Source organism: Geotrypetes seraphini, chromosome 1, assembly GCF_902459505.1.
Source record: "Geotrypetes seraphini chromosome 1, aGeoSer1.1, whole genome shotgun sequence".
Lineage (NCBI taxonomy): Eukaryota > Metazoa > Chordata > Amphibia > Gymnophiona > Dermophiidae > Geotrypetes > Geotrypetes seraphini.
The window spans coordinates 513,269,687-513,400,080 of record NC_047084.1 but is presented as its reverse complement, the minus strand read 5'-3'; the positions used below and the strand labels follow the sequence as shown (position 1 = coordinate 513,400,080).

Genomic DNA, 130,394 nt, shown 5'->3' with positions numbered 1-130,394 from the left:
TGACTTAATCAGCTATGTTCAATGCGTCTAAATAAAACCCTGGAAATTCAATGCTGGTGGCCAGATACAACCCTGTCATTGAATTTCAGGGTAAGTTGTCGGTAGCTGGGCTGCCTCTCATGGTCTGAATTTCAGCCCCCTAGATTTTAGGTGGCCCAATACTAGATTGCACTAGTATTCTAGAACAGAATCTGAGCACCCCAATGCTGACCTTGGGTGCCTAAAAAGATATGCTCACTTATAGAATTACCCCCATGATAACACATAGAAGGTCAAAGATTGGTAGATGACATTTTACTTATACTTATAAGCATTTTAATAAATAAGGTATGCCCCACTCTTAGTCCCAATTGACTTCTTGTACTCTACTTTTTTGGTGTGTTTTTACTTGGCATGGATCATTTAGGTGCCTGTATGAGATTCAGATAAAGATCACTTGTCTACATACACATAGAATGAGGCCCTCATTCAAAGGACTCTCAACTGAGTTTGAAGTAAGGTTGATTTGCATTCTAGGCCCATAATGGCCAATGGGCTGGGAATTTAAAAGACAAGATTTAAAAACATTTAGCTAAGTTTCAGTTAAAGTCAGTGCCATAGATTTGTAGTAGAAGGGATATCTATGGAGGAGACTTCATAAATTTCAAATGTCAACATTGTGTGGTGAGGGAAATTGTAATTAAAAGGAGACATGCTAGGCACTTTGTTCTAAAAGCCAACTGAATGACAAAAAACATACAAATACAATTGGATACTACTGCTGCTACAAGTATAGATAGTGAGAGATGCGTATATGTTGTAAATAGCAGGCTGCATGGTGGTCTGTTGATGGAGCAAAGGAGGAGCTTGTTCCATTTCTGGTAAGGAGCAGGAGAGGAGTGATTGGAGCCCCCCTAAAACACTCAAGGAGGAGGGCGAACTAGAGGAGGCAATCATGTGCTTAGATTTCCTTCTAGATTTTCTCGGTAGACTGGCTGAGGCTGAAGTTACTGACCTCTTGTAGTCAGAAGGCTGCTGCGCTCTGTCCTGCCAGGCTGGGTAGGTGAAGGCCAGTGCTGCAGGCTCCCGATTAGAGTGGGAAGCTCTGTCCTGACGGCCCAAACTTTTTGGTGTCGAAGACGGAACCGAAGATGGAGGCATAGGCACACATGGAGCTGTTGCAGATGGCCCCAACACTGTGGAGAGCGCTCCTGCATGTGACGTCATCGGCACCAACGCTGCACACGCTGGCTTTTTGAGCACAAGCTTCGGCATCTTCCGAGCCACCCCTAGTGGTTCATCTGCCCCTTGCTGACAGGCAGAGGGGAGAACCGAAGCCACTCTGGGGAGCTGAGTAAGTTCCTTGAGTTTCAGCGCTCTAATTTTTAATGACCACTTATTTAATTTAGCACAGTGTAGGCAAGTAAGGGTCACATTTTGGGGCCCGAGACATCTGATGCAAGCCGAATGCTGATCAGTTACAGACATCTTCTGGGCACAGTTGGAATAACGCTTAAACACCGGTTTTATTTTATCGGGCATTCTGAAAAGTAGTGCCGCAAAGTCAAATTCTTTAAATAACACAATGGTTGTAACGAGGTTGATTTGGATGAATTAAAAGTTGTAGGAAATTTCGTTGTAAGACTGACATGAATGACTACCGTCACACTCGATCGTGGAAACTTTTAAAACTAGAGGGTGACAGTTGGGGGCTTGTATTATATGTGTGTACAATAGATACATTTGGGCAGGAGGGCTGGCGCATGCGTAAAGCTTTTAAGCTTTGCAGCTTGTAGACTACCGGGTCGGCTCTGTCACGGTGACATCACCCAACTTGTGTGGCTGTAAGATTATCTGTCCAAGGAGAACTACTGTTACAGCTAAGCAACTTCTATTTCCCTCTGCCACATCCTGCCTGAAAGGAAACAGGAAGTGACATCAGCGAGGGCGGAATATAGTAAAGGGAAGCCTGACGTGTTAACTATTAATGTGGCAGATACCATGGCAAAATTTGTGGCACCTGATCAGGTGTAACTAATTGCATCACCTTATCATTCATTCAGATAATATGAAAAGATACATTTCTTGGAGTTAATTGAATAATGAAATGTTGGGAACACCTCCTGACCATTAACAATATCTCATAACTAAAAACTCTTCACCTGCATTTTCTTTAGCTTTTTAACACAGAAAGAGGTATGCTTACAAAGAAATTCCCTTTCATAGCTAGTTTTCTTTCAACTGCAAAATGCATGAAAAATTGTAACTAACAATATTTTATGAAATTCATTGCTATCCTGGTGAAAAATGTGGTATCATTATGTTTACTTAAGTGCTGTGCTTCTCTCTTAAACTGGTCTGAACCGCAGCAGAGGTTACTGCTACTGAGATGAATGTGTTCCTGCAATGTGACTATTTTTTTATGTACAGGAGGTGAAAATGTACATTCATAGCTGTTCAGAAATGCATTTTCTTACATTTTGAAACATTTTTCACCGACAATGTACAGCTTGTACCCTTTGAAAACAGAAATACTACACAATAATGTTTTAGCTGTTTTTGAGATGTTATATGGGAACTGGAACATTATATTGCAAAACAGTCAAGCGATTTTAGGCCTTTGATCTGTTTGTTTGTTTTTAGCAGATTAAGCCTGTAGGAAGAGAAACTGTATATGATCTGGCTCACTCTAGAATGCTCAGAGTTGTCTGCATGTAATGAAAAATGCATTAAGGCCTTGCTCCACGCTTGGTCTTTGGCGGCCACCAACAGGTCAAGTTTTCAAGCTGTTCCTAATGAATATGCATGAAAGCACTTTTCATACCCTGGAAGTAGTTGGCATGTGACTCTAACTCATACATATTCATTAGGGCAGTGATCTCCAACACGTGGCCCCCGAATTTCTCCATTGTGGCCCTCAAACACTTGGCTGAAATACTCAAATCCTATAAATGCGTTAATTTCAATCTTGTCCGCATGATATACACTAGTAACTACAAGCAATCTCTTAAGTGTGTCAATCAAGTGGCTCATTTAAGGAATTTACTACTGTTGACAATCCAGACTAAAATGAGTTTTTAAAATATATCCTTCAAGTGTTGTAGAATCAATATTACGAGGGGGCTGCTGAACAGTTCTCAGCCCAACCAAGAAGAGAATGATATGGAACCATGAAACTTACAAGTTATTCCACATTTGACACTTTTCGTTTCAGTGAGGCAAATGCATCTAGTAAACCAACACATTGTGTCATCAACGATGAGGCATTGGTGGAATGAGGCATTATGACATCACAATACAAGGGGCCGCTGAGAAGTTCTCAGCCCAACCAAGAAGAGAATGATGTGGAGCTATGAAACTTACAAGTTATTCCACATTTTTCTTGTCACTTTTCATTTCATATCATTGAAACAAAAAGTGTCAAGCAAAGTGTGGAATACTTGTGAGTGTCATGGTTCCACATCATTCTCTTCTTGGTTGGGATGATAACTTTTCAGTGGCCCTTGCTAGTGTTATTTGTTAACCCAGTTTGAACAAGCAGGTCAAGAAGGGAAAAGTTGGAGACCACTGCATTAGGCATATCCTGAAATATTGACCCACTGACAGCCTACGAGGACTGAAGTGAAGACCAAGACATTGAGGTGTCACGACTCGAGCATGTTTATAAAACTGGAATTTAGAAACGTTGGATCAAAATGTTTTTTTGGATAAAGTGGCAACTAGCAATGCACTCAAAACAAATTTTTACTTACCTAATGACATGGCTAGTGTTTTAGGTTTCACCTTTGTACTGCAGTAGATTTGTGCTTTACTTCTTATATGACAGCATTCGAAGTTTCCTGCACCGTTTTGTTAAAAAGTTATTTTTAACTTTGATATACAAGTCAATGCTGATACAAAGTTTTAACAATATAAATTCAGTGATGCTGCACTTCTGATTACAGTAGGCTATTGGAACATGTGCCTTTATTATGGATTTGTAGTGTGCATTTTTGACCATGTAGCAGACCCTTTGAGTGTGTTGACTTGTTAAAATGTTGGTCGTTTAGATTTTGCACATGCAGCTACTGTGCTTTGTAGCATGAAGTTCCTTATTAAATGGAAAGGTTTTCTTTAATAAGTAAAACAAAAAAAAATATTGTTACATTTTCCTTCGAGTGTTACAACTGCAAATGTTGAGAATGAGAAAATTATTTTTTAAAAAAATGTTTGCCTATTTATTTACATCACTGTAGCTCTGTACGACTGTTGGCAATAAAGAAACGTGTGAAATCCTTTGATTTTAGTGGTTTGCCTTTTTTTTTTTTTTTTTCATTCACCAACATGGGATGCAACTAATTAAGAGCATTAGCTGTACTGCCTGGTCTATTTTGAGGAAATGCATCATCCTAAAGGCTGAACTAACGTAATGTATTACAGATTAAAGGGATCAACTCCATAACTATTTCCTTTTCTTGATCTTGTGGGCCGATTCCATAAAAAAAAGTTAAAGGCCCATGCTTGGGGACCAAAATTAAAGGTATGCACAAGCCGGGATTCGTGGTCTAGGAATCTAAGGGGGAGGGGTGGATTCATCAATCAGCGGTAGGGCTTTAAGTTGTGGTAAATTACCTTTACCTAATGCTAATGCTACAGGGCCAAATGCTACAGGGCCAAAAATAGCGTTGCAATACAGTATATGAGATGCCACACGTTACTAAGGAATGAGATGTTTTGCATCTCATTGCTATGCAAATTGCCTAACGTGACTTGCGGTGATATACTGCAAGTCGTTTTAGGACTCATAAATGACAGTAGAATAACCCCAGGTCTTTGCTGGGGTTATTTTTCTGTTTGGGAGATTTTATTTTATTTTTTTTCATTTTATCAGTTAAAAGATTCATATCTAGATGTAGCATAAATATCTTTAAACAACAGGTGAACATCTTGATACCTGTATATAGAACTTTAGCACTTTTGAACTACAGAAGTCAAATAATGCAAACCTTGTTACACCATGTCCTTATTCTTACATTATAGCCCATGCCAGTCTACTTTCAGAGACCCTCTTCTGTATTGTGGTTCCATCAAACCCAAGTTCATGGAACAGAGATTCTCATGTTTTGACATACACTGAGATGTTTGATTTGATGGGTTTTTTGCATTTAGTACAGGGTCATATGGCCATAGAGAAAATGAAGTCTGTTGAATAGGACTAGATTTTTTTTTTCTGTGACCAATGCACTGGAGAAACCAGGAGATAACGAAGTAGCACTAGTCTGATGATTAAAATGTGTGAATGAAAACAAGTGACAGCCTTACATATTTCCATTTTTGTTTGACAGATGTCTCAACACCCCTGATGTAGGCATTTCAGCAGAACATGGCTGTGCCGGGTTTTATTATTTACCCCTCCTTTTACAAAACCATGAATGCGGTTTGTAGTGCAGGCCGGTGTGCCAGCCGCCGTGGTAACAGCTCTGACACTCATAGAATTCCTGCAAGTGTCCAAGCTGTTACCGCCATGGATAGTGCTATAAAAGGCCAGTGCGGCTTTGTAAAGGATTGGGTCATAGATTTCCTATGAGTGTCGGGAGCAGCGCAGAGCATGCAGCATGCCATCCTGCGTTAAAAACCACTTTTGCAGTTTTGTAAAAGGGAGGGTTAATAAATGATTTTAATCGCCTTACTAATGTTACTGCATTATCTTGTGGATCAGTGCACCATAGTAAAAAGACTCCACAGTTTCGTATTAATCCTTTCTCAAAATTAAATGGAAAATATAGTGCACATTGCAAAATATTCCTAAAATAAAACATGCTGATTTACTGGTTTTATTCTAATAGTCTGGAAACAATGAAACGAGTATAACATATGTAGAAATCCATCTGCTACCTGCAACATGCATTGCACATACTTAGACCACAAGAAACCATAGAGCATTTTGTAAACATGCCAAGAAAAAGACATCCGATTTACTATAGCTCTCTAATGCCTTCCTTTGGTTGTTGTTCTCACATGAAAAGCAAGTTCAGGAGCAAAATGTCCTCCAGATTGTTCAGCTCAGTCCTGCATTATAGCATAGCTGTGTGGATATCCAGGTGTAATTTCAATTACCAATCAAAATAAATTTTAATAGGTTTTTAATGGTGTGGTCAATTACCACACCGTTTAACCAATTTTTTTTTTTTAATTAAATTACGTAAGGATTTAGGTTAGGCACCCACAATTAGGGCACCTAGTGGCACCTAGGTGCTGTTTATAGAATCTAGTCCTAAGGACCTCCCAGAATGGGTGAATGTCAAAGTTTTAATGAAGGACCTTCTTCACCCATTCTGGAGAAAGTAGAGGGCAATTTGGAAAACCAGGTACAATACTCGTAATCAAATCATTCCTTTTGACCATATAGTAAGGAGCCATCTAGTGTTAGGTAGTGGGAAGGCCCATAAATAGCGATATTCTGGCTGCTTATCTTTTCATTTCATCCATAGAAACATGATGACAGATAAAGGCCAAATAGCCCATCCAGTCTGCCCACCCACAGGAAACATTATCTCTTGCTCTCTCTAAGAATGTATCTGAGTTTTCACTGAGACCCCCTGAATTAATTTTGGTTTTTAGGACCCATGTTTATATCCCCGTGAGTCTCCAATTTTCCAGAAGGATCACACATTCTTATCCTTATGGAATTGGCTTTCATGTTTGGTTTGTTACTAACAGGGACTCCTGATGCAGGCTGTTTAGCCAAAACACGGTCCATGTCGAGTCAATGACTTGCCAGATGTTTTCATGATTGATCGACTGTTTTATGCATGTACTGCATCGGTGGTTGCTATGAAAGTGGGCTTTGAAGACCAGGCTCACTCTGCTCTCTTCCCATTGGATTCTTCTGTTTCTTGCGCAGAGGTGACTGTCTCCATCGTTGGTGCTATGTCTATGAATAACGCACACATTGAGACTGAGCTCTAATGGTGTGATTCTTTGGATACAAAGGTCCTGTTCACATACGTTTTGGTAATCACCAAATGCAGCCTACTATATATGATATAAATAAGTTTGAGTGAAGCTGATAACTTAGTTCTCCAAAAACGCCAACACTCTCAGAACCGTAGTATTCAATTTTATTCTATTTCTAACATGTTTGAATAACTTCATCATTCATTCATTCTCATCTTGAAGATTTCTCATAGGGTTCCTTTTACTAAGCTGCGATAGCGGTTTTAGCGTGCGCTGAATTGCCATGCATGCTAGATGCTAATGCCAGCATTGAGCTGGCATTAGTTCTATCCACGTAGCGTGGGTTTAGCGCACGCGACAATTCAGCGCACGCTAAAAACGCTATCGCAGCTTAGTAAAAGGAGCCCATAGTCATCTATTCTTCAATTGACCTCAGGGCTACACTTGAATTATCTATTTCGTGTACAATTCGAGTATTCTGTAGCGAGCATTCTCATCGGTCAGACTTAATCATGCATTTTATAAAGATTAGTATTATGCCAGTAAGCACTTGACTTAATTAGCAGCAAGGAGGGACACTGACGTGAATTTGCGTTTCGCTATAAGCTCTTGCAAGGAATTCACATCGGAGTCCCTCCTTGCTGCTAATTAAGATACGTGCTTACTGGCATAATACAGTGGTACCTCGGTTTACGAGTGCACCGGTTTGCGAGTGTTTTGCAAGACGAGCAAAACACTCAGCAAACTTTTGTCTCGTAAACCGAGCACTGCCCCGATAAACGAGCACTCAGCAATGGTGGCCCAGGGGTGAGTACTTGCCTGCGGGTGCTGCACAGCGATTCCAAAGTGATGCCTTCCTTGCCTTGGGGTCCCCATGTGGCTGCCCTCCTGCTTCGGCGATGGCTCTGCCGTCCATCAGCGCTCTCCCGGCTCCCATCTAAACTGGCCATCCTGAATGAGCATGCGCGCGACTTCTCTCTCCTCTCCTAAGTCAGCTGCTGCCCCGACAACACGCTCACCACATACAAGCACGCAGGACGTCCTTGTACGTGGTGAGCGTGTTGTCGGGGGAGCGGCTGACTTAGGAGAGGAGAGAGAAGTCGCGCGCATGCTCATTCAGGATGGCGGCCGGTTTAGATGGGAGCCGGGGGAGCGCTGACGGACGGCAGAGGCATCGCCGAAGCAGGAGGGCAGCCGCATGGGGACCCCGAGGCAAGGAAGGCACCACTTTGGAATCGCTGTGCAGCACCCGCAGGCAGGTACTCATTGCAAACTTCGGTTGTGGAACGAATCTTCTGAGTTTGCATAAAAGCCTATGGGGAACTTTGCTTTGAAAAACGAGCATTTTGGATTACGAATATGATCCTGGAACGGATTATGCTCGTAAACCAAGGTACCACTGTACTAATCTTTATAAAATGCATGATTAAGTCTGACCGATGAGGAGGCTCACTACAGAATGCTCAAATTGTACACAAAACAGATCACTCGAGTGTAGCCCTGAGGTCAATTGAAGAATAGAAGACTATGAGAAATCACATACATTTTGGGCCATATTCTATAAATGGCGTCTAACTCAGTAGGCGCTTGCATGTCAATCAAAGTTAGGTGCTGTTTGTAGAAGTGCACCTGGCGATGCCTAAATCGACTTCGGTGCCAGCAGGTGTCATAATGTTAGACGCTGGTATATTAAGCCAGGGTTTTCTTGGCTTAATATGCTGGCACCTAACATGGTGTCAGGACAAAGGCGCGCCCAGACAATTGAGCGCAGCGCGCGCCACCGCGCCGCTCTAAATTACTCTTTTTAGTGCTCCGACGGGGGTGTGTGTGGGGGAATCCCCCCACTTTACTTAATAGACATCACGCCGCGTTGTGGGGGCGTTGTGGGGGGTTGTAACCCCCTACATTTTACTGAAAACTTCACTTTTTCCCTGTTTTTAGGGAAAAAGTTCAGTTTACAGTAAAATGTGGAGGGTTACAACCCCCCAAACCCCCTATAACGCTGGAGTGATGTCTATTAAGTAAACTGGGGGGGTTCCCCAACAAAACCCCCCGTCGGAACCCCTAAAAACTGTAATTTAGAGCGGTGCGGCGGCGCACGCTCCGCTCAATTGTCGGCGCGCGCTTTTGTCTTTTGCGCTGTTGTCTATGAACCCCTAACATAGATGCCTACTGGTGCCTAAGTCAATCCATGCCCAAACTCCGCCCTAACCATGCCCACTTTCTGTGTACGAGCCGGTAGGCGCCTTAGTGTGTGAGTTAGGGTCTACCGGCTAATTCATTTTTTTAAATGATGCTTTCAATTATCGGCAGCAATCAAGATGATTTAAAAAACTGCTAGGCATCTAGATCAATAGGTGTCCTGATCTACATGCCTACCGGTAGGTGCCTTTTATAGAATCAGGGCCTTTTTGCCTATTATAGTATATATTTACATCTTGATTTCATTTAGAACCTCTAGACACTGGCATTTATACCAGCTATAGGGCTAGTGAAAGTGCTCAAGCCTTGATGCACATGTGTTTTAGGCTAGTTGTGCTAATATTCTACAGAGAAAAATAGGTCCACCTGTCTATTATGCTTTATAAAATGAACTTTTAATGTTAGAACCAGTATCTATAATCCGGACCATCCTGAGCCATAAACATGTCCCGTGCGATAAGCTCTTACCGCACCCAGTGCATTGTGGCCAAGCAGGGAAGGCAAAGGACAGGGCACAATTTTGGAGCCCTTCCTCCCTCGCCATATATGGCTGCACAGCCCTGCCTATAATGGGGACCTTGTTATAGAATTGCTTTTTACTAGTGCACCCCTGTAACAACTTATTTCCGTAATAACCAGAACACCTAAAAATGAAAAAGTTAGCATTTTTGGATGACTTAAAATATTGGTGAATAGTCTTTTAATTTGCTTTCTTAATGCATAGGCAGACATGTTTTGGAAACATCATATTTACTGTACAGTAATCAGCTAAAATCACTACATTTAGTTACATGCAGTAATACACAGATTAACAATGTACAATTACAACATACAAGTGCAGTGTAAAATTCATTACAATAACAATAAAATACAAACATATATATGCGTCACGATGAGAGGTCAGCCTAACCAGCTTTATGTTTTTAACTGAAACCTCTAGGAAATACTTTGCCTCAGCATAAGGAAAAAGAATTCTTTTTCTTACTGCCAAGTGAAATATGAGGATCCAATTAGTGTCTATTTATCTGTGCAATCACCAGGCTGTGCACATGCACTAACTCGTCTTAACGAGAGCAGTCATCAGCTAAACCAGTGGTCTCCAACTCAAACCCTTTGCAGGGCCACATTTTGGATTTGTAGGTACTTGGAGGGCCTCAGAAAAAAAATAGATCATGTCTGATTAAAGAAATGACAATTTTGCATGAGGTAAAACTCTTTATAGTTTATAAATCTTTTGGCTAAGTCTTAATAATAATATTGTAATTTATAGCTAAAGAGACATATGATCAAGAAACAGTTTCTTTTTACTTTTGTGATTATGATAAACATACCGAGGGCCTCAAAATAGTACCTGGCGGGCCACGCATTTGAGACCACTGAGCTAAACCTATTGGTAATAGTGTTTTGAGCAGAACTGAGACCTGCAGAGCTCCTGGACCTAGTCTCCTATCCTCCTCTCACTACATCAAGCTAAACAGTAATTTCACCTCCCTGCTTATAAGTTTACACTGTACAGCACTAAGCACACCGATAAGAGCCACCCAATAATCAGTGTTGATGACATGTCCTATTTAACTATTGTAAAATTCCTGCCATGCTCTGTACATTCACAGTGAAGATGCTAGGATAGTCTGTGGTAACCGCGTGTATGGATTTCTCAACTCCCAAAGTTTGGCATGGTGTATAAGAGCTGATCAATATAAACCTGTGCCATATTCTGTGCTAGTCTGCTTAAAAGTATGCTAACCTTTGCATATGCCCAGATTTGTTTTCTTTAGTATAAAATTCTTAAATGCTGATCTTTATATAACTGTCCTTTCTTCTCAGCAACTAGAACATAACAAGTTTTTTGGGGTTTTTTTTTTTTTCCAATCAAGCTCCGTGTAGCCAGACGTACCAGGAAAATGACTTCTATCCACTGTGAAATCATACATCTATACCATTGTCCATTCCACAGTGGAACATGCACACTTGCTGTAAGAAAAAAAAAAGATTTTACACGGCAAATCTTTTTATCTGACACAAAGTAAAATGATTCATGCACTATGTAAATGCTCCGAGTTAAGTGTTTTCCCTTTATAATTCAATTGCATGGAACATTGTCTTGGTTCCCATTTGTCCATTGAGAAAGCCACTCAGTTCTTCACTTGCAAAAACTTCCATTGTGAAATGAAGATTCATTCTTTTCAATAACAGACGGAGAAACAACCGTCTGAGGCAAGTCACTTTTCTGTTTTGGCGAGTTGCTGCTGCTGGACTTGCTCCTGCTCTGGTCTGGAGTTGGCTGAATGGGCAGAGACCTGGCTACTCTGGTCTTTACTAAGCAGCCACAAACCAGGCGAAAAAAAGCCCGTCGCATTTCCTTGCTGGCCAAAGTGTAGATAATAGGATTCATAGCAGAATTAAGAACAGCCAAAGCAATAAACCAATGGGCCTTATAGAGAACGGCACAGGTTTTAACTTTGCAGGCTACATCTATTAACAGAAGGATAAAGAGAGGAGACCAGCAGGCAATAAAAACGCCCACCACAATCACAACTGTCCTCAGTAGAGCCATGGACCTCTCTGAATTATTATGGTTGGTAACTCTACGACTACTAGACTTTACCAAGATGTAAATACGCGCATAAAGGATTACAATTGCCAGTAGAATTAACATGAAGACACTGATGCAAAATGCAACGTAACGTTTAGAATACAGTGGTAAAATCGTGGAGCAGTCTGGCAGGTTGTAGATGCAGTTCCATCCCAGGATTGGTAAGGCCCCCAAGGTGAAGGAAATAAGCCAGCATGTTCCGATGAGAAGAAACACCCTATAGTTCTTGTTCGCATCGTAAGGCCTCATTTTAATCATGGTCAGATGCCGCTCAATGGCTATAGCCAGTAAACTAAATGTGGAGGCCCCAAGAGCAACAAACATGCTGCCTTCCCGAACAAACCAGACTGTGAGCGAAAGGCTTAGGGTTTTCTTTCCTGACATCAGGATATTTACTTTGTATGCTATTCCAGCCAACAAGTCGCAAAGGGCTAGGTTGGCAATGAAGAAGTACATCCGGTTATGGAATCTGTTATTTTTCCAGATGGCAATGAGAACCATCAGGTTCTCCAGTACTATAAAACTGCATATGATCAGAAACACTATGTTTGCGACATCCATGCGATCAGTTGTACGGTCTCTTTGGTTATACTTGCCCGTGTAATTGTAATGAAGTTCGATTAAATAGTTGCATCTTTCCTGGACTTGGCTGGGTGTCTTTGCAGCAGCGGTAGTAGCTATTGCCATGTTGCAGATTGCAATGCCTTTCTTCCACTAGAGGGAGTCAAAGTTCCATCCTCCACTTGACTTCTGGAGTATTCTGAGACCCTTGTGTTGCAGCCTACCAGTGACAGCATGAAAACAGATCCTGGAAAAGAACAAAAAGACAAAAACAAGTGAGAGGATTCAATACATTCTATTTGAATACAGCATACTGATAAAAGTAAGCTTAGATTTATTTTACGATCTGCAATAATTCCGCGCTGAAAACGGTGAAAAAAATATGAAAACTTGTTATTTCATTCAGTTTAATCTCACCTATAAAAACTATTTCATTTTTTTCTAGTAATGGCTAGTGGCGTAGCGGGGGTGAGAGCATCCGGGGTGGTGGCGCCCCTTTCCTGCCCTCCTCCCTGCCCCCTGCCATGTGTGCATGCGCCCCTTCCCCGTACCTTCTTATTTTCAGCGCTAGCAGCCACGGCGCTCTCTCTGATGTCACTTGCTGGTGCAGGTTCCGGAAGTGACATCAGAGAGAGCGCTGAAGCTGGCACGAGCAGCAACTTTGTGGCTAATGCTGAAGATAAAAAGGTATGGGGGGAAGGGCACACACCCATGGCAGGGGCGGAGAGCAGGAGGGGTGCCAGCACCCTAAGGAAGACTGCACCCGGGGCAGACCGCCCCCCTCACCCTCCCTTACTACGCCACTGGTAATACTCTTGCTCTTTCAGAGTAGAGCATCATTTATTTTTTCTAGAATGTTTGATCTGTTTGTCTTGACTGGCTCACAACTCCAAGGAGTTTTAGTGGGGATAATTTTATATGTGTGAAACGGCATTTTACACATACAAATAAGTTCTTATAAAACTATCCGAGGTTATAAGCATATTTGTTCTATCCGGTGTCTTCCCTCTGTTTCCCTATCCTTCCTCCTTGGTCACTGTCTCTTTTATGTCCCTATCTTATTCTGTACAGCATCATCCCTTTGTGTCCCTGTCTCTATGCTCCTTCCATGCCCGGCATATCTTCTCTATCTCCCTGTCTCACCCCATGTTCATTTTCCTTTCCTCTTCCCTTCTTTCTGCAACTCCCAGCCCTAACGCCAGACCCAGGCACAGGATGAAAGAGGAAGAGAGGGTTTGGGTGCTGGTATCCCCTACCAATGGACATCCCTGGATATTTTACCACGCTCACTTGATGGTAGCTATGCCCCTGGTGGGAGGGACATGGGCAGGCCAGGGGCATTCCCTTAAGATGCATGCAGTGTTTTCTTTGTAGTGCTTATGCCAGGTATTTATTTAATTTCTCTTGTGTGCATCTTTTATCTCTCTTCTTTGCACTGCACGAACCTTATCGGTGTCTTATCACAGTCCTATCCCTCTTTGCAGCATACTTAGTAACCTAGTAAATGACGGCAGAATAGTCCATCCAGTCTGCCCAAACATACACTCTCTATAATTTAATGATTTAATTTAAATTGTTCTTTTTCTTAGATATTTCTGGGCCAGAAACCCAGAGCTCTGCCCGGTATTGTGCATCTACTGGAGACTCCATCAAAGCTCACTCTAGCTCATCTAAACCATCCCAGCCTATCCTCAATTGAATGGCCATATACGGGACACAGACCATGCAAGTCTGCCCAGGACTGGCCTTAGTTCTTCAATATATACCATTATTTTCTGATTAAAGATCCTCTGTGTTCATCCCACGCTTTTTTAAACTCTGTCCTTATGCAGGTCGGGAATATAAAATATCTGCTTATTGCAGATGATATTTTGATTCATTTGAGAAATCCTGAATCGACCATTCCACATTTACTGGATTTGATAGACAGATTTGGAAAATTCTCTGGTTATAAAATAAATAAATCAGAAGTTCTTCCACTAAATGTACATTGTGTAAAATGATTATTTGATTCGTTTCAATTTAGTTGGAAGGAAGATGGAATAAAATATTTAGGTATTTGGATAAAGTACATTGGAAGAAACAATGAAGGTAAATGAAAAATCCTTATTGTTGAAGGTTACGGAATTGTGTGAGCAATGAAATCCTTTACATTTGTTTTGGTGGGGGAGAATTCAAACAGTACAGATGATGATTTTGCCTGTGGTTTGTTACCAAATGGGTATGTTGCCAGTTTATTTTCAAGGGCTCTTCTACAAAAAATTAAATAGTATACTGACAAAATTTGTTTAGCTTGGGAAAAAACCAAGAATTGCTTTAGTATCGTTACAAAAACCAATTGTGGAGGGTAGGGTAAATTTTCCCAATTTTTATAGGTATCATCAAGCCTATATAATGTGTCAAGGTATGTATTGGATCCTCCCTGAGCTTATGGAACATCAACCAGATTGGCTATATCTTGAATGGAAAATTATGTCCCCTATGCGACTATCACATGTACTTAGTATCAGATTACCTTGATATGCTAAGAACAACATAATTTTATTGGATACTTGGAAAACAATTAAATTTGTTGATAAATTAACAGAGGTTCCAATAATGAATTCTATTTTACAGTCCTTATGGTTAAACTCTAAGATTCAAATAGGCGGTGCTGGGATCGCTTGGAAGAATTGGATGCAGGCAATTGTATGCAGACTATTGTAACACTCTACTAGTAGGCCTGCCTACCAAAACGCTCTCCCGCCTCCAAAGAGTACAAAATGCTGCAATCCGCTTTCTGAAAAACCTAGGCATCCGCGACCATGTTACCCCTGCATTAGCTTCCATGCACTGGCTGCCCATTCAAAAACGCTGCACCTTCAAGGCCCTGCTCCTCGCTTTCTAAACCTTCCATGAAACGATTCCGTACTACATGAAAACTAAACTACAAATCTACTTCCCAAAACAACCACTTAGGTCCCAAGGAGAAAAACGACTGACCATACCATCTGGCCGCTCCCTCAAAACTGAAACTGCCCGCAAACGCTCCTATTCACATTTCATACCCAAACTTTGGCACACAATCCCTCCTTCTGTCAGATCACTAGATGGACTCTGGAACTTCAGGAAGGCCGTGAAAACTTTCCTCTTTACTAACCCAGTGCCTTAAAGTCATTCACCCTGAAATGCCACCCAGTCAACTCACCTATGTCACTTAATTTCACCAGATGCTACTTAGTACATATGTTTTATTGTCATGTCTATATTGTAATTTATGTAAACTGTCATCTATATTGTAATCTATGTAAAATGTCATCTCTGCTCTGTCTGGATTATTATGGATGTACTTTGTAACCCATTCTGGGCTCTTTTGGGAGGACGGGCTAAAAATCGAATAAATAAATAAATAAATAAATAAATATTTGGACATTAGATGACGTTATATCTAATGGAAAACTGTTTGAGTTTTCACAACTGCAGCATTCATTTGGCATTTCAAAGTCTCAACAATATAGATGGTTGCAGTTGAAGCAGACTATTCAGAGTGGGTTCCCTGAAAGGAAAAATTTTAAAACTTATTTCAGCTTGCAGATCCTTTGCTACCAAACAGATTTAGTAGGACATCAGGCTGCCCAGTGGTACAAATTGATTTCTGGATTTTTAAATAAGAAGCCAAAAAATATTCTTAGAGACATTTGGAGTATTGAAATAAAACAGTATATTTCTGTATCTCGTTGGCCACGAATTTGGACTTGGAGGTTGAAATGTACAATGTCAGCATCTATGAGACAAACACGGTTATTTTTATTGCATAGGATTTTCTGGACCCCAGTTTGGTTAAATAAATTAGATAATTAAAAAATCTAATAGATGTTGGCATTGTCATATTGATATAGGGACTTTGGATCATCTAATATATTTTTGTCCATTGATACTAAGTTTTTGGAAGTCAATTTGGGGACAAATTAATCTTATTCTTGAAGCATCTATCCCCATGACATATGAGGCGATAATATGTGGAACGATTCTCCATGTTAAACCCACTTTAGATAAAAATAAAAGTCGCCTTTTCATGATTTTGACAGGAATGGGGGTTCAAATGATTACATATAATTAGAAAAATCATGATAGGATTAACTTCAGTTTTTGGTGGGCAAATGTGTGTACAACGTATAAATATGAAAAGATGATGGCAGATTGTTTAGGTACTAGCAAGTCCTTTAATGAGGTATGGGGTCCATTGACTAATTTTATTACGTTATGATTGTCCTTTTTTTTTTTTTGCTAGATTCCCTTACACATCTAGGGAGGGTGGGGGGTGGAATATTTATTTGGAAGAGTAAAATTATATTGATAGCATAAGATATAATATTATTGTTTATAACTAGGATAAGAAGGGGATAAAAAAATTGTTTAATGTAATAATTGTGATGATAACAATGTATTTTCATACAGTTTTTCTGATTTGTTCAATTGTATACATTATAAAAGTTTGAAATGTCAATAAAGATTTACAAAAAAATAAAAATAAATAAACTCTGTCACCGTTTTCCTCTCCAGCACCTCCCTCGGGAGCGCATTCCAGGCATCCACCACCCTCTCCGTAAAGAAGAATTTCTTAACATTACTCTTGAGTCTCCCACCCCTCAACCTCAAATTATGTCCTCTGGTTTTATCATTTTCTTTTCTCTGGAAAATATTTTGTTCTACGTTAATATCTTTCAAGTATCTGAAAATCTGAATCATATCTCCCCTGTCCCTCCTTTCCTCTAGGGCAGGGATCTCAAAGTCCCTCCTTGAGGGCCGCAATCCAGTCGGGTTTTCAGGATTTCCCCAATGAATATGGATTGAAAGCAATGCATGCACATAGATCTCATGCATATTCATTGGGGAAATCCTGAAAACCCGACTGGATTGCGGCCCTCAAGGAGGGACTTTGAGACCCCTGCTCTAGGGTTTACTCATTGATTGTTTGGTTTATCTGGTCACTGCATTTAGCTCAGTTTCTCGTCTGCTTCATAGTTGTTTTCAACCTGTGCTTATGATCTCAATATGTTTCAATATGTGTTCTTATACCAGCCTGCATTCCAACCATGCACCAGTCTGCATGTCATAAGTACTGTACACTGTACAGTCTATATTTCACATTTGCTTTTTAATATGTTTTCAGTATATATTATTTACACCAGTCTGTACCTCATCTGTACACCAATTCGCATTAATTTTGCATTCTAATTTATATCTTATATTTGTTTTTAAAGTTTTTTGTTGTATACATGCTCTATTTATGTTTACATAGTGTCACCTGAGGAAGGCGCTGTGTCACGCGCCGAAACCAGGATCCTTGTTGGGGCTTTCTTGAAAAAAGATTGCTTTGGCTGAAAGGACTCCTTCCCTTGCCTTTCTTGTTGCTCTGTGTTATAGAATAGAACCGATCCGTGCCCAACTTGCACACCAGGATTTACGCCTGGTTTCAGTTAGTGTAAATCTGTGCGCCCAAAGTTGAGAGCGGATACCAGCACTACATGCTTCTCTGTAGAGGTCACCGATCCTGGAATGCACCGTTCAGCACCAATTTTTTCCCAGTGTATTTTGAGCACCATTTCATGAATGCAGCCCATAGCATGTTAATGGAAGGAGGATAGTGTTTGCAAGGATGAAATTGCCACTTAGCTACAGCCTCAGCACCCTGGGGTTGTGGGTTCAAACCCCGCGCTGCTCCTTGTGACCCTGGGCAAGTCACTCAGTCCTCCATAGCCCCAGGTACGTTAGATAGATTGTGAGCCCACCGGGACAGATAGGGAAAATGCTTGGGTACCTGATTGTAAAACCGTTTAGATAACCTTGATAGGCGGTATATAAAATCCTAATAATAATAAACTTGAATATACAACTTTCAGAATACTGTAAGTTGCATGCAACCTTATGCCAGATTTAAGGTTGGGATAATTGCAGGCAGTGCAATGGCAGGTTATGATAATATTCTATAATGAACTCTGGGCACCTAGATACTATTATAGAGTAGCCTCTTGCTAGAATTCCACCTATAGAATAGTAGAAATACAGACACTTACAAAACAGGAACTACACAACCAAAGCAAACCAAACTTCTGAGTTTAAAACTTATACCTTAAAAAATATAGGAGGCTTGGCAGAGGGATTTGGGGCAGGAGCTGGGGGTGGGGTTTTTGCTGCGGGCTATTCGTCATATTCCTACTCTGGTGCATAGTGCGGAGCTTCGAGAATGTCATTTTAGGACCTTGATGAGAGGGTATGCCTCCCAGAGCCGGGCCTACCATATAGGGTGTGTCGCTACCCAATACTGTCTCACCTGTCAGGCGGAGGTGCACTCTTATTTTCATGGACTTTGGGAATGTGAGAGTATCCAGAGTTTTTGGGGGACCTTGGCTACCTATCTTCAGGGTCTCCTACGGGTGTCTGTTCCTGTCTCTGCATACCATATGCTGTTCGCTCATTTTTCTTTGTTTTCAGTGTATACCTCGGCAGAGAAAATGTTTTTGAGCAAATGTTATATTTTGGGGAAGAAATGTATATTGAACTTCTGGCTGGCGGATACCCCGCCCTCTTTCTGGTACTGGAGAAATAAATTACATGAACTTTTAGGGTGGGAGGCCACGTTGGTTTCTGCTTCTCGCCGCCGAAGCAGAGACTTTGTTCATATTTGGACTCCATATTTGGACAGTTTGTCTCCCCGGATACGTAGTCGTATCTTAAATAGATTGCAGATGTATGCCATTCCGCCTGTCTGATCTGGGGGGTGGGGGAAGGGGAGGGGTGGGGGTGTGGGGTCCTGGGGGGGGAGGGGGGGTGATTGGGGGGGGTTGGGGGGATGGGGTACAGTGTAACCTGAGGGGACATAAGAGTCCAGTCCTCTTGGGGAGGGGAGTTAAGTAATCAATATTTGCCTTTTTGCCTACTGTTGGTACTTGTTGTAGTTCGTTGTTTAATAAAAAACAGTTTTCGCTAAAAAAAAATATATATATTAAAACAGTGCTTGCACATCCAGTGCTAACATACCCCCTCTTTTACTAAGGTGATCTAAATGCTAACACATCCATAGAATATAATGGATGTGCTAGCCTAGCACACCTTAGTAAAAGGACCCTATAGTGAATATAAAAACAACATCTGGTCAAAACGTAATGCATTCAAAGTTTCCTTAAAGACATCATTTTTTGTATACAGCAAGGTACAACTTTATTAGAATTCAATGCATGCACACAATGCATATCTTACAATGAAGTGAAAGTAAAAACAGCTCCTGATTGAAACAGCATAAAAGCACATGAAAAATTGCCTTTAAAAAACCCAGCGTGTTAGACGAAACAGAGTTCCAAAATGATCACTAACTAAAGGCATCTTCAAAACTTTATAAACCATGTTTTCCCGCTGAAAATGTCATTGATGATGTCATCATCACTACAAACACTAAAACTGACTTAAAAATACATTATAACAGCGATTTAAAAACACCAAAAGCTGGGGGTTTCAGCACCCTGGACCAGAGCCTCACCTGGTCCAATGGTTGAGCCAGCCCTGCCCCCAGTTTCCCAAACTTTAAATCTATGATAAACTCTATTGCTAAATTCCCAACATATCCAAGTTAATTAACATTCACTTTCACCTATTTTCAGTATTCTACTTCTTGCTCTTTGGGACAGGGCATTCCAAAACATGTCCCATACTGTTTGCAAAGTTACCCATTGTTGCATCTGAGTGATTGATGCATGAATGTTCAAAGTTACGGCATAGCAAGTATGCATCATATTATCAACAGACTTGCCTAGGTGGGAACTCGCTACAAATCTGAAGGTCCACATGATTGTGGGCATAGGTACACAATCCTGAACTCTGCATAACTCGAGCAGATAACCGTGCCGTCATTATTGCCTGTCCTGCTAATTCCACTTCAATCCTCTACTGAGCAAGTGTTCAGCAACAGCATCCTTATCACAAATCAGTTTTATACCAATAACGCGAGAGGTTTCCACGTTCAAAAGTGAAGAAGACGAATTCTTAAAGTGGGCATGGGTCTTGACCATTTCCCCACTTATTTGCTTTACAAAGTGTGTTCACGTTTACAATCACAAAATGTAACACACTCTCCACATTCGTTCACTTGAAAGAAAAAGCCTCAGGCCCTGGCAAATCTCAAAATGACCCTACCTCCTTCACATCATTGGCATAAAAAAACTTTCGTGATTTGAACATAAGCTGGCAAAAAGTCGTTATAAAGATAATTCTAACGTGAACCGTTGAACTGATTGAAAAACAGAAAAGGTTGCGATCGACAAGGCCAACGATCATTACGTGGACAATCACCACTTCATCAGAGCTCACGAACCTTCAAACACCACTGTTTCAGCAATCCACTGCTCTCCTATTTTTGGGTAGTGAGTATCACGTTTATAATCATACATACCTGTTTGGCTTTAGAAATTCTAGGGTCATTGAAAAATTAATGGGTAACCTGAGTGAACTGGTGCATCTTTTTTGTTTTTTTGTATTTTGGGGGGGTTTTTTCACTGAAAAATCAGCAAGAACTTTTTTGCCATTTGTGGCATTCCGTGAACTTATATACCAGGAATTGAAAATGGTAAATTTTGTGACTGATACACATTAGTGGTGAATATGGAAAGCTATGGACTTTCACATCTCTATTTTGCATTAGTTGTTTTGCAGTAAATAATTTACTGCTCTTCCCATTTTGCTTCTTATTGTCTACTGGACGACCATCAGCTCTGTATAAATGCTTGGGTAAGAGTGAGTGCATTCAAAGTGCTCTGCTAACATTTCCAAATGCAAACTTGACTTGAAAACCTTTCAAATGAGAGGGTTGCATTTCAATCACCATATTTCAATAGCCCCTAAACATTTCGTGGGTTTCCAATCATAAAGCAACTGGTGGAATAAGTGACAGCTGCCAGCATCTGAAGACAGATGTTTTGTATAAACTTTCCTCTTCAAATTCAGCTCAATGCGTTCAACATGAAAAATTCCCAAACAAGCCAGGCTGTGTACTTAACCTTATGCCTTCAGTCAGAAAACACAATACATCTGTGCAATCCAGAGAATAATTAAATCCATAAATCCATACAGAAAAAAAGTGAAATTAATAAAATCATGACGATAAATAATCTAGAGAGCTAATACCCATGCATCCTTGTGAGGAAATTCAATAGATCACCAGAAATGTACGACTTTGAAGAAACAGAAACTATGCTAAAAGTACGGCGCAGTGGTTAAAGCTACAGCTCTAGTACTACGAGGATGTGAGTTCAAACCCATGCTGCTCTTTGTGACCCTGGGCAAGTCAACTAATCTCCCCCCCATTACCCCCCATGCATTATATAGACCAGTGGTTCCCAACCCTGTCCTGAAGGATCACCAGGCCAATCGGGTTTTCAGGTTAGCCCTAATGAATATGCATGCGAGAGATTTGCATATAATGGAAGTGATAGGCATGCAAATCTACTCCATGCATATTCATGAAAACCCGATTGGCCTGGTGGTCCTCCAGGACAAGGTTGGGAACCACCGATATAGACTGCGAGTCTGTCAGGACAGATACAGAAAAATGCTTCAGGACCTGAATAAATTCATGTAAACCATTCTGAGTTCCCCTTGGAGAATAGTATAGAAAATTAAATAAATAAATATGTAAAAAAATGACTCCAAGAATCAGAAAGTGGATGTGCTCCTTTCATTACATTTGCTAGTCTTAACTGTTTCGACATCTACAGACTATGGGAATATTTCTAAATTTAGATGTATAGAATTTTCAACTTCCAAAAGCTCACAACATAATTAAAATCTAGGGGAGCATGAAATAAAATTTGCACACAGAAACATCTCCAAGGGAAAAGACTCTCGCTCGGAAGGCATGATATAAAAGACAGGAGACTGTAGACAGGAGGAATTCCTAACATAGGCTTCTGGTTATTCATAAACCCCTAATGTGATGGAGTGTAGTGATATGAGGTAAGACACAGGGAGGTTCCTTGTCTTAAGAAAAACATTTTTCCTTCCCATTTTGGGTTTGTATGCACAAACAAGCATAGAGCAGCTAAAATCATGTCATAGATCTAATTACATAGTGTACTTACACATAAGTATATATCAACATCAAAATATATGGGTACATATACACAAACGTCTCTCATTTTTCAGTGACTTCTGTAATCCATTTTCTCTAAGGGACTGAAATAACCGTGCTTCAAGTTTAAACACCTTTTCTCCATTTTCTTAGACAGACATGTGCAGGGATCCTGCATACAGGCATTTTCTACATTACTACTAGGGGGGGGGGGGGTGCTGAAAAGTTCTCAGCCCAACCAACCAACTTCCTAAATTTTGCCACCGCAGCTGAAAAGAATTGCCGCTGCTGGGAGCAGTCCGCTCCCGCGGTGGCTCTTAGGTCAAAAACCAGTGCCCTAACTGAGTCTAGCCTTACCTGCGTACGTTCTGGTTCAGCAGGAACTTGTCTAACTTTGTCTTGAATCCCTGGAGGGTGTTTTCCCCTATGACAGACTCTGGAAGAGCGTTCTAGTTTTCCACCACTCTCTGGGTGAAGAAGAACTTCCTTACGTTTGTACAAATCTATTCCCTTTTAACTTTAGAGAGTGCCTTCTCGTTCTCTCTACCTTGGAGAGGGTGAACAACCTGTCTTTATCTACTAAGCCTATTCCCTTCATTAACTTGAATGTTTCGATCATGTCCCCTCTCAGTCTCCTCTTTTCAAGGGAGAGGAGGCCCAGTTTCTCTAATATAAGAACATTCCTGTCCCCGCCGACAACCGCTGGAAACAATCCTGTATCATTCCTTAGGGGTCCTTTTATAAAGGCACGCCAGTGCGCCATAGCGCATGCTAAAACTTAGTACGCGCTAAATGCCAACGTGTCCATTATATCCTATGGATGCGTTAGCACATGTTATCATTTCACGCGTGCTAAGGTCCTTAGTAAAAGGACCCCTTAGTGTCTATTTCAACCTCAGTCCTTCTAGGCAAGGCTTGAGGGTCAGTGGTTGTGCCCATTTATACTCCGATTCTTCCCTCTCTCCTTAAAGAATGGTATGGAGATGGTTTCTCGCGGTTATCCGTGGGGACGGGAACGTGCCATTCTCTAGTTTAAATCACACAAATGTTAAATCGGTAGGAAAGCTCAACAGTGAGAATTGCATTGTGCAGACCCCATTCGGACGTGCAGCCACTTCCACTCTTCAGCGGCAGTTAGTTGAATAAACGGATGTTTAAAAGAAGCGGGTAATCATTTAAGAGTCACAAATGGGTGAACTCTCAAAGGCTGCACCGGAGAAAGGTTGGCCTCTTCGTCATTTCATTACGGTTCATTCTTTGACGAGTTGAACCGAAATGGACTTTTCCTTCTGAAATGAACATCATGGGGTTCTGCACTAAAAGTGTCTCTGTGGTTAAAATTAGTGGGTAGGAACCAAAAGGGTCGTTCTACAAACAGCGGTAAGCGCTAGCGGGCGCTTAGCACATGTTAAAAAGGCTTATCGTGGAATGCGCACTGGCATCCAGCTGGAAATTTGCCAATTTGAGTGCACATACTGCACGTTAAAAATATTTTTTTCTTTTCTGGGAAAAGAGCATGTTTGGAATGGAGAGTGGGCATGACAGCACTTATTAGCATGTGAGGCACTGCCATTTGCTGATTAGTGCATGGATCGTGCAGTGGCCCTTATTGCCTAAACAATAGGTGGTGGTGGTAGGGGCTCGCGCAATAAGTTTAAAAAAAAAAAAATAATTGCCATGCACTAATGACAAAATTAGCATGGCCATTAATTCAGAAAATGTGAAAATTAGCTTTTTTTTTTTCTGGCCGTGGCAAAAGTAGTCTTAGCATGCAGGAAAGACCCGTGTAAGGGGCACACTAAGGACACTTTTGCATTGCTTTAAGTTTCAAGTTTATTATTTTATTGATATCCTGCAAATCACATACCGCACCCCCCCCCCCCTTAGCGGTTTTTGGTTCCGGGGGCCACGCTGAATGCTGCTCCCAATGCTCAAAGAGTTCCTATGAGTGTCGGGAACTGCGCGCAGCATTCAGTGCGGTTCCCGGCGCTAAAAACCGCTAGCACGGTTTAGTAAAAAAAAAAAAAAAAGGGGGGGGGGATAGTAACTAAGCAGCTTACAATAAAATATAGAGATAGATAGATACATAGAGAGAGACACACAAAGGGGCAAAGAGAAAGTAAAACGGCCCTTTACTTGAGATGTATTCATTTATTTTATTACTTATACACTGCTTATAGCTTTAAACAGTTGAACCAGCAAGACTCCCAGCACTTCTAGAGAGCTGGTTGCAGATCATATCGGGGGGGGGGGGGGGGCACGTTTTAGTAAGCTCCCTTTTCATTCCACCCTCCTTCCGCCATCCCGGGAGGATTCCAAAACTGTAAAAAGCAGGAACTCAACAAAGAGTGCAATTACCTTGATTCTCTCTGAGCGGTAGGGCAGGAAACATCGGTCTGGCTGAGCCGAGCTTAACGCAGGATTTGACTAGTTAAGCGGCGCACACAGTCCCAAGCTGGAGATTTTTCCGGCCGTCCGAACGCGCTCCCCATGGCGGGAGCGGAGCAAGCAGCTACTTCTGTGCGGGGTGGCAGGGAGATCTCTCGCCTCCTCTAGTTTGGGGCCGTCCCAGCTCCTCCTTTCTCCGTGGCCGGGACAGCCCCTCCCCGCCCCACCTCCTTTAGTCTCTGCACCTCCGGCAAAGGCTTCAGCCTTGGCTAACTTGTGACAAGGGGACATGTGGAGAGAAAGCGGGGGTACAGCCAGGTATGGGAACTATATCGGCACCTGCTGTCTGAACCACTGTGACAAAAAAAAAAAAAAAGACATTGATTTTTGGGGAGTGACACCACCACTTTGAGAATTTTCTCATGCATTTATGTGTGCATCAATGCTCCCTCTAAGGACAGGCCGGGTGCGTGCACATTTTTTTCCATGTGAGCTACAAGTTCTTAAAAAAAAAAAAAATAAAAAAAAAAATATATATATATATATATATATATTTTTTGTATGAGCAAGTATTTTTGTGAGCAGCCATGTATTGTTCATGATGTGCTCCATTTAGAGCAGTGGTCTCAAACTTGCGTCCCGCCAGGTACTATTTTGAGGCCCTCAGTATGCTTATCATAATCACAGAAGTAAAATAAAAGTTTCTTGATCATATGTCTCTTTAGCTATAAATTACAATATTATTATTAAGACTAAGCCAAAAGGAAAGATTTATAAACTACTAGTGTTTAAGCCCGTTACATTAAGGGGTGCTAGAAATATGTCTGTCTTTCTTTCTGTGTCTCTCCCTGCCCCTGTCTCTTATTTCCTTTTTTTGTCTCTCTCCCTCCCACTGTCTGTCTTTCTGTCTGTCTCTCTCCCTGGCCCCCTTTGTCTGTCTGTCTTTCTTTCTGTCTCCCTGCCTGCTGTCTTTGTGTCTTTCTTTCATTCTCATGCGTTGCCTGCCTATCTTTCTGTCTCTCTCTCCATGTCCCCCTTCTGTCTCCCCCTCAAAGCAAACCAAGATTGCTCTCTGGCCCCCTTTCCCTATCCCCCCTCCCCCCACTTCCCTGTGCAGCAGCAGCATTCCCCCTTCCTTGTGTAGCAGCAACAGCATTCCCCCATTCCCTGTGCACCTGCTCCCCCTGTTCCCTTCCTTTTCTCTCCCCCGTCCAGCAGCACCCCTTTCCTGCTCTTCCTGTGCATACGCCCCGCAGAAATCTACTTGCCTCAAAGAAAAAGCGCTGCGCCGCGCTGTTGCTGACCTCGGTGTCTTCTCTCCACTGTGGCCCGCCCTAGCGGAAACAGGAAGTTGTCAGAGGGCGGGCTGCAGTGGAGAGAAGACGGTGAGGCCAGTGGCAGCATAGCGCAGCGCTTTTCTGTTAAACGCTGCGAGCGGGTGAGCAGGCAAGAGGGATGAGGGGGAGAAATAGATGCCGGCAGGAGTGCCTGTGCCCCCCGTTCCGAATCAGCGACAGCGGCGGTTTCTCTGGCGGTGAGTCAGGGCGGGAGGAGGGGAGTGGCCAGAGTGTTCCCTGCCGCCAGTTTCTAAAATAGAATCCGGCCACGGATCAGAAAACACGGCGGCAGGGAACATGAAACCCTAAGTGCGCATGCGCGCTTAGGGTTTTATTACAAACTATAAAGAGTTTTATCTCATGCAAAATTGTAATTTCTTTAATAAGACATTAACTATTTTTTTCTGAGGCCCTCCAAAGACCTACAAATCCAAAGGGTTTGAGTTTGAGGCCACTGATTTAGAGGGAACTTAGGTGTGTGCATATGTATGTGTGTATGTGTGTCTGACTCTAAGCAAGAATTCAGTAAACACAAATTTCAATTCCTGGTTCTTTTATTGGGGGTGGAGGGGAGTGAAGAGTTTCCTACTTATTGACCTTGAAGTTCACTGGGTGTTTTTTTTTTTTTTTCATCCCAAACTTTTGCTCTTATTCAAGTGATGTTCAGCTTTGACAACACCCTAATGTCATTAAATTTGTCCATGGTAAGATGCTGAGGAGTAGAGCCAATGGGGTTTCTGTGGCAAGTCAGTGGCAAGTCAGTGGCTACGAACTGCTGCCATTTTCCTAGCAGTAATTGCAGGCGTTTTTGTCCTGGCTGAGCACAGTTTGGAGAGCACTCGGCAGCACCAAAAGCACACATGCAGCATACCATAGTGGCTTCATTGACTTCACCACAGAAAGAAAAAAAAATAAAAAATACCCTGAACAGAGTACAGAGAAAATTCAGTCATTTATTCTGTCCGTTTGAGTTATTTTAGTCCAAACCTTCCTACTTAAAAAAAAAAAAGCAAAGGGTTAGAAAAGTGTTTACATAACCTCTCATGTCCTGCAGATAGAGATACCTCACTGAAAAGCAAGAATCCATTAACTCTCCTTGCTACTTCATAATGGTCATTTGTTTATTTATTTAATTCGTCTTCTATTCCGTTCTCCCCAACGAGCTCAGAACGGGTTACATACCATAAATTTAACGGGTTACAATTTGCCATAGTTACAGTGCAAGATTTTTTTCTGATACAAGTTTTTATTATAGCTCCCAAAAGTAAAATACTCCTATATATAAAAAAAATTTCCACAGCACTTGACTGACTTTTTTTTTTTTTTTTTTTTTTTTACCAAAACTGGGATGGTTTAAAGATCTCAGTTCAGTTTAATCAGACTCTTCGGCATGTATGCACTCTCCCCTCCCCCCCCCACACACTTTTACACAGAACTTCCAAAACCTGTCCAGTAACCCCCACAGCCAGTAAAACTTTTATGATAATGAACATGTGTTATTTGAAGATACTGACTCTCCAATGTATGCTGCCTTATATAGCCCCTTCCCCTCTGGTTTATTGTTTTGAAAGGAGATTAACCTCAGAGCATTGGCGAATTCCCCCCCCCCCTCCGGATGCTGTTGTGTGTACATGTGTGTGTGTGGGGGGGAGGGGGATGTTTAAGTGCTGGATGATTGTTTTCACTATTTAATTGCAAGCCAGGGTGTGTCAGAATGGGAAGGAGGGAACTAGGTTTTAAAGCTTATAAGAAGAAATTATGTGACAGGAAGAAAAAATACTTTATTGATTTCAGTAGTTCCAACAAACAGGATTTTGTGATACAGAGTGTCTGCAGTTTTTGGTAAGTTAAGAGTAGGTGCACTTAGCAGAAGTTGAAGCCTCAATGCTGTTAAAATTGAAAGCACCTACACTTGGAATCCCTACTTGGTGAAATTTCTTCTGGGTTTCTTGTGTATGGTACTCTCTAGCTGCTGTGTTACTACGCTGGATTGAGACATATCTGATGGACTTTGGCAGCTAAGTGGTTTTTTTTGGCCTAATGCTATGATTTTGGATCACTGTGCCTTTGGGCCCTGTTGCCGCATTTTTTTCACGTGTGGGGGGTTATGTACCCCTGGTGCTTTTGAACATTGACTTTGCAAGCTATTACAGTGCTTTCTTCACCCGACCGGTTTGTTTGTGTAGGAGTGTATGTGAAGTGGAGTTTTTTTGCCAAATGAAGCTGAACTGAGGCTTTTTCTCCACTTCTTTTTTTTTTTTTTGTTTTCTGTTTGATTGAGTGTTTCTCCTGCTGTGGATGGTTGGGTGTATGTATGTTTAAGCCTTGTAGCGTTGCTGAGCAGGTTCGTTTGTTCTGTGTGGGGTTCCCGTGTTTGAGATATTTATGAGATTTCTTGTGTATGGCCCAGAATGCCCTAGTGTCAGGTTCAAGTACATAAGGTTCTGAAAATATTATATTAAATTAAAAATTCTTAGAAGGTTAAGGGCCCCTTATACAAAGCCACGTTAGTAATTCCCCCCCGGGCAAATGTATCAAGTTTCAAGTTTATTTCACTTTTGATGAATCGCCTATTTCAAATTTCTAGGCGATGTACATAATATAATAAAGAAACTATAACATAATAACAATAAATTTCAATAATAACTAACATGTAAGATAGGAAAGAGGGTAAAGTTACAATAAAGGGTATAGAAAAGAAAAAAAAAAAAAAAAAAAAGGGAAGAACAAAAGGTAGGGTAAAAATTTACCAAGGCACATTTCATAAATATTAATTAACACTGAAAAGAAAATTTAAGAATTTTATAAGTTAAAAGCATCCTTAAACAAGTAAGTTTTTAAAAAGTTTTTAAAAGCTGAAATATCACGTTCTATTCTGATGTATTGGGGAAGGGAATTCCACCATTGTGGACCTGCAACAGTGAACATATCTGCTCTTCTTGTTCCAATGATTTTTAAAGAAGGCACAGTTAGTAAGTTTTGATCAGATGAACGCAGAGATCGTTGGGTTTTATATGGGATCAGCGATTTAGATATAAATTGTGGCTCGCTAGATGCTAGGGACTTAAAAATTAAAAACATCAGTTTATACAAGATCCTATGATTAATTGGTAACCAATGTGCGTCTATTAACAATGGGGATACGTGATCAAATTTTTTAGCATTATAAATAAGTTTTATTGCCGTATTCTGGACAATTTGGAGTCTCCTTTTTTCTTTTTGAGTTATGTTTAAAAATAGTGCATTACAATAGTCGATTTTTGCTATGATGAAAGAATGGATTAAAATCTTTAAGGAAGAGGGGATTAAGAAATTTGGCAATAGATCTTATTTGCCGTAATTTGAAAAAAACAATTTTTAACAATAGAGGAGACATGTTCATGATAAGATAAATTATCATCTAATAATACCCCAAGAATCCCATTCAGTTTCTATGGGCTTTGATGCATTTGCCTTGGGCTTTGCAAAATGGACCCTAAGATGTTTACTGTCTAAAGAGAAGTTTAGGACTGTGATTGAAGATATTGTGATGCTCGCCTTTTATTTATTTAATTTTCTATACCGTTCTCCCAAGGGAGCTCAGAACAGTTTTACATGAATTTGTTCAGGTACTCGAGCAATTTTCCCTATCTGTCCCAGTGGGCTCATGTACCTGGGGCAATGGTGGGGGATTAAGTGATTTGCCCAGGGTCACAAGGAGCAGCGTGGGTTTGAATTCACAACCTCAGGATGCTGAGGCTGCAGCTTGACTTGTAACTCATATATTTGGGTTTAAAAGTAGCTCAAAATGTGTCTGTTAGAATTGTCTCCAGATGTGCAAGATTTGCTCAAACTTCTCCTGATTTAAAAGAGTTACATTGACCTTCAGTACCCTAGTGTGTACACTTTAAAGTTTTTATCTTAATGTTTAAAGCATTAACCACCACCCCCGCCCCCTCCCACACATATTTTAGAAAATCATAGTTTGTTTTTTTAGCACTGGCTGCGGCGATAACGCCTGTGATGCTCATAGGAGTTCTATGAGCGTCGGAGCTGTTACCACTGCGGTCGGCACTAGAAGCTGCACTATGGTTTTGTAAAAGGGGGGAGGGTGTGTGTTAAATGATGAGGTTTCAGTATCACTAGCCACTGCTCTCAGAATTTAACAACCACCAAGAACATTAAGAGCATCAGATAAAGTTTTGCTAGATGTTCCATGGGGTGGTTGGGGGGGGGGGGGGGGGGGGGGAGGAAATATATTTCTGGTTCATTTTGTGATCAAATTGTTGGATGGGAAGGATATTTATTATCTTCATTGTTATTGATGGAATTTAAGTGCTTATCTTGTTATTAATGTATATATAATTTATGGCACTTTGTATTAGTTTTGAAAATTAATAAAGATTTAAAAAAGAAAAAAAAAAAGATGTTCCATCTTTTCATCAAATGTGGCCCATGTTGTATCTAATGCACATTCTACATTTTTAACATCTTGTTAATTACATGGGGTGAATTCTATACACGGCACCTACTAAATCAGAGTCGACAAAGCTCTATTCTGTAAACTGCACAATTTATAGACTAGCACTTATGTCTGGGAACTGTGCCTAATTTTGGCATGGCCATTTGAACCAACAAAAAATGTAGTGCAAATGCTCATGCCTAAATTTATGCTTGGATACCCTTTTTCTATAAATATGTGTACAACTTAAAGGAATGCTCCTGATCCGACCATTTCCGTGCCTCCTTTTTTGAGTCACGGGCAAAATTTAGGCACCGATCCCACTCCTAAATTTATGCCCATAAGTAATTAATTCTAATTAGTGTCAATAATTGTTTGCTGAGAAATTCCAATTATTAGCGCTGTTTAGTTTGTTGTTCAATTAAACTGCTACATGCAAATTGGGTATATGTGCAAATGATGAATGCTGAATTAAAGAGCAGGAGAACAAAATGATTGATATTTTTGACCATTTTTTTTTGGGGGGGGGGAGTGGGAATGGGAAGGCCAAGAATTGCAGGATTTATTCAACATAACCTGGGAAAGATCTGCCAATGCTCGATCACTTTGGCAAGAAAGGTTTCCACGGAGCACGATTGTCAACCCACACAGAAGGGTAGAGCTGATGATGGGTCAACAATGTTGGATGGGTTATGACATCATCAATATGTGCCTAGATGGCAAATTGCCACTAAAAAATAGGAATATGTTCTAGGGTACCTGACCATCATGGGGATTTGAACCCACAACCTTAGGAAGATGAAAAAAGTACCTTTAACTATTGAGCCACATCAGCTCTGGACCCTGGGATGACAGAATGCAAATGTAAATGCCAAAGTCTTCTCCTATGAGCCCAAAAATGAGGCTGTGAAAGTACTAGGAGAGTTTGCAGTGGATCTGAAAACTACCAAGGCTCTTTCTGAAGATTTATGTTGTGATTTGGGATGGCCTGAAGGTGTTGGGGGTGATGTTGCATCAGGAGATTCACAGGGCAGGAAGCCCTGCCACAAAAGGTAGCTAATGTGGCTCAATAGTTAACGATACTTCTTCTACCTTCCCAAGGCTGTGGGTTCAAATCCCAGGATGGTTAGGTACCCCCGCATGCATTCCTAATTTTTTTTTTTTTAGTGATAATCTGCCATCTAGGTGCTATTTTAACACAAGTCACATTTTATGCAATGAGATCTACTTACTAATAATCTGGGTTAACAGTAAGATAACCCATTTTAACGGTAGTCTACATTGATAACTTCATCCCTTAGAGCTATTGAATCTTGAACACTTACATTAATTATAAGAGCAACAGCTAAAAGGAAAGCACTATCAAACAAGGCTTAATTTGTGGAGGAATGGCCTGGAATGTAATTCCGACCCTTATTTTAAGATTCCAGAGAAGCAAAGGCATTCTGTTCTTGTCCCTTGCTTCCAAGCTGTTTGCAGGAACATAAGAACATAAGAAGTTACCTCCGCTGGGTCAGACCAGAGATCCATCACGCCCAGCAGTCCGCTCCCGCAGCGACCCATCAGGTCCATGACATGTAAGGTGATCCTTGTCTAAACCCTTTAATCCCCCTTTTCCTTCTATCTATACCCTTTCATAGCCTATCTCTACCCTCAATCCCCGTATCCTTCAGGAATTTATCCAATCCTTCTTTGAAACCCGGTAGTGTACTCTGTCCTATCACAACCTCTGGAAGCGCATTCCAGGTATCCACCACCCTCTGAGTGAAAAAGAATTTCCTAGCATTGGTTCTAAACCTGTCCCCTTTCAATTTCTCTGAGTGGCCCCTTGTTCTTGTGGTTCCCAATAGGCTGAAGAATCTGTCCCTTTCTACCTTCTCTATGCCTTTGATGATCTTGAAAGTCTCTATCATGTCTCCTCTGAGTCTCCGCTTTTCCAGGGAGAAGAGCCCCAGCCTTTCTAACCTGTCTGCGTATGAAAGGTTTTCCTTACCTTTTATCATTTTCGTCGCTCTCCTCTCAAGTATCGCCATGTCCTTCTTGAGGTACGGTGACCAATATTGAACACAGTACTCCAGATGCGGGCGCACCATCGCGCGATACAGCGGCATGATGACCTCCTTCGTCCTTGTTGTAATACTCTTCTTAATAATACCCAACATTCGGTTTGCTTTCTTTGAGGCTGCTGCACATTGTGCCGTTGAATTCATTGTTGCATCCACCAGCACACCCAAGTCTTTTTCAAGGTTACTTTCCCCTAGCACTGATACCCCCTTTTTGTAGCTGAACATCGGGTTCTTTTTCCCTATTTGCATGACCTTGCATTTCTCTATATTAAAGTTCATTTGCCATTTATTTGCCCACTCTTTCAGTTTGTTTAGGACCCTTTGTAGGTCTTCACATTCTTCCGCGGTTCTAACCCTGCTACAGAGTTTGGTGTCATCCGCAAATTTTATAACTTCACACTTCGCCCCCATTTCCAGGTCATTTATAAATACATTGAACAGCAGCGGTCCGAGCACCGACCCCTGCAGAACACCGCTCGTGACCCTCCTCCAGTCCGAGTAGAGGCCCTTCACTCCAACCCTTTGATTTCTGCCTGCCAACCAGTGTTTAATCCATTTTAAGGTACGTCCCCTTCCACCCCGTGGTTCCACAGCTTTCTAAGTAGCCGCTCATGAGGTACCTTGTCAAAGGCTTTTTGGAAGTCGAGATAAATGATGTCTATGGGTTCCCCTTTGTCCATCTGGGTAGGTTGTGAGCCTGGAGTACAGCAGCGAAGTTCCTGTAATCCCTAATCCATCCCCTCTTCTGTTATTCCTGCTCCTGTCCCACCCAGGTCTTTTCCAGCTGCACAATTCCATATCCTTTTTATCTGCAAATTAAGCCCTGCTAGCAAAACCTTCAGATACTGACTTCCTCTGACTTTGTTGGTTCTGTCTGCTGATTAAATTATTCAAGGAATGGTTTTGTAAGTACTACTGCTTTAAAGCAGGCCTTGCTCTTTATGACTGACTAACCTTGCTTAAAAAACCACTCTCAGGGACAGACTGTGAGTCCACAAAGGTCATCTACTGTATACAATGTCCTTGTAACAAACTATATATAGGACAAACGATTCGTATGATTAAAACACGAATCATAGAGCATATGAGTAACATCAGAAGAAATAGAGTAACCGCCCCCCTGGTATCCCATTGGATGGAGAAATCACATGATCTGTCAGATCTCAGATACACAGTGCTAACTCAAATACACAGCACTGAAGGTGATATATCTAAAACGCTGGTGCAAAAAGAACAGCGTTTTATTTATAACTGGCAGACCCTGCACCCAAAAGGCTTAAATGTTGACATTGAGTGGCTGGCACTATAGAAAGTTTGTCCCTGACGGTGTTGTCATCCAGGGTCTTTAGATACCGCCTCTTCCGGTTTCAGGATCCCTTAAATATGCACCGCTGTAACAGAGTTAGTCAGATGGCCAGCAGATTTTGTACGAGTCTGGTTCAATGAGCCAATATCAGGTATTTCTATTTATTTTATAGTAACTTGAATGAGAATTGACTAAATATGCTTGGACTATTTGGTATATTTGCTTATATATACAATTGAATAGAGATTTTTGAAAAATTCAAATTTTAAATTTTAATTTTCAGTGTCCCTCCCCGACGAAGAAGGCGAAACTCGAGTCGGGGGGACGGGAAATGAAACAGAGATATAGTTATCAATCACCTCAGGATTTTAAGAGGCACTTTATGAGTTAGAACACAGCCGCTACCGAGATTTAACAGGATCTAAATTGACAACAGACACCTCTCCATTCAGATAAGTACTACCAAGTATCTGAATATGTCTATGGAGGGAGGGGTCGGGGACTAGTGAGTGCGATGATGGTCCCCCTGTTAAACTCTAAGTAGTGACTTCACTATTTAATGGGTTTAAGGTCTGAGCACATCACTATTATAAATTTATATTTACTTAAAGTTTCAATAACTGTGATAATTAGTATTTTGCCAATTAACAGAATCACAGATTAACATTGCATATTTCCCTATTGTTTAAGTATTGCTGCTTAAAAAACCACTAGACACATTTGTATAATAAGCCACATCCTGTTTTATGATTATCCTTGTACGTCTGCAATGATTGCTTCTCTTTTCCTTAGATCAAGAAACTAAAACATGCATCCTCACCACAAAGCATCAAAATTTATAGAACTTAAGAGGTGAGGAGGTGGCCTTCTCTGCTTTATACTATACCAGTGGTTCCCAAACTTAAGAACATAAGAACATAAGAAATGCCTTCGCCGGATCAGACCGAGGTCCATCAAGTCCGGCGATCCGCTCACGCGGAGGCCCATTTAGGTTCTCTATTATGAAAACCTGAAATTACCGTATCCCTCAATATGATTTGCAAGAAGGTGTATATCCAACTTGTGCTTGAAACCCCGAAGAGTAGTCTCCGCCACAACATCCTCAGGAAGAGAATTCCAAGCGCCCACCACTCGTTGTGAGAAACAGAACTTCCTGGCATTCGTCCTAAACCTGCTGCCACCCAGTTTCAGGCTATGACCTCTAGTCCGTGTCACATCTGAAAAACTTAGTAATGCTGCTTCTTGGTCTATTTCATCGAATCCTTTTAATATTTTAAAAGTCTCTATCAAATCGCCTCTCAGTCTTCTCCTCTCGAGTGTGAACAGTCCCAGTTTCCTGAGGCGTTCTTCATAGCTCAAATTTTTCATTCCTTTGACTAGTTTCATGGCTCGCCTTTGCACCTTCTCCAATAGAGTTATGTCCTTCTTAAGGTAAGGAGACCAGTGTTGGACACAGTACTCCAAGTGTGGTCTGACCATTGCTCTATAAAGTGGCATTATGACTTCTTCCGATCTACTCGTGATCCCGTTTCTAATTATGCCCAACATCCTGTTTGCTTTCTTCGCTGCCGCCGCACATTGCACCGATGGCTTCAGGGTTCTATCAATCAGTACCCCCAAATCCCTTTCCTGTTCGCATTTTGCTAACGTTACCCCAAACATTCTATACTCGTGTTCTTTATTCTTTTTTCCTAGATGCATCACCTCCAGCCACTCAGGTTTTCAGGATATCCACCATAAATATTCATGAGAGAGATTTTGTGTGAAATGAAGGCAATTGCACTCTGTTTCTGTGTGTCCTTTGATCTTGCTCACTGAGGCTTATTAGTTGTTCTATGGCCATCCTAGCTCTAATTAGAAAAGGATGTGGCACCTGTTATTAAAATAAAACTTATAATGGAGCCCTAAGCCCTTGCTCCGACATAACCTCTTGTTTGTAGGACCAAGTTACAAGAGGAAAGGCTCGAGCTGGCGCAAGAAGCAGATAGGAATCCATGCTCGCTATCAGCAAAGAACAGTAGGATTTAAGAGGTACCAGGGAGGGGAAAGAATAGCACCTTCCGCCCTGAGCATTGTCTTCCCTTACTATGCTACTGTGTTAAGGTTAGCTTCTTCCTCTACTCAGGAGTAGAACTAAGGCAGAGCAACTTGGAGTTCTGTCCAAGGAACGATATTTTAAAGGACACGTCTGGCACTATTTTATGAGTGGAAGGTCCTCGTTCATAAGTTGCCCTTATATGGAAGGCTGACACTTTGCAGTAATACTATGAGATAATCACTAGATGTTGCAGCTCCCATTTTGTGCCCAGAGCTGGCAAGGGCAGGAGCTATTGGGGTTTTCTCCTGACTGGCCTACTCCCTGGATTACCAGGGATCCTAAGGTAAGTGCAGATAGGGGGACCCACTGAGATTTGGGATCTTCAGGAGTGGGAGGCATTTGGGGCTGCTTTTGGGATAGGGGCAGAGGATACACACATGTTGGATGGGGGAACATTTGTCTGGGAGACATCCCTTCCTCCCATGCCCTGGGATCTCTCCTCTCCTTCCCTTTCTTCTCTCCCTCATCACCATGATCTGGCATTTCCTCTCCTTCCTTATCCTCCCTCCTTCCTTTCCCCTGGTCTGGCATCTCCATCTCATCCCCTTCCCTCCCCCCATGCCCTGGCATCTCTCCTTCCCTCACTATGGTCTGGTATCTCCTTTCCTTCCTTCTCTCTTCTCCCTTTCCTGGTCTTCCTTTTCCCTCCCTCTCTCTTCCAAATTGGGTGCTACATTTCTCTCACCCTTCCCTTTATCCTTCCATCTCTCTCTCTCTTGTTTGGGTGGTGGAGGGAGGGCAGAACAGAAGGATACCAGGAAGTTATATGGTTCTGCCTTATATTCAGTGATGGTACCCATATAGCTGGACAACCAAAGTTAGATCAGCCTTTTGTCCTATCTGGTAACTTAGCTATACAGCCACTGGCACTGAATATCATTGAATAATTCCTAGCTCCTCCTCTAACTCTGCTCCCAGACCACTCCTCCACTACCCGGATTCCATCTAGGACAGTGGTTCCCATCCCTGTCCTGGAGGACCACCAGCCAGTCAGGTTGTCAGGATAGACCCTAATGAATATGCACAGAGCAGATTTGCATGCCTGTCACCTCCATTATATGCAAATTGCTCTCATGCATATTCATTAGGTCTATCCCAAAAACCCAACTGACTGGTGGTCCTCCAGGACAGGGTTGGGAACCACTGATCTAGGTGATACAGGCCACTCAAGTGCCACTGAATATTGGCAGATGGTTGGCTTTTGAATATTGGGCCCTATATCTATATTTGTACATAGAAGAACCTCTTTTTGCGATGAAGACAGTTTAGTTGTCATATTCATTTCATGTAAAGACCCATTAGGTGTGCATCTTTTGCCCAACATACAGCATAAGCTTTGTGTCATGTCTCGCCGCTTGTTTTTCTGTGCTCTAATTTAGAAAAAAAGCTCTATTAGCACATAAGACTAGGGATACCATATTTGCTTTGGGGAAAAAAAGAGATTATGTGGTCCCGCCCCATTCATAGTACTTCACTTTGCCTTTATGCTGTTGAAAAACATTTCTGGAAACTGACATATTTCAATAACTTCAGAATAAAAAAACTTTTTTCTGTCTGAGCAGTTTATTTTTCCATTCACTTAGGATCCAGAGTTCCTTTTCTGGTTTTCTTTGGGGTTTTTTTTTTTTTTTTTTTGTAACTGTTTTCCCATGATCAACTTTCCATTTTACATTTTGTTCCTATTTGTCACCCCCCCCCCCCAATCTCTATCCTGAACTTCTCCCCTCTATGTCCCTCTCCAATTCCCCTGCATCCATCATCCCTCTGTCAGAATCATCCATTTTCAAGTGATATCCCAGTGCCTAGCATTCCTTCTATATACCTATTTCAATGCTCTCTCCCCATCAAGCATTCTTCTCCATGTCCGTCCCTCTCCATGGCCAGCATTGCTTCAGTGTCCCTGTCTCTATGCTCAGACCCTCATCTAGGATCTCTTCTCTATGTTTCTGTGCATCTCAGTGTGCAGGATCTTCCATCCCTGAACTAGCATCTCTCCCCTATCCCTTCCCAAGCCAGAATCTCTCTCTCTCCCCCCCAACCAGCATCTCGTGCTATCTCCCCCTATTCCCTTAAGCCAGCCTCTCTCACCCTGCCCACCCCTCAAGCCACCTTGCCCAAGCCCTCAAGCCTCTCTCCTCATACATCCCTAGCCAGCACTCTGCCATCTCCCTATCCTTACTGAATCAGCATCTCTCTCACTCCTGTCTCCCATGAGTACATGAGTGCACATTTTTTCAACAGCTATATGTATGATTCATTAAAACTGGACGACATATGAGACCACTCTGAATCTTATAATATATAGGCTCCTTGCTGTTTCCCACTAACTGCTTAATGAAGGCAAAAGTACCTCACAGACTTTTTAAATAGTTTAGAGGTTCCGTGTTGTACATTATTGCTTCATGAAATACATCTGGCTGTTTAACTTGCACTGTTTGCTTAGTGAATGGCGGGTGACTCTAATTTGATCATTTTTTTTCCATTACTAATTTAATTGTGACATGCAAACTGTTTACTTACTGGAAGGATGCTCAAAAGGGCATATATTACATCATATAATACTTTCTAATCACACTTGATCTGCTTTTAACTCACTAAGTGTCACGCACACATCAAATAATTACAATACACACACCTCACTTTTAAACAATTAATTATATTTATTCCACAGTAGCTACTCTTATAGCTCCACTTCTCTAATATGAGGGGTGTTCAATAATTAATCTACCTGAGTGTGAAAGAAAGTACACTTCTCCCTCGTTATTCGCGAGGGATAGGGTAGAGCCGGACCGCGAATGGCGAAAAACCGCAAATATCCGGCTCTGACCCACCCCGCCTCCCTTCCGCCTTCCCCTGGCATTCCGGCCTTACCTGGTGGTCTAGCTGGTTTTTGGGGCAGTTGCGATCTTCCTACGCTCATGCCCCGTGCAGATAGCCATTAAGAAATGGCTGTGGAGAGTTACCGTAGTCTCATGAGAGGGGAGGGGAAAGTGTATCAAGCTTGTTGAAATAAGATCTGTGCATGTTGTGACATGTCTCAAGGTTACTCATGCACTGTTGCGGCTCAGTGCGAGTCTAACATTCTAAGAGCTGTCATGCAAACCAAGTAAGAAACTGTTAGATTTGGAGCACCATTCATTGGTAACATTTATTACAAAAGAAGGGAAAAAGCCAAAGGAGATCCATGAATGCATGACTGCAGTTTATGGTGAGTCTGCCCCATCATCCTACAAAGTAAAAATTTGGAGCAAGCAGTTTAAATGGGGTAGAGAATCCATTGAAGATGACCCTCACACTGGATGGCCTGTGGAAGTAACTTCCACAGAAATGCACATGAGAGTCGAGGATTTAATTTTGTCCGATAGATAAATGAAGGTTTCCCGAATAGCTCAAAAAATGGGCATCTCGGCAGGTACAGTTTGGAAAATGATTCATAAAAATTTGTGTATGTCCAAGGTTAGTGCAAGATGGGTTCCAAGAATGCTGACGCCATGTCAGAAGGCCATGAGGCTCCAGTGCTGTCAGGAGAACTTGGAGATGCTCCGTGAAGATCAAGTGAATTTTTTTTCATCATTTGGTGATTGAAGATTTGACTTGGGTCTGTCACAGAGATCCTGAGTCCAAAATGGAGTCAATGCAGTGGAAGCACATGTCATCCCCCACCGCAAAAAATGTTCATGACAGAAAAATCTGCAGGCAAGGTCATGACAACTGTCTTCTGGGATGATGAAACACTTTTGCTTCTGGAGTTTATGCCACACAAGACAACCATAACTGGGGAGAGTTACACTACAGAATGATCACTTTGTGGGAGTCAATCAAGGAAAAAAGATGAGGAAAACTCACAACAGGTGTGCTGCTTCTTCACGACAATGCACCAATGCACATGTCACGACAATCACAGGCTGCCATCTGAGAATGTGGGTTTCAGTAGTTGAGCAGTCCTGATCTGGCTCCCTCGGATTATTTCCTGTTCCAAATTATGAAGAAATCACTCCGTGGACAACGGTTTACAAGTGATGAAGGTGTCAAGGAAGCTGTGACGTCCTGGTTTGAAGGTGAAACAGAATAATTCCTTTCAAAGGGGTTAAAGTTATTGCAAGAAAAGTAGATGGAGTATTTGGAGCTATCAGAGGACTATATTGACAAATAAAACAAAATTTTTTGGAAAACTCTTTTCTTTCCTACTGAGGTAGATAAATTATTAAACACCCCTCATATCTGCACAGCACTTATCAGTAGACTGTGTTTTTTGTGAAATGATTGGAAAGGCTCAGCAACCAAGGGCCTGGCAACACTATCAATAGTGATTTGTCTTTAAAAAAAACCAGAGTACTATTTTTCTTATATTCCTTTTTAATTCAGCAAGACATTGTTATAAAAGCATGATCATGTTGCTGCAGTCCGACAGACATAATTTACTGGTTTACAGAGTCCCATGCAAGTTTCACAACCTTATATGTTTTGTACCTTCTGCTGTCTAAAAGTTTAGAATTCAAAATACATTGAAGTAGGAGTTTGTTTCCTTGATCTACACAACCTATGGTACCCTTTCAACATGAAAGAACAATTATAGGAGTATTCAAAGAGCACTTAAGAATAAGAACCCCAAAAGTCTTGACTGCATGTCTTTACATCCCTTGACTCAGTGGAAGCCCCTTTTGTGCAATAATAGGTATGAATCAAGTTTCAAGTTTAATTACTTTTAATATACCGACCATCGCCGTGCACCTGGCCTGTTTACAATGCTAAAAATGAAAGGTTAAAATAATTTTTTTTGGGGGGGAGGGGGAATGTGAGCATTAAATAGACAAATTACAAATACGAACATGAGCTTGAGGGAAAGGGGGAGGGGAAAATTAATAATTATATCATTGAAAACAAATTAATTAAAGGGAAGGGGGGGAGGATAAAACACCAGGAATAGGGATCGCTTCTTAAAAGCGGTTTGTGTTTATTTTGCAGACTGTTGGAAATGAAATATTTAGACGCTATGGTATGCGTCTAGGAATAAGAACGTTTTTAGGATTAGTGTCTATCAGCTTTGAACAGTGTAATGTTGCAATTTGCTTGCCCTGGATCGGTAGCATGGAATGTTGCTACTTCTTGGATTTGGCCAGTTACTAGGGACCCGGATTGGCCACCATGAGAACGGGCTGCTGGGCTTGATGGACCGTTGGTCTGACCCAATAAGGCTATTCTTATGTTTCAAGTCTTCAAGCCTTGCCATAGATTTTGCTTTGGATTCAGATCTGGGCAGTGGCATAGTAATAATAATAATAATAATAATAACTTTATTTTTATATACCGCCAGCTATCTTGCGACTTCTAGGCGGTTTACAGTAAAAGAGATTGTGAATACAATAAAAGAAAATGTAAATACAATAAAGAGAGGCTTTACGTACAATGAATTAAGGAGTTTAGCAGTGTACATCTCAATACAATAAAGAGAAACTTTACGTACAATGAATTAAAGGGCGCTGCACACATTCACTATGCCACTGGATCTGGGCTTTGACTGGGCTAGAAACATAGAAACATAGAACATGACGGCAGAAAAGGGCCACGGCCCATCTAGTCTGCCCACACTAATGGCCCACCCCCTAACTACCTCCATGAAGAGATCCCACATGCCAATCCCATCTTTTCTTAAAATCTGGCACGCTGCTGGCCTCAATTACCTGTTGTGGAAGATTATTCTGCATGAGAACATCCATGTGTTTCCTGCTGAGCTTAGAATCATTTATTTATTTATTTTGTTTCATATCCCATCCTCCCCAGAGAGCCCAGAACAGAATCATTGTCCTGCTGAAAGGTGAATCTTGCCCACAGTTCCAATTTAAGTTACCATGGTATACCTAATAATGGGAAAGAAAGCCTGCAAATGCATTCAAAGCACCTTATTAATATGCAAATTGAATAATGCAGCTTGCGTCGAACAACATAAATCGCTAGGGCTCGTAGGCAAAATTTTTGATCCTAATGCAGTTATGGTTGTGAGCAGAGAGAGCTCATTCCCGTCATATGCCCCTGGACCTCTATCGAGAACCCCAGGTGGGTCCCAAAGAGTCAGGGGTAGAGGAAGGTAGGGGATGTCAGGGGGACCGGATAGGGTGAGTGCTGTTGGGGAAATGGGAAGAAGAATGTGACGATATGTAATCAGAAGGGGTGAGTGATGTCGGGGGTGCACCAGATCTTCTTTGGCGGCCATTCTACCAGATCACAGTTTCCTTCTTGGGGCTTGGGAGATTTTCTTTTTCTTGGGTGTTGTAACTCAGCATGGTTTGTCTGCACTAATGTTTAACATATGGTAAAAATCCGTGCTAAATGCTTACTGCAGTTTAGTAAAAAAAGAACCTTAATAAATAAGCTTAGTCATCAATCAAATGAAATCATACAATTAGTCCTTAACTGTGGCAATAGTCAATGTGACTGACTTTTTAAAATAATGTTTCAGGGTATAATTGCATCCATATATTTTCTTTCTGTGTTTATTTATTCATTTCTATTCCATCTTTAATTGTGCTATAATTTTATTGATGTTTTGTGCATTCTTGTACATTCCTGCAAGATGTGTCAATTCTGTATAGCTGGAGGAAATCACACACAAATTACATACAGTATATACTTCTAGGTTCGTCCCACCTCAGAAATGAGTGACACCACTCAATTGGCATTTGAAAGTATGCAGTTTCATAGGAGTCAATGGGAATCTTTTGGGCAGAACTCCAAGGGCTTTGCATAATTATTATTTCTCTCTTCTTTATTCTGCCATAATAACAGTCATAGATGTTGGGTCCAAAGCAAGCATGCGAGGGTGGGGTGCATTGTATACTAAGAGCACTGTTAACTAGTACAGTGGTTCATCTCCTAAAGCATTCTGGGAGTTTCTTAATACAATACTTGTTCTTTGGAGACCAGTAACTATACAGAATTGCATTGTAAAACACATTAGCAAGATATTGGAAGTATTTTCTTACCCCTAATTGTTATATAATCTCCTGGTACAGAAACAGAACATAATGGCTGGTCTAGTTTGCCCATTCCATTTACACACAAAACAGACAAAACCTTGGGAATCTTGTTATGAGGTGCTCTATTCTTACGAGTGATCTCAGCTACGAAGAACGCTCCACTGCTGGAGAAATCAGCTAAGTGCTTTTTCTAAAATCTTTTTAAATATGGAGGAGACAATTTTACTAAGCTGCAATAGCGGTTTTAGTGCACACTTAGCACGCGCTGAATTGCCGTGCGTGCTAGACCTTAATGCCAGCATCCTGCGTGCGCTAAAAATGCTATCGCAGCTTAGTAAAAGGAGCCCGATGACTAAACTGCTCATTTAACAAAATAAAAGATTTAATTTGGTTACGTGCTCTGTGCACTCACATTTGATTTATTGCACACGGACAAATCCTATGATGGTGTGCGGCTTCAAGCGGGTCTTTTGCCCCACATTGTGAGCTTTTCAATCAAGCGCTGGAACGGCGGTTTTCCACCTGTCTGTATGCTTGCTGTGCCACACTGAGGATAAGTTCTTTATTAATTTCACGTTATTTCTTTCATTGTTTAAGGGGGCAGTTCAGCATTTTGTGTGGTTCTACGGATTGCCCTATTGGCTGCTCATTTTTGTACATTCCATGTATATGGCAGAGCACTGTTGCCCTAACGGTTTTAGTCTTTCCTCATACTAAAGGGGATGGAACTTCTTTCATATGAGGCGAGATTAAAACGGTTAGGGCTCTTCAGCTTGGAAAAGAGATGGCTGAGGGGAGATATGATTGAAGTCTACAAAATCTTGAGTGCGGTAGAACGGGTACAAGTGGATCAATTTTTCACTCCGTCAAAAATGACAAAGACTAGGGGACACTCGATGAAGTTACAGGGAAATACTTTTAAAACTAATTGGAGGAAATTTTTTTCACTCAGGGAATAGTTAAGCTCTGGAACACTTTGCCAGAGGATGTGGTAAGAGTGAATAGCATAGCTGGTTTTAAGAAAGGTTTGGACAAGTTCCTGGAGGAAAAGTCCATAGTCTGTTTTTGAGAAAGACAAGGGGGAAGCCGCTGCTTGCCCTGTATCGGTTACATGGAATATTGCTACACCTTGGGTTTTGGCCAGGTACTAGTGACCTGGATTGGCCACTGTGAGAATGGGCTACTGGGCTTGATGGACCATTAGTCTGACCAATAAGGCTATTCTTATGTTCCTATGTTCTTATGTTCCTCATAGCAAGGCTAGAACTTCTTTTCATTAAACATGTTTGCATCCTCCACATTACAGTTACCTCTGAATGTTTCTATCATATTTGCTTCCTCTCTACTCTTCTCTAGAGTATACTTGTTTGGGATCTGCGTCTCCATTCATAGCTCATTGGGTACCAGTTCTACCCTATTCCGAGACCATTTCTGGGTTATTTAACTGTCTTCTAGAGCTTCTATTTTTAGGTATTTGTAAATGGCCAATTTTGGAATTTATTTTACAGAATACTAGGGCTCTTCAAGGAGACAAAAATTAAGCCCCCTTATATCAAGCCGCATTAGAGTTTTTTTAAATCACCGGTCGCAGTAGTAAAAAGCTCCAATATGCATAGGAATTCTATGAGCATCGCAGCTTTTACCACAGCGGCCGTTGATAAAAAAAAACCCCTAACTCGGTTTGATAAAAGGGGGCCGTGGAGGGGCATAATCAAAACATACGTCTAAGTCCAATATGGGCTTATGGCGCTAGATACCCATAGTCGGCAGTGTGAAAATGCCCATTTTCAAAAAATACATCTAGAATATATATATATTTTGAAAATCATCTATATGGACATCTAGGCTATTGTTCATCCAAACCGCCAGAACATCTATCTTTATACCACATTTTTGACCAAAATTTCATCCAAGTCCTAAACACCCAGAACAAGAGCATTTGGACATGGGAGGGGCCAGTCCTTTAATGGATTAGCCACCCAGACATAGAAACAGAGCAGTGGGGCACTTTACAGAGCACTGATGTGAATTTCACATAAAGGGTGCCACATAAACATCTTACCAGAACTCCCTTATAGGTTATGGTGAGCCCCCCAAACCCACTATACCCACCTGTCTACAACCCCAATAGCCCTTATGGCTGCAGGTGGCAGTAGAGTAGGGTTTGGGGGGGAGTTTGGTGGGTGCACATATTCTACCATAGTAGTGTCTTATGGGCCTGGGTCCTCTTCTTTATGGTTCACTAGCCCACTTCCCAGGCTATTTAAGACACCTGTGTGCAGCTCTACTAGGCTTTCCTATACCAGGTGCTGATGTTCTGGAGACAGGTATGTTCTTTTTTATTCTGATCTTTGTAGGGGTGTGAGGGGGTCAGTGAACCCTGGGGGAGTGTGTGTGGGTCTTTACTTTGTCTCTCCAGTGGTTATTTGGTCACTTTGGATACCTTTTTGGCACTTATACCTGTTTTCACATCATCTAATTCACATCATTTAAGTTTCATCCAGGATATCTAGTAAAACATTTGATTATCTCTGCAGAACGACTAAGTCTAGGTCGGCCCTCATCCCGCCCATATCCCGTCCTAACCACTCCTCCAGATATACCCCTTTCAGCTCTGGGTGCACAGCGGCATTCAGAGGCATAACAAGTCTGCCAACCAGAAACTTAGGCTTTGTTCCCAGTGCATCCTGGGATGCTGTGGGAGTAGCCTAAGACTCTGATTGGCCAGATGCCTAAGGCTCCTGGGAGGGGCCATGGATTTTAGGGCAGATGAATAATGTCACTATTGAGAAATATGTTGGCTATTAATAACACCGGGCACTTTTTCTTATAACATATAGACACACAAGGAGGCATATCTGTAACTAGGCACTTCCGTTTAAGTGCACCAAGGTCCTGTGTTAGAGCCTATTCTATAATGGAATCCAGACACCTAGATTCCACCATGGAATGCCAGTATAACCTGATATCCACTCCCCTAACATTTATGTGCCTGAAGTTATAATAGCTCCTAGAGCTGCCGCAAGACTAGATAAATCATGGGTTGTATCCATAGAAGTTTTGTCAGCTGTAAGCCCGAGGTCATGCTGCCGTTGTACAGATCCATCTGGAATACTATGTACAATTCTGGAGACCACATTACCAAAAAGATGTGCAGAGAATTGAGTCGGTTCAGCGAATGGCCAACAGGATGGTCTCAGGACTCAAGGATCTCCCGTATGAGGAACGGCTGGGTAAGTTACAGCTTTACTCACTCGAGGAACGCAGAGAAAGGGGAGACATGATCGAGACGTTCAAATATATCACGGGCCATATCGAGGTGGAAGAAGATATCTGCTTTCTTAAAGGACCCACGGCAACAAGAGGACATCCACTGAAAATCAGGGGTGGAAAATTTCATGGCGACACCAGAAAATATTTCTTCACTGAAAGGGTGGTTGACCGCTGGAATAATCTTCCACTACAGGTAATCGAGGCCAGCAGCGTGCCAGATTTTAAGAAAAGATGGGATTGGCATGTGGATCTCTTCATGGAAGAAGTTAGGGAGTGGATCACTAGTGTGGGCAGACTAGATGGGCCGTGGCCCTTTTCTGCCATCATTTTCTATGTTTCTATGTACCTAAATGTGGCGAGGATGTGATAGCTTATAGCAGGGGTGCCCAATAGGTCGATCGCGATTGACCGGTAGCTCGCCAAGGCAAAGTGAGTCGATCATCCAGGACTCCCTTTGCCTTGGCGATCTATCGGGCCAATCAATCTTCCTCTCCCCGACGTCAATTCTGCCGTCGGAGAGGAAGTTCTGGCCAGCCAATCACTGCCTGGCTGGGCGGAACTTCCTCTCTGTTGGCAGAATTGACGTCGGGGAGAGGAAGATTGATTGGCCCAAAGCAGAGAGAGCATGGGGCGGCGTCGGCTTTGGGGCCTGTTATCCATTGGTGGCATTTGGATCCTGTTCCCCGATGGCAATGGCAGTGGCTTGGGGAAGGGCAGGGAGAAAGACAGAAAGGGGCGCAGGCAGGGAGACAGAAGGAAAGAAGAGAAACAGGAAAAAAAGAAAGGGGGCATGAAGAGAGAAAGAAAGAAAGGGCAGGGAGAGAGGAAGAAAAAGTTGGGGGAAGGAATGAGGTTTGGAGGAGAGGAAGCATACAGGCTGAAAGAAAAATTGGATGCACAGTCAGAAGAAGAAAGTGCAACCAGAGACTCATGAAATCACCAGACAAGGTAAGAAAAATTATTTTATTTTAAATTTAGTGATCAAAATGTGTCTGAATTTATATCTGCTGTCTATATTTTACACTAAGGTCCCCTTTTACTAAACCGCAATAGAGGTTTTTAGCGCAGGGAGCCTATGAGCGTCGAGAGCAGCGCTGGGCATTCAGCGCAGCTCCCTGCGCTAAAAAATGCTATTGTGGTTTAGTAAAAAGGGAGGGAGTGGGTATTTGTCTATTTTTGTATGGTTGTTACTGAGGTGACAGTGCATAGAGTCATCTGCTTTGACCTCTTTGAAAAAACCCCGGAATAGGAATGATAATTAACAAATCTATGCGTACAGTGTGCGTTGTGTTTTTTTAAAATGTTATTGTTGGTAGATCATTTTGACTTGGTCATTTTAAAAGTAGCTCGCGAGTCAAAAAAGTGTGGGCACCCCTGGCTTATAGCATTATGTAAGTTACATAAATGAGTAGGAGAAAAGAGGTAGGGAGTCTCTTCAATTCCCCATGTGCACCATCTCTCTTTCCCTCTCAATCACACACCCTTGCTCAACAATTCTCCCTTTTTATTCCCTCCTCCACCTCAACATCTTTTCCCTTCCCTCCCTCCTATGTCCCAAGTTTGTGCCCTTTCCTCCCTTCCTTCTGTGTCCCAAGTTCATACTACCTCCCTCCTTTCAGCCTTTGTTTCAAGTTCATGCCCCTCTCACGTCCCAACGTTCTTCCTCCTTTGTCCCAAGTTCATGTCCCCTTCCTCCTTTCTTTGACTCAACATGTTCGCTTGTTCCCTGTGGCCCAAGTTTGTGCCCCCCCCCCACGAGTGTGTACCAGAGCCATCTAGGTGGACCTCATTCTTCCTTTCTTCCAGCCAAACTTGCTTCTTCGCAGGGCCGCAGGCAGTGGTGCCTGAAAGCTGCACGTGGCTGACCTGGTAGACTTCACTCTAATGTCAACTCTGATGTCAGAGGGAAAGTTTCTGGGTCAGCTGTGGACGGCATGCGGGGAGTGCTGCGTGTGGTTTTGTGGAGGAGTGAGTGCAGCTGGAGGGCAGGAAGAAGGAGGCATTGCTGAGGTAGCACACCTGGGAACTCCTCAAGGTGTCTTCATCCCCACGGGATCCCCGTGATTCCAGGGGGATCCCGAAGACCCAGGGGAAACCTTGCGGGATTCCTTTTGGCCTTGTTCCTGTGCAGCTCTCTAAATCCAGGTTAAAAGTACCTGACAAGATCCCCAAACAGTAAAACAGATTTTATGCTACTTATCCTAGAAATAAGCAGCAGATTTCCCCAAGTTCATCTTAATAATGGCTTATTGACTTTTTTTTTGAAAATCATTTTTATTAGGAACTTTGTTAAGCTAATTGCTTTCACCACATTCTCTGGCAACAAAGTCCAGAATTTAATTACATGTTGAGTGAAGAAATATTTTCTCCGGTTTGTTTTAAATGTACTACTTAGTATTTTTGGAAAAAGTAAACAAGTGATTCATGTCTACCTGTTCTGCTCCACTCAGTATTTTATAGACCTCTACCATTTCTCCCCTAAGACATCTCTTCTTCAAACTTTTTTAAAAAAAATTCTTTATTTATAAATTTTAACAATTGACAATCTTTACAAGTCAAAAGAAAGAAAAAAATACAATGTAAGCTGAAAATAAAATTCCAAATTACTTAAGGAGGTATCTCTTTATTACAACGTATAGTTACCGTATTTTCACGCATATAACGCGCGCGTTATACGCGTTTTTACCTACCGCGCATACCCCTCGCGCGTTATATGCGTGAGCGTGGTATACAAAAGTTTTAAAACATAGTTCCCACCCCCGCCCGACGCCCGATTCACCCCCCCAGCAGGACCGCTCGCACCCCCATCCCGAACGACCGCTCGCACGCGCTCCCACCCGCACCCGCATCCACGATCGGAGCAAGAGGGAGCCCAAGCCCTCTTGCCCGGCCGACTCCCCGACGTCCGATACATCCCCCCCCCCCGGCAGGACCGCTCGCACCCCCACCCCGAAGGACCGCCGACTTCCCGACAATATCGGGCCAGAAGGGAGCCCAAACCCTTCTGGCCACGGCGACCCCCTAACCCCACCCCGCACTACATTACGGGCAGGAGGGATCCCAGGCCCTCCTGCCCTCGACGCAAACCCCCCTCCCTCCAACGATCGCCCCCCCCCCAAGAACCTCCGACCGCCCCCCCCCAGCCGACCCGCGACCCCCCTGGCGACCCCCACGACCCCCCACCCCCCTTCCCCGTACCTTTGGTAGTTGGGCCAGAAGGGAGCCCAAACCCTCCTGGCCACGGCGACCCCCTAACCCCACCCCGCACTACATTACGGGCAGGAGGGATCCCAGGCCCTCCTGCCCTCGACGCAAACCCCCCTCCCCCCCAACGACCGCCCCCCCCCAAGAACCTCCGACCGTCCCCCCAGCCGACCCGCGACCCCCCTGGCGACCCCCACGACCCCCCCACCCCCCTTCCCCGTACCTTTGGTAGTTGGCCGGACAGACGGGAGCCAAACCCGCCTGTCCGGCAGGCAGCCAACGAAGGAATGAGGCCGGATTGGCCCATCCATCCTAAAGCTCCGCCTACTGGTGGGACCTAAGGCGCGTGGGCCAATCAGAATAGGCCCTGGAGCCTTAGGTCCCACCTGGGGGCGCGGCCTGAGGCACATGGGCCCAACCCGACCATGTGCCTCAGGCCGCGCCCCCAGGTGGGACCTAAGGCTCCAGGGCCTATTCTGATTGGCCCACGCGCCTTAGGCCCCACCAGTAGGCGGAGCTTTAGGATGGATGGGCCAATCCGGCCTCATTCCTTCGTTGGCTGCCTGCCGGACAGGCGGGTTTGGCTCCCGTCTGTCCGGCCAACTACCAAAGGTACGGGGAAGGGGGGTGGGGGGGTCGTGGGGGTCGCCAGGGGGGTCGCGGGTCGGCTGGGGGGGCGGTCGGAGGTTCTTGGGGGGGCGGTCGTTGGGGGGGAGGGGGGTTTGCGTCGAGGGCAGGAGGGCCTGGGATCCCTCCTGCCCGTAATGTAGTGCGGGGTGGGGTTAGGGGGTCGCCGTGGCCAGGAGGGTTTGGGCTCCCTTCTGGCCCAACTACCAAAGGTACGGGGAAGGGGGGTGGGGGGGTCGTGGGGGTCGTCAGGGGGATCGCGGGTCGGCTGGGGGGCGGTCGGAGGTTCTTGGGGGGGGGCAGTCGTTGGGGGGAGGGGGGTTTGCGTCTAGGGCAGGAGGGCCTGGGATCCCTCCTGCCCGTAATGTAGTGCGGGGTGGGGTTAGGGGGTCGCCATGGCCAGGAGGATTTGGGCTCCCTCCTGGCCCGATATTGTTGGGGAGTCGGCGGTCCTTCGGGGGGAGGGATGTATCGGACGTCGGGGGGGGGCATCAGGCTTTCAGGATGGGGACAGACCTTCAAGGGGGGACAGTGCACGGAAGTCAGGGGGGGTGAACGGAGAGTCGGGACAGCGCACGGAAAGTCAGGGCAGTGCACGGAAGTCAGGGGGGGTGAACGGAGAGTCGGGACAGCGCACGGAAAGTCAGGGCAGTGCACGGAAGTCAGGGGGGGGTGAACGGAGAGTCGGGACAGCGCACGGAGAGGCGGGGCAGTGCACGGAAGTCAGGGGGGGTGAACGGAGAGTCGGGCAGCATGCGCGGTATAATCGTGAGCGCGTTATACCAAAGTTTTTGTGCTTATCATCGTGATTTCTGCGCGCTATACACGTGTGCGCGTTTTATACGGGTGCGTGTTATTTGCGTGAAAATACGGTAGTCCTTAATAACCAGACGTAGCTGAAAAAAAACTGAAACATAACATCAAAGAATTAAGTAGCAGGCAAACTAAAGAGGCGGCCTGGCTGTTCCTGAACATTTCTATCTGAGCTATCTTGAAAACAGCAAAACTCATGTAGTAGACGAAGATTGCTCTCTATCCGAAATAAACTTAGGGCTCCTTTTACTAAGCCGCCCTAGCGGTTTAACACATGCTAAACCGCCGGACATGCTAGCCACTACCGCCTCCTCTTGAGCAGGTGGTAGTTTTTGGCCAGCGCGGGGGTTAGCGCGTGATGAAAAGTCACGCGCTTTAACCCCGCAAGTGTGGCTTAGTAAAAGGAGCCTTTAGACAACTGCTGTGGTTCATAGAACACATATCTGTTACCTCTGAATGCCAAGACACACTTACAGGGGTATCTTAGAACACAAGTTGCCCTTAACTGTACAGCCTGAGGTCTCAAAATAAGAAACTGCTTTCTTCTCCTCTGGGTTTAACAAGATACGTCAGCAGGGCCGCCATCAGAAATTTCTGGGCCCCTTACTGAGCAATCCTATTGGGCCCCCCAATGCACCCCTTCCCCCCCACTTTTGTCCGGGGGGGGGGGTGCTATCAGGAAATCGGCAGGGGACAAAAAAAAGTATTACAGCAGTGTTTATTGTTGTGCACAGCAGAAGCATAATACAGGAATTTGTGCTATGGTGGCCTAGGACCAATGTTTCCTCTAAGGATTGATGAGGTGTGTGCAAAAAAAAAATATGCATGAGCAACAAGTTACATACTCCACAAATTTATGAGCAGGCACGGAGGACGCATTTTTAAACAAATGTAGTTTATCCTTGTACTCCTTATGTATTTTTAATCATCTATGGATATGTTTGTATGTTTATTGTTCAAATGGTTTTATTTATTTCCCCAAATTTATTTTTGTTATACGCATTGAAAATATTTGATATTGCGTTTAAATCAAAATCTCAATAAACTTGAAACTTGAAACGAGTGCCCGTGAGATTGTGGGAGGGTTAAATACTCAAAACTTAGAAGAATAACAATTTACTTAAAGTTTTTGCTACGCCAGCTTTCTGGTATCTTTACATACAGTGGTTTACCTAGCATATGTAACACCCGGGGCCCATCATTTTTTGGCACCCCCCCTCATCTGTAAGAAAAACATGATTTTTAGTAACAAACCACACGTCACACATGAGTACCTAAGAAAAGGCAGCATCTTACATATTGCAGTGAGCAGTACATCAATACACCCATTGTAAAACTAAACAAGCCAGACCAGCACAGATCAATCCTACACCGTCAATCCTAACAGAAAACCATGTCTTTCGAACACACAGAACACAGAAAACACCTTCGCCTAGTATGGAATATGTCATCACAAACGAACCCCTCCCCCTTTTGCAAAACTGTAGTGTGGATTTTAGCCACGGTGGTAACAGCCCTGACGCTCATAGAATTCTGAGCATCAGAGCTGCTACCACCACGGCTGGCGCTAAAAAACGTTCCACAGTTTTGTAAAAGGGGGGATAAAATAGAAATACACAGTTTCAACGCTCTAGCTCAGAGATGCCCAAACTTTTTGGGCTTGCGAGCTACTTTAAAATGACCAAGTCAAAATGATCTACCAAAAATAAAATTAAAAAACACAAAGCACACTATACGCTGAGAAAATGTTAATTATCATTCCTATTCTGGGTTTTTTAAAGAGGTCAAGGCAGATGACTCTATGCATTGTCACCTCAGTAACAACCATACAAAAATAGACAAATATACCCCCCATCCTTTTTATTAAACCACAATAGCAGTTTTTAGCGCAGGGAACTGCGCTAAATGCCCAACGCTGCTCTCGACGCTCATAGGCTCCCTGCACTAAAAAACACTATTGTGATTTAGTAAAAGGGGGCCATAGTGCAAAATATAGACAGCAGATATAAATTCAGACACATTTTGATCACTAAATTGAAAATAAAATCATTTTCCTACCTTTGGTAATTTCATCTGGTTGCACTTTATTCTTCTGACTGTGCATCCAATATTTCTTCCCTTCTTTCAGCCTCCTGTATGCTTCCTCTCCTCCAGACCTCATTCCATCCCCCAACTTTTTCTTTCTTTCTCTATGTCTGTCTTTCTCTGATTCTGTGCCCCATTTTTTTGCTTTGTTTCTGGTTCCCTGTCCCCCCCTTCTTTCTTTCTTCCTTTCTTCCTCAGTGCCCCATTTTTTCCTTTTTTTTCTGGCTCCCTGTCCTCCCCCCCCCACACCTTCTTTCTTTCTTCTTTCCTGCCTCTCCCATGCCACCACCGCCGCGGAATAGGCTGCTACCGCTGCCGCAATCGGGAACAGGCTGAGATCTCCCTGCTTCTCTTCTGCACGGGGCCGATCAACTCTCGCCGCCCGACGTCAATTCTAACGTCGGAAAGGACGTTCCGGGCAGCCAGGCAGCGATTGGCTAGCCAGAACGTCCTCTCGACGTCAGAATTGACGTCGGGCGGCGAGAGAAGCAGGGAGATCAAAGAGCACAGTGCTGGCCTGTTCCCCGATGGCAGCGGTGAGAAGGGAAGGGAAGCAGGTTGGGCACCACTGCTCTAGACGAGCCGCGAGCCGCACTCTAAGGAGAACAGTTGACCGCCCCCCCCTTGGTACGCCACTGGAGCAGCAGCGTCTCTGGCCGGCTCGTTCGTTCAAAGCCATGGGTGGCGGCTCCTTGCGAGATCCGCGCCTGCGTCTGAAGCCTCTCTGATGTTGTGACATCAGAGAGGCTTCCGATGCAGGAGTGGATAGCGCAAGGAGCCGCCAACCCGCGGCTTTGAACGAACGAGCCAGCTGCTGCTCCAAAAGGAAGAGAATGATCGCCTCCAGACTGCGGGCCACAAATAAAACCTGGAGAGCCACACGTGGGCCGCGTGTTTGAGACCGCTGCCTTAGAGGGAACACTGTCTAAGACCTTGGGGGAGCCCGGGCCCCCTGTCACCTCCGGGCCCCTGAATGCAGGACTGGTAGTACTGCCCTGATGGCGGCCCAGTACGTCAGGATACATTCTTATGATATTTGCAAAAAAGGGAACATCTTTATATTTGAAAAACATCTTAAGCATCCATTCCCTATCAGAGTCAATAGCAAACTGTACTATTAATGTAGCAGAAACCTGAACCTCAGTGTCTGACCTCTCTAGAAACTGTCCAAACTATCAGCAGACAAATTCTGCTGATTAGGATTTTGAGATTTAACTCTCATAGGGCGATAGTATATTTTGGAGAGAGGTGGATACGAAGTTTCTGGCACTTTCAGAATTTCATTCAAATATCTTTTAAACATTGCTAAGGCAGTTATAGGCTGAACTTTCGGAAAGTTAATAATCCGGAGATTACATCTCCTAATGGAATTTTCCATCATTTCTTGTTAAAAGTGCAAACTAGCACTGTCCTTAGCCCAAGTCAGAGCTTGCACTTCCAAAGTTTTTATCTTGGTCTCAAAATCACTTGTTTTATTCTCTAAACTTGATACTTTATTTTTAAGTTCTAAATTTTCTGAAAGCACAATAGTACACCGCGTGGAAAGTTGTTGAATTTGATTCCCTAGTGAAGTCTGCATATTCAATATGGCCTCCCATATAGATTCCATAGTAAAGACCTTAGGCCTTTGTAAGGGAACAATCTCAGTTCTAGAACTCCCTGTAGCTCCCAAAGTACCTGTAGCTGCCTCAGTCATCAAGGAAACTTCATGGGCTTGCTGTAGTCTCACCGCTGACTGCTGAGATCTTGAAAGCTCCTCCTTCCCCCTTCCAGGGTCTGTCCTCCCACTCTGAGAGGCTAGCAAGAGGGCTTCCCGAGCTGGCATGTCGAGAAATGACTCCTCCGTTGTAGCGGGGCAGCTAGGCGAACTTCGCTCTGGAGAAATCACGTGCCTCAGCTTGCGTATTCTCTCCAGCCGTGGATACCTCCAGTTGTGAAGTTCGTGAGCTGCGATCCACAAAGGTGTCCATCGGACCAGTTTGTGAAGCTGCTTCGTCTGGGAAAACCCGGACTTTCAATTTTCTTTTAACCATCTAGCAAGCGAGAAAAAGTCTTCACTAAAGGCACGACGGCGTCCCCGCAGGTGCATCAGGCCGCCATCTTAGGTAAGCTCTGCCTCAATAAGCTCCAGTCCTCTTCTCCAAACTTAAAAGCCCTAGCTGCTTTAACCTTTCTTCATAGAGAAGTCATTCCACCCCTTCATCATTTTTGTCGCCATTCTCTGTACCTTTTCTAATTCTGCTATGCGGCTCATTTTCAAAAGAGAAATACATTTAAAAAAAATAGCATAAAATGGCATTTGAATGCTTTGCTTTTCTAAGGCATCTAAATTGCCATTTTTGAAATACACTTTTTAGATGGTTTTCTATGCTGTTTGTTGGCAGTGTGTCTAAGTCTCAAGAGGGGCATGTTAGGGGCATGTTTTGGGTAGGATTAGGGCAGACATGTTGTTTTTCTGCAATAATGGAACATTGGACATTTGAAGCTAGACCCGTTTCAATAACAAATAAGTACCAAAAAGGTGGCCACTGGAGGATGACCACAGGAAACCAAAACAAGAAATAAGTGGGGAATGGGACTGTACATGTCAGCCTTGGAAACAATAAACTTTATTAATTGTAATCACAAATATTCAATAGATGTATAAGTACATGACTATAATGTCCCTTAAAAGTACATGTATATATGTCCTTTTTCGTTCTGACCCGACATGGTGCATGTTTCAGCTTTCAGGAGGAGGCCTGCCTCAGGGGTAAAACAGTCAATCTAGTACATGGAGCTGCGACACTGAAATGAAAAGCTCTGGACTCGTGATGAGTTACTTGAAAAGAAAGCAGAATGCTGGGAAGCATAAACACTCGATGCGTAGAGCTGTGCGGGTTCAAAAGGCAAAAGCTCTGAGTGGAACTGGGTGGGCCTGGGGGGGGAAGGGGCGGGTCTAGGGGTCTGGATTTTCCATTTGGAAAATCTGGCAACCCTATGCACGTGGCCCAGGGGCCGCATGTTGGAGACCACTGGGTCAAACCAATGGTTCATCAAGCCCAGTAGCCCATTCTCACGGAGGCCAATCCAGGTCCCTAGTTCCGAGCCAAAACCCAAGGAGTAGCAACATTCCAGCATCTCAAAGAATAGCAAGATTCTGGAACCTCAATGAGAGCAACATTCCAGAGCTGAGATTGTGATGTCATAATGCCTCATTCCATAGTGCCTCAGAGCCAACCTTTATAGCTGCTGCTGAGCAGAGGGTTTCAAAATATCATCAACAATGATACCTAGATCCTTTTCCTGGGTGATGACTCCTAATGCGGAAACTTGCATCACGTAGCTATAGTTGGCGTTCTTCTTCCCCGCATGCATTACTTTGCGCTTGCTCACATTAAACATCATCTGCCATTTTGATGCCCAGTCCCCAGTCTCGCAAGGGTCCTCATGTGATTTTTCACAATCCTCTTGCGATTTAACAACTTGGGTCATCAGCAAATTTAATTACCTCACTAGTTATTCACCTTTCTAGATCATTTATAAATATGTTAAAAAGCAGCAGTTCCAGTACAGAACTCTCCATTCAGAGTATTGACCATATAACTCTACTCTGTTTTTCATTTTTTAACCAGCTCTTAATCCACAATTGGACATTACCTTATATCCTATGACTTTCTAATTTCCTTAGGAGTATTTAATAAGGAAGGACCAGAGAGTGGGCCTAACACAATTAGAAAAATAAAATGACCAGACATCAAAGGTAGGAAAAATAATTTTATTTTCTATTTATTGATTATAATGTCCATTTTTAGAATGTATATCTGCTAGAACTGGTGTTAGACATGGCTGAGACCTGCAAAAAACCTTCACTCACTGGCCTTAAATCTCCAGCATAATGATGGTAAATCTTCCAGCTTTGGACTGGGCTACACATGGTGTCTCTGATTCTCCATTCCAGAGAGAAACCTTTTCCTTCTTCTCCTCTATCTGCCTTGAACGAAGATATAATGCAATTTGGCAGTTTTGTTAGTGGGTATTTAATTTTTCAGAAGAAAAACTTAAGTGTACTGAAAACCACTCTCTTAGTGATAAGATTGCTATTGAGTGTACATTCAGTAAGTCTTTAGCATGCCTGCCGTCTGATGGTAGCCTTTAGTGAGTCAGTTCCTATATCACTCACAGCCATCAGAAACAATATCCTTCAAGAAACAATATTGTTCTATGGTCCTTGATGAAATAGTAATTTTATAAAAGTACATGTTGTATTCCTTAATGGATTTTTATGTGCTGTTTTTCTATTGATTGCCATTTGAAGAGCAGTTTCTTGGATGCAATTTTAATTTTTCATCGCTTTTGAAACAGTAATATACGGAAGAATGGAGAGTAGCAAATTGTTGTCACTAACCACATTATAAGACGCAACAAAAACTGGCTTGCTTGGTGAAAGTATGGGTGCCTGGATTTCTTCCCAACCATGCACGATATAAAGCAATTTGTGGGACTTAGGCTTAGTCAAGTAAACTACATATTATCATGTAGTTTTTTGGATAAGATTAATATCCAAGGGTTTCAAGCAAGCTATAGTACAGCTACTATATTGGAATTTTGCTGCTGAGTGAGTTGTTTGGCCGATGGTGATATTATAGTGTTATAATGACAAATACTTCATGTAAAAGAGAGGCAATAGGATGCAGTGCTTTATAGGGGGACCAGTATCTCCCAGATTTTTCTGTTTAAGGATAGTGCTGAAAGGCATATGCAGTGCTGTACATTTTGACATTTAATAGGTGGTCCCTGATCAGAAGAGCTTACAATCTAACTTGAACAGACAGACATGACATATAGGGTTGGGGGATGCAGAGGAATTAGGAGATATAAGCAGCCTTGAAGAGATAGGTTTTTAACTTAGACTTGAACACTGCCAGAGACGGAGCCCGTTATATCTAACTATTGCTGTTAATAGGTTTTGTTCCAAGATAGGCACTCAATCCCATCCTTAGAACACACCCAACTACTCTACAGAAGTGAAAAATGTGAATAGGCAGACTCCAGAAACAATTGTTTCCTTAACTCCAATATTGGTTTCTAATTTTCTACTTTTACATCTAGGTTCACCTCTTCTAAGTGTCTCAGATGTTGGAACTCACCTATTCTGGGGGGATGATGCTACATTGACTTTCAACCACAGGTTTCATTCTTCCAGGGGTCAGTGGTCTGCTGCTTCTCAACTGCTGGGCCCTACTCTTGCTGGGAGGCAAATGTTTTGCAGACTCTCAGCTGCTGGATCTTGCTCTTCTAAGGGCTTCCAGTACTTCATTGCCTCTGAGCTTTCGGGTCCCACTCTTCTGAGATCTCTAAGCTGCTGGGTGTTTTTCCTAATGGTGGGTAGATTCTCCAGCACATCTTAACCACTGGGTCCAACTCCTCATCAGAAGCCAATACTTTGCTGTCTTTCAGTAGCTAGCACTAGTCCTCATTTGGGTGGGGTGGGGTTGGGGAGACCAGATGTTCTTCTGTGTCTCAGTCATTGAGCTCTGCTTTCCTGAGGTTGCTGTTGCTCTGCCAGATGTCTAGTAGGGTTACTAAACATCTGGGGAAACCCACACATATCCTTTTTAATTTTTTCAGGGACTATCCAGGAGCCCGCATGGTTTTTTAGCCAGCTGTCCTGACTCTCCCACTTACCACCTCCCCAGCCACTGTAATTGAATCTTTGGGAAGATGGCAGCAGCAACAAGGTAAGCCTGATACTGCTGGCCTGCCCTGGAAGCCGCCTCTCTACAGCGACTTCCTTTTCCCTCATAGGCAGGACTTGCAGAGAGGCAGCTTCTGGGGCAGACTAGTGGCAGCAGGCTCATCTCATTGCTGCCTCTGGCTGCCTGAAGATTCAGTTCCAGCAGCCAGGCTCAGGGAAGAGGTTCAGAAAATTCCTGGAGGAAAAGTCCATAGTCTGTTATTAAGACATGGGGGAAGCCTCTGCTTGCTCTGGATCGGTAGCATGGAATGTTGCTACTCTTTGGGTTTTGGCCAGGTACTAGTGACTTAGATTGGCCACGGTGAGAACAGGCTACTGGACTTGATGGACCATTGGTCTGACCCAGTAAGGCTATTCTTATGTTCTTAAGAGGTAGGTGGGAGAATCAGGAGCTAGAGAGGTCTTGAGGGGAAGCTGGAGGAAGGAAGAGATGGGGCAGGATAAACAGCATGAAGAAAGGGAGGGAGGGAGGGTTTGGAGACCAGCATGGAGGGAAGGAGGGGAGCTGGAGAAACAGCATGGATGGAGGGCTGGAGAAACAGCATGGATGGAGTGAGTGAGAGAAGTAGAAACAGCATAGATGGGGGCTGGAGAAACAGCATGAAGGGAGGGATGGAGAAAGTATGGCGGGAAGAAGGACTGGAGAAATTGCATGGATGGAGGTAGAGAGGGAGAAAAAGCATGGAGGAGGGCTGGAGAAACAGCATGGAGGGAGAGAGGGCTGGAAAAGCATTATGGAAAGGCGAGAGTGCTGGAGAAAAGAGTATGGAGCAGGGTAGTGCTGGTTGGGAAGGGGAAACAGCAGGAGAGGAGGTTGAAAGGAGAGAAGCATCTGTGGGGGAGGAGGGTTGGAGGAAGGGGATAGAGAGAGAAGCACTAAAAAGATACAGAGGGGGAAGGGGGACCAAGGAAATGGGTACAGTGTGGGTGGTGCTGTGGGTGGAGTGTGGAAATGGTCACGTGTCCTCTTTTTTTTGTCTTCATAAATATGATAACCCTACTAATGGGAGTCATAGCTCCACTACTTCTCAGCTGCTAAACTCTGCTGGCTAACCTACTGAAGAGAATTTTAATCTAGAGTCATTGGGGCAGGGCGATCAAATTCCCCAGGTAAGTATAAGCCGTCAGGTAAGTGAATCGCTAAATATTTTTACACAAATGAAAAAAAGGGGCAATGTCTGGAAGGCAATATATACTACCGTATTTTCACGCATATAACGCGCGCGTTATACGCGTTTTTACCTACCGCGCATACCCCTCGCGCGTTATATGCGTGAGCGCGGTATACGAAAGTTTTAAAACATAGTTCCCACCCCGCCCGACGCCCGATTCACCCCCCCAGCAGGACCACTCGCACCCCCACCCCGAACGACCACTCGCACGCGCTCCCACCCGCACCCGCATCCACGATCGGAGCAAGAGGGAGCCCAAGCCCTCTTGCCCGGCCGACTCCCCGACGTCCGATACATCACCCCCCCCCCGGCAGGACCACTCGCACCCCCACCCCGAAGGACCGCCGACTTCCCGACAATATCGGGCCAGAAGGGAGCCCAAACCCTCCTGGCCACGGCGACCCCCTAACCCCACCCCGCACTACATTACGGGCAGGAGGGATCCCAGGCCCTCCTGCCCTCGACGCAAACCCCCCTCCCCCCCAACGACCGTCCCCCCCCAAGAACCTCCGACCGCCCCCCCAGCCGACCCGCGACCCCCCTGGCCGACCCCCGCGACCCCCCCACCCCCCTTCCCCGTACCTTGGGAAGTTGGCCGGACAGACGGGAGCCAAACCCGCCTGTCCGGCAGGCAGCCAACGAAGGAATGAGGCCGGATTGGCCCATCCGTCCTAAAGCTCCACCTACTGGTGGGGCCTAAGGCGCGTGGGCCAATCAGAATAGGCCCTGGAGCCTTAGGTCCCACCTGGGGGCGCGGCCTGAGGCACATGGTCGGGTTGGGCCCATGTGCCTCAGGCCGCGCCCCCAGGTGGGACCTAAGGCTCCAGGGCCTATTCTGATTGGCCCACGCGCCTTAGGCCCCACCAGTAGGCGGAGCTTTAGGACGGATGGGCCAATCCGGCCTCATTCCTTCGTTGGCTGCCTGCCGGACAGGCGGGTTTGGCTCCCGTCTGTCCGGCCAACTTCCAAAGGTACGGGGAAGGAGGGTGGGGGGGTCGGCCAGGGGGGTCGCGGGTCGGCTGGGGCGGCGGTCGGAGGTTCTTGGGGGGGGCGGTCGTTGGAGGGAGGGGGGTTTGCGTCGAGGGCAGGAGGGCCTGGGATCCCTCCTGCCCGTAATGTAGTGCGGGGTGGGGTTAGGGGGTCGCCGTGGCCAGGAGGGTTTGGGCTCCCTTCTGGCCCAACTACACAAAGTACGGGGAAGGCGGGTGGGGGTGTCGTGGGGGTCGGCCAGGGGGGTCGCGGGTCGGCTGGGGGACGGGCGGAGGTTCTTGGGGGGGGGGCGGTCCTTGGGGGGAGGGGGTTTGCGTCGAGGGCAGGAGGGCCTGGGATCCCTCCTGCCCGTAATGTAGTGCGGGGTGGGGTTAGGGGGTCGCCGTGGCCAGGAGGGTTTGGGCTCCCTCCTGGCCCGATATTGTCGGGGAGTCGGCGGTCCTTCGGGGTGGGGGTGCGAATGGTCCTGCCGGGGGGGGGGGGATGAATCGGACGTCGGGGGGGGGGTGAACGGAGAATCGGGACAGCGCACGGAGAGGCGGGGCAGTGCACGGAAGTCAGGGGGGGGTGAACGGAGAGTCGGGACAGCGCACGGAGAGGCGGGGCAGTGCACGGAAGTCAGGGGGGGTGAACGGAGAGTCGGGACAGCGCACGGAGAGGCGGGGCAGTGCACGGAAGTCAGGGGGGGTGAACGGAGAGTCGGGACAGCGCACGGAGAGGCGGGGCAGTGCACGGAAGTCAGGGGGGGGGTGAACGGAGAGTCGGGACAGCGCACGGAGAGGCGGGGCAGTGCACGGAAGTCAGGGGGGGTGAACGGAGAGTCGGGACAGCGCACGGAGAGGCGGGGCAGTGCACGGAAGTCAGGGGGGGTGAACGGAGAGTCGGGACAGCGCACGGAGAGGCGGGGCAGTGCACGGAAGTCAGGGGGGTGAACGGAGAGTCGGGACAGCGCACGGAGAGGCGGGGCAGTGCACGGAAGTCAGGGGGGGTGAACGGAGAGTCGGGACAGCGCACGGAGAGGCGGGGCAGTGCACGGAAGTCAGGGGGGGGTGAACGGAGAGTCGGGACAGCGCACGGAGAGGCGGGGCAGTGCACGGAAGTCAGGGGGGTGAACGGAGAGTCGGGCAGCATGCGCGGTATAATCGTGAGCGCGTTATACCAAAGTTTTTGTGCTTATCATCGTGATTTCTGCGCGCTATACACGTGTGCGCGTTTTATACGGGTGCGTGTTATTTGCGTGAAAATACGGTAATGCTTGAAGTATGGGAAATGAGGTTCTTGATCTAGAGGCTGTGATGGAAGAGGCTAAGTTGGATTTAGTGGCGATCACAGAGAGTCATGACAGGGATATAGTTATACCTAGCTATAATCTGAAAAAGTGCAAAATTGTCATTTCTTTAATAAGACTAACTATTTTTTCTGCGGTCTTCCAAGTACCCTATTTTTTCTGCGGCCCTGGTAAAGTTTTAACATCTGTCCTTTCTCAGAACTGACACATTTCCCGGTAAGAGACAAAGGCAGAGACAGGGAAGAGCATATCCATCGGACCAATGAGTGGCTTCGCGAATGGTGTTTAGAGATGAACTTTGGATTCCTAGACTACGGAGAGGCGTTACAAGGACTACAGGGACCTGACGGACTACACCTAACAAAGAGAGGCAAGAAAGTTTTTGGACCTCAACTAGCACGCCTACTTCGGAAGGCTTTAAACTAGGTAAGTTGGGGGAGGGTTCATACATACATACCAGAGCAGCAAAGATCCGCCCTGGGGAAGCAAGTAAAACCCACACTTCTGAGCCTAAGGTAAGTGCCCATAGTATACACAAAAAAACAGGAGTCACACTGATGGGGATAGGCATCTCATCACAAATTTGGAGAGCAATGTATGTTAATGCACACAGCTTGGGCAACAAAATCCTGGAACTAGAAACAGAGATAAGGAATGCTGACCTTGACATAGTAGCGATATCCGAGACCTGGTTCACGGACTCGCATGGGTGGGATATGGTTATACCAGGCTACAATCTACTTCGTCGGGACAGAGAAGGCAAATTAGGAGGGGGGGGGTAGCACTATACACTAAGGATAATATCAAAACTACCAGGATCACAGAGGTTAGATACACAGGGGAATCACTTTGGGTAAACCTGGCCAGAGGGAATGAAAAATGCCTTTACCTCGGTGTGGTATACAGGCCTCCGAGACAACAGGAAGACAAAGACAAGGAATTGATTGAGGACATAGAGAACATCACTTTGCGTGGTGACACAGTACTGTTAGGGGACTTCAACATGCCAGATGCAGACTGGAACACCTTCTCCGCGACTACGAGTGGTAGCAGAAGAATGTTAACCTCCATTAAGGGTACACAACTCAAACAAATGGTATTAGAGCCCACCAGGGAAAAGGCAATACTGGACCTGGTACTCACAAATGGAGACAGTGTCTCGGAAGTATCAGTGGGAGACACGCTGGCTTCCAGTGACCACAACATGGTATGGCTGAACCTCAGGAAAGGCTTCTCTAAATCAATCACAGCAACGAGGGTCCTCAACTTTAGGGGTGCAGATTTTGACCACATGAGAGACTTTGTCCATCAGGAGCTGCAAAACCATGCAGAAACTGACAATCCGGAAACTATGTGGTCAAATCTAAAATCCATCCTGAACGAAGCATCTAGCCGCTATATAAATACAGTAAGCAAACGCCGGAGAAACAAAAAACCACAATGGTTCAGCAAGGAAATTTCGGACCTCATTAAAAAGAAAAAAGAAGCATTTATCACCTACAAACATCTTGGGAAAAGGGAGGCAAAAGAAGACTATCTGGCCAGATCTAAGGCTGTCAAAAAGGCAGTCAGGGAAGCCAAACTTCAAACAGAGGAAGATCTAGCACAATCTACATCCCAGGGTACTCAGAGAGCTGAGTGAAGTTCTGGCTGAACCACTATCCGTGCTCTTCAATCTTTCCATGCGCACGGGAAAAGTACCCCTAGACTGGAAAACAGCTAACGTAATTCCACTCCACAAAAAGGGCTGCAGAACAGAGACAGAAAATTACAGACCGGTGAGTCTTACATCCATAGTGTGCAAACTCATGGAAACACTGATCAAACAGAAACTCGACAAAATTCTAGACGAAGAAAATTTACGTGATCCACACCAACACGGATTTACCAGGGGAAGGTCTTGCAAATCTAATCTGATTGACTTCTTTGACTGGGTGACCAGTCATCTGGATGCCGGGGAGTCTCTGGATGTGATATATTTGGACTTCAGCAAAGCTTTTGATAGCGTCCCACACCGCAGGCTGTTGAACAAACTAAAATCGATGGGATTAGGGGATACATTCACTACATGGGTAAAGGTAGGCTTCAAAGGGTGATGGTAAATGGTACCCCCTCCAAAACGTCAGCAGTAACGAGTGGAGTACCTCAGGGCTCCGTCTTAGGGCCGATTCTATTCAATTTATTCATAGGAGATTTGACCCAAGGGCTTAGAGGAAAAGTATCACTGTTTGCCGACGACGCCAAACTATGCAACATAGTAGGCAAAAGCAGTATTCCGGACTTTATGACACAGGACCTACGGCAGCTGGAACAGTGGTCATCAACTTGGCAGCTAGGCTTCAATGCTAAAAAATGTAAAGTAATGCACCTAGGCAAAAAAAATCCACACAGAACTTACACACTAAATGGTGAAACCTTGTCCGGGACCACGGTGGAACGTGATTTAGGAGTGATCATTAGTGATGATATGAAGGCTGCCAATCAGGTGGAGAAGGCTTCGTCCAGGGCAAGACAAATGATGGGCTGCATCCGTAGGGGTTTTGTCAGCAGAAAACCTGAAGTCATAATGCCACTATACAGATCCATGGTGAGACTCATCTCGAGTATTGTGTTCAATTCTGGAGACCACACTATCGGAAAGATGTGTTGAGAATTGAGTCAGTTCAGCGAATGGCTACCAGGATGGTTTTGGGGCTCAGGGATCTCACGTATGAAGAAAGGCTAAAAAAACCGCGGATGTACTCACTGGAGGAGCGAAGAGAGAGGGGGGACATGATTGAGACCTTTAAGTATATCACGGGGCGTATAGAGGTGAAAGATGATATCTTTAGTCTTACAGGGCCCTCGGTAACCAGAGGACACTCGCTGAAAATCAGGGGAGGGAAATTTCAAGGTGATGCTAGGAAGTACTTCTTCACCGAAAGGGTGGTCGATCACTGGAATGAGCTGCCTCAGCAGGTGATTGGGGCCAACAGCGTGTCAGATTTTAAGAGAAAATGGGATATTCACGTGGGATCTATAGGGGAGTAAAAGTCAGGGAGTGGGTCATTGGTATGGGCAGACTCGATGGGCTATGGCCCTTTTCTGCCGTCAGTTTCTATGTTTCTATGTTTCTATATTGAAAATAAAATCATTTTCCCTACCTTTGTTGTATGGTGACTTTATTTTTCTGTGCTTTTAACTATGTTTCCAGGGCCTTCTTGTCTATTTTTTGTTTTTCTTTCCATCTTCTTTCTGCCTTGCATCCATCTTTCAAAATAGAACAAAAGACCCCCCCTTCTTATCAATAATGGGCAAGTTTCTCAAATAATATCATCATGTAACATTTAAAGGCTTTTAAATATATAAATGTGCTCATAAGCTGTTCAGCAAGGCACCACAACAGCGGTACACAAGGCAGGATTAATTTGTCGAGGGCCCCTAGTCCATTGGGCCCCCTGCCCCCACCCCCATTTATTAACCCATTTTCTTATTTACTTCTTTATTTACACTTTATCTCTTTTATTTTAAAATTCAGAACAAACAACAAAGACTACCATACCAGTGCCAGTGTACAGTTTTTCTTTTATGCAACCTCCAAACATCTCTGAACAAATCCCTCCTTCCTTCCTAGAGAAAGAGATCTTCAGCTGGCAGGGCTTTGGGAAGCCCACCAATTTATATTTTGCATATGGGTAGGAGGCATGGGGCATAGCAGGAAGACAATTCAGTGCCCGTCATTTTATTGGACTAATACATTTCTCAATTAGCTTTCAGAGGTTAAAACCTCTTTCTTCAGATCAGTAAACTATACTGCTGTTACAGTATCCCTGTCCTGACCTGGATCTCTGAATTAGTAAAAAAAAATATATTAAAATTAGTTCAATATACAGGATTACCTTATTTCTATTTTCTATTAATAAATGATTATTAACACAGCTACAATAATACTTTATCCTAAAGCAAAAAGAAATAAATAAAACAAATAGAAATTTTTTTTCTATCTTTGTCGTCTAGTTTCTGCTTTTCTCATCATTCTCTTCTTTCCATCCACTGTCTGCCCTCTCTCTGCCTCTTCCATATGGCATTTGCTCTTTCTATGCCTCTTCCAGAAACTGTATGCATTTCCTTTCACCTCTCCTTCCCCCCCACATCGGTGTGGCATCCATCTACTTCTCTCCACCCCCCCCCCTCCTTTCATGGTGTGGCATCTGTCTTCTTCCCTTCCATCTCTCCCTCCCTCCTAGCAGATTTTAGAATCTCTCTCTCCTCCTTTCCTCCCCTCAGATCTGGTATTTGTCTCCTCTCCTTCCCCCTGCTCTAGCATCTCTCTCTCCAATCCCTTCCTCTTGTTCTTCCTTCTCAATTTATTTTCTGCCTCTGAGGACTGACTAGTAAGAGAAACTTTAGACGATTTCCCTTTTTCATTGTGTCTACCTATAGCTTGCCACCTCTTTCCCTCACCCCTTCCAGTATCTAACTCTATCCTCTTCCCCCAATCCAGCATGTGCCCTTTTTTCTTTCTCCTCTGCACTTCCTTCCAGCGTCTGCTCCCCTCTCCCCCACAGTTCCATCTACTGTTCACCCTCTGTATCGCCCCTTCCATTCACTGCCCTCTCTGCCCTTTCCATCCAGTGTTCGCCCTCTCTCTCTTCTGTCTTTCTATGTCCCTTGAATAAACTGTCTGTCTTGTGCCTCTTTCATTTCAGCTTCACCCCCTCTCCATTTTTCTGTCTCCACCCCTTCCTCTATGCTCTGACATCTCTCTCTTCTCCTTTCCTTCCTACTCAACCCCATGGCCTGGCATCTCTCTCCTTTCTTTCTCTTTTATCTCTCCCTCTACCCTCCATTAGCAGGGCATTTTCTCTCCTTCCTTCCCTTCTCTCTCACTCCATGGTCTGGTATCTCTTTTGCTTCCTTTCCCTCCCATGATTTTGAATCTTTCTTCCTTCTCTCTCCTTCCCTCTTTCTCCCCAGTTGGGTGCATCAGCATGTCTCTCCCCTCCCCCCCAAATCTGTCATAGTCCTTGCGCTACACAATGAATTGCTTAAACTGTAATCTTGGACAGAAACACAAGGCCAAACGTTCTCCAAGCACAAGTCTTGCAATGTAGCACAAGGCATTCAGCGCGGGGCATCTGCCGGCAGTCCGCGAGCAACTTGAACCTTCTCTGGCTCTGGGGAGCAAAGCGAGCGAGAGAGGAAGGGGGTGGGGAGAGCGGCGCTCTCCTCGGGGGCAGACACGGTGAGGAAAGGTGACAGCTCAGAGCAGGGCTCCTTCAGCTGTCCGGATACATGCCGCTGTGGCATGTATCCGGAGATGCATGAGACGCATCTGATGCTGCCAAAAGTGTCTCGCGCTTGGGGGCCGGAGCAAACTGAACTGAGGCCGTGGGGCTCTAATGTTGCATGCGCAGGCTTCCTTTCTTTGCTGAAACAGGGATGACATCACTTCCTGTTTTGGAGAAGGGAAGCCGGCGCGCGCAGCGTTAGAGCCTGAGCTCAGTTCGCTTGTTAGGGGAGGGAGGGAAGCTGACCTCAACAGGCAGTCGGAGGCCCCCCTGCCTGTTTGCTCCTCCCCTAAAATCGGCCCTGGGCCCCCCTGATATTTTTGGGCCCTAGGCACGTGCCTACTGGGCCTACCCTTTAATCCGGCCCTGGCAGTATAACATCGCTGGAAAGGTGCTTGAATTTTAATCAAAACACATTGCATGGAGCAAGGAATCTTGCTTCTACTGGAGTGACAAATGTTATGGCTCTACAAAAGCTGTTTAACACTAGACCACTTATCTTAAAAGGTCAGTTCATGGCTCCAACACAGTCTGTGTTTTGCTAAGCCGGCAGCAGCAACGAGATGAGCCTGCCTCTCTGCAGCGACTTCCTGTTCATGAGTAGGCGGAATCTGCAGAGAGGTAGCTTCCAGGGCAGGCTGGTGGCAGCAGGCTCTGCTCTTTGCTTCTGCTGGCTGCCCAAACATTAAATTACAGTGGCCAGGCCCAGGGAAGAGGTAGTTGGGAGAGCCAGCTAAACCCAGACAGACTCCCCCAATTTCCTGGACATCTGACAACCCTACTCACACTGGAAGAGACTTACGATCTGTTCTTGGGCAGGAGATTTGTCTTTGGGAAGATCTCCTGTTCCTAAATTACCAAGGTCCATCCATCTAGAAGGATCTTTGTGAATTTACAAAAACATCTGAGGTGCCAGCTAAAAGGAGAGATTGTATATAGTTAGAGACATTGTTAAAGCAATCAGTTTGTTCAAGTCAGCACCCTTTATATGCTGAAGGAATGAAAGTTCAGTTAAGTTTAAAACCTTTGGTGTAGTCTGCCTTTTCTTGGAGGAGAGAAAGACTTACGTATATCAGTAATCATTCAGCTGCTCCCGGATAAAGTTTTCCCTGTTGCCTTATCATCCATCTTGCAGTAAAATGTTTCTTCTGACAGGTTTGTTAACATTTGGTTCTTGGAAAAAAAAAAGTATCATCCAGCCAGAAAACTAAGACAACTGGCACTAAGCTAACTTAAACATGATAAAGGAGGGGGCCTTTGTGAGTTCAGCAGGTCCAGTTCTGCAAAAAAACTAGAAGTTTTGAGCCTGGAAATAACCTTTTTTTCCTGACTCGTACAATACTACAGCATTGGCTCTATCTTACACTTGGTGATTTCATTTATGTTGTTACTACGCTACCACAGTATTTTGATGTAGAGCAGAATAAAGATTATATTTTAAAAGTACATATGTAACACAACTAATTAATTTATTCTGTTAGTTTTTATTTGTAACATGCTACCCTAAAGATCTCTAAAGGATGATTTCAAGAAGAGACTTGGTAAAGGTATGACTGGTACCATGCGATCTCCCAACGCCCCTTTTAAAAGAAAAGTGGTGACGCTTGGGAAATGGGCTAGAATTTGGGAGTTAAATGCTAAAAAAGTTTTAATGCTAAAAAATAAGGTCATACATTTGGGCTGTAATAACCCAAGGGAAAGGTACAGTATAGGGAATAAAGTACTTCTATGCACGAAAGAAGAGCAGGTGCTGGGGATGGGGGTGATCATATGATTTTAAGATGACCAAATAGATAGAAAAGGTGACAAGTCATAAGGATGCTGTGATAGGGTGAAGTACCTATCACTGCCAGCGGAGGGAGCCTGAGCAGTGGAGCTCTTTGAGTTTGCATGCAGAAGACCTGGAGGGCTAATGGAGGGTCATGAAGGACTCTTGAGAAGACCTGGAGGACAAGGAGTCCAGGGAGGACCTGGGGAATGACCAGGGTCATGGATTTTAAGGGAATGAGTGAATGTTGTATATTTAACACTGTTGTATGTTGTTCTTACAGAGAACTATGGTGCCTGGGGAGTGTCGATATGTGTCGGGTATATCACTCGGCCTGGCCACATGATGACAGATGCCTGAGTGAAAAGGAAGATGAATAACCAGCAGGAAAAAAGAAGGTGATAGTTTCTTTGTAGAAGTCTCTAGTGATGCCTCATTTGGAGTATTTTATGAAGTTCTAGAGACCACACCTTCAAAAACATATAAACAGAATAGTCGGTCTAGAGGGCAGCTACTAAAATGGTCAGTGGTCTGTATAACAGATGGGGAAAGACTTAAAGATCTCAATACCGTATATACAAGGTGGATGAGAGGAGTTATGATAGAGATAGTTAAATATCTCCGTGATATAAGTGTTCTGGAGGTAGGCTTCTTGCAATTGAAAGGAAGCTCTGGAACAAGGGATCATAGAAAGAAGGTGAAAGGGGTAGACAGCCACTCAATATCGTGATAAAGACGGGGGCTCTATCTGAATTTTAGTAAGGATGGGACGAGCAGAGAGGACATTTTGAGACTGCTTTCAACTCCTAAATCCCACTCACCGTAAGACACCTACTATATGTCCATCCTTTCATTCTCTTTGCAAGCAACTCCCAACCCCTATATGTCCTGTCTGTCTATACATATTAGATTGTAAGCTCTTCTGAACAGGGACTGTCTATTGCATGTTAAATGTGCAGTGCTGCATACATCTTTCAGGGCTATAGAAATGATAAATAGGAATAGTAGTAGCAGTTAGTATGGATAGGCTGACCTACTGTTTTAATCAGCTCTTATTTTCTATGTTTTTTTCATAGTAGAATCCCTTTCTAGTACAAATCATTTTGTATTGTTCTTCACTTGATGGTATTGTGGTGACCTACCCTGACCCATGTATTGAGTGGCATATAAATTGTCAATAATAAACTGTCTCTTATGAGCTCATTACCTCCTGTCTTAGGAGCTGTCACCACATCTCTTGCACTCTCACGCTCTGTCGACCCCTTGCCTCTCTTCTCTCTTCTGATGGAATGAAAACTAACTTCTATCTCCAACGTAATAGTTTTTGTAATCTTCACGTGTAATGCAATAGTATTGTAAACTGCTTAATACTTGCGTACAAGCGGTATATCAAATGTAATAAATCTGATCCAATCATATGCAATCTTTGCAGGTTCTTCTATAATGCCAACCTTCTGATGCTTCCTTTCATTTCCTGAAACACACAAGAAGATTTTTCAGATGCTATAAGACTACTTCCAATGCACATATCAGTATTATAGTGATTGGATGATGGTTCTGGTTTACCTTCTGTCTCACAACCTCTACTCTGAGTTGGGCTGTAAGGGCCTGATTCTATAAATGATGCTTAGGTTGGGCACCACTAGGCGCTTTAATTGTGAATCACTTGCAACATCTAACAACTCAATTGGTTAAATGGCATGGTACCTATACCCATTGTATCATTCCTTCTACCAGAATCTCCCCAACCCTGAGATGTCCTGTCAATCTGTCCAAATTAGATTGTAAGCTCTTCTGAGCAGGGACCGTCTATTGAATGTTAAATGTACAACGCTGCATACTGTGACCAGGTGATAGGAAAGGCAGGCACCAAGCCTAGGGTTCTCCAGTACATATAACTGACCGAGCGATTAAGTTGAGGCTGTTAGAAAGTTGGATAAAGCACATTCAGAAAATTCAGTTTCTAAGGCTTCTTTTCAGTCACAATTTATTAGAGGCAAAACAAAAAAAATTATTTTTCAAACAGTACTTACAGGTAGCTTTCTGCAAGTGATTACACTTCAAAAACATCTTAGCTTTATTCGGTTCTTTAGCTCCTTTTGGCTTCTTGTTACTCTTACTCACAGGGCTGCTCACAATCTTATTAACAACACATGGAGGGGCATTTTCAATAGGACATCTAAGTCTGAAGTTGGGCATTTTGGGCGAGATGTCCACAAATCCAACAGAAAAAATGCTTATTATCAAAACTGCCAGATGTCTATATATATATATATAATTTTTTTTTTTTTATTTCTTTCTTTCTTTATTTATATTCTTTTACAAGTTGATTAAACAATACTTGAAAGGAAATAGATCATTTTAAGAAGAAACCCAAAAATAAAATTAGAAAATAATTCCACATTAGTAACCATGATTAAAGTCCACATTAAGGAGAGAGAGAATCAAGCAAATTCCAAGGGAAGTTGGACTTCAAGAAATAACTAGATTAATCAAATTACAGAGTACAGCTGGAGTCAATTATTAGCCTGGTTAGGAGATTCCATGGAAGTCTCTGGGCCTCTTGTAGTTGCTTTACCCTCAAGAAAGAATTGTAACTGATCAGGTTCATAAAAGATATATCTATTATTCTGATATGTAATGCAACATTTACATGGGAAACGTAACTGAAAGGTTGTTCCCAAATTCAAAGTTAACCGACGATAAGCCAGAAATTTCTTATGTCTGGCTTGTGTCCATTTCGATATATCAGGAAATATTGAAATCTTGAATCCATGAAATTCCACATTATCAGTCCTATAAAATAGACGAAGAATTGCTTCCTTATCTTGAAGAAAAACAAAAGTTACTAGCAAAGTGACTCTAACTGAAATTTCCTCTTGGGATGTCTCTAGCATACCAGTGAGATCCAATTCTCCTGGTGATGTTCCTCCTTTTTCTTCATGCACTTTTGGAAGATTAAGGTAATATAACCTTTGTAACGGTGGCATGTTATTTTCTGGAAATTTCAAAACTGATTTCAAAAAGGAATAAAATAAATCTTTAGGTGACTGAAACTTGGAGACAGGAAAATTTAAGAGTCTCAAATTCAGATTCCTATTTGCATTCTCCAAATTTTCTATTTTCCTAGTAAGCAAAACTTTTTCTTTCAGGTATAAATTAGTAGATATTTTAACCTCTGCCACAGTTTTTTCTAATTTGTCCATTCTAATAGACTGGTGTTGGAATTTCTCATCAAGGGTTTTAAATTGAGTATTAGAATTTTGAACTGAGGAAACAAACTGGGAGCATACCTTATGCAAAGATTCCAAGGCACTCCAGATCGCTTCCATGTCAATCACCGATGGTCTGATCAGAGGAGCTGGGAGAGATATTCGTGAAGGTTCCACAAAAGAATCCGCCTCTCCAGTTACTGCTTCACTCTGAATTTCACATCCTCTGGATTCTGATGCTATCTGTAGGGAAGTCAGCAAGCTATAATCCTCATCCGGGGTCAAAGGTGAAACCTGCAGCGTCAACGGAGACATCAACTCCGGTGCTTCCTGGGCTGCTGTAGGCATCCCCGACGTCGTCCCGGGGCGCGGAGGAACTCCAGGTCCCAGCGGGCTGACCGAGACTTCGTCCTCCAAGACCGAGGTCTGTCCACCTCGGTCAGCGGATAACGCCCTGTCCGGCTGAAACAGCAAAAGCTGTTATTGCTGTTTGCCGCGTCAAAAAGGTGGAAAAGGAGGCAGGAAGAACACTCCTCTGCTTACCCCTGCGTTTGGGCATGTTACAAAGGGAAAAAAAAGGTAAGTTCCCAACAGAAATTGAAAAAGTTGCCAACAAAGTGCAGGAGCCACCCGATAGCGCGACTCACTCTGTCGCCATCTTGATTCTCATCTCTCTCTCAATATATTTTTTAATTGATTTACTTGTTATATTTACATAACAAAAACACAAGTATATCCATTCAAACATAGCATATAAATGCTCATCAAATAAAGTCAAAGGCAATAGTTTATCAATGATCAAGTCCACATTAAGGCCCTGATTCTGCAAAGTGCGTCCCGTTTGTAGGCAGCTGTAGGTGTCCTACAGCTGCCTAATCAGCCAATCGGGAGGCCCGTTTTCTAAAAAAATGCTCCGCAGGCAGGCCGCCTATATTGAAGGCGCCTCCGGGAGCCTAGGGAGGCCCAAAAAGCCCGCCTAAGCTCCCCTAAGGCTAGGCGGTAGCCTTAGGCGAACCTAGGCAGCCCTATGTGTCTCCCTAGCAGAGTGGGAGACGCTTACAATGTAGGCTAGCAAAATGCTGGCCTACATGCTAAGTAGACACGGCCGCTATACTTTATCGCGGCAGGGGATCTCCCTGCCGCAATTAGTATAGCAGCCGCAGCTACGGCCGCCAGTCTCCCCAACTCCCCACCGACATTCACGGCAGGAGGGTGCCCAATCCCTCTTGCTGAAAGAACCCACCCCCCCAAATATCGCTGGCAGGAGGGTATCCAACCCTCCCTACCGGACCCTCCCCCCCCCCATGGCCTCCCCGAAGATCGCCGGCAGGTTAGGGGCAGATCATGGATGTTGTTCTAAATTATGTGCAAGTTTATAGAATATGTACCGATGTGTATGAATGCGGGCTAAGAAAAACCTGGCCTACATAGATGTGCCTATGTTTCTATAACTTGCAGATAACTTTTATAGAATCACGCTTAGCACTGCACTCATCGGTGCTGAAATTTTAGGTGACATATATAGAATATGTTCCTAAGTGCATATTTCTACATTCCTAAAGTCTAGGTTATTTTAGAATAATACATTTTTTACACAATTAAAGTTTAAAAGGCTTTAATATTAAACTTAAATTTTTTCTCCAATGGTGCAGGATTGGAAAAAGACTTTTCTGAATGAAAAATTCTTCAGAATAGGGGAAGGGAGGGGTGGAAAGAGAGAGAAAGTAAAAGAGCATAAATGCTCCACAGACACCTCAAGTACAGTAAATGGGCATGAAAATCAAATAACAGAGCCAGGAAATAAAGTAGATAAATTGAATCAATCTGTGGGTAATTTACAGAGTGCTGCTCTTGCTAATATTAAAGATAATATATTGTTTCATGCTAAGATGGAAAGAATGGAGAATTATATAAGAGTCAGGAATCTTCGTTTCCTCAATTTCCCTATTACATACTACCTATCTCCATTGGAACTAGTAAGAATGTACATGAGGAAAATTTTGCAATATGTTAATGTGGACACATTTGAATCTGATAACCTCTACTATATTCCGAGGGCTTCCAACGAAGAGGCAGATGAAGGGGAAATTGATAAATTAGTTTTACCTGTTAGCTTGGACTTATCTCAATTTTTAGAGTCATCTAAAAGACACAATAACAAAATGGGCTACACTCTTGGCGGTTTTCAAAACGGAGCTAGAGAAGCAAACTATTTTGAAGTTATATTTTACTAAAAAAACAAGCTCGGTTTTGTGGCCAGTGAGTGATGATTTTTCCTGATGTCTCTAAACAGACTCAATTCAAAAGGAAGCAATTCCTAGCGCTCAGGCCTGGAGCTTTAGCGGTGGATGAAACCTTTTTTTTTTTAATTTCCCTGTAAATGCCTTATCTCATATTTAAGAGATAAATATGTCTTCTCAGACCCAGTCCAGTTAGATAGTTTTTCTAAAAAATAAACCAGGCAGACAGTACCTTAGGGCTCCTTTTACGAAGCTGCGCTAAGGTTTTTAGCGCACGCACATTTTTAGCATGCGCTAACCCCCGCGCTGGCCAAAAAACTACCGCCTGCCCAAGAGGAGCCGGTAGCCGCTAGCGCGGCCGGCAAATTCGTAAAAGGAGCCCTTAGTTTTTTATTCTGTTTTTCTTACTAGGATGGATAATTGACGACATGTAAAAATATATGCCACACTCTGCCTGCCAAAAAGTTTGATAGTTCTTATTTACTGAATGTGATCTGTTAAAATTGGTACTAGCGGCCAGATAATGTGGGCTAGATCATTGAATTCTCAGTTTCTTTAGATTGTATTATTGAGCTTTTTTTTTATGCTGATGACTGTAATTGATATTTGTAACAAAGAAAGAAAGAAAGAAAGAAAAGCATAAATGGAGAAGAAAGTTTCTCTCGGGAAAATCTTTTTCTCCAAATGTGTTTCACATACAAAATCCAATATAAAAGGAAAAACTAATGCCACAACTATATTTAAATTATTAGGCAGTGGAAGGAACCTACAGAGTATCTAACAGCCCCAAACATGTGGAAAAAAAAGCCTCAAACATAAGTAGCAGCATAAATACAAAATCTTCTATCTGCCTTCAGTCTTACCACTGGCATAAAAAAAAAACCTCCACAGAGAACTTGCTCCATATCTCAAAAAGGTCCAAACCACTGTCTGTGCACAGGAAAGTTAGAAAAATATTTATCTTTAGCTGATCTGGTGAAACAAAGATCCTTGTAAGGATTATGGACTCTTCTGCTGGAGCAGTGAAACTTGTGAAACTACTGGAGTATTTGAAGAATTGAAGATTTTGTGACAATTGTGGACTATGAACTGAGACACTGATTCTACAAACGGGTGTCCCGATTGTAGGTGGTGATAGATGTCCTACTGCCGTCTGGCAACAATTGGGACGCACATTTGTAGAAAAAATTCTCCCGAGGAAGGGCGCCTACACTGTAGGTGTTTGTCGCGGGTCTACGGAGACACGTAGGGACACTTAAGCTCGCCCAAGGTGGGGGCGTGGTTTTGCCCTGAAGTGGCCTTGGATGAGTTTAAGCATTCCTACGTGTCTCCCTAGAGCCACGACAGATGCCTGAAATGTAGGCCTGCAAAATGCTGGCCTACATCTCAAATCGGAAAAATAGATGTGGTCAGCCGAGCTGATCGCGGCATGGGAATCTCAGATCAGCTGAGCCGACAGGACTCCCCGTAACTGCAGCTTTGGGGAGTCCTGCCGACTCAGCTGATTGGGGGGAATACCCTTGCTGTAATAGCAGAGGGTCCCCTCAACATCCACCCCCAAAATCGGCAGAAGGGATGCCCACTCCCTCCTGCCTAACACCCGCCAACACCCACCCCCGAAATCGGCAGGAGGGATGCCCCATTTTCTTAACCCTTTCAGGACCAAGGGACATATTTGTCCCATAACTTTAAAATCCTATAAATTTTGATTGGGATAGTCTACAGTTCTAAATTTGATATGTACGGATTCCATATGATACTGCCTTTATGTAAACAAACTGGTTCCGACATTCATTCATTAGCATCGTTGCCAGATTGACGAGAAGATTCACTTGCCACACTGTCCATAAGCCAGAAGTGTGATTTTTTTTAAAAAAAATAATGATATTTCACTAAAAAAATCAATTTTTTGGCATCTGCAAGCCCTTTTTACCATAAAAATGTCGTCAAAACCACAAAAATTGGCCTACGATCCTTATGGTCCTGAAAGGGTTAAACTCAGATTCTATTTCTTGGTACTTAAGAATCTTTTCTTTCTCAATGCAATTCAGCATCATCGTTCGGGACCGACACCTCTAAGAGTAACGCAATTCTAGTGTTCTCTTTTACCACTATATACAGTTTTCTTGCGTTCAGCTTTTTATATGTTGGGATAGGGATGTCCCAAGTGATCATAACCTCTTCATTTTAGCCTGGAAATGTGGGCGTGCCACTTATGAAAACTTCATACAAAAGCTCATTCACTGTAGACTCACATTACAAATATAGAAGAGATTGGATCATGAAAAGTTTTTTCTTTTTCCATATCAACAAGCCGAACCACAAATTATATGCAAATGTAATGGCAACTTTAGGTTTTGCCCAAGAGTAACCCAAGTTCATTTAAACCAAAAAACAAAACAACATGTGTTTTGCCATAGCTAGTGCATTTGAACAAAACCTCTTTGCATTGCCCAGCATGGCACTGTGCCAAACCATGCTGTTTATTTTTTCATAGATTTTCTTTCTTGTTCTTTTTTAAATGCTGAGTTATTAAACTCATCGGCAGTCTAAAATGACAAACACCTCAAATAAGCCAGTGCAGAATTCCACCAAACTAACCACTAATTCATTATGTGGCTTCAGTCTTTCCAAGGCACAGTCTGCTGTGTATCACTCCACCCGGGGTAGCACACAGGTGATAAATAAAAGTGGAGCCTTTCATTATGAAAGATGTGAGGTCATTCGGCTACAGCCCCCGAGCCTCGATCCTGCAGAGTTCCCAAGCCACACGAATGATGACTATATGAAAACATTCAGCCCCTGCAGCCTTTTTTTCTCATGCACTGATGAAAATATTTTGATCAGCTTGGGAACTAATCTGGGATAGTCAGCAATTTTCTGTGAAAGAATGTACTTCAATGAAAGATTGCTTAATGCACACCTCCCAGATTCAAAGAACAGAACTTTTTCTTAAGGAATCCATTTCTCGTCAGCTTTCTTAAGAAAATTGTACAAAACAGATTGCGCAGTAAAGATGTCCATTTTTATTTAGCAGTTGTGTATATAAAAACATGGAACACGAAAGCCTGGTGCAATCTTGTATTATGCAGTTACAATTTTACGTGAGGATTACTCTGTTGGAGGATACCTAGGGCTCCTTTTACGAAGTTGCGTTAGCGGCTTTATCGTGCGTGACTTTTAATCACGTGTTAACCCCCGCGCTAGCCGGAAAACTACCACTTGCTCAAGAGGAGGTGGTGGTGGCTAGCGTGGCCAGCAGTTTAGCGTGCGTTATTACGCACGTTAAACCGCTAACGTGCCTTCATAAAAGGAGCCCCATGTACTGTTTTCCTGGCGATAAAGGATTGTGTTGTGGCACCCAAATGAACATAATTGATAATGCTCTACCTGCTCATCTGTTTGCTCCATAATTAAATGACATCATTGAAGTAATGTTTGTTCTAAAATCAGCCTTCGTCGGAAGGGCAAAATTACATAAGTGTTTTGATTCCAGTAAATTTTTTTTTAGTCTGTATATCTGTATAACATCATGTGTAATTTTACTGGCAGAAAGCCAGGGGGCAGGTAGAGCAAGAGTGAAGGTGCTTTTGAACACGCACCATGATGTATTCTTTGGAAGAAATATGAGAGAGAATTTCTTGGTCAGAACATTGGTCAGAACGTCATTCGCCAAGGACATCATGGCAGTGTACAATATCCCAATTGAGAAAAGCAGGACAAATAACAGCACATAATTAGAATATATAATTACAAGACATACAATAGTGATAGAACAAAGAGAGAGAGAGACACATAAGCACATCAGGTCAGGGCTAAACAGCGTAACAACAAACAGATAGATGCACCAAAGTCAGTGATCGTCGCTTTTACCGACCCGATTCACAAAATGGCTCACCACGTGTTTTACCCCTCGATCACCCATTGTCTGATCCGGCCATGCAAATTAGCTAAAACACCATGCAAAGTAGCCAAGCGATTGATGCACTAACATCACATGGCTATGCAAAAAAACCCAAACAAATCAGGGGTTTTAGCTATCAGGAAAAAATGACAGGCAGACCTTTCGGTAACTGATATTTTGTGCGTGTTACAAATGCAAAATATATGTCCCATTAAAAAAAAGGAAAAAGTCCACTACCGCTGATGATGGGGAAATTTAGAATATGTATTCTTAAGGAATGAATTGTCACAAAACTGATTTATATATCCTTTTTAGTGTATCAATAAGTAATATATGAGAAATCTAATACGCTGTTCATTTTATTCTATAGGCACATTTATGATTCTGTGCATGTTAGGTAACTTAAAATTAGTCTTTGATCTGTTTGGGTCTTTTAATTATTATTACACGAGAAGTGCTGGAATAAGGGAGTTATGAAATTTTGGTTCGTTAGATTACTCTATAAATTTCTTATATTTATGAAATTCATTATAACATTAATTAATATTATACATTAGTCTTAATTGTGGTTGTTTAAGAATCATTTTAGAATCCTTCCTATGAGAGAAAATTGTCAGGAAGAATGCCCACTCCCTCCTGTCTCCAATGCTCCCCTGAACCCCACTCCCACTCCCCGAACTCCCTGTACCTTTTGTAGACATTGGGAGCTGGAGGGAAGCATGATCCTTCCAGCTCGAAGGCCAGCCAGTCAAAAATGATGGGCCTTCCCCTCCTGGTGCATCATCTGATGCATGAGAATGAGCCAATCAGGACCTTAGTCTCCTCCCTCTGTATCCCATGTGATGCACAGGGAGGGGCCTAAGATCTGATGTCTGAGCCAATCAGAATTTTAGGTGCTTCCCTGTGCATCACATGATGCAATGGGGAGGGGAAGGCCCATTATTTTCAACTGGTGGGCCTTAGTGCTGGAGAGACCATACTTCCCTCTAGCTCCCAATGTCTACCAAAGGTACGAGGGAGAAGGGGTTCAGGGAGTGGGGGTGGGGTTCAGGGGAGCATCCGGTGGCAGGATCGAGTGGGCATCCCTCCTGTCTTTTGTTTTTTTTGGGGGGGATGGAAGGGGGGATGGTATTGGATGGTTCGGGGGGGGGGGCATCCATTGGTAGGATGGAGCGGGCATCCCTCCTGTCAATTTTCTCTCTTGGAGGGGTGGGGATGGAATGGCAGGAAGGAGTGGGCCTCCCTCCTGCCACTTTTGCTGCTGCATGTGTGTGTGTGTGTTTGGTTGATTCCTGGTGCCAGGATGTCGGGGAAGGCTTTTGTCTTTTTTAAATGGGGCAAATATTGTGCGTTTGTAACCCACGCACAACATCTGTCCATTAAAAAAAGAAAAAAAGGTTACCTGCCCCTAACAGCTGAATGACAGGAGGTTGCTTTGGGGGCTTCCCCTGCCACTCTGCTGCTTGGGCTTCCCTTTGCCGGCTTTGCGCATGTGTGCGAGTGGCTCTCACACTGATGAATCGAATGAGAGAGACAGGGATTATGATGAACCTCCATGTGAATCATTTGCATGCAGTCTTTTTGGGACATCAATCACTCTTCCACAATCAGCCAGAGAATTGTCCAACAGCGATCCAGTCAGTATTAGTGATTATGTTTAGTGCATCCAGGCCAAAATCTCTTTAAAAAGAGATATGATACATTTAGGGGAAATTCATCAACAGGCGCTAACCAAATTAGGGTGACGGGACAAAAACGTGCGAGACTTCAGCGCGCCGACATTGCAGCGCCAACAATTCGACGCAAGGCACCAGCGCACCGCCTAAAAAGTGACTTTTAATGAGCTCCGACGGGGGGGATGTGTGGGGAATCCCCCCCCCACTTTACTTAAGACTGTTTGCGCTGCTGTTGGGGGGAGTGTGGGGGGTGCAACCCCCACATTATAGAGAAAACTTAACTTTTTCCTAAAAAATCATGAAAAAGTAAAGTTTACTCTATAATGGAGGGTTCCAACCCCCCAACCCCACCCGCAACGGCAGCGTGAAGAGTATGAAGTAAATTGGGGAGGTTCCCCACTCACACCCCGCATCGGAGCTCTTTTAAAGTCAATTTTTAGGCGGTACACTGGTGTCTTGCACTGAATTATTGGTGCTGCAATGTTGGCGCGCTAAAGTCTCGCGTGCGAATGACTATGAATCCCAAATTAGCATGTACTAACAATTAACATATACTAAACGCCAAAGATGCCCATTATATCCCTGTAGGCGTCTTCAGCATTCAGGCCCTGATTCTAAGTCTGCCTAAAGTTTGGCACTGATAGCATCGATTCTATAAAACTTAGGCACCCATTATAGAATCATGTCGCACTTCGCATCCTAACATTTAGGTATCCTCAATTTATGCCATGGTTTTCCATGCCTAAAGTTAAGCACCGATTTCAAAGCCTAACGGCATCTGATTCACAGAGGTGCCTAACTCAAAAACACGCCTATGAGCCACCTCTAACCATGTCCACTTTTAGCGTAGGTACAATGGGCTAGGTGCCTACTTTTTTTATAAAATTGTGTTTTTTGAGTTAGGCGCCTAGCTTTCAATTAAGTGCAATTAAGGCCAATTGTGAGGTATTGAGTGCCAATATTTGCACTGATTAAGCCTATTGCTCAATTACTCTAACTTTAAGCAGACTTTATAGAATCAGGGCCTTAGTGCACATTAATTATTAGTGTTCACTAATGTGGTTAGCGTATGGGAAAATGTGCCAATTTTTGACCACAGCACAAGTGACCTTAGCACATAGGAAAGGCCCACGTAAAGGTATGCTGAGACCACTTTTGACATGGCATTAGTAAAAGGACAAATACAAAAATAATAGCGAAATACCACTATATCAAACAATACACATCAGTATTGTCAAGCCTTCATCTATCAAGGCCTTCATCTATAGGTTGCCTTGATAGATGAAGGCTTGACAATACTGATGTGTATTGTTTGATATAGTGGTATTTCGATATTATTTTTGTATTTGTGTTATATACCACTGGGTTATATTACATTAGTAAAAGGACCTCATAGAATGCTAGGGAGAAGCATGCATTTTAAAACTAATGATAAAACTTGACAAACTAGGCCAGGATGGAGCTGGTCCAGAGGAAGGCTACTAAAATGGTTGATAGTCTACGTCATAAGGCATATGAGGATAAGCTTGAAGATATCAATAGTATGTATACTTTGGAGGAAAGGTAGGAGAGGGGAGATATGATAAAGATATTTAAATTCCAATGTGGTATAAATACGCATGAGGCGAGTCTCAGTTGAAAGGAAACTCCACAGTCAGAGGACATAGGGCTAAATTCACAAAGCAAACTGATCGTGTACCAATCGGTTTGCGACCCCTTAGCGACCCAAGCCCGATTCACTTACCTGTCTTCCGACCATCCTCTGATCCACGCATGCAAATGAGGGCAAGGCCATGAAAATGTAGGCAGGGACGCGATTCACCAAACTTTATTCCTATCCGACTGTGCTCGCAAAAAGCGACTGCTCAGGACCAGTCGCTGAAGCCCTTTGCGACTGCCCTGCCTTCTGCAGCCCAGATCTCTGCCCTGTCAGCCCCGATCTCTTACTGCCCCGAAAGCCTCCTGTAGCCCCGAATGTGCCTGCCTGCCTGCCCCAAACACACCTGCCTTCCAGCCCAGAACCCGAACACGCCTGCCTGCCTGCCCCAACTCTCCCACCCTTCCCCGCACTGCAAGCCCGTGGTTTTATCTGCGGGCTTAAGCGGGTTAAAACGATGGGCTCCCATAAGTTCCTCGATCACCAAAATGGCCCTGATGTCCAGCAATAGCATTTTTGTAGGCTTTCTTGCGGCCCTGGCTGCGCTAAGAAGAAGAGGAAAAAACCTCAGACGGCACGGAGGTCCCGCGCATGCTCAGACCATCTACAGATGGTCTGCGCTTGCGCGGGGATCGCTATAGCCCTCATCTGCATGTTAAAGTTTACTGAATTAGTTGGACCTGCCCGGATCGGGCCCGAATCGGGCCCGATCTGGCAAGTTAATGAATCCTGCCCATAGGATGAAGTTAGGCTCAGGAGTACTCTAAGGAAATACTTTTTTACAGAAAGGGTGGTAAATGTGTGAAATAGTCTCCCAGTAGAGGTGGTGGAGACAAAGACTGTGTTGAATTCAAGAAAGCCTGGGACAGGAACGTGGGACCTTTGGGGAGAGGAGGAAATAGTGGATTCTGTGGATGGGCAGACTGAATGGGCCCTTTGGCCTTTATCTGCCATCATGTTTCTATTTTTGATTTGTATACTTTTAAATGAACTGAATCATCCTGACCCCGGAATGACAATAATCTTCATTCATAACACTTATTTTCAGTAAATAGAACCACACAATTGACATTGCAGTAGAGCAGTTTCAATGATAAACATAGTTAGTGAATGCACTTGTTATAAAAATGCAAAGGACCTTTATAAAATAATGGGAGAAATGGTCTGGAATGAAATCTCCAGTACTTACTCAAACATCAAGTATAATCATAGGAACCAAAACAAGAAGTGACCTTTCATTAAGTTTCTCAAAGTGAATTAGTAAACTTAAATTGAACCCGAATAAGTCCAATTCCATCATCTTTACAGCTCTAGATGCAGTCACATTGCCCCTTCAAATTCTACTTCAAATTCTACTCAAATCACTCAAGTTATACAATGTTGTTTTTTTAAACTGTGTTTGATTCGGTCAGTACAATCCTTACTTTTTTCCTTCAGTTCTGAACATTTTGATACAATCCCTTGTAATTCAGAAGTTAGACTATTGCAACTCCCTATATGCTGGACTACAACAAAAAGACCTATATAGACTACAGATAATCAATAACACAGCCATCCGCTCAATTCACAGCCTTCATCCTTTATTGATGACCACATTCTACTTTCCTGTTTAATCCCAATGGGGTAACTGTCTCCCACCTATAAATCCACTGCTGCTCCTTTCTCCACAGCAGTTCTGTAAGATTTCCTCCTTGTGGCAATAGCGGCGCTTCCAAAACAGTGTATTTGAGGTCACCCACGGTGTGTCCTTTTTCCTGCCAGTGCGCAGTGAGGGGGGCTGTAACGTCACCTCTCCAGATTTTACTAAGATGCACCCCCACCCGGGTTTTTATATTCCTCACCATGTGTCCTATATAAAACAATCCACATGGGCATTTAATCATATACACAACCCTGGTGATATTGACCTGTTCTGAGAGAAGATAATATACTATAACCAATAATAAACAAGCCTCAAAGACTCAACAAGAAAAGACCTCGACAGCTGGCACCACACAACTATGCTTTCATTGGGTACAGAAAACTGTTATTGGCTCACAGGCACCAGAACAAAAGCAGCACAGACAAAAACCTATCAGGCAAAAAAGACTGCCTGCTCCAAAAACAAAAAATTAACTGGCCCTGACACTACTAACTTTACAAAAATCTGCTCTCAGTTCCAGGAAAATATCTCTCTAAAAATAAATGTAAAAAAGTTCTCAAAGACAGAATAAGTCACTCAGCTGTATTCCTCAAATGAGAGACTGGCTTCAAGCTTTTTGTTCGTTTCAATGCACAAAACAGCCCCCCCTCCCCCCGAACAGGGAAATTGCAGCATCAGCAATTTTCACTCTCACAGATGACAGAAACAAGCGGTAATGGGACTTTATGTCATATGTTGTACGATTCTCTTTCTCCAAAAATGTTTATCTTTTTCCATCATAATATTTAGCACCTGCTATAAAGCTTAGCACACCTTTGTAAAAGAGGGGGTAAATATCCCAGTCTCTTGATTGGCCAGTGACTGGCTGTCATGAGATATAGTTTATCATTGCCAGTATTGAGCAGCTCACTTTCTCAAATTCAGCTGTCAAAGATAACCTCCTAAAATGGTGGTATATCTTTGGCTGTTGACATTACAGATTACCAGAAGGCAATAAAAACTCACCTCTTCCTCTAACCTTCTTTTCTTTTTTTTTAATTCTTTATTGATTTTCAAACTACAAATGTGCCATAAATGAATCACATATATGTACGTTGTATAATAAGCGCAGAAAACTTTCACATATTACTGCAACAAAGAAATTTCCCCCTCCCTTCCAGCTAATATACAAACAAATAAATCAAAACCTTCATGAAACCATTCATAAAATCCCTGGACCAATTCCATTCCCTTCCCTTACCCAAACCCCCCAGGATGTGTATGTTTACTTGTTTATGAAATAAAATAAAATAATTCCTCTTTACAGTATTTAGTCAATGGCTCCCACACATCCATAAAATTCTTAAATCGTCCCTGTTGTATGGCCATGCAACGCTCCATTTTATATGTCTAACCTTCTCCAAATAGCTCCAATCTAAGTACCACTGTCTGTGAAACAAGATCAACCATCACTGACACTACCATGCCCTGCCATACATTCCATACCATCTCATACCTAACACTTTATCATGCACTGTTATGTACTTTCTTGCCATGGCACATACTGTAAAGTTCTGTCAAGCTCTATTAATTACCGCAATGTCATACCAAACTCATAACATCACTATCCCATGCTGTATGAGATCTTGTCCTGTCATATCCTATTAAGTATTGCCATGCTTTTTGATTACTACCATGCTTCCCTATATATTATCCTATCATGTCACATAGAAACATGGAGAAAAAATTGTAGATATAACTATTTACAAATATAAATTGTATATATAACTATTTACAACGTTTATATCTACAATTTTTTCTTCACGGAATACGATTGTACCTTTATTATACATAGAAACATGGACCATAGGGATCCAAGATGGCGACAGATTAGGTTGGCCGAGCGGACTACTCCTGTGGATTTCCTCCCAAAATAAGATTTTCCTCTTCTATTACAACTTCTTACCTCAAAATGCCGAAGAGGAGAGGAAGAAGCATCGCTAAAGCCTTGCGACACTCCGGAACTCTCCCCCTCGGAAACATAGAGGAACTTATCAGGCGTATGCAGGGCACGCCAATAGCATCAGAGACTCCCCCACTGGAAATGTTGCAAAGAAGTGGATTGCAGCTGTTCTTGGGGCTTAAAACAACTCTCAGTCCTGACATGAGAGCACTGCCCCCACTTCCCCAGACTACCAGTTCCCCGCGGGTGGAGGAGCTTCCGGAAGTCGGAGTGTTACCTCCTCCAGAGGCTGTGGAGATTGTTCAGGGGAACAGGGATTCAGGTTCCCAGCTTTTACAAGGGAACCTGAATATGGACTTGAAGGATTCGTCAACATCAGGGGCTGGAACTGCCCAACCAGAACAGCAACGAGAAGACTTGCCAATGGGTGAGCACAAATCATTACATTTACAATTTCTCCAACTTCATAAGCCCCAGGAAGTAACTTTGGATGCCCTGTGGGACCTGGTAGCTAATATTCTTAAAACAATTGCCCCTCAATTTCAACAGATAGAAACATAGAACATAGAACGATTAAAAGAGCATAATAAAGGTATTTCAAATGGCTGGTGAGTTTAAATCACTAATAGAAAAACATCAACAAGAAATAAAGTCTTCAAAATTAATATAAGAGACACTAATTAAGGACAACGCGAATTCAAGAAGAAAACTTGAATCATTTGAAAATGCTTCTAGAAGTAATAACCTTAGATTGATTAATTTCCCCAGGATTGTCACGACAATTCCCAGGGAAATGCTGAAGTGTTACTTGACGGAAATATTGGAGGTCCCTGAGGTGTCATTACCTCCATTTACTCAGGTTTACTACCTTCCAAGTAAGAAATAAAAATAATCAACAAGAAGTGATTCAAGACTCATTAAATTTATCAGCATTATTAGAGGTCTCAGATAGGGAAGTAGCTATACCTGCTACTTTGTTTCTTTCAGTTGCTCTTACATTAGATAAAACAAGGCTTTTGAGATTGCATTTTAAAAATAAGCAAAAAGAATTTCTGGGACTTAAAGTTCAAATGTTTCCAGATTTGGCACGGGACACACAGAGGCATAGGAAAGAATTTCTTCTGTTGAGACCTGGTATTATAGCTTTGGGAGCTACATTTTTTCTTTGTTATCCATGTAAATGTATAATTCATTATAAAACACATAAATTTGTTTTCTTTGAACCTTCACAACTGACAACATTCCTGTCACTGTCGAGGATGGAGAGTGCTCATTGAAAGATAGATGGATGTCTTTAGCTCTGCTAACCTATAACTGCTTTTTGTCCTATTAAATCATTTTCTTTATTTCTGCTGTGTAAATATTTTGGATCCTATTTGAGGACTTGAGCTGAATTTAAACTAGGATTTCTCTTTGAACAAATGAATTTTATTTTGTCTTTTTTTTCTGCATTGAATCTTGCTTTCTGTACAAATTTAATCTTGATTGTGTATATTTGAAAATTCATAAATAAATAATTTTTTTTTAAAAAAATATAATAATAATATAACAGTTTATATACTGCAGGACTGTGAAATTCTATGTGGTTTACAATAATTAAAAGATGTTACAGACTGAGTGGATTTAACAATGTTCTGCCCATTAACATTGATTGAAAGATGCTACAAATTGAGTGGATTTAACAAAGTTAAAAGCTAATGATTAACAGTTCTAGGGATCAGTAATTGTGGAATGAGATTGTGCAGGTTAGTTGCTTAAGTATTTTAGGAACAGATATGTTTTTAGGCGTTTCCTAAATTCCCCATAAGTTGTAGATGTAAGTAATTGCTCTAGATCTTTACCCCACAATGAAACATAGAAACATGATGGCAGATAAAGGCCAAATGGCCCATCTACTCTGCCCATCTGTAGTAACCATTATCTCTTTCTCTCTCCGAGAGATCCCACGTGCCTATCCCAGGCCCTTTTGAATTCAAACACAGTCTCTATCTCCACCACCTCTTCTGGGAGACTGTTCCATGCATCTACCACCCATTCTGTAAAAAAAGTATTTCCTTATGTAAAAATAAGACATAAGAACATAGGAATAACCCTACTGGGTCAGACCAGTAGTCAATCTAGCCCGGTATCCTGTTTCCACAGTGGCTAATATAGGTCACAAGTACCAGGTAGAAAACTAGCGTAGCGATATTCCGATTCCAGGGCAAACAGTAGCTTCCCCCATATCTGTCTCAATAGCAAACTCTGGGCCTTTCTTCTAACTTCTAAGAGCTTGTCCAAACCTTTTTTAAAACCAGTTATGCTAACTGCTGTTACCACATACTTTGACAATGAGTTTCACAGTTTAACTATTCATTGAGTGAAAAATGTTTTCTCCTATTTGTTTTAAAGATATTTTCATGTAACTTCACTGACCCCCCTCTTCTATTAAACTGCGCTAGCAGTTTTTAGCGCAGAGAGCTGCGCTGAATGGCCTGCGCTGCTCCTGACGCTCATAGGAACTCTATGAGCGTTGGGAGCAGCAAGGGCCATTCAGCGTGGCTCCCCGCGCTACAAACTGCTAGCGCAGTTTAATGGAAGAGGCCCTGAGTGTCCCCTGGTCTTTGTAATTTTTGAAAGAGTAAAAAAAATCGTTTCACTTTTACCTGTTCTACACTTCTCAGGATTTTGTAGACCTCAATCATATTCCCCTTCAGCCTTCCCTTTTCCAAGTTGAAGAGCCCTAACCTCTTTAGCTTTTCCTCACATGAGAGGAGTTCCATCCCCTTTGTCGTTTTGGTCGTTCTTTAAACCTTTTTGAGATATGGCAACCAGAATTGAACACAATACTCAAGCTGAGGTCTCACCAAGGAGTGATACTGAGGCTTTATAAGATTCTTGGTTGTATTTACCATCCCTTTGATAATAATTCCAAACATCCTGTTTGCTTTTTTGGCTGCTGCCACAAACTGGTGGAAGATTTCAGTGCATTGTCTACAATGATATCTAGATCATTTTCTTGGGTGCTATCTCCTAAGGTGGACCCTAGGATCAGGTCAGGCAATTCAGGGTTTATACCAGGTATGTGGTCCACTGCCACATCCCAACTATCTTCTGACACAAGGAGTAGGATTTTATTTATTTATGTATTTATTTAATTTTCTATACTGTTCTCCAAGGAGAGCTCAGAACAGTTTTACATAAATTTATTCAGGTACTCAAGAATTTTCCTTACCTGTCCTGAAGGGCTCACAGGGCAATGGGGGGATTAAGTGACTTGCCCAGGGTCACAAGAAGCAGCGTGGGTTTGAACCCACAACCCCAGGGTGCTGAGGCTGTAGCTTTAACTCTCCCCACACCACCACCCCACCCCGCGCCACACTCTCCCCAGGATTCCTTACCCTCTGCTTGCTGACATAATACATAACAACCTAATTGACTAGATTAGCACAACTTGATTCAGTAGCTGATCTCTGAAACCCTTAGAATGGCCCAGTTTATCCATAGCTCCAGAAGATTGATTTGAAACTCAAATTCCTGGGTGGACCAACTTTCCTGGGTATGAAGCCCATCTACATCAGTGTTTCTCAACTTCTTCAAGCCAAGTACCCCCTAAGTTTAACAAATATCAACCGAGTACCCCTGCCCAAGCTCGGCCCCAGACACCCACCCCCATAATAATAGTACTAATTGTAATGCAATTTCTTCTATTCATTTTTCATCTACACACAATATAATCTTAAAACATAATGGTAACCACAAAATTAAAAAAAAAAAACCCACAAAGCACACTCCATGAAGAAAATGTTGATTACACTGCACAACAATTTTTTGGTTAAGTCTTGATTCCTGAAAAGTTTTTGGTGATTATGACAGGTACCAACTTGGTATGCTCAAATATGGTTTTGGTTTTACTGCATCATGTAAGAACTATGAGAAATAGACATTTTTATGTTTACTGACAATAAAATATATAGTCAAGTTTACGTTTCGCACAAGCGACTAAATGAAACAGAATTAAAAGTGTTTTGCTCCCGAGTTTCTTTTATATTCAGTGTCTGGTGCATCACGTTGTAGCATCCAACAATAGTCGGCAAGCATTGACGGATTCCAATTGCCCTGGTATCGTTTCTCCATCGTAGCTATGTCTTGATGAAACCTTTCACCGTGCTCGTCACTCACAGCACCGAGATTTGCGGGGAAGAAGTCCAAGTGTGAATGGAGGAAATGAATCTTGAGTGACATATTGCACTTCATTCTCTTGTATGCTTTGAGAAGTTTGTCTACCAGCTGAATGTAGTTTGGGGCTCTGTAATTGCCCAGAAAATTGTCAACAACGTCTTTCAAGGCTTTCCAGCCAATTTTTTCCGGCCCAACTAACAGATCTTCAAATCGCTTGTCACTCATAACATGTCTGATCTGGGGGCCAACAAAAATACCCTCTTTGATCTTGGCATCAGTTATTCTTGGGAACATCTGTCTTAAATAACGAAAACCTTCCCCTTCCTTGTTCATTGCTTTCACAAAATTCTTCATGAGTCCCAGTTTAATGTGAAGAAGAGGCAAAAATATCTTTGTCGGGTCAACAAGCGATTCATGTGCTACATTTTTCTGTCCTGGAACTAACTTTTTACGGAGTGGCCAGTTCTTTCTAGAATAGTGCGACTCTCTGTCTCGGCTGTCCCATTCGCAGATGAAACAGCAGTACTTTGTATAGCCAAGCTGCAGTCCTAGTAACAGAGCAACGACTTTGAGGTCTCCACAGATATTCCAGTTATACCTGGTATACTGGACATACTTTAGTAACATTTCCATATTCTCATATGTTTCTTTCATATGTGCTGCATAGCCAACAGGTACTGAAGGATAAACGTTGCCATTGTGCAACAGAACAGCTTTCAGGCTTAACATTGACGAATCAATGAAAAGACGCCACTCTTCCGGGTTGTGATCACAACCAAAGACCGAGAACAATCCTTCAATGTCACAACAGAAACAGAGACTGTCGACTTGTGCAAAAAATTTGGTTATATCATGATGCCGGTCTCGAAACATAGAAATTTTCGTACCTGGTGATAGCAAACACCATTCCTGCAGTCTCGAACCTAGCAGCTCAGCTTTTGCTTTTGACAGACCCAAATCTCTGACCAAATCGTTCAATTCGGACTGTGTTATCAGATGTGGATCGCCTGATGAGGATGGTTCAAAATCCGGGTCAATGTCACTGTTAGAACCCTGCACTGCAGTTTCTTCATCTGGTTCGTCTAAGGTCCAATCCTCTGGTGGTTTCGGAACTGGAAGACTGTCATCATGTGGCATGGGTCTCATTGCTGAAGGCAGATTAGGATATTCAATTGACTTCTTGTTTTTGGCAGAGAAACCAGACACATTAGTCAAACAGAAATAACAGTCCGTCACATGGTCTTTCTGTTCTCGCCATATCATCGGAACAGCAAATGGCATCGTCTTTCGAGTACCTCTGAGCCAGGCTCTCAGACTAACAGCACATGTCGCACAGCAAATGTGAGGCGCCCATTGCTTGTCTTGATCACCTATTTTGCAGCCAAAATACAGATGATAGGCTTTCTTTACAAGGGCAGTCATCGAACGTCTCTGAGGCGTAAGTGTATATTCCCCACAGATATAGCAGAATGTGTCGCGGCTGTTACGACACCGACGAGACATATTGCCCGACACCAAAACGTCTATAGCATCAAGCTTACTTACTGTTATATTGCTACAGCTACTATACTACTATACTTTACTATACTGATACTATATACACACACGGACTATCTATATTAACCAAATGAGCAGGATCGGTGTATGGAAGCCACCATTATAGCATGGTGAGACAGCGCAAGCTCGTTCAGACCTGCCCAGACATGCCCAGGATGTCATCTTCCATAAAACAGCTTCCAACCTGGCTAGATTTTATGCATGGACATACCCAGGCGGCACAAACCGTTGTTGATAAGACACTTATGGGAGAAAAAATTGTTTGCATCCAAATATAAGAAAAAATCACGACAAAATTGAAGATTTCTCTGAAATGGTACGTGATGGGTAATTTTTGATGTAATATTCATGATCAGCACCCAAAATTCTATAAGAAACACCCAGCAGTGTTCAGGAAGCAAAAACTTTGTTGTGCAGTTTGTATTCAGGGTTTATTTTTTTTCAAAGAGGTCAAGGCAGATGACTTTAAAATATGCAATGTCACCTCAATAACAACTATAGAAAATTAGACAAATATTGTGCAAAATATAGACAGCAAATATAAATTCTCAAAATTGACACATTTTGATCACTAAATATTCAAACTGCAAGAGACAGCCTGGCTATCTCTTCTGGTTGGCAGCAAACTCCTTACTTTATACCAGCTCATCTGATCACATTTTTTTCCCTTCCACCACCATTCTCAGTATACTTTTAACATTGCAGTCTAATAGTTTTGGTTCCCCTGAGCCAATGTGAGCTAAACAAGGCCCCTGTCAGAAATCCGGCATAATGCTTTGAGCATTCTTGGAGACACTGCTAGTGTATTTTCTGTTTTGGGAGACAAGAGTGCTCTGATTTGTGTGAAGCTAAGTGTACTCTTTTTGCCCATTTTTGATTGGAAGAAGACAAGTGGAGAGAAGAGACAACAGCCACCTGAAAGAGTTAACAGAAAGACAGGAAAGCAGAAGAGAGAAACTGGGACCAACATGATTGGAAAAATAAAATGCCCAAACATCAAAATTAGAACAAAGTGTTTTTATTTTGAATCTAGCTTTGGGAAATGTTCATCATGGATGTCTTTGGAGCCCTTTTACCAAACAGTGCTACGGCTGCTACGAGAATTTAATATACTGTATGCTAATGCATAAATAACCTGCTCTACTTCCTTAGGCTAAGCTTTAACCAAGACAGGCAATGGTAATTGAAAGAAAACTCATTCTAATATAACTCGGGAGCTTTAATAGGCATCTAATTTGAATGAATCATAGGGCTCCTTATATCAAGGTGTGCTACGGGGGTTAGCGCGTCGGACATTTCATCACGTGCTAACCCCCGCGACAAGCCAAAAACCTAACGCCTCATCAATGGGGGCGTTAGTGACTAGCGCGGCAGGCGGTTGAACGCGTGGTATTCTGCGCGTTAACCGCCTACTGCACCTTTTAAGTTATAAAAGAAGAAGCAGCAAAATTTTGTGCAGTTCAAACACATTTCTGAATCACAGCTTACTTAAATTTCATTTATGTCTCTAAAAATTATATTGGGAGACACAAAAATTCCTCAGAAATGTTTGTTTTAATAGTTAAAAGTCTACCCAGAGCTTCTTTTTCTGATATCACAGTAGTACAGGCCTGAATCAATCAAATCAGTACAGCTGGACTTTCTCTCTCTCTCTGGTGTTCAGTCTGCTTGTAGAGGATGCTATTCAGTTTCTCCTATTCACCTACCATTTTGTCTCAGGTTCAAATCAATTTGAAATTGATTTACATAATAGATCCAAAAGTAAAACACTCAGTCTGGCCATAAAACAACAGAAGTGGATATTCAGATTAAAATCGCTAGTTCCAACAGGGCTCAATGAAGAAATAGAATGGCTTTCGATCATTTAACTTTCCATTGAGAATCTTGTTGCTAGGATCTGGATGCTCTGGCTGTCAGCCAGCATGTTGTATCAGCTGTATTTTTTCTAGCGCGTTATTGGTGCCGACCTGCACGCCATACGTTCCGTTTGTACATTGTACTAGCTGTATTAAAAGCCACTAAATACCAAACCGCGGCCATGTTGTATGACTGACATTGGCTCCCTCAAAGGGTAAGCGATTAACTTTGAATAATTTTGAACAAGATTAGAGGCAATGCAACTGTTGTTTGAAACATTGCTCAGGCAAAAGGTAATGTTTTATAAATGAATTTGAATAATAGACTGGACAGATTGGAAAGAAGAAAATATTATATATTTCCACAGTTTTCCCTTGACCCTGAAGAAAAGTTTCATTTAAAACATGCATGTCAGGAGAGGTGATGTAAATGAAGAGTGATAATCTATATATATAAAATCGGAGGTATGTATGTGTGTATGTGTGTGTGTATGTGCCGCGATCACACAAAACCGGCTTGACTGATTTTAACAAAACTTGGTATGCAGGTCCCTCACTACCTGGGGTGATATGTTCTGGGGGTCTTGCGGCCCACCTGCACACGTGGGCGAAGCTACAAACAGAAAATCACATTTCACCCATTCATGTCAATGGAAAAAATGTAAAAAGCTGCCATTCTCACTGTAATTCAAAACCGGCTTGACCGATTTGAACAAAACTTGGTATGCAGATCCCTCACTACCTGGTGTGATATGTTCTGGGGGTCTCGCGGCCCTCCTGCACACATGGGCGGAGCTACAAACAGAAAATCAGATTTCACCCATTCATGTCAATGGAAAAAATGTAAAAAGCTGCCATTCTCACAGTAATTCAAATACGGCTTGACCGATTTGAACGAAACTTGGAATGCAGATCCCTCACTACCTGGGGTGATATGTTCTGGGGGTCTCGCGGCCCACCTGCACACATGGGCGGAGCTACAAACAGAAAATCAGATTTCACCCATTCATGTCAATGGAAAAAATGTAAAAAGCTGCCATTCTCACAGTAATTCAAAAACGGCTTGACCGATTTGTACGAAACTTGGTATGCAGATCCCTCACTACCTGGGGTGATATGTTCTGGGGGTCTCGCGGCCCTCCTGCACACATGGGCGGAGCTACAAACAGAAATTCACATTTCACCCATTCATGTCAATGGAAAAAATGTAAACAGCTGCCATTCTCACAGTAATTCAAAAACGGCTTGACCGATTTGAACGAAACTTGGTATGCAGATCCCTCACTACCTGGGGTGATATGTTCTGGGGGTCTTTCAGTAGAAAAGGAAATACATTTTTGTTTTTATTTCTCCTGTGTTGCAGTACAGGCCATGTCTGACTTCTTGGGGTTTCCCAGTTTAAAAACATTCTTCATCACCCTCCTGATGTTGTTTTTTCCCTAAATGTATTCTTACTTTCTTCAAAGATTGTAGTTCACCCCTCTTCCCTTTTGTATCGCTAATTACTTTTGTATATACAGTGTGGGCTCCTTTTACAAAGGTACGCTAAGGCCTTAATGCGTGCAATAGCACGTGGTAATTTTGTGCATGCACTAAAAACCCTAGCGCATCTTCGTAAAAGGAGCCCTGTATGTTTATTTGTATAAATTGTTTTTAGTATTTAGTGAGGGTTTATCTGTGCATAGGACCATGGAAAAGAAGGGGAAATTCTGGAGTTTGGGGATGGGGCTGGAGTTGGGGTTAGGGGTGGAGCTTTGCCCCCTAAACAAAAAAGAGTTCCACTGCACGCATTATGTGGTACTTGAAAATTCCAAAAACTAGGCACCCTGACAGTTGAAAGTAAATCAAGCAGAATTAAATCTTCTTTCACCTCAGTTTGAATTTACCTTTATATGTATCACTGCACCTTTGATTTCCAAGATGGTTTTCTCTTTTTTTCTCCAGTTCCTACATTTCAGTGTACTTGTTTCTTGAGATCTTCAGTTATGGAGATAGCTACACTCTTCTTTACCCCGTCCTGGGACAACTGCAAAGACAGCTGTATTGTGAGTTTATACAGGAAGCATGAGAGGTGCTTTCTCATGCTCTGCGTTGCATTCTCTTTATCCTAGCACTAATATAGTGACCATTTCTCTAGCACTGAGAAACCGTGCAGGCATGGAAAATCTCCAACACCTGGTGCTCAAGGGAAATGAGCTTTATCGAACCGCCTCCATGCTTTCTAATGCTTCCCAGGAAAACAGAACATCTGCAAATTCCAAATTTTTTTAAAAAAGAAGTTACTTTGCAAATGTGTTCCAAATTAAATTATTTGCTAACATAGGAGCCCTTTTACTAAAATGTGGTAAGTTTTGCATTTACCCCAAGTTAAAAGCAAAATGTAATGTGCAGTAAGGGCAAGGCACTTGCGGTGAATGCAGAGAGCATGCCTGAATCTGTTTTTCATTTAGCACACAGGATATAATTAATTCACAACCACCATATTACATGCTTGCAATGATAGTGCAGGTCTTTCACACTATTGGCACAAGCTTGTAGTGCAGTGGATATGCATGAACACAAAACGTATCAGCTAGCTGTCGCAGCACTACCCTTTCCTGGTTTGCTCTCCCAATCACAACCTAGACTCCCCCCCCCCCCCCCACACACACACATTCCCAACCCCTCAATCACAATCTGGATTCCCCAAACAATAACCTCCTGACACTGATCTCACCTGATCACAAACCTGGCTTGCTATTAGAATCCCAACCCAAAATGAAAACTCAATGCCCCAAAGGCAAACCCAACCCTTTGATTAGTCCCCCTCACCCCCAATGCAACAACCCCGAGGCCCTGACGCCAACAGACAATCTTACCAGGGCAGGATTAACCAATAGGCCAAATAGGCACGTGCCTAGGGCCCAAAATAGTCAGGGGGGGCTGATGAAGGAGGGCATCAACATTGTTTTTTTCCAAATGGCGATGAGCCCCTCCAGCATCGATCGGCAATGCAGGTCCCCCGATCAGCAACATGGGCTCCACCCCTATTGGCAACACAGCCACCCCCCCATCGATGGAAAGTAAGACAAGCCAGCAATGCGGGTAAGAAAGGCAACGGGAACTGTAATTGTGCAAGCAGTGCTGCTTGCCCAAAGCTTCCCTCTGACGCTGCTTCCTGTTTCCGCCTGGACGCATGGTGGGGTGGGGAGGGGCAGGGGTCCAGTGTACTTGTGTGCCTAAGGGCCCTCGACGAATTAATCCTGCCATGAATCTTACACCCCAGTTCCCTAACTTCTCCCTATCCCAAATTTCCGGAGGTTCATTATCGATGGGGAAGAGGTCCCAGTTGGCAGCAATCCTATACATAGGTTCTGATGGGGGTATTTGGAATTGTGATCATAGAGTTGGGTTTGTCATCTGGGGGAATTGTGGGGAGCTCTATCACACCTCCAATGACACTGCGCTAAGCTACTAGAATACCAGTAGTATACTTGAACTTATCACCTCTTCTTGAGGTGACAGGAAGTTCAGTTGCACTATCAGCAGTCATGACAACTAATGCATGGTACCCATGCACTAGCTGTCACAACTGGCCTTACCTTCACCTGCCCACTCCCGTGTTAGGCAGCTAACCATGGAATATTTACCATAAACACTTCCTTTTTAGCACAGAAGATATTAGTGTATACCTGAGTTGATGCCAACTGCATGGTAAAACCCACATTAGTTGCATAACGCTGCTTAGTAAAAGGGCCCCATATTCCACTTATATATTGTTGTAATCTCTTGCTATTCTTCTAATATGCACTAGGAGGCACAGTTGCTAGAAGCAATGAACTGTATAGTAAGTGCAAGTTCTTACCTACTTTATCTATAGAATTTTGAAATAGCAAAAATATCAGAAAAAAGAACATACAGAAATATTTGCCCATTTATGGAAATCTGACCCTTAGTGGAACACTGCTTTGGATAAATCTCTTTATAAAGGTGGCTGATAATTCCTAATAAATAAATAATGTTAAATCAGGGCCAGTGCAATGTGGCAAGTATGGAAAGCTTGGCAGGGGGATGGAGAGTGAGGAGCGCCAAAAGCTGCTGGCCGGATTGGCCCAGCTGTCCCAAAGCCCCAGGTGGGACAGGTGGGGCCTAAGGCGCCTGGGCCAATCAGAATAGGCCCGGGAGCCTTAGGCCCTACCTGTGGGCGGGGCTTTGGGACAGCTGGGCCAATCCGGCCCCATTCTGCCATTGGCTGCCTGCCGGACAGGCGGGTTTGGCTCCCGTCTGTCCGGCCAACTTGAAAAAAGGTACGGGAAGGGGGGTGGGGGTGGGGGTGGGGGGGTCGTGGAGTCGGCCGGGGTCAGCTGGGGGGGCAATCGGGGGTTCTAGGGGGGCGGTCATTGGGGGAGGGGGGTTGCGTCAAGGGCAGGAGGGCCTGGGATCCCTCCTGCCTGTAATGTAGTGCGGGGTGGAGGTAGGAGGTTGCCAGGGCCAGGAGGGCTTGGGCTCCCTCTTGGCCTGAACGAGTCATGGGGGGGAATGGTAGCCGGGGCCAGGAGGGCTTGGGCTCCCTCCTGGCCCGAATGAGTCGCGTGGGGGTGGTCGCCTGGGCCAGGAGGGCTTGGGCTCCCTCCTGGCCTGATCGAGATGCGGGGGAAGGGGGGGTGGTCGCCTGGGCCAGGAGGGCTTGGGCTCTCTCCTGGCCCAATGTTAATCGGCGGGGTAAGAGGGCTTGGGCTCCCTCTTGCCCCGATATTGTCAGGGGTGCCGCGGTTGGCTGGGGCAAGTTGGGCTTGAGCTCCCTCTTGCCCCGATGTTGTCGGGGGGGGGGAGGGGGGGCCGGGTACCCTCCTGCCTGGATGGTTGTGGGGAGGGATTCTGTAACCGGTGTTGTTTTTGACAGACACCGGTTACAGAATCCAGCTTTTAGGCGAAGAACTGGCTCCTCCTTCGCCTAAAAGCCCTTCTGTTGGACGTTTGGGGCTTTGGCGTTTTTTTGTTTCATTATGGCTAAAAAGTGTAGATGTCATGTAGCTGAACTTGTAGACGTAGTGGAGATTGGGCGTTTAGGCAGAGGAAGGCTAAAATCAAAACAAGTATGTTTGTTTTGGTTATAGACACTTTCCCTGCTTCTGCGTTGAACGTTTAAGGACTTAGGCCAAAAGGGGACTTAGACACTTTTTTTGATTATGCCCCTCCACACATTCATAAAAGAGGGGGAATGTTCTTCTGCAATAGGAGCTATATAATAATAAGATACAAAACACCTCATTATTATGCATTGTATTGTGAATTATAGTAAAATAAAGCATAGTTTGGGAACTTACCGGTAACTTATACTGGGGTCCTTTTACTAAGGGCTCCTTTTACTAAGCTGCGCTAGTAGTTTTAGCACGCGCTTTGCGTGCACTGCATTGCTGCACACGCTAAACGCTAATGCCAGCATTGAGCTGGCGTTAGTTCTTGGTGCGTAGCGCGGGGTCAGCATGGGCGGCAATGCAGCGTGCGCTAAAAATGCTAGCACACCTTAGTAAAAAAGGAGGTGCGCTAACCGATTTAGCATGGACTAATCAATTTAGCGCACCTTAGTAAAAGGACACCATTGTTTGGCAAAAATCATGTTATTCCCTTAACGATCATTAGTAACTAATTCCTACAGAGTTGGCATCATGAAGATGTGCTAAGTTTTTAATTAGCTTTCAGTTATGCAATGCTCATAGGTTTAGATCAAAAGTCAATTACATAAGCAGTTGATAATCCCCTCACTGTCCAGGAGTGGAGAGCAGGGGGGAATTTTCGAAACCTTTTTCCCCTACATAAAAACTGAAACTATCATTCCCCTCTACAAAAGGTATATCCCGCGTAGGAAAACTAGGAACATCCCTCCCCTTTAGAACCACAGAACTCTGGAATAACCTCACATCCCCGCTCAGAGTTTCAAGTTCCCTCCAATCCTTCCGCAAACACCTGAAAACTTGGCTCTTTTCAAAAATCTAACACTTCCCGCTTTTTGGTTCCCTGTCCCTCTTTATCTTCCTAGCTCCTTTCCTATAACCCTTCATTGTAGCTCCTTTTCAACCTAACCCTGTAAACCGTGCCGAGCTCTACGCTTGTGGAGATGGCGCGGTATACAAACCTAAGGTTTAGTTTAGTTTTAGTTTACATAAAAGATCTGTGGCAAAATGCATGAGTGGGCTGTTTAATGAGGAGAAATGTTCTTCCTGTGCCTCCGTTCAGTGCTGATGTCATATTAGAATCTGAATAAAATGATTCCATGAAAAGAAGAGTCTCTCATCTGTTGAGCAGTTCGGTGTGCGCACATCCGCTGTTCCTAGCCTTTGGCTTTTAATATTTCCCATGTGTGTCACTTTGTTGCTAGAAGGCAGAGAGGGTTCTGCTTAGTGGGCTGTAATATATTCGTGCAGGCGTTGTTTCTGATTTAGATCAGTTCTTGGAACAATCTCAGTATTATTCATAGCTACAGATAGTGGGAAATAATGTTCTGAATCCCTCCAAAAAAATGAAGTTGATCTCCAGGCTCGCCTATGAAGTGGAAGCATTAAAAGTAGACCATATATTGTCCTGTTGGAGAAAATAGAAGAAAGAATGCTACATCTCTTTGGGGATAAAATCTCAAGAGCTGGATATTCAAAAGCACTTATAATATAGTGGCAGCTGATATATGGATAAGTGCCTTATCATCCAATTTTCAGTTGCACTGTCCAGACTGTGTATAAGAGCACAGGAACATAAAAATTGCCATATTGGATCAGAATAATAGTTCATCTAGCCCAGTAACATGCTTGCAATAGTGACCAATCCAGGTCACAGGAACCTGGCAGTGTCCCAAAAAGTAGCAAGTTTCTATGTTGACCCCCAGAGATATACAATGACTTTCCTCAGGTCTACCTTAATAAGTTTATGGACTCTCAGGGGCTCTCAGGGAAGATAAGGCTATAGTAGAGAGATTAAATGAATTATTTGCCTGTCTTCACCAAGGAAGATGTGGGGGAGTTACTAGTGCCAGAAATGGTATTCAGTTCTGATGAATCAGAGAAACAAACAAATCTCTGTAACACTGGATGATGTAAAGGGTCAGTTTGACAAACTGAACAGTAGGAAATCACCTGGATCAGACGATATACATCCCAGAGTGCTGAAAGAATTCGAAAATGAACTTGCAGAGTTATTGTTAGTAATATTTTTTCTAAAATCCAGCATAGTACCGGAAGACTGGAGGATGGCCAACATGACACCGACTTTTTAAAAGGGTTCTAGAGCTGATCCAGAAAATTATAGACTGGTGAGTCTGACGTCGGTGCCGGGCAAAATGGCATTGGCATTTATTGTACTTCCTTAGGACCCCTGAAGAGGGCTAGACACTGCCGAAACACGGCCCGTTGTAGGATCCGTTGACTGCTCATGCAGTACAATTATTGTTGTTCAAGTGTTGGAATATGTTTGGCTTTTATATTTTGTGAAGCATTACATGTTCAAGATATTAATAAACTTTACTGATTTTAACTCTTGGAAGTCCAAGATCTGGTTCCACTTCTTTTCTTTTGCTAAAATTTTAGGTTTCTAGAAGATACAGTTCTGCTAGATCAAGTTAACAAGGCAATTGTAGAGTATTTTTCATTGAATGATTCATATGAGATTTTGCTTGCTATTAAATGGAATGCTTTTAAAGCATCTCTGTGGGGAGTAATTATAAATTTGAGTGCTGGAAGGAGTATGCGAAGGAAGCAGGAACTGCACAAGTTGCAATTTGGAAAAAAAAAATCAAACCTAAAGAACCAATACAATAACACTTTATTGTTCCAACTTTAACAGCTGAAATCTAAATATAATACTTAGAGTTGACATAAGGGTCTGGTAGATCCCGTTCATGAAATAATTTTTTTCTTTGTCATTAAGGGGTCCTTTTTACTAAGCCGTGGAAAGCACTGATTCATGCTTACTTCAACAACAACAAAAAAGGCTTACTGCAGGGCATGCTCAGGTATTCCATGGTAATTTTTGCACGTGAATATGTTACCCACATGCTGAAAAATAAAATGTAATTTTTTAGCACTGGGGACGGGTCTGAGGACAGAATGTAGGAGTGGCATGCATTAATTGGTTAAAGCGGTTACATTGCAAATCACTAACCAATTAGAGCATGGATAGTGTGTGAGCCCTTACCCCCTACATAATGGGAAAATTAGCACAATATGCAAAATAGAAAAATTGGCCTTAACACATGTGAATGACTCACATAAGGATGCACTAAGGCCACCTTGTGCTGCAGTTTGGTAAAAGAGCCCCTAAGGCCAGTAGGTGAAATAGTGCACAGTTTTAGTTAACAATACTACATAATCTAATACATGAAATATTTTCTAACTTTATGACATATAGCTGAAAATGATCAAGCAGTCATAAGAACATAAGAATTACAGCTGCTGGGTCAGACCAGTGGTCCATCATGCCCAGCAGTCCGCTCATGCGGCGGCCCTCTGGTCAAAGATCAGCGCCCTAACTGAGTCTAGCCTTACCTGCGTACGTTCTGGTTCAGCAGGAACTTGTCTAACTTTGCCTTGAATCCCTGGAGGGTGTTTTCCCCTATGACAGACTCCGGAAGAGTGTTACAGTTTTCTACCATTCTCTGGGTGAAGAAGAACTTCCTTATGTTTGTACGGAATCTATCCCCTTTCAACTTTAGAGAGTGTCCTCTCGTTCTCCCTACCTTGGAGAGGGTGAACAACCTGTCCTTATCTACTAAGTCTATCCCCTTCAGAACCTTGAATGTTTTGATCAAGTCCCCTCTCAATCTCCTCTGTTCAAGGAAGAAGAGGCCCAGTTTCTCCAATCTCTCACTGTACAGCAACTCCTCCAGCCCCTTAACCATCTTAGTCGCTCTTCTCTGGACCCTTTCGAGTAGTACTGTGTCCTTCTTCATGTACGGCGACCAGTGAGGGCTCACCATGGCCCGGTAAAGCAGCATGATAACCTTCTCCGATCTGTTCTTGATCCCCTTCTTTATCATTCCTAGCATTCTGTTCGCCCTTTTCGCTGCCGCTGCACATTTCGTGGACGGCTTTATAGATTTGTAGATCAGTACTCCCAAGTCCCTTTCCTGGGAGGTCTCTCCAAGTACCGCCCCGGACATCCTGTATTCGTGCATGTGATTTTTGTTACCGACATGCATCACTTTACACTTGTCCACGTTGAACCTCATCTGCCATGTCGATGCCCATTCCTCGAGCCTGATTATGTCACGTTGCAGATCTTCGCAGTCCCCCTATGTCTTCACTACTCTGAATAACTTCGTATCATCCGCAAATTTAATCACCTCGCTTGTCGTACCGATGTCCAGCTCATTTATAAAGATGCTGAAGAGCACGGGTCCAAGCACCGAGCGCTGCGGCACTCCACTGGTGACGCTCTTCCAGTCCCCACTCTCTGTTTCCTATGCTTCAGCCAGTTTTTAATCCATGTGAGTATTTCACCCTCAATTCCATGGCTCGCAATTTTCTGAAGTAGTCATTCATGCGGAACCTTGTCAAACGCCTTCTGAAAGTCCAGATATACAATGCCGATAGGGTCGCTCTTGTCTATCTGCCTATTAACTCCCTCGAAGAATTGCAGCAAGTTTGTCAGACAAGATCTGCCTTTGCTGAAACCGTGCTGTCTGGTCCTCATCAGACCATGTCCGTCAAGGTGATCAATGATGCGATCCTTTATCAGCACCTCTACCATCTTTCCCGGTACTGAGGTCAGACTCACCAGTTTGTAGTTTCCCGGATCTCCCCTCGAACCTTTTTTGAAGATCGGCGTAACATTCGCCACCTTGCAGTTCTCCGGAATCTTTCCTGTTTTGATCAACAGATTGGCTATTAGTTGAAGCAGTCCTTCCAGTCTGCTCAGTTATTGCTGTTCAATCTGCTAAGGATATATCCAAGCAGTCAGTCATAGAGCGGGACCATTCCTGCTAATGCCCCTGTATTACTTAAAACTTTTTTATTTCCCAATGCATATTTTTAAATGATTCTAATCTCACATCTTTATAATATAGAGAATTTTAAATAACTGGCCGGAGCACTCTGACCTACCCCAATGTTTTATCCATTCCCCTCTTTTCTAAAATAAATTGTAGTTCTATGCTTTTTTTCTCTGTTTTTGTTATGTCATTTTTATACTTTATATTTTTCTTCTTTTTAGATTATTAATTATTATTGTACTAGTGTTTAAGCCCGTTACATTAACGGATGCTAGAATAGATGTCTGTCTTTCTTTCTGTCTCTCTCCCTACCCCTGTCTCTTTCTTCCTTTCTTTCTGTATCTCTCCCTCCTGCTGTCTGTTTGTCTTTATTTCTGTCTGTCTCTCTTCCTGGCCCCCTTTGTCTGTCTGTCTCTCTCCCTGCCCCTGTCACTTTCTTCCTTTCTTTCTGTATCTCTCCCTTCCGCTGTCTGTTTATCTTTTTTTCTGTCTGTTTCTCTCCCTGGCCCCCTTTGTCTGTCTCTCTCTCTCTGCCCCTGTCACTTTCTTCTTTTCTTTCTGTCTCTCTCCCTCCCGCTGCCTGACTGTCTTTCTTTCTGTCTGTCTGTCTCCCTGCCCCCTGTCTGTCTGTCTATCTTTCTCTCTCCCTTGCCCCCTTTGTCTGTCTTTCTTTCTTTCTGTCTGTCTCTCTCTCTGGCCTCCTTTGTCTGTCTGTCTTTCTATCTGTCTGTCTCTCTCCCTGGCCTCCTTTGTCTGTCTTTCTTTCCGTCTGTCTCTCTCTCTCTGGCCTCCTTTGTCTGTCTGTCTTTCTATCTGTCTGTCTCTCTCCCTGGCCCCCTTTGTCTGTCTTTCTTTCTTTCTGTGTGTCTCTCTCCCTGGCCCCCTGTCTGTCTATTTTTCTTTCTGTCTCTCTCCCTGCTCACTGTCTTTCATTCTTGTGCGCTGCCTGCCTGTCTTTCTGTCTCTCTACGTAGCCTCCTGCCTGCCTGCATTTCTTTGTCTTTCTCCGTGGCCCCCTTCTGTCTCCTACCCCAAAGCAAACCAAGATTGCTCCCTGCCTTCCAGCACACCCCTCTCCCCAAAGCAAGTTCACTCCCTGGCCCCCTTTCCCTCTCCTCCTCCCCACTTCCGTGTGCAGCAGCAGCATTTCCCTCCCACCCTTCCCTGTGCTGCAGCAGCATTTCCCTCCCCCATCCCACTTCCCTGTGCAGCAGCAGCAGCAGCAGCATTTCCCTCCCCCCACCCCAGTTCCCTATGCAGCAGTGTTTCTGGCCAGCTCCCTTACCCTTGCCAAAGTTATTTTAGAGTTTAAAGCTGCCACGGCGGCTCCTCTCACAATCCGTGCCTGCATAGGAAGCCTTCTCTCTGACATGGTGTCAGAGAGGCTTCCGACGCAGGTGCGGCTCATGAGAGGAGCCGTGGTGGTGGCGGCAGCTTTGAACTTAAAAATAACTTCGTCAAGGGTAAGGAAGCCGGTCAGACCGCGGGCCGCAGAACAGTTCCTGGGGGGCCGTGAGTTTGACACCGCTGTTAGACGGAGTGAGGGCGGGAGGGGGGAGTCACCGTCGTGTTCCCTGCCTCCGTGTTTGAAAATCGAATTCGGCACGGACCCAGGGATCATGGTGGCAGGGAACACGCCGTCCTAAGTGCACATGCGCGCTTAGGGTTTTATTATAGAGGATATCGCTTAGACATTGTTTGATTTGTGGAATATTAAATTATTTCTCCCTGTAAACCCTTCTTAATATTCATGTGCATCAGTTAAGAATGCTTTGTCTCTAACAAGTGGGATAGGCATGCAATATGCATAACCTCTTCTCTCATCCTAGTTGTGCTACAATTTTTTTTTTTACAATTATCATAAATAACATTAAAAAAATAATATCCCTCTTGTAGAAAACCGCAATAGTGGTTTTGAGCACAGGCTGTCAGGTACAGCGCGGAGCATTCAGTGCGCCAGCCTGCACTAAAAACCACTATTGTGGTTTTCTAAAAGGGGAAGGGAGGGAAGTTAGCAACAATAATCAATCAAAAATAAAGCAGCCACATGCCCTGATGATTACTATCCCCCATGACCCACACAGGCTGTAACAATATTTGTGTCATCATCTATGGAGTCCTCAGATGCTAAGAGAGCTATTGTTCTGGCAAATTCTCCCTACAGGTATCAGGGATGTATGCACTGCCATGCTTCACTGGGAGGCTGGGGGGAGGGGGCAATGTGTAAGTTGACATTCCAGGGCCACAGCTTAACCTGTACCCACTTGATGCCATGCTTAGCTGCTCCCTCAAATATAATAATAATAATTTTATTCTTATATACCGCCATACTGAAAAGTTCTAGGCGGTTCACAACAAGGTGAGCTAATACACGGGAAACAGATAAAATACAAATTAGAATAATGGACTTAAAAACAGATAAAGACAGAAAGCATTTACAATATAATGCAGAAAATACCGGCATGGCAGAAAATACCGGCAAAATACCGGCATGGCAGGGAAAGAAGTAACATATAGAACAGATAAAATACATCAAGTTGAATATAAGGAACTTGATTGAAAAAATAAAGCAGAATGCATTAAGATACCAGCCTATCAAAGAGTTGAGTCTTTAACAATTTTCTAAAATCAAGATAGGAAGAGACCTCTAACATAATTTTTCCAAGCCATACATTCAATTTAGCAGCTTGAAATGAGAGGGTTCTCTCAAGAAACTTCTTATAATGACAGGATTTTAATGAGGGATATGAAAACAAGTGCACTCTACGTGTGGTCTTTTTGGCGTAACTCAAAGGAAAATGAGAAACAAGATAACCTGGTAACAAAGCTGAAACTGATGGAGTTTCAAATAAAAAGTAGTGATATGCTTCCATTTTTTTAAAACCAAAAATGAGGCGAACGGCAGTATTCTGAATCACTCTCAATTTTTTGAAAATTTTCTTGTAAGCACCTAGATATATAATGTTACAATAATCGAGAATACTTAAGATAAAAGACTGTACCAGTAAACAAAAGGAAGTTTCATCAAAATACTTCTTAATGGTATGAAGCTTCCAAAGCACAGAGATACATTTCTTAAACAATAAATCCATATGTTGTTCCAATGTGAGATGTTTATCCAGAGTCACACTCAATATTTTTATGGATATATGAAATAACATCTGCTTTAATTCTGCCTCATGAAGGGATATCCCCCTACTTGAGTTCTATGAATGATATATTCTCCAGCTATAGAGTAGCAGTGTTATGGTCTGCTAGTGTGGGCCTACTTATGTTTTCATCCTCCTCAAGGGCTCACCTGGTCTCAACCAGGGAAAGTGTTTTTTTTGTGTTTTTTTTTTTTGGCAAGCTTGGAAATTGTGTACTAGTTTCCAGCTGATATCCAAGCAGAAAAATCAACTAAGGTATTTAAGGTAATATTAAAAACCTATGTTTTAGATTAGCATTTGGTTTGTAGCCTGGGTCTCTGGGAATGCCCTCCAGCTCCCTGCAGAGATTTTTGAGTATGTGACCTTGTTATGAGTGAGCTGTCCTGTTTGAATAAGAACTCGTTTTCTAATGTTTGACATTTTTGTAAACAGCCTGGGTTATATTAGACAGGCGGCATATCAAGTTTAATACATTGTAAATTGAGATTGAAAGTGTCTCAGAGGCAACCGGTTTACTGCTTTTGAAATAGCTCGAGATTTCTGGTGACACTGTGTCACTGCTTCAGATCTGTGTGCCATAAGTAACGCCTCCAGAGTACCCTAACAAGTCTAAATGTACCAGCTCTAAGGGGACTTTGGGGGCTTAGCACCCTTAATTTTGAGCAAACTCCTTCACTCTGTCCAGGTAGGTGTAATATGGGTTGGGTTTAGCGTCCCACGTATGTATAATGCCACCCAATAATTTTTTTAAGCACACAGATATTCTGAACAGCACTTGCAACTGCTTTTCAAATCTAAGGCTCTTCTTGACTAATTTCTGGGAGTTAACATACCCTTCCTCAAGTCCAAACAGATAAGCACATAAAAAAAAAAATACTGCCAGAAAATACAAGCAAACCATAAAGTACAAAAGGGTCTGTTCAGTTCCATTTCCTATTCAGTGTGTTTGCTTTTATAGATAATTACTTGTATTTTCTGCCAATTTCATCTCATGCCATCTTGTTTGGACTTCAGAAAGGGAGTGCAAATTCACCAAAGGTACTTTATAAAAAGGAATCACCTTTTTTAAAAAATAAATAAAATGGTTAAACTATGTTTCTTTTGCATCCAAATGGACTAAATCAGTAGTTCCCAACCTTGTGCTGGAGGACCACCAGCCAGTCAAGTTTTCAGAATAGCCCTAATGAATATGCATGGGGCAGATTTCCATGCCTGTCACCTCCATTATATGCAAATCTCTCTCATGTATATTCATTAGGTGTATCCTGAAAACCCAACTGGCTGATGTCCTCCAGGACAGGGTTGGGAACCGCTGGACTAAAGTCACACTACTTTAGATAAACTAAAAAGAATCCTGAGATCAGTGTTAATGGCAACGAGAGTATAATTTTCACTGATTTCTGTTTGAATAAACAACTGTTGTCCATGTCAAAAACCCTGCCAAATTGCCCCCTTAATATTGAAGCACACACGTTGTTCACAATCCTGGATTCTATATATGGTGCTGAGAATTTGGTGCTGAAATTTGGGTGAAGAGTCAAGATGCATGCATATCCTAATTAGCTAGTGAGCCATTAACTGGCAATCAATTGATGGTAATGATTATTGCAGTTAATTGGCAATAATTAGAATTTGCAAATGCATCTGCCATGGAATGGGTAGAGGTGTTCCAAAAAGTTGCACATGGGGTTATAGAATTGCAAACTCAAACAATATGAACTTCCGTTCTGCTGGAGAGTAAGAACCGGCCCAATCTTCAGAAAGAACTAAATTACATTAACACGCTCAAAAGGTGGAGAAAAAAAGATCTCAGTGCTAACAGAGCCAAGTTACTGACCAGAGTTTCTGTATAATAACAGGCTCACACTATTCATCGATCAGAAAAAAAAACCTCCACCGTTGCCAAGAATTAATAAACTTCATCCAGAGATAATGTGCTGAAAATTCCATGCTGAACGGTGAAGTGAACAGCTCCAATATCTAATCCCCTGAAGATGCAAATTGTAGCGAAACAGGATTATGCTGTTGGGAGATTTGAGCAAGGAATTTTCATCACGTTATCTCAGGATGGACTTCTTCCCAGATAAGTTGACATTGATATTATTTTGAACAAATTAATGGGAAGTGACTGTTTTTGCTCTGCTCTGGAGTTTTTTTCAAACTGCTATATGTTTTCTGTGGTTGAGTAAGAACCAGTTTATTAATTCTTGCCAAAGGTGGAGTTTTTTTTTCCTGATCAATGGTTAGTGTGAGCCTGTTATTATATAGAAACTCTGGTCAGTAACTTGGCTCTGTTAGCACTGAGATCTGTTAGCACTTTTTCTCCATCTTTTGAGAGTGTTAATATAATTTAGTTCTTCTTTCTGAAGATTGGGATGGTTCTTGCTCTCCAAAAAAATGGAGGTTCATATTGTTTGAATTTGGATTCTAGAACCTTCGGCTCCTAGATTTGATTTCTTGTGAGAAGTTATAGAATAGCCCCATTTTCATGTCAAAATGCTAGGCGTTGGGTGCAGGCATTTATATCAGGTTTCGTTGGACATAAATTCCAGTCAGTGGTGTAGTGAGGTGGGGGGCAGGGCACGGATTTCCCCTTGAGCCACCTTATCAGTGGTGCTGTCACCTCTCCTCCTCTCCACTCACCCACCACTTCAAATCTTCAAAGGCAGCGAGCAGCACCTACTGCTCGTGCAAGCCTCAGCGCTCCTTCTGATGTCAATTCCTAGGAGAGCTGAGGCCTTCACGAGCAGCAGGTAGGAGATGCTGCTCACTGCCGGTGAAAATTTGAAGAGGTACGCAGTAAGAAGAGGTGGGCATGGTGGGGGAGGAGTGCAAAGGACACTGTATGTTGATGCCAGGTGCCACTGCCCTGGATGTCTCCTTCCTTTGCTACATCACTGATGCCGGCATCCAATTTTGAGTGTGGGAATCAGCTCTAAACGCTATTCTATAAATGTATTTATTTTTTAAATGTATATACCACCTATAACTAGACAATTTCTATATAAATATACATAAAAAGAAAACTGTAACAAACAAAAAGTTGTATCTTCATAACATAAGCACCCCAGAATAACCTAATACTTGAACAAGGTAGCAGTTCCCTTACAAAAATGCTGATATAAAAAGTTGTGTTTTCAATAATTTCTTAAACTTCACCCTATCAACAAATGATGTTTAACCTGGAAATTCATTTATAAAATGCCCTCCAATGTGCATATTTCTATCCGTTTGCAAACGGGGACAGAGATAGTGTGATGGAAATTGGTGAGGACAGCTATGCGCTGGTATTTTAATTTAAAAAAAACCCCTAAAAACAACATATTTATTTCTGTAGTCTATATTTGTACTACTTCAAAAGAAACACAACTGTATGTTGTGAACAGGCAATCCTGTCTGTGACTGGTTCTCACTTGTGGAGGATTTCCCTTTGAAAATGGGCTTATAGGCATAATCAAAATAGTCCTTTCAATATATTATCCTCCTTTGTAACTTGAGTGAGATGATTTGATTCCTAACAGAGTGGAAGAACAGTCTAATGATTAGAGTGATGGGCTACTTAACAAGGAAGCCTGGCTCAAATCCCACTGAAGCTCCCTCTGTTCTTCGGCAAGTTGCTTAACCCTGCTTTACCCCAAGTGCAAATCTTCAGAGATAGGAAAATACCTACAATATCAGACTGTAACTCACACTGAGCTAGAAAGGTGTGAGCTAAATCTAAAATCCCTTCCTCAATCTGTTAAATACCATTGCCTTTTTTTTTTTTTGGGGGGGGGGGATCTTTCAAGAAATAAACCAGTTCCAAAGCAGGTCTTCTTAATATTCATTGTACAAAAGCTGCTCTGACCTTTATTTATTTCAATGGAATCAGGAGAGAATAACATACTTGGAAGTGACATTCTACGATGATCTCATCAAGATCAAAAGAAAGAAAAAATGTCAAATGCCAAATGGTGTCTGTTACTGCTATGTTATATAAATGTATTTATCAGAAAACAACTGTAAACTGATAATAATAAAATTGTATCAAAGTACAACTGAATTAAATCTGAACCTTCTCTTTAACTCAAAAATAGTGGGAGACTCATAACCAAATAAAGATCTTTAGAAACTTTTCTAAAAAGCAAAGTCAATATTCAAAATAGAGAATGACATGGTGGCAGAATTGTCATCGTCCCCATCCCCACCGATAACTGTGGGAAACCATCCCGTGTCATTCTTTAGTATCTATCTCAACCTCAGTCCTTCTACACCAGCAATCTTCAATGCAAGGCTTGAGGGTCAGTGGTTGTGCCCATTCATACTCTGATTCTTCCTTCTCTCCTTAAAGAATAAAATGGCGATGGCCTCCCGTGGCATAGCTGGTCACAGGCCTGCCTACTTTGGCCTCAGGGTCACCCATTGGCAGCATATATAATATGAAGTCCTTTTACTAAGGTGCGTTAACCAATTTAGTGCATACTAAAGATTAGCGCACACTAAATGCTCAGGCGCCCATAGAATATAATGAATGCTTTAGCATTTACCATGCACTAAATCAGTTAGCGCGCCTTAGTAAAGGGACCTCTATATGATATAACTGGTGGAGAACCCCTCACAGCTAAAAACTCCCCAAATCTCTCATGCTTTGTATTTTTAAAGAGCTGATCTTCACCGGTAATGAGCAGCATGATTGGCACACACTGTTCGCATTGGCCCCACAGCCTTCCTTCTGATATAAGGTATGTGGTGCTGAGCTAGAAATATCACAGTGCTGAAGGGGCTGGATTGTCCAGGCAGGAGAGGGGCTTCTTGAGATCCTGGGGGGGAGGGGGGCAGAAGATCATCCAAGTGGGAGAAGGGCAGCTGCAGAAAACAGTCAGAGGGCTGGATCACCTGGGTAGGAGAGCAGTGGTTTGAGTCACCATAGTGCCAGGGGACCAGATCACCCGGATGGGAGAAGAAGAGATCTTCCCACTCAACTTGGGTCCAGGCTCACCCAGAATTGGGTGTCTGGCTATGCCACTGTTCAAAACCACATAACTAGGTTATAGAGCCTGTTGCCCAGTTAACTGGCATTGAGTGGATCCCAAGGGAATATTTAGTGACACATACCCAAATATTGTAGCTGAATATCCCCTCTAATTGTTAAAGTTGAAAGTGGATATGGTGTGGGTGGTCTGTTGGCAGAGTTGGGGTGGAGTTGGCTCTAAACCAGATAAATGCTGATATTTATATCTGAATTGATTAAGTTAACTGGCCAAATAGGACAATGTAAATAGAAGTCCTTTCTTTAGCCAGTTTAACCTAACCTAACCAATTAAGGGCTGAATATTGACACTTATCTGGTTAAATGCCATCTGACCACAAATACCCATTTATTTAAATCCGGTACACAGACATGGCCTGACATTGAATATCCACGCATAATTTCAATAGTGGCAGTTAACGTTTAAAAAAAAAAAAATGCTGAATACCACCAGCTGAATATTGACCCCCAATTTTTTACTTTGAGGTGTGCTAAATAAGGGAACCCCGAGATGATTTATCATCTTACCCTTTTCTTCACAAACTTTGTTCATAAAGAAAGCTGTTTTTATATATGCTCTTTTCCTTCATAGCCAAATTTTGGCCCTGTGCCAATCTTATTGCAGCAGATGCCTAGAAAACTCTAATCGGGTGATTTCTCGTGACCTTATCCATTGTGAGATTGCTTTTACATCCAAATGTCTGGGTCTTCCTGATCATAGCCTTGTTGATTTTAACTATGTTTTATGTAGTAATTACATTTCCCAAAACATCTTATGTGTCTTCTCTTTCTCTTGACTAGACTAAATTCTGTGTGTCTATATAGCGCTGTATTTATTTACTGGCACTTTAGAAATAATAGCTGAGTTCAATGGGTCTTATTCCCTTCCATTTCGTTTGGGAGATTTTAATCATTTAGCCTTAGTTTAATCATTTAGCCAAATTTTTTTTGGTAGCAAATAGTGTCAAAATTATCCAACATGTCACCCTTTCCACTCAGAAAAGTGACAATGGGGAGGACAGGAAATGAACCAAACTCCAATGGTGTCTACTAAAAGTGGGTTTATTCATACTAAGAAAGTGACTCAACATGAATCATGTTTTGGCCACAAGAGAGGAGTGGGGAACAGAGAGGAAAGGTTACACCACCAAGACTTATACTACTGCTCACAACCCATCTAAATGTTTCAGAAATTATACATATATAGTAGTAGAAAGGGTTGGTTGGTTAGAATCCTTCAACATTCTATCGATACAAGAACATTTGACAGTTTGATTGTTAGAGTACGCACTGTATGTAAGATGATGCTTTGAGGTTTGTTTTACATAGATCTGTTTTATTTTAATATATGAATTTTTCTATTTTATGATATATCTGTAAACCACTTGGACCTGGCGTAAGAATGAGTGGTATAACAAGTTTTAATAAAACATAAAACATCATATTCCTCCATCTACACCTCAGACTGTGGGCTCCTACAAGGCTCCATCTTGCTACAATTTGGTTTAAATTTTCATGGCTCTACTACTCAGAATTATTCAGACAGAGGAAGTGACCAAGATGGCTGCCTGAGCAAAGAACTCAGCAATAATTAGTTCTTATTTTTTCTTTGAATGCAAATAGAGGGTTATTTTATCCTCATATAGCTTTAGTAATCCTTACTGCATTGTTCAGAATGAATAACAGACATGTGCAGCGCATAAATTTATTAAAAATGTACCGTATCTTTTGCTCTATAAGACGCACCTGACCATAAGACGCACCTACATTTAGAGGAGGAACACCCAAGAAAAAAAAAATTCTGAACCAAATGGTAAATTGCATCTCACAAGTAAATAATAATAATAGCTTTATTTATATCCCATCATACCTTTACAGTTCAAGACGGTGTACAATAAAAGGTGCTCTAAGGACAGCGAGGTAACATCAATTAGATTAGGGAAGGGGTAGATAGACAGTTATGAGATGGGGTGGCATAGGGTAGGAGGAAGGAACGTGTAAGATGAGGTGGGTAAAGAGCTGACACTTTAAAATTGCTAACAATCCACGAACATTCAGAATATTATCTGATCTTGAATAGCAAAGAAGGGGCTTACAAAGATCATTTCAAAATAGAATCTGGAAAAACACCAGATCTAAAATTCACTAGACAGTCAGAGAAATGAACAGATTACTATCCAACACACACAAAAATTAAGACTTAAACTGTTTCAGCTAATAAAACATCCTTAGCTGCAGTAGCAGGTGCTGCTTTAGGAATACATCTGCATAATAACTAATGAGCATCAGAATTGCCAAAATACGTCAGCCCAAAGGTTCCTAGTGGTTTTAACTGGTGGTGGTCCTACGCGGTCTTCTACTGGACAGCTGCCTTTCTCATTACAGAGCGGTGTACAATGCAGGAGGGCAGCCTTTGCGCTTCCTGTCTGGTCCCGTGCCACTCCATGATTGGCTGAGGTCAGTTCTTGATTTGTAAGAACTGACCTCAGCCAATCATGGAGTGGTGCGGGACCAGGCCAGAAGCGCAAATGTCGCGCTTCTGCGTTGTGTGCTGCTCTGCAATGAGAAAGGCAGCTTACCAGCAGGAGACTGCGCTGGACTACCGCCAGTTTTAAAAGGTACCGGGGTGAGAGGGGTGTATTTGGGGGTGGAAAAAGTGCGTCTTATGGAGTGAAAAATATGGTATATTTCATTCAGCAAAAGCTTGTCCTCTCCCGGTTTTGCAGATGGCAGCCATGGAAGCTGAATGGGGTGCAGCCCTATCAACAGAGGACTCAGGGGTTATTTTATTAAGGCACGCTAACTGATTTAGTGCATGCTAAAGATTAGCAAACACACTAAATGCTAAGGCGCCCAAAGAATATAATGGATGCCTTAGCATTTAGCGCACACTAATCTTTAGAAATCGGTTAGCTGCCTTAATAAAAGGACTCCTCAGTGACTTAGGATTTATAAAACTTGCTGGTTGCACCTGATCTGCTCCAAGAAATATGCACATGGATGGAAGTAATCCATACTGAATTAACAACATTGGCAGTAGATCTCCTTAGGGAGACTACAGATTAGGGACATCATATAGAAGTTGACGTGCACATGAGAAGCATAATACAGTTCTTATGGCCTTGGATTCAAAATTGAACAAGACTTCTATTATACAAGATTCAGATATAGAAAAGTAGTAGATATAATTTGAGATTAGAGGGATACCTGAAACCCCTGAATATAATAATGCTGAGGTTGTGGTGAAAAAGCTGGTATGTCAAGATCTTGCTGTAGCCACATTGAAGCATCATTGTCACCTGAAACTGTAAATGGTGACATCCATTTCCTCATGTGTTTTATTTTAAGGGCAAGGTGCATTCAGTTAAGACTAGAGGAGAAGCACTGTGGATCATGATCTGGAATAGCCAACCTCCATATTAAAGCCCAATTAAAATAGCAGAGGGTTGGGCTAGAAAGAGGAGGTTAACCCATTAACTTTCCAATCTGAAGCTGTCTTCTAAGAGCAACACTTAAATGTCCTATATTAGCAGTTTTTGAGGTTGTGCATGGTACTTTTTGCATATTAGATCCTCTAGGATCTCACTGTTATACAGATTGATTGATAATCATATAACTAATATCAAACAATGTAATTCCTAATCTATGACTGTCTACAAAATAATTTTTTTTTGTTTTTTTTTTTAACTTTGTCTTTCAGGGACTTAAATAATTTAAAAATTAAGTGGAACTCGTTTCCTCCTATCTACATAGATAACTGTGTATCCAATTACTATGCTTGTTATATCAGATGGGTAGGAGGGAGATTTAGGGGTTCGGGGTGCTATGCTTCTTAAGGGATGCTGAAAAAGTTCTCAGCCCAAACAAGAAAAGGAAAGGGACTGAGACTTGTATAGTGCCTTTTTTTTGTAGTTTCACAACCATACTCAAAGCAGTTTCCCTATCTGTCCTGGTGGGTTCACAACCTATCTAATGTACCTGGGGCAGTGAAGGATTAAGTGACCTGTTTAGGGTAACAAGAAGCAGCATGGGAATTGAACCCACAACCTCAGAGTGCTGAGGCTGTACTTCTAACCACTACGCAAGAAAGGAATGACGTGGAACCATGAAACTTACAAGTTATTCTACATATTCATCCCTAAGGTCAACACACTTGGCACATCATGTCTGAAGTTTGTGTAACCCTTCCAAAAAGTACTCTGATATCTGATCACTGAAATACTGCTCTGCTGCTGCAATCTCCTCTAGATAACTCAAACATTTTTGCCATTTCAAACTCTTTTTAAGGTTTGGAAACAGAAAATAGTCAGATGGACCAAGATCCGGTGAGTAAGATCCAATGGTCTATGCACTGAAACCTCAACTGCATCAAAACATCTATCATTTTGCCAGCCTTCTGAGCAGGTGCATTGTCTTGCAAAAAGAGAACTCCTATCCACAGCTTCCCTCTCCTTTTTTCTGTCAATGCCTCTTTTAATCAGCATAGCAAGTTACAGTAGTATTCTCTATTAACTGTTTGGCCCCTTGGAAGATAATCATTACAGCACCTTCCTGATCCCAAAACACTGTGGCCATGACCTTTCCTGCTGAATTTTGGTCTTGAATTTTCTTGGCCTTGGAACACCTGAGTGCCACCATTGTATAGACCAGGGGTGCCCACACTTTTTGGGCTTGCGAGCTACTTTTAAAATGACCAAGTCAAAATGATCTACCAACAATAAAATTTTAAAAAAACACAACGCACACTGTACGCATAGAAAATGTTAATTATCATTCCTATTCCAGGGTTTTTCAAAGAGGTCAAAGCAGATGACTCTATGCACTATCACCTCAGTAACAACCATACAAAAATAGACAAAAATATACCCCCCTCCCTTTTTACTAAACCACGATAGCAGTTTTTAGAGCGCAGGGAGCTGCGCTGAATGCCCAGCGCTGCTCTCGACGCTCATAGGCTCCCTGTGCTAAAAAACTCTATTGCGGTTTAGTAAAAGGGGACCTTAGTGTAAAATATAGACAGCAGATATAAATTGAGACACATTTCGATCACTAAATTTAAAATAAAATCATTTTTCCTACCTTGTCTGGTGATTTCATGAGTCTCTGGTTGCACTTTCTTCTTCTGACTGTGCATCCAGTCTTTCTTCCCTTCTTTCAGCCTGTATGCTTCCTCTCCTCCATACCTCATTCCCTCCCCCAACTTTTCCTTCCTCTCTCCCTGCCCTTTCTTTCTCTCTGCCTCCCTTTCCTTTTTTTCTGTTTCTCTTCTTTCCTTCTGTCTCCCTGCCTGCCCTTTTTCTTTCTTTCTCCCTGCCCTCCCCCAAGACACTGCCACTGCCATCGGGGACCCAAACTGCCATCGGGGACCAGGACCCAAACCGCCACCAATAACAGGCCTGAAAGCCGATGCCAATAACACGCCCAAAAGCCGACGCCGCCCCAACCTCTCCCTGCTTTGGCCGACCAGCATCACGAGGAACTGTTGGGGGAAATGCTGCCGGGTCCTGCCTTCGCGGAAACAGAAAGTAGGCAGGACCCGGCAGCAAGAAGAGGAAATGCTTCACTAACATGTCTCCCGCCTTAGCCCGTAGCGAACGCTTGCTTCAGGGCTCTCAACATGTGCGTGCAGGCTTCCCTTATCCCCCCCTCCCCCTCCCCGGGCATAACTTCCGGTTTCGGAGGGAAGAGAAGAGAAGCCTGCACGCACACGTTAGAGCCCGGAGCATAAGTTCGCTAGGGGCTGAAATCTCCAAGCCGGTTTTTTGGGGGGGTTTTTTAATGTTCAGCAGCGGCAGATGACAGCTGGGCGGACCGCCCAGCTAAAAGGCCCTAGGGAGAACACTGGAGAGGAAGGCTGATCGGCCCGTAGATCAGGACGGCAACACGAGTGCGATCGACTCGAGTTGCCTTCCTGAGCTACTGGTCGATCGCGATCGACGCGTTGGGCACCCCTGGTATAGACTATTGTTTTGTTTCAGGATCATAATCATGTAGCCATGTTTCATCAACAGTAAGTAGTTGTTTCAAAAATTTGGCACCAGCTCACTGAGAATGCTACAAAATCAACTCAGAAGTGTCCACTCAATGTGTCCACTCAGGCAGCTTCTCATGGATTATACACCCAACATGTTCCCTGGATATGTCTCAGCAATTGTTTTAGCTAATATTTGTCAATCTGTCAAAATCAGGTCATAGACATGGTCAACAATTTCAAGAGTTGACACCGTTTGAGGCCTCCCAGACCTTGCAAGTTGCATCATCAGTCTCGAAATCTCCATGCTGAAAGTTTGCACACCACTTCTTCACTGTAGAGTATGACAGATTTCCTTTGGAGTTTTCTTTTGCAGAAATAGGAACTTCATGATGGCTCAGAGTTCCATACTTGAATATTCCACACTTTTCACTGACATGGTTCAATCAATGATCTGAAACAGTGTCAAAACATAGTATTACGATTTTGCAAATTGGCACTTTACAAAATAAAATAACACTCTTTTTAGCTAAAGTGATAAAATAACACTCAGAATTTAGGAAGTGGGTTGGGCTGAGAACTTTTCAGCACCCTCTCATTCTTTCCTTATTTGCTCAGATTATGCCTAGTTTAGATATTATGTGACTCTTAATACTATACATGTGACTGTATAATAATGGAGTCCGAGATTGTCAGCGTAGATTTTTTAGCTCCTTAGCTCTAGTCATTGGCCAAAAAACCTGAGAATATATTTTAAATGTTTTAAATAATTTTTATAACTATTTTTAAATACTTTTTAAAATAATTTTCAATAAATATTTTTAAATACTTTAAATGACTAAATCGTCTATAAGTAGATGCAACTGTTCCTTAGTACTGAAAAACACCAGCAACAGAGCACTTATCTCAATCTCATGTGCTTCAGTATGGCCTCAGCTTCAGATGTTACATTGTTTGCTGTTAAATTGTTGCCACTGCCGTTTCGTGGATACAACGTTTTTATTCCACTGCTTCAGGGCCAACGGCAACAGCATTAAGCATTGTTCACCGCCGCTAGGAGCTAAAAAAAAACTACGCTGACAATCTCAGTCTGTGATCAGGACTGTGCGTAGGCTCCGATTCTGAGGCCTTTTCCTGAGTCTATTTCTTATATGACATTATAAAAAACGATGTCAGTGGATGTACTGTCCCTATAAAGTGGTATATTTAGAAGGAGCCCGAGAGCTGGTCTCAATGGGCGGAGAGTAACACGGGGCTGGGAGGCCCATGTGTTGCTTGCAGGCAAGGTAGGGAAGAAGGAGGGGAGGGGTTGGTAGAGAAGAACCGTTAGAAGGAATTATATGGAAGAAGGGGAGGGGTTCGCGCCAAAAGGAGAGGCAGGGATTGGATAGTGTAGGTAAAATGGGGGCGTTTTACTTAGAGTTTTAGCACGAGCCTTGGAGGACTGAGTTCATTGCAGGTCCTCCAAGGCATAATTTTGTCCCGCCCTCCCTCCCTTTGGTGAGATTTCGTGGTGTGGGAGGCGGGTCTCCCGAGCTACTGGGTGCTGGGGCTCATCCGGCGATGAGCGGTGGGCCGGCTGGGAGCCGTGCCTTGGGGTCAGGTGACCTGGGCTAAAGGGGCATGAGGTCATGCCACCCCTCAGACACTTGCTGTTGGTGGCGGGGTCGGGGGCAAAGGTACTTTTACACAGGGTAGCTCGGGAGGAGCTTGCTGAGGTTCATTGTTAATTAAGGTTCAATGTGTTAATGATGTTAATTTATGTAAATGTATTTATGGGTTAATGTGATATAATAAAGAGCTGCGGCTATTTACCACAATAAGGTGTGTTGTTTTATTAATATGGGGTAGAGAAAGGAGGGAGAATGACAACATGATGGGACTATCCAGATCCCGATGTTATGTATTTATAATAGGTTGTCTCTTTTGAGCCACTTTGGGTGAGATTTTTTTTGTATAATAATGGAGACCATTCTGACATCTTTTAATGTAAAGGGACTAAATGTTCCATCTAAGAGAATCCTTTCAGATAAGGATTGCATCTGAAAGCTGATGTATGTTTTATACAAGAAACTCATTTACTTCTCTGCCACGAATATTTATTATCTCATAAGAAATATAATGGCATGTACAGAACTTCTTGGAAAAAAGTCGATGGTGTTGGTAATCTACTATTGCAGACTATACCATGGCAAATGCAGAATATGGTTAAAGATAAAGAAGGGTGATACCTTTAATTTTATTTATTCAATTTTTTATACCAGAGGATGATTGAGCATAAATCCAATCTTAAAAACAAAGTAGAATTAATGAGCCTATTCTGCAACATTGTATTAAAAAAACCCTATAAATTTAATGATTTAAGATGTTGCATTATAGATGTGGAACATTTCAAAATCAATGGAGGTGATAGAGTCAAGAAGTTAAAACAGCATGAAGCCAGATGGATACACACTTTACATTCATTGGAACCAGATGGTCTTAACAACATGATTGAGTGGAATGCTTTTTTCTAAACAAACCCAGGAAACAGTGTCAGCATCTGAATTTTTGAATTTTATTATATATATGCACTGGATATGTTCAATGTTTATGTTCACGTACATTTTGAAATGTGTCAAGCAATTGTATCAATGAATGCATCGAACACATCAAGAATGGTCTAAGAGTAGAGTGACTGCCTATATATTTAGAGGCCGTGGGATTGAATCTCAGTATTTCATTTTGAGATTATATTTAGCAAGTTTTGACTTTTTACATTCAGCAATTTTTTTGATTTTAATAAATTTGCAAATATTGAAACAATAGAAATAATATTGATAAGTCATTACTCAATATACAGTGAGGAGCAAAAGTTTGTGAACGCCACTATTATGTGCAAATTTCAGTGCATGAAACACTCAGGGGTACAAACAAACAATCCATGAAACATTTTTTTAAATGAAGTACATGCACAAAAATACTGTAGTTGTTGAATAGTCCAAAATTAATACAAATAAGCAAAGTTTGTGGCTGTTAAAGCCTTTTTTCAGTATTTTGAGTGTTGTCCTTTGTTGTCAAGCACAGCTTGGATTCGGGGAGGCATCGAATGGCATAGCTGCTGGAAGCATTCCGGTGTGATCTGAGTTGTCCACACCTGTTTTATTTTGTTCTCCAGATCTTCTAGTGATGTTGGATGCATGTCAGCCATAGCTCTCTTCATTATCACCCATGCATTCTCGATTGGATTGAGATTGGGAGAGTATCCAGGCCATGGAGCCAGTAAATGATATCCAGATGATGCTAACCATGTTTTAACTGCTTTAGTTGAATGGCATGGTGCTCCATCATGCTGAAAATGATTGGTACCAAGTATGAATCAAAAAAATAACCAACAAATATTCAGAATAAAGCTGCTAATAGTGGAAGGAAACAGGCTGAAAGGCAAGTAACTAACATGGAGAAAAAGACCTCAGTGTTTCAAGGAAACAACCAAGAAACTATATGTTCAGTTATAAACTGCCATACAAAACACATCCCAGGTCAAAAAACTCCATGGAAAAGATTCATAAAGATACAGTTTAAAATACACAAGTTAAACTGCAAAAAAACAGCAAAAAACTGTAAAAATTTGCACTTATCTTCCATTCATCTCCCACAAGCAGTGGAAATAAATATACGTTGCTCCAATATGGAACCAGACACACTTTTCAAAGAATGAACTCAGTATTCCCGTGGAAGATTTTTTGAAGCAGTTGCTCTCTTTCTAAAGATATTCCCCTGATGCAGCCACTTGGCGAAACAGGGCCTGTCGGGAATACTGAGTTCATTCTTTGAAAAGTGTGTCTGGTTCCGTATTGGAGCAACGGATATTTATTTCCATGGCTTGTGGGAGATGAATGGAAGATAAGTGCAAGTTTTTACAGTTTTTGCTGTTTTTTTGCAGTTTAACTTGTGTATTTTAAACTGTATCTTTATGAATCTTTTCCATGGAGTTTTTTGACCTGGGATGTGTTTTGTATGGCAGTTTATAACTGAACATATAGTTTCTTGGTTGTTTCCTTGAAACACTGAGGTCTTTTTCTCCATGTTAGTTACTTGCCTTTCAGCCTGTTTCCTTCCACTATTAGCAGCTTTATTCTGAATATTTGTTGGTTATTTTTTTGATTTTTTTTGGATATTCAGCTTGTATACTTTTTGGTACCAAGTATGGACATGAATACTGGTAACGTGTCTTTCAGAACCTGCAGGTAAACTGGTTGTGTTTCTAGGCATCATCCAGATTCCATGTGCCACAATTGTACCCCAAACCATCACTTTTTCACACTGCTTTACTGTAGGCACCACATATTTTGCATTGTACCTTTGTTTTGCAGGTCTCCAAACCCTCCCAGTGTAATTCTTAAACTGAGTGAAGATGGCTTCATCACTAAACATCACTTTCTCCCAATCTGTAGACTTCCAGCTTCTGTATTTGTTGCAAAACTGAAGATAGTCGGCAATGTTCTTGGCAGACAAAGAAGGCTTTTTTTGCTGGATGACATGACTTCAGACCACCATCAAACAATCTATGACAAATTGTACATCTGTTCAGGTTCTGAAGGTGAGATGATAAGCGAGGACGGAGTCGAGTGGCATTAGTAATGCCAAGGAGATAAATTTGCAGTTCTTACAATTTTCTGATCATCCCAGCTGGTTGATGCACGAGGATGGCCACTCCATTGCCTGGAACGAAAGAATCCAGTATCTTTCACACGTTCAATCATAGCATGCACCACTCCAAGTGAAATTTTCAATGATGATGCAATTCTGCGATATGAGAGACCTTTGTTTCGTAAAGCAGTAACCTGTGCCGGGGTTTCAGGACTGAGTTCTGCTCCTCTTTTTGGCATATTTCTGCAAAAAAAAACAAACCCCAACTAAAATATAATAAATTTTAAAAGAAAACACATTTGTATCCAAAAACATCAGAAATCTCAATTAAGATTGACTGGAAATACAATTACTGTGTGTTCGTGTACAGTTCACAATTATTCTAATAATTATTAGAAATAAAAATTATTAGAGAAATTATTATTAGTTACGTATACAAGCAAAACAGGTAAACACCGACAAATGTTAACAGTAATTATTGTAGTATGAATTTTTCATAAATGCTAGCATCAACACACATACAGTAGATGTAGGGAGGATGGGCTAAATAAATGAATAAATAAATAATCTATCATAACAATAGGGCTGCCAACAAAAACATTAATTTTATACACCTGTCAACAATTGATCTTATTTGAGGAGTTATGTTATAAATCTGTATATTTCATATGTGTTTGAGATCATCTAGAACAGTGGTTCCCAACCCTGTCCTGGAGGACCACCAGGCCAATCGGGTTTTCAAGCTAGCCCTAATAAATATGCATGAGAGAGATTTGCATATAATGGAAGTGACAGGCATGCAAATCTGCTCCATGTATATTCATTACTGCTATCCTGAAAACCCAATTGGCCTGGTGTCCTCCAGGACAGGGTTGGGAACCACTGATCTAGAATGCTAGAGAACTAAATCAGTAAATTGAATGGCCATGAAAGTTTTGCTGAATGTTTTTTTAATGTTTTAACAAATAATGGAGCAACTACTTTAATGCCAATGTGCATCCAGTACTTAGGGCTTCTTTTGTCAAGGAGCGCTACGGGGGTTAGCGTGTTGGACATTTCATCACGCGCTAACCCCCGTGGCAAGCCAAAATACTAATGCCTCGTCAATGGAGGCATTAGTGGCTAATGCGGCAGGCAGTTTAATACGTGGTATTCCGCGCGTTAAACCCCTACCGCGCCTTGATAAAAGGACCCCTTAGAGTTATTTATCCAGTACTTAGACTTATTTAACTATGTTTAATACATTCTTCAAGCACATTGAAGATGAATGGTTGAGTGGTAACATAAGAATTGCCGCTGCTGGATCAGACCAGTGGTCCACATGCCCAGCATTCCACTCTTGTGCCCTAATTGAGACTAGCCATACCTGCGTAAGTTCTGGTTCAGCAGGAACTTGTCTAACTTTGTCTTGAATCCCCTATGACAGACTCCGGAAGAGCGTTCCAGTTTTCTACCACTCTCTGGGTGAAGAAGAACTTCCTTATGTTCGTACGGAATCTATCCCTTTCAATTTTAGAGAGTGCCCTCTCGTTCTCCCTACCTTGGAGAGGGTGAACAACCTGTCCTTATCTACTAAGTCTATTCCCTTCAGTATCTTGAATGTTTCGATCATGTTCCCTCTCAATCTCCTCAGTTCGAGGGAGAAAAGGCCCAGTTTCTCTAATCTTTCGCTGTATGTCAACTCCTCCAGCCCCTTAACTATCTTAGTTGCTCTTCTCTGGACCCTTTTGAGTAGTACCATGTCCTTCTTCTTGTACGGCAATCAGTGCTGGATGCAGTACTCCAGGTGAGGGCTCACCATGGCCCGGTAAAGCGGCATGATAACCTTCTCCGATCTGTTCGTGATCCCCTTCTTTATCATTCCTAGCATTCTGTTCACTCTTTTCGCCGCCGCTGCACATTGCGTGGACGGCTTCATCGACTTGTCGATCATAATTCCCAAGTCTCTTTCCTGAGAAGTCTCTCCAAGTACCGCCCTGGACACCCTGTATTCATGCATGAGATTTTTGTTATCTACTTGCATCACTTTACACTTATCCACATTGAACCTCATCTACCATGTTGATGCCCATTCCTCGAGCATGAGTATGTCATGTTGCAGATCTTCGCAATCCCCCTGTGTCGTCTCTACTCTGAATAACTTCATATCGTCCACAAATTGAATCACCTCACTCATCGTACCTATGTCCTGATCATTTATAAAGATGTTGAAGAGCACGGGTCCAAGCACAGAGCCCTGTAGCACCCCACTGGTGATGCTCTTCCAGTCCGAGTATTGTCCATTTACCCCCACTCTTTGTTTCCTATGCTCCAGCCAGTTTTTAATCCACGTGAGTATTTCACCCTCGATTCCATGGCTTGCAATTTTCTGAAGTAGTCGTTCATGCGGAACCTTGTCAAACGCCTTCTGAAAATCCAGATATACAATGTCGACCGGGTCGCCCTTGTCTATCTGTCTGTTTACTCCCTCAAAGAAGTGCAGCAAGTTCATCAAACACGATCTGCCTTTGCTAAAATCGTGCTGACTGGTCCTCATCAGCCCGTGTTTGTCAAGATGATCAATGATGCGGTCCTTTATCAGCGACTCTACCATATTTCCCAGTACCGAGGTCAGACTCACTGGTCTGTAGTTTCCTGGATCTCCCCTCGCACCTTTCTTAGAGATCGGCGTAACATTTGCCACCTTCCAGTCTTCCGGAATCTTTCCCGATTTGATCGACAGATTGACTATTAGTTGAAGCAGTTCAGCTATGGCCCCTTTCAGTTCCTTGATGGATACCTTTCTCAGATGGATGCTATCCGGTCCTGGGGATTTGTCGCTGTTAAGCCTATCAATCTGCCTACACACCTCCTCTAGACTGACCGTCAATCCTGTCAGCTTTCCATCTTCATTTCCAGCATATAGCCTGATGGGTTCCAGTATGCTGTGCACATCCTCTTCGGTAAATACAGATGCAAAAAATGTGTTCAGTTTGTCGGCGATTGCTTTGTCCTCTTGTAGCGCTCCCTTTATTCCATGGTCATCCAACAGTTCCACCGCTTCCTTCGTGGGTCATTTTCCAAAAGAACGGCTTGAAGTTCTTTGCCTCCTTGGCTATTTTTTCCTCATAGTCTCTTTTGGCCCCTTTTACCACCTTATGGCACCTGCGTTGATGTTGTTTGTGCTTGTTCCAGTTTTCGTCCGTTTTTGACCTTTTCCATTCCATGAACAAAGTTTTCTTATCTCTGATCACTTTCTTCACCTCTACAGTGAGCCACACCTGTTCTTTGTTCTTTTTCCTCTTTGATCCCTTGTTGATGCGCGGTATATATAGATTTTGCACCTCGGTGACTGTGTTCTTAAAAAGGGACCGAGCTTGCTCTAGCGTTTTTACAGTGCTTATTCTCTTCTTAATCTTCTTCCCTACCATGAGTCTCATCCCTTCGTAATTCCCTTTTTGGAAGTTCAGTGCTGTGGCTGTCGTTTTGGACCGATGTTGCAACTTCACAGTTCCTTGTGCACCATCTATAGCTCTATCAAAGGACAAAAGAAGGAGCTGGAGCTGCGGATTTAATGAATCTTACTGAAATACTTGAAACATCTGTTTCAGATACCACAGAGCGAGCTACTTTATCAATTTCCTTTGTTTTTAGCAAAACGCAAATTATTTTCTACAATTATATTTTCGGAATTCTCAATTGCTATTTCTGGGGAAAAGAGTTTGGGTCTAATAAATGCTTTTCTGAGAACTCTATTAGGGTACCCCCCTCTGATTAAATCTAACATCCATAATGTTAACCTGCCTCACAAATTCCAATTGTTCACCACACAACTGTTTCAGTCTGAGGAACTGACCCACTGGAACACTGTCGCGTTATGTTTCTGGGATGATAGCTGAAATAGTATAAGACAGTGTTCCGGTCGGTCTCTTTCCTATAAATAGATGTAACAAATTTGTATTCCTTTCTCATGGCCTCAAGAAAATCAGACCATGTAAGCCCATATTACAGAAGACTACACTGGCTGCCTGTAGAAGCAAGGGTCATTTTTAAGTTTGCTTGCCTTTGCTTCAAAACCATGACAGGTTCATCCCCAACCTATCTGTATCACCAATTCGAATTCCCAGGCACAACTAATACACGCAGTACCTACTTGTTCGCTTTTCCATCCCTAAAGGTGCTGCACCTACAAGAGATACCTCGACAGAACACTATCATTCCAAGCAGGCAAATGGAACAAATGTTTAACCAACTTCATCTCAAACGCACTTTCATACCAAACCTTTAGAAAGTCAATAAAAACCTATCTCTTTGACAAATTTCTCTGACCCCACTTCAACCTGATGTACTTTCAATATACTTCCAGATAAACCTGACTAAACTTAACATGCCAATGTAAATTCGAAAGTTCAATGTCGCTGTCTGTATACAGTCTCTTCCCTTGTAAACTGCTTAGAACTGTTTATGGTATGGCGGTAAATAAAAATAAAGTTATTGTTATTATAATTTGAATATCTAAAAAATTTATCTGTGTGTGTGAAACCGTAGACTGAAAAAAGATATTCTGATTATAACCTTCCAAATACTGAAAAACTGATTCAATTCAGTTATGGTACCAGACCAGATCAGAAAAACATCCTATATATTAAAACTCTAGCCGCGCATGCGCACTCCTATCTGCGTGCTTCCATGATCTGTAGGTCTGTGGCCGCAGGAGTGCGCATGCACGAGTCCTCAGCCTTCTTCCCAGCACCTACCTACATTCCCCGGCAGGACTGGCCGCCAGCGCTGGACTCCCTGCTCTCCATGTCGGCTCCTCTCACAAGCCGCACCAACATCGGAGAAGGCTTCCGACGCTGGCAGGGATCAAGAGGAGCCGCGGCGACACCTCGTGGGAAAGGGAAGCGCCAAAACACTCCAGCCGCGAAGGGATGCCACGGTCCCGACTCCAAACCTGTGATTCCAGCAGCGTGTGCAGCACTCTACACATGCTGCTTCGGGGCCTTCTACTGCCCTGATTTGCTCTGCCGCGTCTCTGATGATGTCATCAGGGATGTGCTAGAGTATATCAGGGCAGTAGAAGGCCCCGAAGCAGCGTGTGTAGAGTGCTGCACACGCTGCTGGAGGCAGGTTTGTCAGGACCACGGGAATGGAAAGGGGGCGGGAGGTAGGGGAAATGCTGCTGCTGCACAGGGAAGTGTTGTGGAGGGAGGGAACTAGACCTATGAGAGAGCAAAATCGTTTTGTTTTCTTTTTGCCTAGATAAAAAGTGAAATCACTTTGCAAATTCAGTAATATCATGGAATTTTTATGAGCAACGATCATATAGCAGGATGCATTCAGCAATGACCACAGTTCTTTTTGAGCATCTGTAAAAATTTAGACTGTTGGCATACTTCCATGGTAAGATGAGTCCTGCTTGAGCTAGGGCTGTCCAGTACACCTCCAGGTTGTGTTAGCTCTGCGTGCCCTGCAGGTGTCACTGTGGGGTGGGAAGGGAAGTGTTGGGGGGGGGGGAATCGAAATGCTGCTGTACAGGGATGTAGGGTGGGGGGAAATGCTGCTGCACAGGGACATGGAGGGGGAGGGAATGCTGCTGTGGCTGCTGCACAGGGAAGTGGGGGGGGGGGGAAAGAAAGACAGACAGCGGGAGGAAGGGAGACAGAAAGAAAAGAAGAAAGACACAGGGGCAGGGAGAGACACAGAAAGATAGACAGACAAAGGGGGCCAGGGAGAGAGACAGACAGAAACAAAGACAATAGGAGGGACAGAGAGACAAAAATAAAGAAAGACAGACAGACATATATTCTAGCACCCGTTAATGTAACGGGCTAAAATACTAGTCATCTATAAACCATTTCTAGCTAACAACATGACTGCTAAATTGAGACCCTTGGGTTCAAATCTGGTCATATAACGGCATGCAATTGCCGGAGCCACCATGGGCCCCATGGCCACCCCTTTTGTCTGTAGGCAGAACCGGTCCTTGAACACAAAATAATTACTATATATGATCAATTCACCAAATTGTTCCAATAAACTTCTTAAGGATAGTGATATTTCCAATTCATCCACTAATATTTTGATCAGATCAATCGCTTGATCCTCAGGGATATTTGTATAAAATGCTTTTACATCCAGCGTTACCAAAATCACCAGACCTTCTATATCTATACTGTTCAATTCTTGAGTCATATGGGTGGAATCTTGAATAAAAGAGGGAGTTTTTTGAACCAACTCTTGCAGGTAAAAATCCAAAAAGTGTGATAGGGGTTGGAACAGTGAACCCCTGCTGGACACTATTGGGTACCCAGGCGGCTGACTCAAAGACTTGTGAATAGGATTATCTCTTTATTGTTTCTATCAAGATGCCTTAGAAAAAAATATAGTAGTGAAAAAAAGATTTACAAATTCGAAAGGCCACTGAAAAGTTATCAGCTAAACCAACAAAGTTGGGGCAATATCCATGAAGAGCTATACACTTAGGGGCAAATTCTATGAATGGCTTCCCAATTGTATGCAGTGGTAGGCATTCTACTGCTGTCTAACCAGTCAATCTGGATGCACATTTTCAAAAAGAAACCTCAGAGGCAGGCCGCCTACACTGTGGGCATCTGTTGCGGATGCAGGGTGACAGATTGGTCAGATACCTAAGGGAAGGGAGGAGCCTTAGGTATCTGGCCAATCATAGTATTAGGCCACTCCCTCTGCATCCCAGGATTCACTATTAGAGAATCAGGCTAGTTAGGTAGGGTTAGGCATCTGTCCATTAGGGCAGACACAATTCTGTGTAGGATGTCAGTCTGTGATTCTCAGCCACTTCTTAGGTGGCTGCTGAGACTGGCGTCCTATACAGAATTTCCACCTTAATCCAGAGATTTTCCACTTTTTCATTCTGTCAGAAGATTATGGAATAAAAAAAGTAGAAAATTGCTGTATTAAGTGTGTAGTCCTTGATGGAGACTGCCCCAGCTTTGTTAGTTAGGCTAAGAAATTTTCAGCAGCCCCTCGTAAGTAGTGTTTTAAATGCTGTTTATTATATATATATAAAAAAAAATATCAGTAGGTGAAATTAATTTTCTATTACTGAGCACCATGTGGTATCAGAATTGTTTGCCAAACCCAAAACACTTCTAAAACATTCAGGACAGGCATAGGAAATATTAGTGGATTAGATGACTGACAAAATTAACTGCTTGATCCAACTACTGCCAAATTAAATGTGTCCCAGAAGAACTGAATCTGGCAAGCTATCATCACCCAAATAAATATTTAATAACAGTCTAAGACTAAGATGTGTTTGCATGATTTGAAGGTCAAGATCCAGAAAAATGTCATGGAAATATGAAGGCATGCCAGAGGGCAGGAGGAGGAGGAGTCTTTCCTCAGTTGAAATAAATCCTTAAGAAAATAAGGACAAAAGAAATGTCATAATTGTTGAGACCCCTTACCATAGGTCCAGCATCCTGCCTCTGGCATTTGCCAATCCAAAGCACTTGAGTATATCCAGCGGATAAACCAAGAATATTACAAAAGACTGAAGCTGATACTGATATGCTATCAATCAGCTTGCAATTCCTGTCCTTTGGATTGGAACTAGACTGGCTTCATAAAAAGCTTGAACAACTTGATATAAGTAGAAGAAAATTCTCCATGTCCATCGGGTAATCTGTAAGGATCATTGTATGCTACAACCATAGGAGCTAACTTTTCAAAATTATTGGGAGTGTTAAACCCAATGGAAATTTCCTCTCCCTGAACATAGTCAAGGAGTTTGTTCAATATTGGGATGCTCAAGCACCCACAGTATCCTCGGAGCTGGCACCTATGGTTACAACTGTATATCTGAAAAGCTGAAGATAGTATATGCTTATTATAAATAGATTATATCTATACCATAATAGGTCTTCAGGCATTTTATCAGCATTAACAGACCCAAACACTTAAAAGGTACCGAAGTATGAATGCACACAGCCAGTTAGCCTTCATTCTTAAACTTGGACAAACATTCTGGTGAGCAGAAATGAAAGCCACCAGCAAACAGAGAGAAAGAAGCAATAGAATTTTCAAAACAAGAGAAAAAAATTATCTAAATAATTAGACCAGCAAATAAGGAAAAACAACCGGTTAAAGCATAAATACAGCAGGAAATGTAGTTACTCCAGAAACAAAAGTAGAGCAAAATCTGACAAAGGAACAGATATGGGAGATAAATTTAAACTTGTAGACAAGAGATTGATAATTACAGCATAGGATAATACTGTAGACTACAAACAACATGGTTGAGAGCCAGCAAAGGAAAATCTGATTAAAATTGGCGGGCAAATTTTGTAGCACTGAACTGGAAATGGATAGATATCTTATCCATGTTTGTGACAAGGTAATGTCAGAAAAATTGTTTATGGAAGACATAATAAAATAGTCAAGAAAGCACCTATTCTATAAAGTAGGCACACAGGGCCGGATTCTCAAAATGGCGCCCGAATGGCACCTAAGTTAAGTGTTTCAATAGGCCATTAACGGTATGGAAATTGTCCAAACTGTTAAAAAAAACCATTAAAAAACTAATTAAGAAAAAAAGAAGGCACCTGAATCGCTTCTTTGCAGATGCTTACTGGCGCCGAATGGCAAAATAGGCTT

General features: G+C 42.9%; 1 protein-coding gene and 1 long non-coding RNA gene across 2 annotated transcripts; one reads left to right on the top strand and one right to left on the bottom strand.

Annotated features, from left to right (window-relative positions):
• Positions 1 to 10,378: 10,378 nt before the first annotated feature.
• S1PR3 (sphingosine-1-phosphate receptor 3) lies at positions 10,379 to 25,052 on the bottom strand. Its single transcript, XM_033928727.1, has 2 exons — positions 24,732 to 25,052; positions 10,379 to 12,521 (listed from the first exon to the last, which is right to left on the bottom strand). The coding sequence occupies exon 2, from the start codon at positions 12,398 to 12,400 to the stop codon at positions 11,261 to 11,263; it is 1,140 nt and encodes a 379-aa protein (XP_033784618.1). The 5' UTR covers positions 12,401 to 12,521; positions 24,732 to 25,052; the 3' UTR covers positions 10,379 to 11,260.
• A 1,104-nt stretch (positions 25,053 to 26,156) lies between these two features.
• Positions 26,157 to 71,365, top strand: LOC117352318. The gene is made up of 3 exons (XR_004537649.1): positions 26,157 to 26,295; positions 69,494 to 69,608; positions 70,643 to 71,365. It is a non-coding gene; the product is annotated as an uncharacterized LOC117352318 (long non-coding RNA).
• The last annotated feature ends 59,029 nt before the right edge of the window (positions 71,366 to 130,394 follow it).

Excerpts from the sequence above, each read along its gene's own strand:
- S1PR3 (XM_033928727.1), bottom strand. The coding sequence starts at position 12,400 with ATGGCAATAGCTACTACCGCTGCTGCAAAGACACCCAGCCAAGTCCAG.